Source organism: Saccopteryx bilineata, chromosome 9 (genome assembly GCF_036850765.1).
Source record: "Saccopteryx bilineata isolate mSacBil1 chromosome 9, mSacBil1_pri_phased_curated, whole genome shotgun sequence".
Taxonomy (NCBI): Eukaryota; Metazoa; Chordata; class Mammalia; order Chiroptera; family Emballonuridae; genus Saccopteryx; species Saccopteryx bilineata.
Window position 1 is genome coordinate 43,872,965 of NC_089498.1, and position 101,461 is coordinate 43,974,425.

General features: G+C 41.0%; 1 protein-coding gene across 2 annotated transcripts; it reads right to left on the minus strand.

Moving 5' to 3' along the window:
• Positions 1-15,817: 15,817 nt before the first annotated feature.
• Positions 15,818-68,624, minus strand: ZNF527 (zinc finger protein 527). 2 transcript variants are annotated; one of them, XM_066242173.1, is made up of 5 exons: positions 68,413-68,624; positions 65,672-65,746; positions 61,238-61,364; positions 60,325-60,420; positions 15,818-20,426 (listed from the first exon to the last, which is right to left on the minus strand). In XM_066242173.1, exons 2-5 carry the CDS (start codon positions 65,702-65,704, stop codon positions 18,865-18,867), a joined length of 1,818 nt encoding a protein of 605 aa, XP_066098270.1. In that variant the 5' UTR covers positions 65,705-65,746; positions 68,413-68,624; the 3' UTR covers positions 15,818-18,864. The 2 variants fall into 2 exon arrangements, with proteins under 2 accessions (XP_066098270.1, XP_066098271.1); XM_066242174.1 differs by lacking the exon at positions 68,413-68,624 and having other exon boundaries at positions 61,248-61,364; positions 65,672-65,748.
• Positions 68,625-101,461: the final 32,837 nt, after the last annotated feature.

The following is a 101,461-nucleotide window of genomic DNA, read 5'->3' on the forward strand; positions in this document are numbered from 1 at the left end:
GCCGATAGAAGCCAGATAAGAAGGAGCAGCTTCCTGGTGGGGAAAGTAATGAGCAGACATGTGGAGTCCCATCTTCTTTTGCTGCCTGGGGCCCTCACCTGAACAGGGTCTGAGCTGGGGCTGGGGTGGCCTGGGCCCGGGACCACACACTCTAGTTTCCTGAGACAGGCCATCTTGAGATGTGTTCCAGACATTCCCGCATACGGGCAACCAAGAGCGGCCCCTGTGTCTGACTGTGGCCCGGTTTGCTTTTCTTGTACACGTGTTCACTATGGTTATGAACTTGCAGAGCCTGGCAGCCCTCTCTGAGGGAGAGAGGGCAGTACAGAACCCGCCCCCAGGTGTTTGCTCTGAGGCTTGGGCGCCTCTGTAATGAAGGGGCCTGTGTGTCCCTTTCTCCAGGTGGAGGAAAGGGATTACCAAGTGAATCTCAGGAGCCAGAGAGCAGCCGTGCATCCTGGGCACAGTCAGCTGGAAGCCCTGGGCCAGAAACCCAACAGGACAGCGTTCTTCCCTAGAGGGTGGAGTCTGGGAGAGACCCCTCAGAATGATAAAACAGGCCAGTCTCTAGAGCACCCTAACTGGCCTAAGTTGGCTGTTCATGCATGTTTGTCCAGGACCTATGCTGATTTGTTTGTTTGTTTGTTTTACAGAGACAGAGAGAGAGTCAGAGAGAAGGATAGACAGGGACAGACAGGAACAGAGAGAGATGAGAAGCATCGATCATTAGCCCTTCGTTGTGACACCTTAGTTGTTCATTGATTGCTTTCTCATATGTGCCTCGACCACGGGCCTTCAGCAGACCGAGTAACCCCTTGCTCGAGCCAGAGACCTTGGGTCCAAGCTGGTGAGCTTTGCTCAAACCAGATGAGCCCGCGCTCAAGCTGGCGACCTCGGGGTCTCGAACCTGGGTCTTGCGCATCCCAAGCCTATGCTCTATGCACTGCGCCACCGCCTGGTCAGGCTATGCTGGTTTTAACATCAAAAGTCCAGGGTCCAAAAAATCCCCATGGCCTGGGCACCCATGACATAGGCCACTGAAACCCAACCCAAGAACCAAACTGGGGCCTCCTGAGAGACCACTGTTTCTTGCCAGGAAGTGACCTCAGTCCCCTCAGAGCACTGTGTCGGGGGCAGGGACCAGGGCTGGGAAGCCTGGCTATCAGGCTCATCCATCTGAGACTGGCCAAGGCTGTGTTTGCCCGCGGCTCTGGCCCATGTCCACCTTCCCTGGCACCAATGGCTCAGGGTGGGCTTTCTGAGGAGATTCAGCTGATGCAGCTTTTGGTCACCTCATATTTGGCCTCCGGACCTACTTCCTTGAGATCCTGGAGCAATCCCACAGAACCAGGGGCAGAAAGTGTGGCTGGGGACCCATGCACAATTCACACCAGCTCATTCACTGCTTCTGGTGGGAGAGGTAGACAGGTCCTGGCCTCATGCAAACCCAACAAACATGATTCTGGTGAGTTAAAAACAAGCAAGTTCTGCTATGTCAGGTGGGAAGTCACTAGCCTTTCGTGTTAAAGTGTTAAGAGAAGAAACAGCCAGGGCAGGGACACCCCTCCCCACCCACCCCCAAAGCAGCACAAGTGCCAAGACTGAGAGATTAGTGCTGAGGAGAATGTGGAGAAAATAACCCTTGTGTGCTGGTGGTAGGAATGAAAATTGTTGCAGCCACTATGGAAAACTGTATAAAGGTTTTTCAAACAGCTATAAATAAAACTACTTTATGATCTAGCAACTCCACTTCCGATTATATATCCAAAGGAAGTAAAAACTACTGTATTTCAAGAATGCATCAGCATTGTTCATGGTGGCCAAGACATTGAAACAACCAAAATACCCTCCAACAGAGGACTGGATGAAGAAGATGTGGTACATATATACTATGGAATACAACTCAGCCATAAAAAATGATGACATCGGATCATTTATGACAACATGGATGGACCTTGATAACATTATATTGAGTGAAATAAGTAAGTCAGGAAAAAAAAAAAAAGAACTATGATTTCATACATAGCTGGGACACAAAATTGAGACTCATGGACATAGATAAGCCCGTGCTCAAGCTGGTGACCTCGGGGTCTTGAACCTGGGTCTTCCACATTCCAGTCTGACACTCTAAGAGTGAGTGGTTACCAGTGGGAAGGGAAGGGAGGAGAGTAAAAGAGGTGGGGGAGAGAAGGGGCATAAGGAAAACCAAATAAAAGGTGACTGAGGACGATTTGACTTTGGGTGATGGGTATACAACATAATCAAATGTCCAAATGAACTGGAGATGTTTTCTCTGAATATATGTACTCTAGCTGACCAATGGCACCCCATTAAAATTAATTGTCTAAATAAAACAGAAAAAAATCATTGAGCTGTACACTTAAGAAAAAGAATGTATCTGCATCCTAGCACCCAAGACATGGAAATAATCTGTGTCCACTGATGAATGAACAGGGTACATATATACAATGGAGTAGGACTCAGCCATGAAAAGGAAGAAATCCTGCCATTTGAGATGACATGAACGCACCTTGTGGGTATGATGCTATGTGAAAAAACTCAGATCATAAATCTGTATGTGCCCTGGCCAGTTGGCCTAATGGTAGGGCATTGGCCAGCTGTGTGGCTGTCTCGGATTTGATTCCCAGTCAGGGCACAGAAAAGAAGTGACTATCTGCCTCTCCACCCCTTTCACTCCCCCCCCATCTTCTCCCCCCCCCCATCTTCTCCTCCCACAGCCATGGCTCGATTGGCTTGAGCGAGTTGGCCTTGGGCACTGAGGATGGTTCCATGGCCTCTGCCTCAAGGGCTAAAAAATGTCTCTGTTTGCAAAAGAGCAACGGCCCAGACGGGCAGAGCATCACCCCCCACTATGGGATTCCCAGGTGGACCCCAGTAGGGTGCAAGCTGGAGTCAGTCTCTGCCTCCCCTCCTCTCACTAAAAAAAACCCAAAAAAAAAAACATTAAAAAAACTGTATGATCTCACATGTGGAGTCTTTAAAGTTCTCAGAGATACAGAGAATACATTGGGTTGCTGCAAAGTCAGTAGAAATGCTGGACTGAGCTAATAAGGCCAGAAGCAGGATCTAAGCTGAAGCACACTTCTGCTGGTCTCTGAGCCCTGCTGACCACTATTTGTTCTACAGGGTGACCCCAACATCCCTGCCGGGCAGCAGACGGTAGAGATCTACCTCATGCACCGCATCCACCTGCCTGATGCTGAGAACCTCCGCAACTTCAACGAGCTCTCTCGCATTGTCCTGGAGGTTCGCGAGCAGGTGCGCCAGGACCAGCAGCAGCAAGAAGACAGGGCTGGAGACAGCGAGGGCCACGAGCAGCACAGCCCCCAAGAGGCTCAGCAGGGCGCTGCCCAGCCCAGGGAGCCTGGGGACAAAGTGGCCGCAGCTTCGGAGGAGCAGCCTGCCCAGTTCCTTCTGCCTGTGGGCGTGAGCTCAAGGAACGAGGACTATCCCCGAACCTACAGGATGTGGTAAGGACACGAGGGGGGCGAAGTCCAGGCTCTGACCGGCCGGCTTGGCTTGCTGGACCGGAAAAGGAGCCTCTGATGACCTGGTCCAAGCCATAGCTCATACCTGAACAGGCTACACTTTTCCCTGGGCTGTACAGTGAGTTGTCACACCCCCTTGCGGAGCCTCGGACTGGGTTTATTAGAATTGCCAGGCATGGAGACTCCTCCCAGAATGCCTTGCGTCACATAGTAATTAAGGTAAAAGGGAGAGGAGGCAGGACGTCAGGCAGCACGGAAGCAGACAGAGAGGGGGAGGACTCTCCCCTGGCTGCCTCTCCAAGGAAGCCCGCTTGGAGTTGGCCTGCATGTCCTTGCAGGTAAGGCCTGCCGTGGGTTCTCCATCCTTCTAATGAAGGTAGTTCTGAAGTCGGTCCATTATTTCTTCCTGTGCTTTCTTTCTCTTTTCTTTCCCCCTCCCTCCCTCCTTCCTTCCTTCCCTTGTTTCTGTTATTTTTGTCACTCTTCTGCCACTTTGGGCCAGTGCTCATTGGCCACCAGAGCAAAGCCCAGGCCAGACAACATGTGGAAGGGGCTGGCATGGCCCCTCCCTCCCTGCAGAGGTTAGACCTCTTGGGATAAGACCTCCCCCGCTCCCAGCGGCCAGGTCTTGCCTGACTTGCTGTTTTTACAGTTTTGCAGTTTTCTGCTGGGCCTTTGCTTTCAGCCACTCAGGCCCTCCTACGATTCAGGCCAGTCCCTGCTGGATTACTTACGAGACCCTAGCCCTGTTTCCTACACTTTGGGGTTATTTCAGTTTCACTAAAATGAATAAAAGAAAACATTCAGGTCCTTTGTTGCACGGGCCACATTTCAAGTGCTCAGCAGCCCACGTGGCTGATGGCTAGCGTATCGGACATGCAGGACTAGAATACTCCATCACAGAAAGTTCTCCTATACCATTCCCTTAGTGGACATTTTGGGGAAATAATCTGTCTTCTGGCATGACAGCCGACTCTCTTCACCTTTCTCAAGTTATCTATAAAGGTTTGTCTCCCTGTACCTGTGGGCCGACTGCTGTCTCGTGTGCCTGTAGTGGTGTAAGCAGTTATTTATGTATAGATGGGCTGACAGGGCGGGCAGCATGCTGAGCTCCATGAAGGGGATCTAGGTGTCTGTGTGGGCTGAGTGGAAAATACTTATTACATTTTCTTCTTGTTATACATGATGGTAAGAGTTACTGAATTTGTGTTTTCCAGAGGAAGACATACAACTAATATTACAATATAATTTCACCTGATGTGAATTCTTTTTTAAGATTTTATTTACTGATTTTACAGAGAGAGAGGAGAGAGAGACAGGTGGGGGAATGAGAAGTATCAACTCATAGTTGCTTCACATTAGTTGTTCACTGCTTGCTTATCACATGTGCCTTAACTGGGCAAGCCCAGGGTTTCAAAATGGCAACCTCAGCATTCAGGTAAACACACTATCCACTGTGCCACCTCAGGACAGGCACCTGATGTTTTTGTAAAGTTTGTAAATTTTTTTTTCCAGAGAGAGACAGAGGGAGGGACAGATAAGGACAGATAGACAGGAAGGGAAAGAGATGAGAAGCATCAGGTCTTTGTTGTGTCATCTTAGTTGTTCATTGCTTTCTAATATGTGCCATGACCAGGGAGTTATAGTCAAGCCAGTAACCCTTTGCTGAAGCCTGGGACCTTGGAGCTCAAACTAGTGACCATGGGGTCATATGTATGATCCCACGCTCAAGTCGGCAACTCTCTTTACCAGTAATTATAGGACAAAGTCCAGAATGAGTTCCATTGGGCTGACTTGGTTCATGACCCATTCTGAGCCAATCGCTAAGATAAGCTGGGTCAAACTTTTCTGCCCGGGAAGTCAGGGTTCCAGCCCATTTGAAGCACATGGACTGAGATTGGTGTGCCCCCAATACCCACCAAGGAAAGAGCAATCCTGTTGTCAGAGGTGGATAAAGGTCAGTTAAGGTCCCAAGCGCAGCTGTACAGGTCCTATGCAGCAAAGTATGTGTAGAGTATGCAGTGTAGTAATGAAAATAAGTGAATATAAACATCAGGTTTTACCGCTGCTTGTAAACTTGTACGTAATTAAAATTGCATATATGAAACCAAACTTGGTATCATTAGAAAAATATGTTGGGGTTTTGTGGGGCCCTTCAGAAGTTGGGTCCAGGGTACGCTTCTGGTGTGCCCGCCGTTAAATCTGCCTCTGCCTGTTTTTACCAGCAGGAAGCTTGGATGCTGTGCAGGGCAACATCCCATATCCTCTGTGGGTTTTTTTAACTTATTTATTTGGGTGTCATTGGTTAATAAAATTATACAGGTTTCAGGTATACAATCCTATAATACATCACCTGTATTTTGCATTGTGTGTTCACACCCCAAGGCAAGTATCCTCTGTGTTTTCAAATATTAGCTGGATGAGTTGCTCTCACTGACCGGAAGCTATTGCTATAAGAAAATAGCAGTAATAATTATGATAATAATGAAACACAAAAACACTTGTATCACTCTTACGGTTCCCATGTTACAAAACACTTTGACACATGCCACTTTTGTGCCCACTGGGGATTACATATGGCCAACATTCTACAATTTGGGGAGGAGGTGAATGAGAAAGAACAACACAGAGTCTGGCATCCCACAGACAAAGCACCCAGGATTTTATGCTGGAAGGAATTTAATTAAATGTGCAGTTTGGACAGTGTTTTCCTTTAGTACTTCAAGTATGCTCAGGAGTGACTGATAAAGCCTAGGAGTTGTGTTTGGCAGCTCCATGTCTTGCAAAGTTCTCACCAGGTTGCAGTGTTCCTGTCTTTCCCAAAGAGCCAAGGACAAGTTTAGCTGGAGTATGCCCAAGCGAGTAGGTTCCGGAATGCAGGATTTCTCCATAGCCTGACATCTGGGAACCCAGACACATTAGCCCAGGAGCCTGCACTCATTCTGTTATCATCTCCTACCCCTTCTCAGGCGTATAAGGATGACCCCTCCCACCCCTAGGGTTTAATATGAGCCAGTTCCAGAAGGCTGGCCCGGGCCCTCACTCTAGCCCTCCTGTCCTCAACCTACACCAAGCCCAGAGCTTTCTAAGCCTTCCTGTTCTTCTTTTCTGGAATAACACAGCTCAAACCTTGGGAAAGAAATGTGCCTCACAGATCTTTTGGTAAGGAAAGCAACCCTCAGCTACTTTACCCTAACCCCGACACCCCCCCGTGGGTTGGGGCGAGCGCAGAATATGGGTCCAGAAGGAACATCTCATGAGTGGATGTGTCATACATGGGAAGTCCATGTTTGTAGGGGCCATCACCAAGACCCCCAAATTTTCTGTGTAGGGGCATCCACTGCCAATATATCCCTAGCCCCCAGTTCCTCATGACTGCGAGACAGTTGTTTAGGAGGCCAGTGGGAAGCAACACTGCCCCCCAGCAGACCTGCTCTGGGCATCAGCTCCTTCATCGACCCTGGAGTGGATGGCTTCCCCTCTCCTTCTCGCCTGTGGGTGTGGGAAGGATCCATGGGATGGCGGTGGAAGTGTTTGCAAATGGAAAGTGCTGTATGCAGTGACACATAACCACAAAAAGAGCAAGCATCCCCACTGGAGTTGGCTGTACTTCCCCACTTTCAGAGCCGGACTTGAGATTTGCTCATGGTATTGCAGCAGTAAGTGTCACGAATCCCAGCACATCTGTTCTGCAGGTTCTGGAGGTCCCCCTCTAAATGAGTTTGGAGGGTGAGCCACAGCAGCCTGCCTCTTTCTGAACTGCAGTAGGAGCTGAGACCCTGTCCTAGCCACTGATTATTTTGTATTCTTATATTTTGTTTCACAAAATTGCTAAACTAATTACAGTAATCCTAGTAACTTTCATTGGCAGATTCCATCAAATTTTCTACATAAATGATCATGTTATCTGTAGATAGAGATGGTTTAATTTCTTCCTGTCCAACCCAGATGCCATTGATAGATTGATTGATTGATTGATTGACTGCCTGGTACACTGCCTAGAACTTTCAGTACACTGTTCAATAGAGTGGAAAGATAAGACATCCTTGTCTTTTTCCTGATCTTGAAGGGATAGTGTAGAGGTTTTCACCATTAAGTCTGATGTTAGCTGTTAGTTTAAATGTCTTTATTCAGGAAATTTCCTTTTTATTCCTAGTTTTCTTTCTTTCTTTCTTTTTTTTTTTTTTTTTTTTTTTTGTGTGTGTGTGTGTGTGTGTGTATTTTTCCGAAGCTGGAAACGGGGAGAGACAGTCAGACAGACTCCCACATGCGCCCGACCGGGATCCACCCGGCACGCCCACCAGGGGCAACGCTCTGCCCACCAGGGGGCGATGCTCTGCCCCTCCGGGGCCTCGCTCTGTCGCGACCAGAGCCACTCTAGCGCCTGGGGCAGAGGCCAAGGAGCCATCCCCAGCGCCCGGGCCATCTTTGTTCCAATGGAACCTCACTGCTGGAGGGGAAGAGAGAGACAGAGAGAAAGGAGAGGGGGAGGGGTGGAGAAGCAGATGGGCGCTTCTCCTGTGTGCCCTGGCTGGGAATCGAACCCGGGACCCCTGTACACCAGGCCGACGCTCTACCACTGAGCCAACCGGCCAGGGCCATATTCCTAGTTTTCTGAGAGCTTTTATTAGAAATGAATGTAGGGATCCTGGCTGATTGGCTTGGTGGTTAGAATCTTGGCCTGGCATGTGGACATCCGGGTTCTATCCCTGGTCAAGGCACACGTGAGAAGCAACCAACAGCTTCTCTTCCCCTTTCTTGCCCCCTTCTCTCTATCTTCTCCTCCAACATTCAGTGGCTTGACTGGATCAAGTGTCGGCCCCAGGTGATGAGGATGGCTCAGTTGGTTTGAGCATCAGCCCCAGACGGAGGTTGCTGGGTGAATCCCAATTGGGGTGCATAGAGCAGTCTGTCTATCCCACTTCCTCTCACTTAAAAAAGAAAAAGAAATAAGGGAGGGGGAGAAGTGAATGCTGGATTTTGCCTGTGTCTATTGAGATCATATGATTTTCTTTTCTTTTTCTTTTTTTGGTTTGCTAATATGATAAATTACATTAATTTTCCAGAGTCAAACGACCATTCCTATAATAAATTTGATTTAATCATGATGCATCATCTATTTGATTAGAATTTTTTGCATTTGTATTCATTATGGATATTGGTCTGCACTTTTTTTGTAATGCTTTTGTTTTTGTATGAGGATAATGCTGGCTTTGTACAATGAGTTGGAAAGTATTCCATCGTTTTCTGGAAGACTGCGTAGAATTGGCAATATTTCTTCTTTGAGTATTTGGTAAAAGTTTCCAATAAGTCCATATGGGCCTGGAGCTTCCTCTATGGGAAGGTTTTAACTACAAATTTAATTTCTTTGATAAATGCAGAGCTACTTCTTTTTTTAATTTTATTTATTTATTTATTTTTAGAGAGGAGAGAGAGAGAGACAGAGAGGGAGAGAGAGGAGAGAGAGACAGAGAGAGAGAAAAGGGGGGAGGAGCTGGAAGCATCAACTCCCACATGTGCCTTGACCAGGCAAGCCCAGGGTTTCGAACCGGCAACCTCAGCATTTTCAGGTCAACGCTTTATCCACTGCGCCACCACAGGTCAGGCCCAGAGCTACTTCTGTTATCTATTTCTTCTTAAGCTTTAGTAGTTTGTACCTTTCAAGGAATTTGTCCATTAAGTCATTGTGGTTGAATTTATTGGCACAATGATGTTCATAATATACTCCTATCACACTTTTAAAATCAGTAGAATCTGTAGTGCTGCCATCTTTCTCATTTCTTGTTTTTTAATAAACTCTCAAAGAGGTCAGTGACTTCAAAGTAACTATGTTATATGTTCTAGGCAGTGATGATAGCCTCAGATCATTGTGTCATGTAAAATTTCCACAGGGTAGGTATTATCACACCCCTTTAGCTGATGTCCAGAGAGGGACAGGGGCTTGTCCATGGCCCCATAGTCACTCCACAGAAGATCAAGGACTAGAATCCAGGTCTTTGGCTCTGAGTCCGGTCTGCACTGAGTTTTGCTGCTGCACACCAGGAAGGAGGTGGTCCTAAGCAGGATGGAAGACCTATAGGAGTCAGGGTGCGAACGTGTTTCACCAAGGTGGCTGCCCAGCCTCCTAGCTGGTCTCCCTGCCTCCATCCTCTCCAGCTCTGACTGTCCATATTCTTCCCTGGAGCCCTGGGAGGTTTATAATATGGATCTGGTTCTGTCACTCTCCTGAGGTTCCCCATTTTTCTCAGAATACCGAACACGCTCCCTAACACAAGAGCTGGGATTATTCTTGATCTTACCTCTGCATCACTCCCCAGCCCCCTTTCTGCTTGCCCTGTGGGATTCGATTTCCCGGGGATTACTATTTCATCAGAGAGAAGGCGTTAGGTTGCAAGTAAGAGAAAAGTGACTAACAATGGTTTCAACCAGCGTCTTTGGTAGAGATATGGGTTTTACGGCTTAAGGGTGTCTTCAAGGATCCACATTCTTTTTATCATTTAATTCAGATTGTTGACGCTGTGGCCTCTAATGTTTCTAGATGGTGACTGCTAGTCTCTGTCTTACACTGCAATGCACATGGCAGAAAGTTCACAGGAGAGCATAGGAAGCTTACTTTCATCCTCTGTTTCTTATCAGGGATAAAAAAAAGTCTTAGAAGGGGCCCTGGCTGGTTGGCTCAGTGGTAAACTGTCGTCCCAGCACGCAGAAGTCCCAGGTTCAATTCCCTGATCAGGGCACATAGGCAAAGCAACCATCTGCTTCTCTACCCCTCCTTCTCCCCTTCTTTCTATCTTTCTCCCCAATTCTGCAGCCATGGCTCAAGTGGTCCAAGCAAGTTGACTCTGGGCACTGAGGATGGCCTTGCCTCAGGTGCTGAAATAACTTGGTTGCCAAGCAACAGAGCAGCTGCCCCAGATGGGACAGCATTGCCCTGTAAGAGGCTTGTCAGGTGAATCCCAGCCCCGGCATATGTGAGAGTCTATATCTCTGCCTCCCTGCCAACCCCACCTCTCACTTAATAAAAACAAAAAAAAATTATCAGAAGCCTGAGCAGGCAGTGGCACAGTGAATAGCGTATCAGCCTGGGGTGCTGAGGATCCAAGCTCAAATAACCGAGGTCGCGGCCCTGGCCAGTTGGCTCAGTGGTAGAGCATCGGCCTGGCGTGCGGAGGCCCCGGGTTCGATTCCTGGCCAGGGCACACAGGAGAAGCGCCCATCTGCTTCTCCACCCCTCCCCCTCTCCTTCCTCTCTGTCTCTCTCTTCCCCTCCCGCAGCCGAGGCTCCATTGGAGCAAAGATGGCCCGGCGCTGGGGATGGCTCCTTGGCCTCTGCTCCAGGCGCTAGAGTGGCTCTGGTCACAACAAAGTGACGCCCCGGAGGGGCAGAGCATCGCCCCCTGGTGGGCAGAGCGTCGCCCCCTGGTGGGCATGCCGGGTGGATCCTGGTCAGGCGCATGCAGGAGTCTGTCTGTCTCCCCATTTCTAGCTTCAGAAAAATACAAAAAAATAAAATAAAATAACCGAGGTCGCCAGCTTGAGCACGGGCTCACCAGCTTGAACACAGCAGGGTTACCAGCTTTAGCATGGGATTGTAGACATGATCCCATGGTCATTAGTTTGAACCCAAAGGTTGCTGGCTTAAACCTAAGGTCACTGGCTTGATCTAAGGGTCATTGGCTCAGCTGGAGCCCCCAATCAAGGTATATATGAGAAAGCAATGAACAACTAAAGCGCCACAATGACTAGTTAATGCTTCTCATCTCTCTCCCTTCCTGTCTGCCTGCCCCCCCCCACTCTCCCTTTCACTAAAAAAAATCTCAGAAGCCCAGATCTTGTCCATCTCTTTGACGTTACCCCCGACCCATTCCTGGCAGAGCCCCAACTGCCTGATGGTGATCCCTTGGACTGGCCAGTTTGTCCCATTAGCCTAATTGGGTTCTTTAGCAAGAGAGAGGATATGAGTGCTGCCCAGGCAGCCTGTAAGGTCTGCCCCGTGAAGTCAGTTCTGTTATGCCCATCCTCGAGGGATCTCTAATGGGCACATGCTCTTCTGCCACCTTCTCCACCTAGCCAGCCCCTGTGACCTGGCTCCGGGGCACTTTCTCGGAAAGCCTCCTCTGGCTTGGAATGCTTTCCCAGCTCCATCTGCTCTGCGGGATCCCGGCCTTTATTATTTCACATGGACAGTGCAGTGTAGTAACCCTCTGTGGGCAGGATGGGGTCCCTCTGCGGGCAGGGTGGGGTTTTCTGTGCTTCTCGAGTAGTGCCCGCCATGGAGCATGCACTCGGGAAGCAAGAGCTTAGAGGAGTGGGTAGAACTGGCCAGAGTGTCCTCAACCTGTCGAGCTAAAGGGTCACAGGCAAGGGGCGCCCATGCCATGGTGGCAAGAGGTGCAGAGGTGGGGGAGCGGGGTGCCCCAGGCCTTGTTAGGTCTTCTCGATGCATCAGCCCTCAGCCCCTCCCCTGCAGAGGCGCCTGTCGGTGCAGCTCATCTCACACGGGGCATCTGGCGCTCCTGGCAGCCTCGCGAAGTTAACAGGTTTGCTCGAAAGTAGTTTATTATTATTTCCTGAAACATGTGACATGAGCACATGGTTGGGAATTCCAGCAATACGAAGGAGTGTGGTGAACATAATTCTCCCTCCTGCCCCCTGTATTGCCCTGCCCTCCCCCCAAGGCTCCCTGTGTGTACTGAGATTTTCTGGGTGGGTTCTTTCACTCATGGTATATAGTATATTTTAACTAAACTTTTAGATGAACAGGTAAAAAACACTGGATAGGAAAAAGATCTCACATGATGGAGAAGTATATGGAAATATGCTCCAACTCACCAGTAATCAACAACAATAATAAAGCAAACTAAGACATCCAAGAAAGATAATAGCAAGTGTTTGCAAGGACACAGAAGGAGGTGTTGCTGGCATCTTAGAAAATAATCTGGTTGTGCTTAGTAAAGTTGTGCAAAAAAACCCTTTGCACAATATTACAGGGTAAATAATCTAGTTCGGGTCCACACAGGACACACACTAAGATGTTGTTTGTGGCAGCCAGGAGTTGTATCCATCACTATAAGAGTAAGTAGGTAAAAGTAGTAAATACGTTCTATGAATTACTGCACAAATGTTAAAAGTGATAGATAGTATTAGAGTCCTGTGGACAGAGGAATATGACTGATCTAAAAAATGGTTCTAAGTAGAAAAAAATGACACTTTTATAGCATAATACCATTAAAGTAAATTTCAAACACACAACATATGGCTAATTTGACACACACACACACACACACATTTAAGGATTCATAAGAAACATAACTGTGCATGCCTTTGAGGGATAATACGAACAGGGAATGTTGGGGGGAAGAACCAAGGAGTGTTGGACTACAATTTTGATAATGAACTATGAATTGAGGTCCAAAAATATAAATAGAAAATCTGAATAGCCAAGAGCCATATCCTTCCTGGCCTCTATCCTATTACAAGGCAGAGTTCTACCAAACTCCAAATCCAAACCGAGAGAGCTCTGGGAGACTCTGGGTAAGAGAGAGGGGCTGAGCATTGCTATTTGGGACTCCATATCTTGGGAGGCAGGACAGAGGGCAGAATTGGTAATTCAGTCTCTCATGAACAGCTTGTTCTCAGGTATGCAATTCAACTTCCTGCTTGATTTCATCATTAACAACTGCCATGTTAACTGTTTACATAAACATTACATCATCGCAAGTAATCCTCCCAAAAACTTAAAAGATTGAAATTATTTCATTTTTACAGATAAGTAAACTGAGCCTGAAAGAAGTATAATCACCTTTTCCAGTTTTCCAATTAAAAAAGCTGACATCCACAGGAAGGTCTAATTCCAATGCCTATACTTATGCCAATAGTAGAAAGAACAAATAACTTCCACTACTCTTTCTGGAAGAAAATGTCAGGAATTACCATGCAAATACATTTCAGACAGCTGACCAAAAAGGTGACTCATTCCCCCGTCATTGAAATACCCTCACGTCATGGCTTCAAGAAATCTGCTCTTCTTCACTATCTATATAATCTATTGTCTCTTCGTCTTGAGCAGTGGTTCTCAACCTTTCTAATGCTTTCTAATGCCATGACCCCGCAATACAGTTCTTCATGTTGCGGTGACCCAAAACCAAAAAATAATTTTTGTGGCTACTTCATAACTGTAATTTTGCTACAGTTATGATTCAGAATGTAAATACCTGATATGCATTATGTATTTTCCGATGGCTTTAGGCGACCCCGGCAGGGTTGCGACCCACAAGTTGAGAACCGCTGGTCTTGAGGTTTGTGAATAAAGTTGAAAACCTTAGTAGGGTACAGCAAACTAATATGCTAACTAGGAGATACAAATATCAATAAATGTGAAATCATGTTCTAACATGGAAATATCTTTTTCTAGCTGTCTCTAAGAGTCCCAAACATAATGGCAACAACTTTGCCCAAAAGTCATGTGTGGTCCAAAATCCAAAGATAGTAACTACTAAAAGGGTACATGACTCAGTGGAATATTTAATTGTATATCACACTAAGTTTTGCATTGTTTGCTTAGACATCTGTCTGAAATACTTTTAAAAAGAAAGAAAACCTTCTGTAGGAAAATGAGAACTGAAATTGTAAAGTATCTGAAGAAGCATTTTGACTCATTGACATCAACTAAAATAATTTTAAATTAATTTTCAAATGGTCATTTTTAAACCTCAGTGATTGAAATAGTTTCACAAATCCTGGAACCTCTTTATAAAAGGTAATTAATATATATATTTCTTGTTTAAGCCAGCTCTGTGAAGTTGGATCACTCTTTTCTTTTCTTTTTTTTTTTTTACAGGGACAGAGAGAGAGTCAGAGAGAGGGATAGATAAGGACAGACAGACAGGAACAGAGAGAGATGAGAAGCATCAATCATCAGTTTTTCGTTGCGACACCTTAGTTGTTCATTGATTGCTTTCTCATATGTGCCTTGACTGCGGGCCTTCAGCAGACCGAGTAACCCCTTGCTCGAGCCAGCAACCTTGGGTCCAAGCTGGTGAGCTTTTTGCTCAAGCCAGATGAGCCCGCACTCAAGCTGGCGACCTCGGGGTCTCGAACCGGGGTCTTCTGCATCCCAGTCCAATGCTCTATCCACTGCACCACCGCCTGGTCAGGCACTCTTTTCTTCTTGGGTAATAGTAATGATAGAAAATATAGTATATAAGGAAAATGCAATTTTATTTTAGTATCTTTGTTTGGCTCCCAACTCTAGCTGGTAACATCTTTTACTGAGAAAAATTATCTCTTAAAATGAAAACTTCTGTTTCTGGTTTCATATCCTTTTTCAAATATAAGTTTGTTTTCTTCCTTCTTAAATTCCTTGGAAGGTAGCCAGCTAGCTTCATGACTTTGGGCAGGAAAGATTGCGGACGGGTCTAGAACATTCTATTATTGCCAGAAAGAAGGCTTGCAAAGATGTCAGGGCAGTGCTGAAGGGAGCAAGGGATTAACATAAAATGGCCCCAGAGGCTAAGTTCTGATGATTTGAATATCAAAAATAATATACATTATAATTAACTGAGATGTGTTCAAATTGTAAAAGCCCATGAATTCATAAGACAAAAGAAAAGTGTTAAAAATGCAATATGCAAATTCATAGGCATGATAAACTATGAGAATTCAGTAAGTCCAAAGTTTAAACACACACACACACGGATTTCCTATCCATTAAGTATATATATAAGCAGACTGAACTGGGATTGGGTTGCATTTTTCAGGGATTTGGCATGGTGTTGGGGCCAACTTGGACTTGGTGAACATGTTAAGGACACTACTCTTTTATGAATTCTTGCTGTATTGGCCAAGAGTTTGCTTAAAGGCTTTAATCACTGTAAAAAAAAATAGAAGACTAGATAAAGAATATGTGGCACATATACACCATGGTATACTATTCAGCCATAAGAAATGATGACATCGGATCACTTACAACAAAATGGTGGGATCTTGATAACATTATATGGAGTGAAATAAGTAAATCAGAAAAAAAACAAGAACTGCAGGATTCCATACATTGGTGGGACATAAAAACGAGACTAAGAGACATGGACAAGAGTATGGTGGTTACAGGGGGCGGGGGGGAGGGAAGGAGGGAGAGGGGGAGGGGGAGGGGCACAAAGAAAACTAGATGGAAGGTGATGGAGGACAATCTGACTTTGGGTGATGGGTATGCAACAGAATTGAACGACAAGATAACCTGGACATGTTTTCTTTGAATATATGTACCCTGATTTGTTGATATCACCCCATTAAAATAAAATTTTATTTATTAAAAAAAAGTATATATCTATAAGGCAGAGAAATATGCATATGTGAGTAGTGTTAAAGAGATAAATCCAGGTCTTTAATCAAAAGTCAAATACAAAAGAGGCCTTCTGTGGCCACCCAATCTAAAAATATCAATCTGCTCCCCACTTCTTCTTTCATCTTTCTCCTTAGAGTTTATACTCTTTTACGTAGTATATATTTTATCCATCTACCTACCTATGTATCTACCTACCTATCTTTATTGCCTGTCTGCCTCATTAGAAATCAGTTCTATAAAGGTAAGGGGTTTTGTCTGTTAATTCATCATTTTTATCTCCAATGCCTGGCTTAGAACAAAGCCTGGTATATAGTAAGCATTTAATACAAAAATTTTAAATAAAATACAAATGCACACATATAAATAGAAACCTTCCTCTTAATAAAGAGTAAATATAAAAACTCTTAAATATGACAAGCAAAAATTACTTAAACTGTAAAAAGGCAGAAAGATATGTTCAACATAATAACCAAATCAAAAAGGAATCTAATGGTTCATTACCATCGATCACACTAAACAAAGTAGAAAGGATTTCACCAATATGTTCTAAATTAACTGAACTGATGGTGTTAATATCTAAGATATTAATGAAGCATGAGTTTTTAATAAAGTTAAAAGACCAAGTCAAGGCCTTGGCCAGCTGGCTCAGCAGTAGAGCATCGGCCTGGCATATGAAAGTCCTAAGTTTGATTCCCAGTCAGGGCACACAGGAGAAGCAACCATCTACTTTTTCACTCCTCTCCTCTCTCCCTTCCCTCTCTCTCTTTCTTTTCTCCTCCCATAGCCATGGCTCAAATGGTTCAAGCAAGTTGGCCCCAGGCACTGAGTATAGTTCTGTGGCCTCACCTCAGGAGCTAAAATAGCTCAGTTGCTGAGCAACGGAGCAGCAGCCCTAGATGGGCAGAGCATCCCCAGATAGGAGGCTTTCCAGGTGGATCCAGGGGCACATGTGGCAATCTGTCTCTCTGTCTTCTCACCTCCCAATTAATAATAATAAAAAGACCAAGTCAATATATTACTAGACAATAGCAAATAAAACAAAATTTAGTAGTACCTCACTGTGAGTAGAAACACTAGATTATAAACTATGAAAACCTTGCTAATGGGTGTAAAGATTTTATCGACAATACAAATGAAGTTTAACTATAAGAACAATCAGCGGTTTGAGTACCGTGGAGGAAGAAATCAGGTGCCATATTTATATCAAGAATCAGTTAGTGAATAACTCAGACTCTTGAATTGTCTGAGTCATTATTCTTTTTCCTCTAGACCTGGTAAGCTGACTGTAACCTTGGAAAGCTTTCTGAAATAAGTTAGTACTCAACCTGCAGAAAATATTAAAACAAGTATTCCTATACTTCTAGGAAATAAAAGGAGGAATAAAGAAATGTTGACATAAATTTAGCTTATAATATTAATATATTTTTGATTTGATGCAATATGTTTGACAGTATTTTATTACCATTACATTTGTTTCTGTTCAAGGCTTGAAGTATTCAATAATGCTAAATCTGAAGTTTAAAGTTGCTGAAAGAGAATTTGTCTTAATACTTAAGTAATTTTCAGATTTTTGTTAGATATAAATACAGTATATCTATTAAAGAAATTATAAAAGTAGTAGCCATTGTTTTGCTCTATGCACATATTTAAATCTTTCACTCGTTCCTAACTCATTTGTTCTGATTTGTTCTTATAGATGATCTCCAGACAATGCCCAAGATTCTAACCAGTTCTAACTGTTCAAGGTACTACGTTTCCATATCATCCCTACATTCACCCATAAAATAGGAATATTACTGCCTCACATCCTCATGTTCCTCATTACTCTGATTTACTCTTTTTTTTTTTTTTTTTTTTTAGGTGAGAGGAGGGGAGATAGTGAGGCAGACTCCCACATGAGCCCTGACCAGGATCCAACCAGAAACTCCACCTGGGGTCAATAAACGAGTACCAAGCTATTTTTAGCACCTGAGGCTAATGTGCTCCAATGGAGCTATCCTCATTGCCTGAGGCCATGCTGGAACAATCGAGCCACTGGCCGCAGGAGGGGAATTGGAGAGAAGGAGGGGAGGGGGAGAGAAGCAGATGGTCGCTTCTCCTATGTAACCCGACCAGGAATCAAACCTGGGATGCCCTAGCCACTAAGCCACCAGCTAGGGCTCTGATTTATTCTTTGATAAATATTTTCAGTTCCAACTTCTTTATTTTTATCATTATTTGAAAATGGATTACTCTGTCTGCCAGCAATGTCTTTATTGGATATATCAAGTTCTAAAGAAATTATTCATAACTTCATTCAACTTTCATATATCACAAGGTTTCTCCTGAAGATAAATAATTATGCCATATAAAAGATCAAGGCTTTCTTATATTTGTAGCAAACATACAGTATATGAGTCAGAGACAAAAATCCAACTTAAATTAACTAAAGCAAAAAAAAAAATTATTGGCTTACTAAAGTGAAGGATGGGAGAGCCTTCAGACATGCCTGGATCCCAGAGATCAAACAATGTCACCAGATGTCTCTCAGACATTTTCCTCCGTATTGGATTTCTCTTGTGAAAGCTTTTCTCATGTAATGGGAAAAACAAAACCTGCTGGTGAGTTGTCAAACTTACTAAATCCTTGAAACTTCCAATTCCAGGAAAAAAGTATTCTCTTACTACCATAATAATACACTCCTAAGGCTCCATTGGTCCAGAAAGGGCCATTTTCCAATCCCTTATTAATCACTAGGTTGAGGGAAATAACCGGTCAGCCTTATGACCAATTCACTGATTGATGGTTTTACCAGAATCACATGAATTAAGGTGTGGTACATCTCAAAGAGGGCACAGAACAGATCACAAAGTAACAGTTACCCACTACTCACACTATTTCAAATAAGGGATGCTCATAACTGAAGGTCTTTCCGTATGCACTACCTTCATAGACTTACTAAGCAAAGAATTCATTGATAATTATTTAATAAGGACTGAGTGATGACTAAATGTTTTCTTATATTTGTTATAATCAGAGAGTTTCTCTATTATGAATTTTCTGATGTCGTCTAAGGGCTGAGGCACAGCTAAAATTATTCCCACATTCATTACAGTTATAGGGTTTTTCTCCAACATGAATTCGCTGGTGTAGCCGAAGGGACAATATCTGATGGAAAGCCTTCCCACATTCATTACATTCATAGGGTTTCTCCCCAGTGTGAATTCTCTGATGTTGATTCAGGTATGAGCCACAACTGAAGGCCTTTCCACATTTGTTACATTCATAGGGTTTCTCTCCTGCATGACTTCTCTTATGATGAATTAGAATTAAAGCATCACTGAAGGCTTTCCCACATTTACTGCATTCAAAAGGTCTTTCTCCAGTATGAATTCTATGATGTCGATTAAGTTGTGAATCAGTCCGAAAAAACTTCCCACATTTCATGCACTCATAAGGCTTTTCTCCAGTATGAATTCTCTGATGTTGATTAAGGTGTGAGCGATACCCAAACGTCTTCCCACATTCATTACACTTAAAGGGTTTCTCTCCTGTATGAATTCTTTGATGCAAAGTAAGGGCTATGCGTCTGCTGAAGGCTTTTCCACATTGATTACATTCATAGGGTTTCTCTCCAGTGTGAATCCTCTGATGCTGATTAAGGTGTGCACTCTGTCTGAAGGCTTTGTTACATTCTTTACATTCATATGGTTTTTCTCCCGTGTGAATTCTCTGATGTTCAACAAGGAAGGCATAGCGGCTAAAGGCCTTCCCACATTCATTGCATGCAAAGGGTTTTTCTCCAGTGTGGATTCTCTGATGTTGAGCAAGGTGTGCACTCTGTCTAAAGGCTTTGTTACATTCCTTACATTCATATGGTTTCTCTCCTATATGAGTTCTCTGATGTTCACTAAGAAAGAAGTCATGGCTAAAGGCTTTTCCATAGTTACTGCATGCATATGGTTTCTCTCCACTGTGAATTCTCTGAGGTTGAGTAAAGAATGAGTAACAGCTAAAGGCATCACCACATTCATTGGCTAATTTTCCAAAATGAGTTGCTTGATGCTGAGTAAGTAGTGAGTGGAAACTTAAGAGATTTGAAAAATCATTACTTTCATAAGGTTTCTCCCCAGGAGGAATTACTGTGTCATGAATAAGGTATGTACTCTGGTTGACTTCTTCACATTCATTAACTATCAAAGATCCATTCTCAGCATGTTGTCTTTTATGTTCAATTAGGACTGAATTTAGAGGACACATGTTATCATAAATATCAAATTTATATTCTTGCTGTACGGTGGGAACTCTCTGTTGTGTTAGAAGTACTGACTTCAAGAGAACGCTTCTCTCAGAATTATGTACATTTTCTCTTTTCACAGCATAGATTTCCTTAAGATTTGTCACTTGCCTGAAAAGCCTCTCCTGATTTCCATGATGGTGCTCAAATTTACCCTCATATTTCCAAGCTTCTCTGAAACTGGAGCATTCCAAGTCATAATCTGTAAGGCTTCCCATTACTATGCTCTGGGATATTTCCTCTTCATCAATGTACCATTTTGGAGATAATCCCTTGATTTCATACCAAGACTCCCAGTCTGAAAAACATCAAGAAAGCAAATGTATCTTTTTTTCCTTTGCAAGGAGAGAGAAAACTAATAGAAGAAACTAAAGAATTTAATTGGAGGAATGAGGAGAGACAGTACATAGTTCTGACATCTCTCAAATTATGTTATGCAATGTATTAGATATTGGAGATATGTAATGTCCAACTGCTTATGGTCTATAAATGGATGGAAACTACATAGTAAGTAGGCTTACGTATAATGTTAGATGAGGAAAAGGTCTTACTAGACTATGAACCTAGTTTGAAATCCAGGAGATTCTAGTGGGAAGAAAAACAGACAAGACCTATAGGAAATTTTGTTTTTTGTTTTTTGGGGGTTTGGGGTTTTTTTTAGAGAGGCAGGGAGAGAGAGAGAGACAGGAACATCAAGCTGTTCCTGTATGCATCCTTACCAGGGAATTGAACCTGCAACCTTTGCACTCCAACCAACCAAGCTATCTGGCTAGGGCTTAATTTTTATTGCTTTTTAGAGACAGAGAGAAGAAAGGGGAGAGGGGGGAAGCAGAAGAGAAACTCATCTGTCGTTCCACTCAGTCACGCCCTGACTAGGCATCAAACCCGCAACCTTGTCATTTGGGAATGACATTCTTAACCAAATGAGCTAACCGGCCAGGGCCAAAATCTTTTTTTTTTTTAATTAAAGTATAGGTGACATACAATATCATATCAGTTTCAGGTGTACAACATAGTGATCTGACATTTCTATTCCTTGTGATCACAAGATTAAGTGCAGGCACCATCTGTCACAAGACAATGTTATTTCAATAATATTGACTATTTTCCCTATGCTGTACATTACATTCCTGTGACTTTTATATTCTTTAAAAAAACTGAAGACTTGTACCATATGGGGAAATAATAAAAAAGAGGGAATTTGCTACTAATGCCCAGAATATGTTCCAGTGAATAACCTGACTAATGACACAGCTTACAAATTGGGTCTCCTTCTATAAAAGACTGTATAGAGTTATGCTGTCCAGTATGTCAACCAGTAACCACATATGTCAATTTAAGTTAAAATATTTATGCCTGACTGGTGATGGTACAGGGATAGAGCAATGACCTGGGATGCTGGGGTCCCGGGTTCAAAACCCTGGGACTGCAGGCGTCAGCCTGGGCACATCTGGCTTGAGTGTGGGATCATCAACATGATCCCATGGTCACTGGCTTGAAACCCAAGGTCGCTGTCTTGAGCAAGGGGCAAATGGCTCAGCTTGGGCCCCCTGGTCAAGGCACATATGAGAAGCAATCAATGAACAACTAAGGTGCTGCAACTACGAGTTGATGCTTCTTATCTCTCTCCCTTCCTGTCTTTCAAAAATTAAAATAATAAAATAAATAATTTAAATTCAAAATAAAAAAATTGAAAAATTCAGTTTCTCAGTCACACCTAGCCATATTTTAAGAGCTCAACAGCCAAACATTGTTAATGTAAAGAAAAACACAAGTATAGATCATTTCCATCATTATAGAATGCTCTATTAGGCAGCAGTGGCTAGAGATCCAGATTAATATGACAAAGATCTGACTGAAGGAGGAAAGGACAGGAAAACAGGAACAGGAGTCGGTTAAAAGGAGAGAGAAACAGAACACAGATTTTGACAGAGGAAATGAACCATTAAGAGGAGCAAAAGCCAGATTGCAAGTGGTAACACAATGGAAGAAAATTTGAAGTGAAGGGAATGACTGAAGATTACAAGAGAAGAGAAGAAGAGAGTATGATATACAGAAACACTAAAAAGGCCTTTTAAAATTATTTCAAAGGAGACTTAAATAAAAATATAAGCTATAACTATACCAAATAAAGAGATATGTTATACATGCTTGTTCACCTCAATTTATATTAAGTCAATTTCAATCAGATTTCCATAAAGATTTTATTTCTGAACTTATAAAATTATTTTAAAAGATATATGACAAAACTATCAATAATGTAAAAGAAGGAAGAAACTTCTAGGACCAATAATATGACCTAATCCTTGCATTTTACACCTTCCTTCCATTAAAATCCCTGTGAAAAAACTGAATTAAGGTGATATGTAAAATTCTCCATTATTGTAGGGAAATGCCAAAGGAAACATATTTGAAGCACAAACTTATGAGATTCAGAGAAGAACACAGCAAAGAGGAATGTGAACCCCTCCCCATCTCGACCACAGCTAGTTGAAGGGAAAAACAAATGGAAGGATTGCTACAGGATTGCCACATCAATATGGATCATGTGGGAACTACAGCAGAGGACCAACATTAGGGATGTTCTATAACATTTTTCCTTTTTTCTGTTAAATAAAAATTATACTTATTATGAAATATCAAAGCAATTAAAAATGTATAAAGTAGGGGGATCCCCATGACTGAGTAGCTCATTTGGTTAGAGTGTCAACCCAATAAGCCAGTGGTTCTCAAACATTTTGAAATCAGGGTGAATTTAAAATCCTACAAATAATCGTAGGTACACTACATACAAATTTCTGAGAAATATGTTATAATAATTAAGTCAAATATTAAAGAAAAAAATATAAAGTCCAAGTGTGCTTTTATGGTAATTAAATGAAATAAATACGACAAAATTAAATTTATTCTGACATTTAAAAATGTTTTTATGTTAAATTTTTTGAGTTATACTTTTAAGAATTCGTGCCCTGGCCAGTTGGCTCAGCGGTAGAGCATCGGCCTGGTGTGCGGGAGTCCCGGGTTCGATTCCCGGCCAGGGCACACAGGAGAAGTGCCCATCTGCTTCTCCACCCCTCCCCCTCTCCTTCCTCTCTGTCTCTCTCTTCCCCTCCCACAGCCGAGGGTCCTTTGGAGCAAAGATGGCCCAGGCGCAGAGGATGGCTCCTTGGCCTCTGCCTCAGGCGCTAGAATGGCTCTGGATGCAGCAGAGTGACGCCCCAGAGGGGCAGAGCATTGCCCCTGGTGGGCATGCCGGGTGGATCCCAGTCGGGCGCATGCGGGAGTCTGTCTGACTGCCTCCCTGTTTCCAGCTTCGGAAAAAATGAAAAAATAAATAAAATTTTAAAAAAAAGAATTCGTAAAAAAAAGGGTTAAAAAATCAAAAAGTTTTAAAAAGTTATCTTTTTATATATATAGATACATTCTTAGTACGATTTAGTAAATTCGGCAGGTCCTGGCTCAAATGTGTTAAGTTTTTTCATTCTTGTGTTTATGAGAAACATGAGCCTGATGTGTCCTAGCGATTTTTTCAATGTTTGGGCATATATTTGAAAGGTAAACTCTCATTTCCTTGTCAATACATTGAAGAATTCCTCTCTTTTTACTCTTAATTGTGTTGAGTGCAGAAAACCCCCACCATACATATCATCTTAACTTGACACCAAACAAAGAATAGAAGAAACTTGCCTCCAGTCTTTCCGGGGAACATGTGGGGTAGTGTAAACAATCCAGGACCACAGCTTAACAGCCTTTTGCAACCTAATCAGGCAAGTGAGGTGGGAGGTTGGGCAGACTGTCAGCTTACAGCCAATTCCCCACACCTCTGTACCCCAAAAATCTAAACTCCAAAAAACCTTGTTGGTTTTTTGGTCCCCAACAGGCACATATTTCTCTGGAATACCATAGGGCACACCTGGAAATCTTCTAGGGCGCACCATTGAGCCCTGGTGCACTTTGAGAACCACTGCAATAAGCCATAGTTGTGGGTTCAATCCCTGGTCAGGATGCATACAAAAACAACCAATAAATGCATAAATAAGTGGAACAACAAATCGGTTTCTCTCTCTAAAATCAAGAAATAAAAAAATTAAAACCTATTAAAAAATAAACATAAAATAAGTGCATCCAAGATGTCTGTAGAGTAGGTTAAAGCTACACTTACCTCCTCCCAGTGCCAAAACAGATTTACAACTAAATTATAGATAAATCAACCTGAATAACCAACTGAAGGTTAGATGAACAGAAGTATCACAACTAAGAATTTACATTAGAAGCCACAGAGACTGGTAAGAAGATCAGAAATGCCCTGGCCGTTGGCTCAGCGGTAGAGCGTCGGCCTGGTGTGCGGGGACCCGGGTTCGATTCCCAGCCAGGGCACATAGGAGAAACGCCTATCTGCTTCTCCACCCCCCCCCCTCCTTCCTCTCTGTCTCTCTCTTCCCCTCCCGCAGCCAAGGCTCCATTGGAGCAAAGATGGCCCGGGTGCTGGGGATGGCTCCTTGGCCTCTGCCCCAGGTGCTAGAGTGGCTCTGGTCGTGGCAGAGCGACGCCCCGGAGGGGCAGAGCATCGCCCCCTGGTGGGCAGAGCATTGCCCCTGGTGGGCGTGCCGGGTGGATCCCGGTCGGGCGCATGCGGGAGTCTGTCTGACTGTCTCTCCCCGTTTCCAGCTTCAGAAAAATACAAAAAAAAAAAAGAAGAGCAGAAATGCTGAAAGAGCTAGCCCAGGCTCTGCACCCACCTGTGCTGGTTGAAAATCTGGAGAGTTCTCTCAGTTGCAAAGGTTACCCCTGAGGAGTATGGGGTCTCAACACCATGCCAGGCTCCCCACCTGGAGCACCAGAGCTGGGAAAAGGAGCTCATGTAATACCCAACTGTGAAAACCAGTGGAGATTCTGTCCGCCGGGGAGAAATAGGAGTCTGATAGAAAGCCAGGTGCTCGCCTAACGGGCCAGGACACAAAATCTTATTCTCAGCCATTCATCTGGGGCTCTGGTGGGGGAAGGTGATTCAGAGCAAACTGGAGTCATACAGAGAACTGAGTTGCATGGCCCTGAGAAGAGATCTGGAGGGTTGCCAAGGTACCTGTGCTGAGCTCCTATTCCACACCATCCAGAGATGCCATCTTTCCTTGGTCAAGCACTCTTATCCATACAGCACCAGCCTGGGGGAGTGCACTAACCCCAACCGCCTGACTTCTGGTAGCCCTACTCTGCAGAGCTATCCCTGCAGAAAAGTCTGCTGCAGCTTGAGCACAGTGGACTCTGCCTTGGGGAACAATTAAGGAGATTTAGGTCAAAGATTCAAGCAGACACTGAGTTGTACGGCTCTGGAGTGAGAACCATTCTCACTCCCTCCCTCACATGCAAATGGTGAAATACTCCAACAGGAGACCCACTAGCCCCGTCCTCCTGAATCTGAGGAGCCCCACCCTGCCAAGCTTACACACTGCAAAAAAAGTGTGCTAGCTGCACCCAGCCAGGCCATTCGATGCAATTTTGTTCTTGAGGAGCTCTTGTCAGAGTCTTGAACAGATGAATTTTGTGGCTTCAAAGGGAGAGCTATTCCCCCCACCATGCACCACTGGTGCCACCCCTCAATGGGCCCACTAGCCCCATTTCTCTGACTCTGGGAGGCCCCACCCTGCCAAACTCCTGCCCTGCAGAGGAGTCTGCTACTTGTACCCAGCCAGGACCTGCAGTATGCTTCTTACTGAAGAGCTCTTGTTGGAGACTTGGACAGGCACTGGGTTATGTGGCTCTGAAGCGAGAGCCATTCCCCTAACATATGTGTGACCAGTGCCACCTCAACAGGATACCCACTACCTTCAACCTCCTGACTCTCAGTGGCCCCGCCTTGCTGAGCTCATGTCCTGCAGAAAAGTCTGCTGTTTTCACTCAGCCTGGACCCATAGAGCACTTTTTCTTGGGGAGCTCTGCTTGCAGACTGAGGCAGAGATTGAGTGGTATGGCTATGGAGTAGGGACCACTATTTGCCCTTGAGTGCCTGACCAGAGCCACTCCCAAAGAGGAGCTCCACTATGTCCGTCCTCTGAACCCCTATTGCCCTGCCCTGCTGAGCTCACACATTGCGGAAGAGACTGCAGGCTGCAGCCAACCTGGGCTCAGACTGCAGAGTTTGTTCAGAAGACTCTGAAGGCAGTCTAAGCAGCGTCAGGGAAATGGCAGAGAAGCTGACAGATATCAGGCTACCTTGGGCCTTTTGCTGACCAGCTCCCTCTAAGCAGATGGAGGCTGACCTTGGTACACAGCTTCACCCCACCCAAGCACAAGGTCAGCAGAGGGAGTCACAAACTGAGGACTGCTTGGTAGCTCCAGACAGGTAGCGCAAGGCTGATTATAGACAGCATCTGACAATGACCTGTACCAGAATCCCTCCCAAGAGTACCCACCAACACACCTCGTGGTAGACTTCAGATCACTCAGAACAGGACCCAGTTAATTCTCCAAGTGGCACATTAAAGGGAGATCTTGGGAGCATCAGACCCTGATGGGCGAATTGTGCGTCATGTGCTCAGTACCTACACAGCAGCTCATACACTGTGGTGGGGGTCGATCCTCACAATCAGCCAGCTGAGGGTTGACTCAATTCACAGAAGAATGATCAGTCAAGACTCAACAATAACAGGAAAGTTCATATTACCACACAAGGACATTCCTGGAGTACCTTGCTTGGGTGCTCACGGAAACTGCACTACTGAGCCCCACATACAGGACACATACTACCTAAGGCTATCATACCAAGACTAGAAGACATAGCAAATCTATCTAATATACAGAAATAAATACAGAGAAGCATCCAAATGGAAATACAAAGAAATATGCATCATGAAAGAAAAGGAGAAATCACCGAAAAAGAAATAAATGAAATGGAGGCAGGCAATCTACCAGACACAGAGTTCGTAACAGTGATTAAAAGAATGCTCAAAAGAACTTAGAGGAAAAGCCTGACCAGGTGGTGGTGCAGTGGATAAAGCATCAGACTGGGATGCGGAGGACCCAGGTTCAAAACCCTGAGGTCACCAACTTGAGCCATAGCTCATCTGGTTTGAGCAAGGCTCACCAGCTTGAGCCCAAGATTGCTGGCTTGAGCAAGGGGTCACTTGGTCTGCTGTAGTTCCCCAGTCAAGGCACATATCAGAAAGCAATCAATGAACAACTAAGGTGCCACAATGAAGAATTGATGCTTCTCATCTCTCTCCCTTTCTGTCTCTGTCCCTATCTGTCCCTCTCCGTGTCTCTCTCTGTCTCTGTCACACACACACACACACACACACACACACAACTTAGGGAAAGAATGAATGAACTCAGCAAGAACTTAAACAAAGAAATAGTAAGCATAAAAAATGACAGAAACCATAAGAAAGAACCAGTCATAAATTAAGAATATAATATCTGAAATGAAGAATGCATTACAATGAACTAACAGTACTTTAGATGAAGCAGATGAGTGAATCAGAGATTCAGAGGACATTATAACAGAAAATACCAAAACAGAACAGCAAAAAATAATAATTTTAAATAATTGAGGAAAGTCTGAAGGATTTCTGGGACAACATCAAGCATTTTAACATCTGTATCATAGGGGTACCAGAAGGAAAAAAGAGCAATGGATCAAAAACCTATTTGACGAAATACTAGCTGAAAACTACAATCAAACAACTATAAAAGATCCACACCAAGACACACCATAATTTAAAAGGCAAAGGTTAAAGACAAAGAAAAAAATATTAAAAGTAGCAAGGGAATGACAGTTACATATAAGCGAGTTTCCATAACACTTTAAACTGATTTCTTAATGGAAACAGTGAAAGGGATTGGCACAAAATAGTCAATGATGAGAAGCAAGGACCTATAATTAAGACTACTCTACCCAGCAAGGCTATTATTTAAAGTTGAAAGTAGAATGAAGAGCTTCCTAGCCAAGAAAAAGCTAAAGATATTTATCATCAACAAATCAGTATTACAAGAAATGTTAAAAGATCTTAAAAAGCCAAGAACAGAGTTATAAAGAATAAAATGGCAATAAATATATACCTGTCAATAATCACTTTAAAGGAAAAATAATTAAATGCTCCAATCAAAGGATATAGGGTAGCGAAATGGAAAAGAAAACAAGACTCAAATATATGTTGTCTACAAGAAATCTACCTTCGAAGAAAACACACACAGACTTAAAGTAAAGAAATAAAAAAAGATATTTCACACACAGAGACTTAAAGAAATAAAAAAATATATTTCACACAAATGGAAATGAAAAAAAGTTGGGTAGCAATACTTATATCAGACAAAATAGACTTGAAAACAAAGGCTATAGTAAGAGCCAAAGAAGAACACTTCATAATAATAAAGGGATCAATCCAAGAGGAGGATAAAAAAGCATCTATATATAATTCTTGAAGGATATAAAGGGAGAGATAAACAGTAATACTGTCACAGTAGGAGATATTAACACACCTTTGACATTAGTAGATAGATCTTCCAAACAGAAAATCAACAAGGAAACAGTAACCTTAAATGACACACTGGACCTGAGGGATTTCATTGATATTCTCAGAGTCTCAGAGCACTTCATACCAAAGAAGCAGAATGAACATTCTTTTTAAAAAAAGGGGAGTAAAGAAACCCACAAAAATGTGGAGATTAAACAATATACTTCTAAAAAAATGACTGGGTCAGGAAGAAATAAAAGCAGAGATCAAAAGGTATATACAGACAAAATGAAAATGACAACACATCATAACAAAATATCTGGAATGCAGTGAGAGCAATAATAACAGAGAGGTTCATATCATTATAGATTTATACCAAGAAACAAGGGAGATTCCCCAGTAAACAACCTAACATCACATCTTAAGGAACTAGAAAAAGAAGTACAAAGGCAACTCAAAATCAGCAGAAGAAAGGAAGTAGTAAAAATTAGAGCAGAACAAAATGAAATAGAGAACAAAAATACTATAAAAAAATTAATACAACAAAGAGCTGATTCTTTGAAACGGTCAATAATATTGACAAACCACTGGCTAGATTCACAAAGGAAAAAAGAGGAAGGACGCATATAAACAAAATCTGAAATAAAAGAGAAATTACCACAGACATCATAAATATACAAGGAATCAGAGTAGAATATTATGAAATATTATATGCCACAAAATTCAAAAACCTAGTGGAAATAGATAACTTCCTAGAACTATACAATCTCCTAGACCAGTGGTTCTCAAGCTTTCTAATGCCGTGACCCCGCAATACAGTTCCTCATGTTGCGGTGACCCCAAACCAAAAAATAATTTTGGTGGCTACTTCATAACTGTAATTTTGCTACAGTTGTGATTCGGAATGTAAATACCTGATATGCATTATGTATTTTCTGATGGCTTTAGGTGACCCCGCCGGGGTCATGACCCACAGGTTGAGAACTGCTGTCCTAGACTGAGTCATGAAGAAGTGTAAAACCTAAATAAACCCATAACAAGGAGGAAATAGAAATAACTATCAAAAACCTCCCAAAAAACAAAAGTCCAGGACCAAATGGCTACACTACTGAATTCTACCAAACATTCAAAGAAGATTTGGTGCCTATCCTTCTCAAAGTCTTCCAAATATATAATAGAAGAAGCAATACTTCCCAACACATTTTATGAAGCTAATATAACCCTCATAAAATACCTGACAAGGACAACACAAAAAAGGAAAACTGCAGACCAATATCTCTAATGAATACAAACACAAAATCCTAAACAAAATACTAGCAAATCGAATATAACAACACAGTTAATAGAACAAAAGAGTTAAAGAAATAATACATCATGATCAAGTGGTATTCATTACAGGAGCACAGGGATGGCTCAACATATGGAAATTGATCAACATAATATACCACATCAACCAAACAAAAAACAAAAATCACATTCTGATCAATAGATGCAAAAAAGGCATTCAATAAGATACAACATCCCTTTATATTTAAAACACTCAATGGAAAGTAACTCAACATAATTAAGGCCATATATGATAAACCACCAGCTAATATCATGCTAAATGGGGAAAAAATGAAGGCTTTCCCTCTAATATCAGGAATAAGACAAAGCTGCCCACTCTCTCCATTTTTATTCAACATAGTGCTGGAAGTATTGGCAAGAATAATTAGGCAAGAGAAAGAAACAAAAGATATCCACACTGGGAAAGAAGAAGTAAAGGGATCACTTTTTGTGGATGACATGATCCTGTATATAAAAAACCCTAAGACTACCAAAACATTCTTAGAAACAATAAACCAATACAGTACTGTTGCAAGATACAAACTCAATATACAAAAGTCTACTGCTTCCCTATATACCAACAATGAAACTTCGAAAAGTGAACTCAAAAGAACAATTTCTTTTACAATTTCAACAACAACAAAAAAATACCTAGAAATACATGTAACAAAAAGGATGTGAAGAATGCATATACTGAAAACTTCAAAACATTACTGAAAAAAATTTAAAAAGACACAATGAAAAGGAAGAATATTCCATGGTCATAGATTAGAAGAATCAACATAGTTAAAATGGCCGTATCACCCAAAGCAATATACAAATTTAATGCAATCCCCATCAAAATCTCAATATCATTTTTTAAAGAAATAGAACAGAAAATTACCAGGTTTGTATGGAACCATAAAAAATCTCAAATAGCCAAAGCAATCCTGAGGAAAAAGAATGAAGCCAGAGGTATCACAATATCTGACTTCAAATTTTACTGTAGAGCCACGATAATCACAATAGATAGCATGATATTGGCAAAAAAGCAGACATACAGACCAATGGAACACAATCAAGAGCCCAGAAATAAAACCACATATATACGGACAAATCATTTTCAACAAAGAAGCCAGAAACACACAATGAAGAAAAGAAAGCCTCTTCAATAAATGGTGCTGGGAAAATTAGAAAGCCACATGCAAGAGAATAAAACTTGACTACTGTTTGACTTCCTGCACAAAAATCAATTCAAAATGGGTCAAGACCTAAATATAAGATCTGAAACAATAAATGACATAGAAGAAAACATCAGTATTAAAGTCATGAACCTTGGCAGTAGAGAACAACTTAAGAATCTGACCCCAAAGGCAAAGGAAGTAAAAAGGCAAAAATAAGTGAGTGGGACTATATCAAACTACAAAGCTACTGCACAGAAAAATAAACTGACAACAAAACAAATAGGCATCCCTCTAAATGAGAGATGATATTTGCAAATAACAGCTCTAATAAGTGGTTAATATCCAAAATATATAAAGAATTCACAGAATTCAGCAACAAGCAAACAATCCTATTAAAAAATGGGGAGAGGACCTGAACAGACTCTTCGCCCATGAAGACATACAAATGGCCAACAGATATACGAAAAGATGCTCATCTTCACTAGCTATTCGAAAAATGCAAATCAAAACTACAATGAGATACCACTTCACCCCTGTTAGATTGGTGATTATCAACAAGACAGGTAATGACAAGAGTTGGAGAGGCTGTGGAGAAAAGGGAACCCTCATTCAGTGCTGGTGAGAATGCAAATTAGTACAACCATTACAGAAGAAATTATGGTGGTTCCTCAAAAAATTAAGAATAGAACTACCATATGACCCAGCAATCCCTCTACTGGGTATATACCCCCAAAACTCAAAAACATTGTATGTAAAGACACATGCAGCCCCATGTTCATCGCAACATTGTTCATGGTGGCCAACACATGGAAACAACCAAAATGCCCTTCAGTAGAAGATTGGATAAAGATGTGGTACATATATACAATGGAATACTACTCAGCCATAAGAAATGATGACAGTATCACGACAACATGGATGGAACTTAATAACATTATACTGAGTGAAATAAGTAAATCAGAAAAAGCTAAGAACTATATGATTCCATACATAGGTGGGATACAAAATTGAGACTCATGGACATAGATAAGAGTGTAGTGGTTACCAGGAGGAGGGGAGGGATATAAAGAGAAACAAATACAGTTGTCCTTCCCCATATCGCGGTTCACTTTTTGTGATCTCACTGTATCAGATTTTTAAATTGTATATATCTAATTTTGTATCGTGGATTTTTCACTGTATCGAGGGATTTTGTGGTATATAGTTATCTTTTATATATTTATTATTTTAATTATTTTGTAGTAAAACAAGCAAAATAGGTGTGGGAAAGGTTTATAAGAGTGTGGGGCCTGACCTGTGGTGGCGCAGTGGATAAAGCGTCGACCTGGAAATGCTGAGGTTGCCGGTTCGAAACCCTGGGCTTGCCTGGTCAAGGCACATATGGGAGTTGATGCTTCCAGCTCCTCCCCCCTTCTCTCTCTCTGTCCTCTCTCTCTCTCTCTCTCTCTCCCTCTCCTCTCTAAAAATAAATAAATTAAAAAAAAAAAAACTTAAAAAAAAAAAAAAGAGTGTGGGGAGGGTTTCTAAAGCCTTAAAATATATATAAATAATAAAATAAATATAAGGTCGCTACTTTGCGGATTTTCACCTATTGCAGGGGGTTCTGGAACCTAATCCCCAAGATGAGGGACCACTGTATAAGGTGATGAGGGATGATTTGACTTTGGTGATGGGTATACAATATAAAATGTCCAATGTGGAGATGTTTTCTCTGAATCTATGTACTTTAGTTGACCAATGTCACCCTGTTAAATTTAATTGTCTAAATCAAAATAAATAAATTTTTTAAAAATGACATATGTTCTTTATATGTTATAGGGTTAAAAAATGTCACATATATTTATACATTTTTATGATTCCTCATAAATAACTTTTAAAAACAATCACAAATCAAATGAGTAGCTTCTATAGTATGTGTTTTTCCACAATTTTATATTTTACAGGATACATTTATAAATATAGAAATGTTAAATAAAACTATATGCAAATTTTAAATATCAATATCTACCATCAAACTGCCTTTCAAAATAATTTTAATCAATCTGCATTCCTATGAGCAATAGAAAGTACATGACTTCAAACTCATCCATACTAACATCATTCTAGAATCTTTGCCCCTCCAAATAAAGAGCATCTCATTATTTTAATTTACAACTTTCTGATTATAAATTTGAGCATTTTTATATATATTTATGTACCTTTTATATTGTGGTTTCTTTGGTGAGTTCCTTATTTGTATCCTTTGTATCACTGGTTTGAAAAGCTACTTTTATCTAATATTAATTTCACATATACATGGGTGTATTTATGTACTTTATTGTTCTACTAATGTATTTCACTGTTCTTGTATCAGTCCAATCTCCTGTATAAAAAGTCAAAATTATTAAATATTAAAAATTTAATCAAGCAGTCTATTAGACAAACAATACTCATGATCTATTATGAAGTCCAGAAAATAGAGTTCAGCAATAGAAAAACCCTTTACTATAAATTTTCATAGATGAAAAAAAAGTAAAATCACAAGAGAAATGCATATTAAACCACAATGAAATAACACCTCACCCCTGTCAGAATGGCTATCATCAATAAATCAGCAAACAACAATGTTGGTGAGGCTGTGGGAAAAAGGGAACCCTTGTACGCTGTTGGTGGGAATGCAGGTTTGTACAGCCACTCTGGAAAGCAATACGGAGTTACTTCAAAAAATTAAAAATGGAACTTCCTCCTGACATAGCTATTCCACTTCTGGAAAGATATCCAAAGAAACCCGGAACACTAATTTGAAAGAATATATGCACCCCTACATGTAGTACAACGTTATTTACAATAGCCAAACTTTGGAAGCAGCTCAAGTGCCCATCGGTAGATGAGTAGATAAAAAAGCTATAGGACAGTTACGTAATAAAATATTACTCAGTTGTAAAAAAGGAAATCTTACCTTTGGCGACAGCATGGATGGACCTTGAGATTATTAAGCTAAATGAAATAAGCTAAGAAGATGCAGAGTAGGTGAAAGCTATAGTCACCAGCTCTCGGCTCCAAACCTGATTCACAGCTAAAACACTGAACATTCAACCAGAAAAACCAACTGAAGGATAGCTGAACTGAAAAATTAAAACCAAGGATCTACAGAAGAAGCCACATAGAGACTGGTAAGGAGAGTGAGGTGCAGAAAGGGCCGGCCCCTGCACCCACGTGCAGTGGTTGAAAAGCCAGAGGGATTGTGTGTCCAGGCAGCTCCCTCCCCCAGGAGAGTGGGAGTATCAAACCCATGCAAGGACCCCAACCCAGAACAAAGGGATGGGAAGAGGAGCTCACACAGCATCTGGAAGTGAAAATCAGAGTCCCAGACACTTCCTTCCCAAGTACCAGTACTTCTATTGTCACAGCCAGGGGAGTGCACAGCCTATCCCCAACTCCTGGGTGGTGGGGCCACTCTGCCGTGCTGTCCTAACAGTGTCTTCTGTGGTGCCCTTTTTTCAGGGAAGCTTTTGGCAGAGCCACAGTGACTAAACTGTGGGGCCCTGAAAAGAGAGCCAGCCTCCCGCAATCCCAGTGCACAGCTGCCTCTGGAGAAGCTTTTGTCCTGGAACCAGACAGGTGGGAGCAGGGGTGTTTGGAGTCATTGCAGAGACACAGCTCCCATCTCCCCACAAGCACAGCTACCCTGGGGAAGAGAAGGTCCCAGCTCCCCTTCTATAGGCTGGGATGCACCATCCCCAAGCGGGTCAAGTGGATATGGCCTTGTAAAGAGAGTACAGCAAGCTGGGAGAACTGTGTGCCTGCAGAGTCAGGACTTTAGGACCCAGCCCTGCTCACACTAAGCACACAGAGTACTACTACCGCAGAGACTTTCCGTGTCTGTCACCCTGATGAAGCTTTGTATCGGGAATCAGACAGGCAGGAGCTGTGGAGTGTGGAGGCATCATGGAGGAGCAACTCATATCTCCCCATAAGTACAGCTACCCCAGGGAGAGAAAGAGGTCTCAGCCCCCGTTCTACAGGCTCCCGTTCTACAGGGCGGTGCACACCATCCCCAAAGAGGAAAAGATAGCGAGGCTTTGGAAAGACAGCACAGCTCCGGGAGAGCAGAGTGCCTGCAGAGTCAGGGCTTTGGGACCTGGCCTTGTCCACAGTGAGCTCACAGAGTGGTGAGAGAGAAGAACACTGCACAGAGAGCCAGGACTTCTTGAGGATCTGGCCTTGCTCACAGAGTGCTGGGAGATCACACCTACATGTGTGATGCGTCTGATACAAGAACAGTGATGAAGAGCGAGCCAGGACTTTCCAAGCCTGTTACTCCAGGGAAGCTCTGGTCTGGGAGCCAGACGGGTGGATACAGGGGTGTGTGGAAACTGCACAGTGGAGGTGGTGAGTTGTGCCTCCCCTGCAAGCTCAAACCAAGCTACCCTGGGGGAGCGAAGAAGTTCTCCACCTCTTTCTACATGACTGCAGGCATCACCCCCAAAAGGGAAGCTGTTTAGATTAGCCCTGCCGAATTTGGAACATCCTGTTCCACTGGGCTCAGTTCCACAGGGGTAAAGAGGAGAGGCAAGAGGCAGAGCTTAGACATTCAAAGTGTTGTTCCTTGGAGCCTATTGTATTTAGGGTTTCAGACCAAGGGTTAGCCCCCTCCAGTGGGATGGGCCAAAATAGCCCCAGTGAGAGACTCTCTCAATCTTCCACACTGAGACCAGTGGCACCTCAGGTTAAAGTGCTGGCCCCACACAACCTGAACTTGCTGATCACCCTCTGGGAGGTGTGGGGGGAAAGGGAAATAGAACTAGAGTATCCAGCAGTGGCTGAGGGATTGAAGCTCTGGAGTAGGGTCCATTTTCCCCACACAGAGTGCCTGACCAAGAGACCTCCCAAGTGGCTGCCCCACTAACATGGTCCTCCCGACCTCTGCTGCCTTGCCCTACCAAGCTTGCAACTGGAGGAAGGGTCTGTCTGATAAGGACAGTCTGGGACCACTCAACAGTCTTTCTGCAGAAGGTTCAGTAGGAACTTCAAGGGGAGTGGAGCAGCTGACAAGTACAGGCAAATCTTAAGGAGCTTGGGTCCTTTTACACAGCTGTCCTCAGATATAAGCGGGAGGAAGTCAATTCAACCCTTACACACAGATTGACCCTTCCCACATATACCAAGGCACAATAAACACAGCCACAAACAGTTGACAAGAGCAGTAGCTCCAGACAGGAGCCATGCCTGGTTACAAACAACGTCTGACATCGATCCATACCTGATCCCCACCCAAGAGGACCCAGAACCAACACAACCAGTGGTGGGTTTCAGACTGTACTAGTGCTAAACCCAACTAGCACCACAAGTGGCACACCCACAGGGACAGTCCAGCAGGTACCAGACCCTGCTGGGATAATTCTACCCCAGGGGACAATCACTGCACAGCATCTCATACATAGTGACCAAGGTTGATCCTTAGATCTGGCCAGCCTAAAGAGTTAACTCCACCCATGAAAGGGCCAACAGTATACAAGACTCATCTAGAACAGGAGGGAGCATATAACCCACAAGAAACATTCCTAGAGCTAGGAGCTCAGGTGGTCTGGAGGTTTGTACTACAAAGACCAATAAGACACTTTTACCATAAAGACATCACAGCAAGTTTGGGAGTCACAGAGAGCTACCCAATACACAGACAAATGGTTAGACAAAGAAACAGACCCCAAAAGAAACGAGAGACATCCCCAGGAAAAAAAAAAAAAGTGAATGAAACAGAAGCAACCAAACTACTAGAAGCAGAATTTAAAACAATGGTTTTAATGATGCTCAAGGATTTTAGGGTAAGAACGAATGACCTCCATGAGAACTTAAAAAGAGAAATAATAAGCATTAAAAAGGAAATAGAAACCATAAAAAAAAAAAAAGGCCCTGGCCAGTTGGCTTAGTGGATAAAGCACTAGACCGGCATGTGGACATCCTAGGTTTGATCCCCAGTCAGGGAACATGTGAAAAATGACCATTTGATTCTCTTCCCCTCCACCCTCTTCTCATTCTCTTCCCTCCTCGCAGCCAGTGACTCAACTGGTTTGAGCATTGGCCTTGGGCACTGATGATAGCTCAGCTGGTCTGAGCATCAGCCTCAGGTGCTGAGGAGAACTCGGTTGATTCGAGCATAGGCCCCAGATGGGGGTTTCCAGATGGATCCAGGTTGGGTAGCATGCAAGAATTTGTCTCTATGTCTCCTCTCCTCTTACTTAAAAAAAGAAAAAGAAACCATTAAAAAAAAGTCAGAAATGATGAATATAATATCTGAAACAAAGACTGCACTAAAAGGAATCAACAGCAGGTTAGATGATCGAATCAACAATTTAGAGGACAAGATAATAGTAAGCACACAAACAGAGCAGTGAGAAAAAAAGACATTTAAGAAGGCTGAGGAAAGTCTAAGACATCTCTGGGACAACATCAAGAGAAAGAACATCTGCATCACAGGAGTACCTAAAGAAGAGGAGAACAAACAAGGTATAAAAAACCTGCTTGAATAAATTATAGCTGAAAACATCTCTAACCTAGAGAAGGAGAATGTCACATAAGTCAAGAAGCACAGACAGTCCTAATCAAGATGAACACAAACAGGTCCACAACAAAACACATCATAATTAAAATGCCAAAGAAAGAATACTAAGAGCTTCAAGAGAAAAGCAATTAATTACCTAAAAAGGAGCCCCATATGGCAGTCATCTGATTTCTCAACAGAAACACTTCAGGGCAGAAGAGACTGGCAGGAAATATTCAAAGTAATAAAAAAACAAGGACCTACAACCATGACTACTGTATCCAGCAAGGCTATTATTTAAAATTGAAGAATAAATAAAGAACTTCCCAGACAAAAAAAAGGCTAAAGGAGTTCATTAACACCAAGCCAGTATTCTAAGAAATATTAAAGGGCCTGCTATAAGAAAAGGAAAAGAAAAAGAAATTGAGAGAACGAGGACTGTAGATTTAAAGAATTAAATGACAATAAATAAACACTTATCACCCTGGCCGATTGGCTTAGTGGTAGAGTGTCAACCTGGCAGGTGGATGTCCTGGGTTTGATTCCCAGTCAGGGCACACAAGAGAAGTGCCCATCTGCTTCTCCACCCTTCCCTCTCTCCTTTCTCTCTATCTCTCTCTTCCTCTCCCACAGCCAAGGCTCCATTGGAGCAAAGTGGCCTGGCGCTGAGGACAGCTCCATGTCCTCCACTTCAGGTGCTAGAATGGCTCTGGTTGCAAAGGAGCAATGCCCCAGATGAGCAAAGCATTGCCCCCTAGTGGGCATGCCAGATGGATCCTGGTCAGGCGCATGCGGGGTTCTGTCTCTCTGCCTCCCTGCTTCTCACTTCAGAAAAAGAATACAAAAATAAATAAATAAAAATACATACATACATACATATCAGTAATAACCTTAAATGTAAATGGATTAAATGTTCCAAACAAAAAACATAGGGTAAGTGAATGAGTAAAAAAACATGACCCATATATTCAATATATGATATATGCTGTCTGAAAGACAAGAAATGAAAAAAAAATACTCCATGCAAATTGAAAAATAAAAGCTGGAGTAAAAATACTGATACTGACAAAATAGTCTTTAAAACAAAGGCTATAGTAGGAGACAAAGAAGGTCACTACATAATGATAAAGGGAACAATCCATCAGGAGGATATAACCACTATAAACATTTATGCACCAATATAGGATCACCTACATACATAAATCACATTTTGTTGGACATAAAGGGAGAGAGCAACAGCAATACAGTCATAGTAGGGGATTTAATACCCCATTGACATCAATGGGTAGATCATCCAGACAGAAAATCAAAAGGAAACAGAGGCCATAAATAACACACTAGAACAGCTGGACTTAACTGATATCTTCAGAGTATTTCACCCCAAAGCAGCAGAATATACATTCTTTTCAATTGTACATTCTTTTCTAGGAAAGACCCCATGATAGGACACAAAACAAGTCAATAAGTTTAAGAAGATTGAAATCATATCAAGAATTTTCTCTGACCACAATGGTATGAAACTAGAAATCAACAACAATAAAAAAAACCCTGCAAAACAGTCAAGCACTTGGAGGCTAAATAGCATGTTATTAAACAACAAATGGGTAAACAATGAGATCAAGGAAGAAATCAAAACTTTCCTTGAAACAAATAAAAAAAAAAACATACAACGACCAAAACTCTATGCAACAAAGCAAAAGCAGTCCTGAGAAGGAAGTTCATAACGTTACAGGCATACCTCAGGAAGCAAGAAAAATCTCAATCTAACCCTACACCTCAAAGAACTATAAAAAGAACAACAAACAAAGCCCAGAGGAACTAAAAGGAAAGAAATGATAAAGATCAGAGTAGAGGCCCTGGCCAGCTGGCTCAGTGGTAGAGCATCGTCCCAGGGTGTGGATGTCCCAGGTTTGATTCCTGGTCAGGGCATACAGGAAAAGTGACCATCTGCTTATCTACCTCTTCCTCTCCCCTCCCTATTCTCTCTCTTTCTCTCTCTCTCTCTTCCACTCCCACAGCCATAGCTCTATTTGTTCAAACTCATTGGCCAGGTGCTGAGGATGGCTCAGTGGAGCCTCCACCTCAGGTGCTAAAAATAGCTTGGCTGTGAGCATGGCCCCAGATGGGAAGAGCACTGGTCCCAGACAGGGGTTTCCAGGTAGGTCTCAGCTGGGGCGAGTGTGGGAGCCTGTCTATCTCCCCTCCTCTCACTTAAAAAAGAAGAAGAAAAAATCAGAGTGAAAAATAAATGATACAAAGACTAAAAATCAATACAAAAATCAATGAAGAAAAAAATGGGGAGTAATGTCAGCCTGAGAGATACACCTGATCTCTCCCCTTGAAATTTCAACAAATTGAACACCTATAATGCAGCGAAGCAACCCCAGCTGGACTCACAAGACTGCATGAAAGATCTGGGCACTGAATGGACTAAAAATGTGAAAGGTTGCAAAGGGGGGAAGAAGAGAGAAGGCACTCAGGGTCAGTTCTAGAGAGAAGTCCAGAGAGACAGAGTTTTTTTATTTTCTCTGCTGCTGCTATAAAGAGGAGAGAAGCCTAGAGTGACTGGGTTTCTTCTCTCTGCCAGGGCTCTGGCAAAAAAGGAAACCTAGCGTGACTGGGTTTTGTCTGCCAGGGCACTGTTGAGGGGAGAAGCCTGAGTAACTGGATTGTCTGCTAGGGCACTGTTGAGGGGAGAAGCCCAGAGTGACTGAGTCTCTTTCTGCCAGGAGGAGCAGAGAGATTGAAGGGCAGAGGGGGAGATACTAAACAAAAGCAGTAGCAGAATGAGGATCCTGGCCAATGTTCCCATGGCCTGCCTGCAGCCCACACTGGGCACAGAGACAGAAGATCAAAGTGCAGCCCCCAACCTCCCAGATACCATTTCCCTCATCTTGCGGGACAGAGAGTGGCAGAGACAGACCCCACAGCTAACTCTCCAGAGCCACTCTCTCCCCTAAAGAACAGAGGTGCTCTGCATGTAGTCCCCTGGTCTATTGAGACGTGGGGAATAGTGCCCAGAAGCCTGAGATAAACATTGCTAAAGCCATAAAGCCACAGAGCTGTAAAGCCATAAAGCCATATGCCCTCAAATCACACCCCACCTACCAATGTGACTATAGTGCCGTCTATATCATTACAACAGCAACATCTCAGCAGAGGTCAGCCCAGAAATTTCACATAGCTAAAACTTGTAATACAGCAACACCTACTGGAAGAAAACAGTAACCTCTTATAATTGAAAATTTCTTTCCCATTTTTAACTCTTTTTTCTTTTACCTTTTCTTCTCTTTTCTCTTTTTTCTTTTTCTTTTGAATTTCATTCTCTTTCATTATTATATTTATTTTTTTGTGGGTATTCTGTTTTGATTTCTATTTTTGGTTTTTGCTGTTTCTTTTTGTGGTTTTTCTTTTTTACTTGTCATTATTTTTAAAATTTATATTTTTCATTGTATTATTTCAATTTTTAGTCTTCAATTTTTTAGGGGTCTTTTTTGTTGGAATTCTTAAGAATACTTCTCTCAAATGGCATCAAGGAAGAAGAAATAGAAGACCTTAGATACATAAGACAGAGAGGCAGTTCAGAAAATGAAAAATCTCCAGAAAAAAATCATATGGAAATTTTGGTAAATGGTAGAAAATTCAAAATAGCAGTTCTGAAAATACTCAATGAGATGCAAGAAGACACCAATAGTCAACTTAATGAGCTGAGAAAACAAAACAAATACCTCACTAAGAAGACTGAAACTTTAAAAACAAAGATGAAAAACTCAATACATGAATTGAAAATGGAGGTAGCAAGTTTAGCTAATAGAACAGGCCAGACAAAGGAAAAAATCAGTGACATCGAAGACACGCAACTAGAGATGCTACAAAGAGAAGAGAGACTCATGAATTAAATAAAAGTAAGACAGCTCTAAAATTGCCTGACTCCATCAGAAAGAGTAATTTAAGAATAATGAGTAAACAGAAGAAGGATAGCAGGAGAAGGGAATGGAGAGCCTATTCAACAAATAATTTATGAGAACTTTCTAAGTTCATGGAAAGAGTTAGAGCCTTAAATCCAAAAACCAAACAGAATGCCAAGTTATCTCAACCCAATCAGACCTTCTCCAAGGCACATTGTAATAAAATTGTCAAAAATCACTGACAAAGAAAGAATCCTCAAGGCAGCTACAAGAAAGAAGAACATAACATATAAAGGAAAGCCCATTAGATTAACATTGGACTTCTCAGCAGGAACTCTACAAGTCAGAAGAGAGTGACCCCAAACATTCAAAGTACTGAAAGAGAGGAATTACCAGCCAAGAATACAATATCTATCAAAGTTATTCTTTAAATATGAAGGAGAAATTAAAACTTTTGGAGACATATATAAACTGAGGGAATTTATCACCAGAAAATGACCACTGCAGGAAGTACTCAAGGGGGTTATTGGACCAGATACAAAGAACAAAACAAATCAATATAACAAGTAAAAACTCCAACAAGGTCACAGTAAAAACAAGGATAATCTTTGACAACACACATAAAAGGGGAGAGAATAAAGATTTGCAGTAGCAAAGGAAGATGGAGTGCAGAAGCACTCATAAGACAAAAGACTCTTGTACATATGAACATTTTTCTCTTAATAACCTAATGGTAACTACCCACAAAAAAACACACTACTGAAATACACAGCTTAAAAAATGAAGAAACAGGGGAAAGTAGTATGGAATATCACCAAAAAACCCAAAAAACTGACAGTGTTAATAATTACCCTAAATGTAAATGGACTGAACTCACCAATAACAAGGCACAGAGGAGCAGATTGAATCAAAAAGCACAAATCAACTTCATGTTGCTTTCAAGAGAAACATCTAAGCTGCAAGGACAAAAGTAGACTCCAAGTGAAAGGTTGAAAAACAATGCTCCAAGTAAATAATATCCAAAGAAAGCAGATGTAGCTATACTATGATCTGAAAATGCTGACTTAAAACAAAAAAGGCAATGAGACAAAGATGGACATTTCATAATGATAGAGGAGACACTGTATCAAGAAGTCATAACACTTCATAATATATATGCACTGAATCAGCAAGCACCAAAATATATAAGACATCTACTAACTGTTCTAAAAATAGAAACAGAGAACAACACAATCATACTTAGAGATTTCAATACACTATTGATGGCTTTAGATAGATTTTCCAAACAGAAAGTTAATAAAGAAATATTGGTCTTAAATGACAAACTAGACCAAAAGAACATAAAAGACATTTACAGGACACTTCATCCCAAAACATCAGAACATTCTTTTCTAATGTGCCTGGACATTCTTGAGGAAACACCATATGTTGGGCCACAAACTTAACATCAACAAATTCAGGAATATTAAAATTATACCAACCATATGTTCTGTTCATAAGACTATGAAATTAGAATTCAACTGCAAAAAGAATGTAAAGAAACTCACAAAAATGTGGAAATTAAACAACATACTTCTAAAAAATGACTGGGTCAAAGGAGAAATAAAAGCAGAGAAAAAAGACATATACAAATGAAAATGACAACCTGACATATCAAAATTTCAGGGATGCAGTGAAAGTAGTAATAAAAGGGAAGTTTATATGATTAATAGCTTACTTATATCAAGGAACAAAAGAGATCCCAAGTAAACAACTTAACATCATATCTTAAAGAACTAGAAAAAGAATAACAAAGGCAACTCAAAGTCAGCAGAAAAAAGGAAATAGTAAAAATTAGAGAATTAATTGAAATAGAAAATTATAGAAAAAATTAATACACCAAAAAGCTGATTCTTTGAAAAGATCAGTAAAATTGAAAAACTCCTGGTTAGACTCACTAAGGGATTCATATATACAAAATCCAAATGAAAGAGGAGAAATTACCACAGACATCATAGATATACAAAGGGTTATAGTAGTATACTATGAAAGATTATATGCCACTAAATTCAAAAAAGTTGAAAAAAATGATTAAATTCTGAGAACTATACAATCTCCCTAGACTGAGTCATGAAGAAGTGGAAACCTAAATAGACCCATAAGCAGGGAGGAAATAAAAACAACTATCAAAAACCTCCCCTAAAACAAAAGTCCAGGATAAGATGGCTATACTAGTGAATTCTCCCAAACAGTCAAAGATTTGGTACCTATCCTCCTCAAGGTCTTCCAAAATATAGAAGAAGCAATAATCCCTACACATTCTATGAGGCCAACATAACCCTAATGCCAAAACCTAGCAAGGACAACACAAAAATGAAAACTACAGACTAAAATCTCTAATGAAAACAGATACAAAAACCCTCAACAAAATACTAGCAAATCGAATACAAGAGCACATTAAAAAAAATAATACATCATGGCCCTGGCCAGTTGGCTCAGTGGTAGAGCATCAGCCTGGTGTGTGGATGTCCTGGGTTTGATTCCCAGTCAGGGCACACAGGAGAAGCACCCATCTGCTTCTCCATCCATCCCCCTCTCATTTCTATCTCTCTCTCTTTCCCTCCTGAAGCCAGGGCTCCATTGGACCAAAGTTGGCCTGGGCACTGAGACTGGCTCCATGGCCTCCACCACAGGTGCTAGAATGGCTCCACTTGCAATGGAGCAACGCCCCAGAGAGAGGCAGAGCATTGCTCCCTAGTGGGCATGCTGGCTAAATCCCGGTCAGGCGCATCCAGGAGTCTGTCTCTCTGCCTCTCCACTTCTCACTTCAGAAATATACCAAAAAGAAAGAAAAGAAAAGAAAAGAAAAGAGAAAAGAAAAAGAAAGAAAGAAAGAAAGAAAGAAAGAAAGAAAGAAAGAAAGAAAGAAAGAAAGAAAGAGAAAAAGAAAGAAAGAAAACATCACGGTCAAGTAGGATTCATTCCAGAAGCACAAAGATGGTTCAACATACAAAAATCGATCAACATAATACACCACATAAACAAAACAACAAAAATCATTTGATCCTATCAATAGATGGAAAAAGGCATTTGATAAGATACAACATCCTTTTATGTTTAAAACACACAATAAAATTAGTATAGAAGGAAAGTAGCTCAACATAATAAAGGCCATGTATGACAAACCATCAGCAAATATACTAAATGGTGAGAAAATGAGGCTTTTCCTCTAAAATCAGAAAGAAGACATGGCTTCTTACTCTCCTCACTCTTATTCAACATAGTTCTCAAAGATTTGGCCAGAGCAATCAAACAAGAGAAAGAAAACGCATTCATATCAGGAAAGAAGACGTAAAATTATATCACTTTTGAGAATGACATGATCCTGTATCTAGAAAACCCAGAAGACCCCACAAAAGACTACTAGAAACAATAAATCTATACAGTACTGTTATAGGACACAAACACAATATACAGAAGTCTACTGCTTTCCTATATAACAACAATGAAACTTTGAAAAATGAACTCAAAAGAACAATTCCATTTACAATTGCAATAACAACAACAAAAATACCTAGGAATAAACAACAAAGGATGTAAAGAATGCATATAATAAAAACTACAAAACATTATTGAAAGAAATTGATAAAGACACAATGAAATGGAAAAACATTCCAAGTTCATGGATTGAAAGAATGAACATAGTTAAAATGGCCATATTACCCAAAGCAATATACAAATTCAAGGCAATCCCCATCAAAATTCCAAGATCATTTTTAAAGAAATAGAACAAACAATCACCAGGTTTGAATGGAACCATGAAAAACCCTGAATACCCCAAGCAATCTTGAGGAAAAAGAATGAAGCCAGTGGTATTACACTACTTGACTTCAAATTATACTATAGCACCATGATAATCAAAACAGCATGGTATTGCCAGAAAAAGAGACATACATACCAATGGAACAGAATCAAGAGCCCAGAAATAAAAACACATTTATATTGACAAATCATATATGACAAAGGAACCAAAAACACACAATGGTGAAAAGAAAACCTCTTCAATAAATGGTGCTGGGAAAATTGGAAAGCCACATGCAAAAGAATGAAGCTTGACTACAGTTTTTGTCCATGAACAAAAATTAATTCAAAATGGATCAAAGATCTAAATATAAGATCTGAAACAATAAATTACATAGAAAAAAACATAAGTACTAAACTCATGGAGCTTGGCCGTAGAGAACAATTTATGCATTTAACCCCAAAGGCAAGGGAAATAAAGGCAAAAATAAATAAGTGAGACTATATCAAACTACAAAACTTCTGCACAGCATAAGAAACTGACAACAAAATAAATAGGCAGCCCTCTAAACAGGAGATGATATTTGCAAACAACAGCTCCAATAAGTAGTTAACATCCAAAATATATAATATATAAAGAACTTAAATGCTCAGCAACAAACAAACAATCCAATTAAAAAATGGGGAAAGGGCCCTGGCCGATTAGCTCAGTGGTAGAGCGTCAGCGTGGCGTGCAGAGGTCCCAGGTTCGATTCCCGCCCAGGGCACACAGGAGAGGTGCCCATCTGCTTCTCCACCCCTCCCCCTCTCCTTCCTTTCTGTCTCTCTCTTCCCCTCCCGCAGCTGAGGCTCCATTGGAGCAAAAGATGGCCCAGGCGCTGGGGATGGATCTGTGGCCTCTGCCCCAGGCGCTAGAGTGGCTCTGGTCGCAACAGAGTGACGCCTCGGATGGGCAGAGCATCGCCCCCTGGTGGGCATGCCGGGTGGATCCCGGTCGGGCGCATGCGGGAGTCTGTCTGACTGCCTCCCCGTTTCCAGCTTCAGAAAAATACAAAAAAAAAAAAAATGGGGAAAGAATCTGAACAGACACTTCTCTCATGAAGACATACAAATGGCCAACAGATATGAAAAAATGCTCATCTCACTAGCAATTAGAGAAATGCAAATCAAAACTACAATGAGATACCACCCCACACCTGTTAGATTGGTGATTATCAACAAAACAGGTAATAACAAGTATTGGAGAGGCTGTGGAGAAAAAGGATCCCTCATTCACTGCTGGTAGGAATGCAAACTGGTACAGCCATTGTGGAAGAAAAGTATGGTGGTTCCTCAAAAACTAAGAACAGAACTACCATATGACCCAGCAATTCCTCTACTTGGTATCTACCCCAAGAACTTGAAAACATTGGTAATGTAAAGACACATGCACCCCATGTTCATCGCAATATTATTCCGGTGTCCAAGACATGGAAACAACCAAAGTGTCCCTCACTAGAGGACTGGATAAAGAAAATGTGGTATATATTATACAATAGAATATTACTCAGCCGTAACAGATAATGACATAACACCATTTGTGATAACATGAATGGACCTTGAGAACATTATACTTAATGAAATAAGTAAATCAGAAAAAGCTAAGAATTATATGATTTGACACATAGGTGGGATATAAAAATGAGACTCATGGACATAGATAAAAATAAAGTGGTTACAAGGAGGAGAGTACTGTGGGGGAGGGGAGAGGGGAAAGAGTAAAGAGGGACAAATATATGGTGACAGAAAATGATTTGACTTTGGGTGATGGGTATACAACATAATCAGTTCAAAAGCTATAAAAACCGTTTAACTGAAACCTATGTACTCTAATTGATCAATGTCACTCTGTTAAATTCAATTTTCTAAATAAAACTTAATAAATAAATTAATAAATGGTACTTTTAAATTAAAAAAAGAAAATAAAAGAAAGAAACCAAGAGCTGGTTCTTTGAAAATGATAAATTAGATTGACAAATCTTTAACCAGACTCATCAAGAAAAAAAGAGAGGACCCAAACAAAATTAGAAAGAGGAGAAATAACAACAGACATCACAGAAATACAAAAGATTGTGATAAAATATTATAAAGAACTTTATGCCAACAAATTATACAACCAGGGCAGATGGATTAATTCCTAGAAACCCTCCAAAACTGAATCTGAAAGAACCAGAAAACCTGAACAGACTAATTACAACCAATAATATTGAAGCAGCAATCAGAAGAACTCCTAGCAAACCAAAGTCCTGGACCTGATGGCTTCACAGAAAAATTTTACCCAACATTCAAGAATAACTGACATCTATCCTTCTCAAGCTATCCCAAAAAATTCAAGTGGAGAGAAGACTTCCAAACTCATTTTACGAGGCATGCATTATTCTAACTCAAAAATCAGCTAGAGAAACGACAAAGAAAAAAAAAAAACTATAGGCCAAAAATCCCAATGAACAAAGATGCTAAAATTCTCAACAAAATATTTGAAAACTGGATCCAGCAATACATTAAAAATATAATAGACCATGATCAAGTGGGATTTATTACAATCAAGTGGTGCAATATTTGCTAATCAATAAACATGATGCAGCCCTGGCCGATTGGCTCAGTGGTAGAGCGTTGGCCTAGCGTGCGGAGGACCCGGGTTCGATTCCTGGCCAGGGCACACAGGAGAAGCACCCATTTGCTTCTCCACCCCTCTGCTGCACCTTCCTCTCTGTCTCTCTCTTCCCCTCCCACAGCCAAGGCTCCACTGGAGCAAAGAAGGCCCGGGCGCTGGGGATGGCTCTGTGGCCTCTGCCTCAGGCGCTAGAGTGGCTCTGGTCGCAACATGGCGACGCCCAGGAGGGGCAGAGCATCGCCCCCTGGTGGGCAGAGCATCGCCCCATGGTGGGCGTGCTGGGTGGATTCCGGTCGGGCGCATGCGGGAGTCTGTCTGACTGTCTCTCCCTGTTTCCAGCTTCAGAAAAAAATAAAATAAAATAAAATAAATAAACATGATGCATCACATAAACAAAATGAAGGGAAAATATTATCATATTAGTAGATGCAGAAAAAACATTTGACAAAATCCAGGACCCATTTATGATTTAAAAAAATAACTCATAGCAAAGTAGTAATAAAGGGACTATATCTCAACATAATAAAGGCAATATATGACAAACCGACAGGCAACATCATACTCAAGAGGCAAAATCTAAAAGCAATCCCTTTAAGATCAGGAACAAGGCATGGGTATCCATTTTTACCACTCTTATTCAACATAGTACTGGAAGTCCTAGCCACAGCAATCAGACATGAAGAATAAAAGGTGTCCAAATTGGATAGAAAAAAGTAAAAGCATCATTATTTGCTGATGACATGATACTGTATATAGAAACCCCTAACTCTCCACCAAAATAACTACTAGACCTAATAAATGAATTTGGCAAAGTAGCAGGATACAAAATTAATATTCAGAAATCAGTGGCATTTTTATATACTAACAATGAACTATCAGAAAAAGAAATCAAGGAAATAGCCCTATTTACTACTGCAACAACAATAAAAAAAAATTAAGTACCTACGAATCAATTTAACCAAGGAGGTCATGAATAGGAATAGTTAACATAATTAAAATGTTCATACCGCTCAAAGCAATCTATAGATTCAGTATAATTCCTCTTAAAATATCAATGGCATATTTCACTGATCTAGTACAAATATTCCAAAAATTTATATGGAACAACAACAACAACAAAAAACCCTGAATAGCCTCAGCAATCTTGAAAATGAAGAACACAGTGGGAGGTATCACGCTTCCTTATATCAAGTTATACTACAAGGCCATTGTACTCAAAACAGCCTGCTACTGGCATAAGAACAGGCATATAGATCAATGGAACAGAACAGAGAACCCAGAAATAAACCCACAGCTGTATGGACAACTGATATTTGACAAAGAATACAAGAGTATATAATGGAGTAAAGACAATATCTTTAATAAACGGTTCTGGAAAAATTGGACAAATACTTTCCAAAAAATAAAACTAGAACTCAAAATTACACCATAAAAATCCTAGAAGAAAACATAGGCTGTAGAATTTGAGATATTCACAGCAATATTTTTGCTAATACATCTTGTGCAAATGAAACAAAGGAAAAAATAAACAAATGGGACTATATCAAACTAAAAAGCTTTGCAGAGTAAAAGAAACCATTAACAAAATTAAAAGACAATCCACTCTATGGGAGGGCATATTCACTGATACATCTGATAAGGAGTTTATAACCAAAATTTATAAAGAACTTATAAAACTCAATACTAGGAAACAAAAATCCAATTTAAAAAAAGGGCAAAGGATCTGTATAGACACTTCTCCAAAACGGACATACAGATGGTTAGTAGCCATTTCAGAAAATGTTCAATGCCACTAATCATCAAAGAAATAAAAATTAAATTCACAATGAGATATCACTTCATACCTGCCAGAATAGCTCTCATCAACAAAGAACAAGGGCTGGCATGAATGTGGAGAAAAGGAGCCCTGTGCACTGCTGGTGGGAATACAGACTCCTACAGCCACTTTGGAAAACAGTATGGAGTTTCCTTAAAAAACTAAAAATGAATCTTTTGACCCAGCTGTCCCACTTTTAGGAATATAGCCTAAGAATCCCAAAACCCCAATTCAAAAGAAGATATGCACCCCCATGTTCACTGCAGCTTTACTTACAATAGCCAGGATCTAGAAACAGCCCAAGTGTCCAGCAGTGGACAAGTGGATAAAAAAGCTGTGGTACATAGACACAATAGAATATTACACAGCCATAAAAAAGAAGGAACTCTTACCTTTTGCAACAGCATGGATGGACCTGGAGATTATTATGCTTAGTAAAATGAGCAAGGCAGAGAAAGACAAATACCAGATGATCGCACTTATATGTGGAATCTAATGAACACAATAGCTGCAGAACAAAATAGAAACAGATCAGGGTCACAGGGAAAAGACGGACATCTGTAGAGGGAAGGGAGAAGAGGAAAGTGGATTAAAGAACATGAAGAGATTAGCCAAAAAACATAAATACATAACACATAGATACAGACAACAGAGTGGCAGCAGGCAGAGGGAAAACGAGGGAGGAGATGGGGAAGGAGAAGGTAAGTGGAAAGAAACTTTGCTGGGGGGGTATGATGCTGTATGTAGATGGTGTTATATTGAGTTGTACACCTGAAACCTCTATGGTTTGGTATACCATGTCAACCCAATAAAATAAAAAAGAAATTTAAAATAATAAAATCAAATAAAATAAAAATAAATAACAAAAATTATATTTTAAAAAGAGATATTTTATTATATTGGTGGACTCTTAAGTTGTTCTATTCCAAAATTATTTTTAAAAACAATTCTTGGAGAAAAAAAAACAACAATTCTTGGTCCTGGCTGGTCGGCTCAGTGGTAAAGTGTTGGCCCTGCATGCGGAAGTCCCAGATTTGATTCCCAGTTAGGGCACACGGGGGAAGCAACCATCTGCTGCTTCTCTACCCCTCCTGCTCCCCCTTCTCTCTCTCTTACCCTCCTGCAGCCATGGCTTGATTGATTTGAGTGCATTGACCCCAGGCACTGAGGATGGCACCCTGGAGCCTCCGTCTCAAGCACAGAAATAGTTCAGTTGGACTATGGCCCCAGATGAGCAGAGCATTGGCCCCAGATGGGGGTTGCCAAGTGGAACCCAGTCAGCAGCATGCAGCAGTCTGCCTCTATCTCCCCTCCTATCACTTAGAAAATTAAAAAAATAATAATAAAATGAAATAAAAACAATTCTTAAGATATTGAAATAGTATGTTATAGCAAAACAAAATTTTGTGTATTACTATATAAACATTAAAAACACATATACAGAATAATTAATCTTAGCATATATTCATATACTGTTGTAAGTTTGTCATTTTTTTTAGCTGAGAGGAGGGGAGACAGTAAAGCAGACTCCCACATGCGCCCCAACCTAGATCCATCTGGCAACCCCATCTGGGGCTGATGAAGAAGTACAGAGCTACTTTTAGTGCATGAGTCTGATGAGCTCAGACCAACTGAGCTATTCTCAGCATCCTGGGCCATGCTCAAACTAATAGAGTCACCTGCTGCAGGAGGTGAAGAGAGAGAGAAAGGGGAGAGGGAAGAAGAGAGAAGCAGATGGTCGCTTCTCCTGTGTGCCCTGACCAGGATAGAACCTGGGACACCTATATGCACTGAGCCAGTGGCCAGGGCCTGTTGTAAGTTTCTTAGCCCTATTTATAATAAAGTAACACTAGTATTATTAAGAATGTATGTTTTTTATTTTATTTATTATTATTATTTTTGGTGAGAAGAAGAGAGATAGTAAGGCAGACTCCTGCATGAGCCCAGACCAGAATTCATCTGGCAACCACATCTGGGGCAATGCTTGAGGATCAAGCTATTTTTAGCACCTGAGGCTGATGTGCTCCAGCAGAACTACCTTCAACACCCAGAGCCACGCTCAAATCAGTAAAGCCATTGTCTATGAGAGGGGAAAAGAAAGAGAAAGGAGAGAGGGAAGGGGGGAGAAGCAGATGGTGACTTCTCATGTGTGCCCTGACTGGGGATCAAACCCCAGATGTCCATATGCCAGCAAACTATCCACTGAGCCACCATCCAGGACCAAGAATGGTTATTTTTTAAAAAATGACCTGAGAAATCCCCCATCCATTCTTATCTTTGTGTGTGTGTCTGTGTGTATGGGTGGGTCCTCTCTCTCCTCCTCTCACTGGCTAGCTTCAGAGGATCCAGCAGAGGACAACATGACCCTAGCCGATCGTAAAGCCAATAGCTGAAAGAGGTTGTATATCTGAATGACAATATACAGCAGAGGCTTCAGATAACCTCACATTTGATTGTGACATGTACAAGAAATATTTACTCAGTTTTTATTCACTGAGACTTTGTTAAAGCAATCAGCTTTACCCTGACTAATGAGTCAGAAAATTGTTGAAAACTAACAGAATAAGTATTAAACTGGCTAGACATGTGATAAATATATGCAAATCAATACCTTTTATATATATATAGATATATATATATCATATATACCAACCATAGCCAGTCAAACATCTAAAGGGAACTAAAGCTATATAATAGAAAACAGCATTGACAGGAATAAATAAGTAGATTAATTGAACAAAAAATAGAGGACAGAAATAAGAAACGTGTAGATATAAGAGAAGAACAGAGTCCTGGCCAGTTGGCTCAACAGTACAGCATCAGCCTGGCGTGTGGAAGTCCCGGGTTCAATTCCTGATCAGGGAACACTGGAGAAGTGACCATCTGCTTCTCTACTCTTCCCCTTCCCCCTTCTCTCTCTCTCCCCCCTCCCTTCCACAGCCATAGCTCTAACTATCCAAGCAATTTGGCCCCAGGCACTAAGAATGGCTCCATGGTCTCACCTCAGGTGCTGAAATAGCTCAGTTGCCTAGCAACGGAGCAGCGGCCCCAGGTGGGCAGAGCATCACCCTGTAGGGAGCTTGCCAGCTGAATCCCAGTCAGGGCACATGTGGAAGTCTGTTTTTGCCTCCCATCTCTCAATTTAAAAAAGAGAGAGAGAGGAGAACAGGGCATATCATTGAGGTAGTAGCACTGTCAACAGAGAAGAAATGGATTAATCAAGCAAATGCTACTGGGAAAACTAATGGAAAAACTTCATGTGAAGAAAACCTCACACATATTTTTAAATTAAAATCCACATAGATTATAAGAAGAGTACAAGTAAAAAACAGAACCTTAAAACTATTCAAAATAATACCGGAGATTATTTTTATGAGCTCAGTAGGGGAAGACTTGGTAAACAAGACTATAATAAAGCACAAACTATAATGAAAAAGGTGGGTGAATTTAATATTATCATTAAAAACTGAGTGAGAGAAGAGAACAGTCTGGGGAACAAAAACACATAGAAAAATAACTAGTGCCCAGAATATATAAAGAAGTTCTACAAATCAATATAAAAAAGACAAATAACCTAACCCCAAAGGACAGATTAAAAATATGAGCAGGAGAGATAAACTAAATAAACAATGTATTTCTGGGGAAATGCTCAACCTTACCAAGCAAATCAAAACAACTTCAAAAGCATTTCTCTTATATTATACTGACAAGTAGATTAATTGAACAAATCTAAGTTAGACAATATCAAAGGCAATATCAAAAACTTATATTGGAGAATACCAAACAAATACGGAAACAGAAACTTTCAAAGATTGTTAGTAAAAGTATATACTAATACAATCACTTTGAAGAACTGTTTGAGTATCTAGTAAAATAAAGTGTAAACTTCTATGCCCTAGCAATTTTATTTTCAGGTACAAACCTTGACAGACTCTTATGTGCATGCGCATGGGAACATACCCTGCTAATTAAGCGAGATACAAACAATGGGAACACGCTAAATGGCCATCAGTAGAAAAACGGTTATGTAAAATGTGGTAAACATATTTCATATTTTTCAATTAAACTTAGTATCCCATATTCAAAATATGGAATACTATGTATATAGGATTTAAATAAGAACTATAGTATATATGGCCCTGGCCGGTTGGCTCAGTGGTAGAGCGTTGGCCTGGCGTGCAGAAGTCCTGGGTTCGATTCCCGGCCAGGGCATACAGGAGAAGCGCCCATTTGCTTCTTCACCCCTCCCCCTCTCCTTCCTCTCTGTCTCTTTCTTCCCCTCCCGCAGCCGAGGCTCCACTGGAGCAAAGATGGCCCAGGCGCTGGGGATGGCTCCTCGGCCTCTGCCCCAGGCACTAGAGTGGCTCTGGTCGCAACAGAGCGACGCCCCAGAGGGGCAGAGCATTGCCCCTTGGTGGGTGTGCCGGGTGGATCCCGGTCGGGCGCATGCGGGAGTCTGTCTGACTGTCTCTCCCCGATTCCGGCTTCAGAAAAATACAGGAAAAAAAAAAAAGAACTACAGTATATATATAAATTTACCAAAGATATACACTGAATTCATGACTTGTTTCTAAGAGTCAGAGGTAGATGAGGGAAAAGGAACTAAGAATAAGGAAAAAAGAGAACCTGTACTTAAAATAGTTTATCTCTTTATCAAAAAATTAAAAAGTTATCAAAATACTAATGTATTTTAACTTTATCAATAAAAAAATATTTCCTAAAATAAAAACTTGACTCTCCATTGTAAAAGAGAACACTTGTACCAGGACAAAGTAACCCGAAATGGTCAAGTCTGAGACATGCCTTAATAAAACAACTTTTAAAAAACCACCTAGATCAAAAAATTATAAAGGAAAAGCATCAATCTGGCATCAAACTTCTTCACAAGACCATTTAACACCAGTACTATATAGTACTATTTTAAAGAAGGAATGGTCAATTATAAAAAAAGAACTTGAGAAGACATTATTTGCACAAGCCCTTTTTGAAGAGACTGCTAGAGGACAAACCTTAGCCAATCAAGAGATGTCTTGAGGCCCTGGCTGGTTGGCTCAATGGTAGAGCGTCGGCCTGGCGTGCAGGAGTCCCGGGTTTGATTCCCGGCCAGGGCACACAGGAGAGGCACCCATTTGCTTCTCCACCCCTCCCCCTCTCCTTCCTCTCTGTCTCTCTCTTCCCCTTCCGCAGCCAAGGCTCCATTGGAGCAAAGTTTGCCTGGGCGCTGGGGATGGCTCTGTGGCCTCTGCCTCAGGCACTAGAATGGCTCTGATTGCGGCAGAGAGAAGCCCCAAGATGGGCAGAGCATCGCCCCCTGGTGGGCGGGCCGGGTGGATCCCGGTCGGGCGCATGCGGGAGTCTGTCTGACTGCCTCCCTGTTTCCAGCTTCGGAAAAATACAAAAAAAAAAAAAAAGAGAGAGATATCTTGAAAATTTTTAGCAAAAGGACTAGGAGAAATCACTTAATATATTTCACAACAGAACTAAGACTAAATGAAAGGGTCGGGATGAATTTGATAGAAGAACATGTAAATATAATATGCCTTGACAATGTAAAAACCACATAATTAACTAAATTTGGGAAGAGAAAATGGGGAGTAAAATAAGCCTACTCATCTGTAACATGTAAAAATCAAAGGCTAGTTTTTAAAGTTGACCAATTGAGTAAGAGAAAGAATACTATCTACATAAACAGCAGAGTACAATCATGAAGGTAAACGCCAGAAAAAAAGAAAATTTCCTAATTATTATAAAACATAAAGTATTACATGACAAAAAAGGTCTAGGAAAACAAATAACTGAAAGTCTATTTTTAAAACTATGAAACCAAAAAATACAACATAAAATCATATACAGAATTAAGCCCAAATACATAGAAAATACAACTGGACTTTCACTTATTAAATTGAAAGCATAATCAGATTGTTTCAAAAAGCAAATCTCAATTTCATACTGTATATATATCCCAAAATTTAAAACAAAGTGATTCTACAAAGTTGAAAATAAAGGAATGGGTAAAAGCCATAAAGAAAGTATAAATAGGCAAGGAAACAATTTCACCCAAAGTGACTTCAGAAGGCAGGCAGGCTGCTGACATCTTGACTTTAGCCCTGTTAGACCCATTTTTGACTTCTTGATTCCATGGCTGTAAAACAATTTCTGTGGTTTCAAGCTACTAACACTATGGTAATTTGTTACAGCAGCAATAGGCAACTAATATAGAAGTCAAACTGGTACAACCTTTTTGGAGAGATATATGGCAATTCCTAACAAAATTACATATGCACTTACTCAGCATTCCCACACACAGAACTCTGCCCAGAAAATAGCACCAACACAAAAATATACACATATCCAAGGTTATTCAGTGTAGCATTGCTACACAATCAGTGTAGCATTGATTGTTATTGTAAAATACTGCAAACAATCTGAATGTCCACACATTATAATAGTGTAATAAATTATGACAACATCCACATAATGGACTATTTTACAGCTGTTAAAAAATGATGCTCAACCCTGGCTGGTTGGTTCAGTGGTAGAGCATCAGCTGGGGCTATGGATGTCCTGGGTTCAATTCCCAGTCATACCACATAGGAGAAGCACCCATTTGCTTCTCTACCCCTCCCCCTCTCTCTCTCCTCTCTCTCTCTCTCTCTCTATCTATCTATCTATCTCACTCTTTCTCTTTCTTCCTCTGCTACAGCTATGGCTCAATTGGAGTGAGTCAGCCCCAGGTGCTGAGGATGGCTCCATGGTCTCTGGCTCAGGTGCTAAGAAGAGCTCAGTTGCTGAGCAATGGAGCAATGCCCCAGATGGGCAAAGCATTGCCCCTTAGTGGGCTTGCCAGGTGGATCCTGGTTGAGGCACATGCAGGATCTGTTTCTGCCTCCCCTCCTCTCACTGATTAAAAAAAAGAAAGAAAGAAAGCTCCCTATTAACCAATATGAAATGATTTTTTTGTATATATAGCTAGTAAAAAAGCAACATGCAAAGATCATCTATTGTATGCTACTCGTCATGTAACATACAAGGAAATACAAGAAATTACATATATATCTGCTCATCTGTGCAAAAGAAACATAAAAAGGACAAACCTGAAAATAAAGAGACTGGTAATCCATAAGGGATGAGTAAGAAAGGGGTAAGAAGAAGTAGGGAATAAAAACAGGATAGCAGAGATAAGAGGGGAGCAACATATTTCTGAGGATATATTCTTAAAGAACTATAAATTTTTTTAATAGCACAGTAATGTTTCAGAGATAAATAAATAAATAAATCCCAATAAAACCAACCAGGATATGATAGGAACCAAAAATACAATATAAACAGTAATAAGCAAATATAAAAAAACTAACCTAAATAACTTCAAAAAATAGTATTTTGACTGAATACTGTAACATTAAATGCAAATATATATATATATAAATAATGTAATCTAGTTGCTAAATTTGTTTCTCACACAGAAATAGATTGGAAGTCCTGAAATTACTTTATGTGAATATTAAAATTGAGCAAATACGTAAATATACTTTTTCATTGTCATAAAAAGAAATTACTAATAAGCAACAGAGGAAAGCTACAATAAACCCTGTGGAGCAGGACTGGAATCAGGATATCAATATAAACCAATAGTTTTAATATATAAAAAGATAGAGGCAGAAACATAGAAGTATGTGTATGTGTGTGGTTTGTATTGTGTGTGTGTATGTGTATGTGTGTGTTAGTATACATATATACATTTCATAGCTCAATCTGTGGTGAGGGTGTAGGGGCAATGACATCTCAGTAGCACTGGGCACGCTTAATGTCCAGATCTTGGTTTCTAAACATCATTTCCAAATAAAAGGAACCAGGACTCCTTGGAGAAGTGGTTGATTTAAGGCTGAGGTAAATAAAACAAGATAAATCTGGAACAACTGTAACTGTAAAGGAAGGAAGTGCTCAAAAATGATGGGGACATGTCAAAAGGTCATGAAGGAGATGCCAATGGGCAAAGCTAGCAAAATTTGAGCAACAAAATAGTGATTCATTGGATTTACCTCACAGAAAAAATAAAAGTCCATGATTCTATAAGCATAAAGATATAACGAAACAATTATATATATAATGAAATGTGAGAGAAGGAACAGCTCTTCCTTACAGAGCAATCCTAATATAAGAGGGAAGTAGAAAAATCAACATTAGGTCAAGACTATAGTAGTAACTGTTGTAGACAAGATCTATTAAGCCAATGGATACTAAAATTAGTGAACAAACATTTCAGAAGAAACTGAATAGTCTCAACATATCTTCCCCAAGATATTTATTAATTACAAGAAAAACTATAACTCTACAATGGAGAAACAAGGCAGACACTACCTTCACCAAGTAATCAAAGTTAACATCATCAGTAATAAGACATATTATTAGCACAGGTAGTTAGCTAGATATTAATAAAGAAAGGAAGCAAAGGGAATCAAACATTTAAAAGCCTGCTTCATTAGGAAGCTACAGCCTCATAGGCTCCTTAGGGGAACTCTGCATTTTCAGCTCTCAGAACCTAATCCCCAAAGTGGACGAAAAAGGACAGAAGGGGACAGAAAGGATCGCAGCCAGTCATAACCCAGAGAAGAATAAAAACAGTGGGAGAAATTCCTTAGCTGGGCGCATGCCCAGAAGTCAAGATGGCACATGGGGAGGTAAGCACATGCACAAAGAAGTCAACATGGTGCAGGGGAAGGTGCTTCCATTTTGACGCATGTGCAGAAGGAAGTAAGATGGAAATCATAAGGAGCAGAGACTGACAACATGACAACATACGCAAGGCCTTTTTTTCTCTCTCTCTTGCCCAGTTCTCTCTCCACAGCAGCCATACGGACTCCAAGTACAACTCCAAGCAATGCAGTACCAGCTGAAATGGAGACTACACTAGCTGGACAGAAACAAAAGCTGAACTGGACTAAGCTTTGATATGAACTGAACTAATGACACAGAATTTGTGGACCCTGGCCTTTGTTCTGGGCCTGATGAAGACAAAGTTGGACTTCTTTCACAGTGGGAGAGAGTTGAAACTGGGACAGTCCTTTGTGTTTGCTCCAATGACCTTACCATTATGTCATATCCTTTGAAATGCTTTCCTTGCAACCCTCTGAAAGGACTCAATTTCTACTGGCAATAATATCAACATTATGAATCCCTTGGTATGATGCACTGAGAGGAAGACAACATTATGTTCTTGGCACTCTTTTCAAAATGCATTGGACCTCAGTCCAATCATGGGAAAACATCAGATAAGCCCAAATTCAGTAGATGCAGATACAATAAGCCATCTATTCAGAGTAAGGTATATCTGAAGACTGGGGATTTCTCCCAGATGATCAAATCAACAGATTACCTCATGCATATGAATGTCTTAAACTAAGTAAAAAAAGAAACAAAGAGACAAAATCCCCAGATAACTATAGGCACAATAAAAAGTTATACAGGGAAAGTAATCTTTATATACACAGCATCGCTACACTAGCCCTTAAAAGCCACAAAATGTAAACACTTAACTGTAATTTAATCAAAATTCAATCAACTGTGATTTTGGTGAGACTGAGATTGGGGGATGGGAGATGTATGTGTGTGTGTGCATATAAATTGGATTCGGTATAAAAAGGTACTAAATTCTTATTTTCTTGGTGAGAAGATATCAATAGGAGTTAAACCTTTAAAAACAGCCCTGGCCGGTTGGCTCAGTGGTAGAGTGTCGGCCTGGCGTGCAGAAGTCCCGGGTTCGATTCCCAGCCAGGGCACACAGGAGAAGCACCCATCTGCTTCTCCACCCCTCCCCCTCTCCTTCCTCTCTGTCTCTCTTGTCCCCTCCCGCAGCCGAGGCTCCACTGGAGCAAAGATGGCCCGGGCACTGGGGATGGCTCCTCGGCCTCTGCCCCAGGCGCTGGAGTGGCTCTGGTCGCAACAGAGCAGAGCGTCGCCCCCGGGTGTGCTGGGTGAATCCCGGTCAGGCGCATGCGGGAGTCTGTCTGACTGTCTCTCCCGTTTCCGGCTTCATAAAAATACAGAAAAAAAAAGAAAAAAAAAAGAAAAAATAAATAAACCTTTAAAAACAATCACGAAATAGCAACATAAACATATTTCTTAGAGACAGAAAAGAAACACCAAAAGAAACTGCAAACGATAAGAAAGTAGCTCCCTCCCTCTAGGAAAGGGGAACGGGGAAGCCCAGCAGGAGACTGCCTTTTTTAAAGGATTAAGTCTAGTAAAACCACTTCACTCTTTAAACACTGTGTATATATATCAATAACTTAGATAATAACTTCCATAAAATACTCTAAAGATAAATCTATAAATGTATACAATTCTGACTATAAATAGGAAAGAAGAACTGGAAAGGCCGGAATTTTAGATATAGATAGAAATACTATAGAGTATAATTTCATAGAAATAGGAAAGAAAAAAATCCAAGGTGTAGGTGAGGTTTCTAGAGAAGTGCAGGCTAAAGAGATTTCAATTTTCTTCTGGAACCAGGGCAGCCTGCTCATGACCACCTGGGCTGGCACTTTACGACAGCCCACTCTGCCCGGTCCCCTGTCACTTACCTGTATATTGACCATCTGACATCTCTTCCTCCACCATCCAAGGTTCCTTCCCTTGCTCCAATAAGAAGATCATATTGGGTTTGGAAATGGAGAGTCCTGTTTACAGAATAAAAACGAGAGCAAGAGAAACAGAATCTGCATGCGATAGCTGTTCCAGGACTCGCACTCGTTCTCTTGGTCATTAGGCAAGAAAGGACCTTAGAGGAAGGACCTTAGAGGAAGGGCTGGAGAATGGAATGATGTTTGTAAGGGAGATGAAACTTCTTCCATAGTGACGGTTCTCAAAGTGCTAGAGCAGAAGAACCATTACCTAGGAACTTACCAGAAATACATATTCTCAGGCCCCAACCCAGACCTTCTGAATCAGAAACCACAGTGGTTCTCAAACTTTCATAGGCATCAGAATCAATTTGAAGGGCTCTTTAAAACCCAGACTAGTGGGCCTATTCCCAGAATTTCTGATTCTTTAGGTCTACAGTGGGACTCCACAATTGCAATTTAATAAATTCCCATGCCATGGTGATGCTGCTATTAAAAACCATCTTTCTACAGCAGAAGGAATTACTCATTTGTAACTCTATAGAGCTACTTCAAATCATTTCTTGGAAACAGAGGTAGAAATTCAGTTAAGCACTTAGATGCCCTAGGTCAGGGGTCCCCAAACTTTTTACACAGGGGGCCAGTTCACTGTCCCTCAGACTGTTGGAGGGCCACCATATACAGTGCTCCTCTCACTGACCACCAATGAAAGAGGTGCCCCTTCCGGAAGTGCAGTGGGGGCCGAATAAATGGCCTCAGGGGGCCACATGCAGCCCGTGGGCCATAGTTTGGGGACACCTGCCTAGATATTCCCAATGGAGGAAGCAGAACACCCCAAAGGGAGATTTTGAGTTATGGGGAGAGATATCCTTACCAAGCCATACCAAATTCCTGTAGTTCTCCAACATGACATCTCTGTATAAATCTTTCTGAGATGGGTCCAACCATTCCCACTCTTCTTGGGAAAAATCTAGAGCCACATCTCTAAAGGTTACCAACCCCTGAAATTAAAAAAAAAAGAATCTTGTTTGCCAAGTGTTCTCAAATAGTCCTAGGGGGAAAAATAATAATTCTGCAGGAGTTCAAAACTCTAAGTGGTCCAAGGAAAATCATAATATAGGGAACAAGTATATACCCAGGTTTTTCAAATATCTTAAGAGAATGAGAGAAATATCAAAAACAGACTCACCCCTTAAAAATTACATTTTTTGTGAAAAAGAAAAGGACATATATACAGGAAAAAATTAGCTTATAGCATAAAATATGAGTTTTATGACATGAAAGTATATGAGTAAGAGCAAAGTTTTATGTTACATATAACAAGTATCAAGACATTCTTATAGGGAGAATTCTTTTATATTTCCCAAACTGGGATATCTTCTGGCTCAGAGTATTGAAAGAAGGTCTTGAACCATTGGGCTTTAACAAAAGGGTATGGTCTGAAATTTAGACTATACATGTGGAAAAAGTTCCAGGAGTATATCTTGAAGAAATAATGAAGTATGTGTGAAGATAATTAGATTGGAAGGTTATATAAAAAAATATCTGGAAAAAACTTACATGGCCAAAAAATTAAGAGTTTAAGCTATGCCACCGATCTATAAGCTATATGAATATGAGAGGAAGAATATATATTTTATACACTCAGGTACATCCAGTATTAATTACAAAACCTGTCACATTGTAAAACTCAGGAAATAGTTGCCGCTTAGTAAGTGAATATTCCTATGATACGTTCATATGCTTAAAAAATGACAGTTCCATTTTGCATAGAATGGCCTCATTTCTTACTAAAAATCATAAAATATCTACTATGGTTATTCTATACAGTAAAAATATGAATAAATGTGACTAGAGGGAAAAAACATACAACTACATAGTGTTGTTGTATGTACCCCTCTACACATCTGGGTTGTGGGAGGCTAACCTGTATTGACTTCGTCAAGAGACTCCCTTTTCCCACCCCATTTCTGGTTGGGTTAAGCCGCATGCAAGACATGGGAGGGAGGTGAGCGAGGCACGATATTTATTCCCCTGGCTCTCTCCTTGCAGTACTCTCTGCCCTTCAACCCAAGGTCACAGTGGCTGTCAGGGGCCCTCTCCACTCAGATATCTCTTTCTCTGGGTTCAGGCCTAGACTCGGTAAAGGAGCTTTGCTGTTATCGCAGGGTATAGATCTCACTATCCTTTGCTGTTTCTCTATATAATATAAATAGTCCACTTTTGAGTTTCTTGCCAGAACCCTAACTGATACACATGTTGAGCAGACGTACTTTGAGAATATGACCAGACAATCCACAAAAGCACCTCTAAGCAACTCTACTACCCTTCCTTAATAAACTCATTCTCTCACACTCCCAGGGCCGTTAGATGCCTTCTGCCTCTCTAACTGCCACCAAGTCCTCCCTTGTTCTCGCTTTGAATTTCCTCATCCTCTAGCCCACCATATGTGTTTATTGACCTGTATCTGCCTTCCTTCTGTATTCTGCCTTCCTTCTGTTATTACAGACAAAACTTTAGGCTTCCTATCCAAGACCAATCCTTCTACTTGTTCGTAAAAAGACACTGTCTACTGTCTCCCTTGTAAACATCACGGAGATATTAGATATCTCATTTGTATTACCAGTATTTTCTCACTTTACTGGATTATTCCTGTCAGTGTACAAACAGATGCAATACTTTCCATCTATAAATAATCAAATTCCGTTCCATGACCTCACCCATTTCTCTACTCCTTTTAATAACAAAACTCTTCCAAAGAGTTGTTTAGATCAGTGATGTCCAACAGAATACAACGTGAGCCACGTATGCAATTTAAATTTTTTAAGTAGCTACATTTAAAATATACATAAGTAGTTGACTTGTTAAATAACATTTGTTATTTAACCCAATATATCTAAAATGATATTATAACCTATAATCAATATAAAAAATTTTTTTAATTTTTTTTTGTATTTTTCTGAAGCTGGAAACGGGGAGAGACAGTCAGACAGACTCCCACATGCACCTGACCGGGATCCACCCGGCACGCCCACCAGGGGCGATGCTCTGCCCACCAGGGGGCGATGCTCTGCCCCTCCGGGGCGTCGCTCTGCCGCGACCAGAGCCACTCTAGCGCCTGGGGCAGAGGCCAAGGAGCCATCCCCAGCGCCCCGGGCCATCTTTGCTCCAATGGAGCCTCGGCTGCGGGAGGGGAAGAGAGAGACAGAGAGGAAGGAGAGGGGGCGGGGGTGGAGAAGCAAATGGGCTCTTCTCCTGTGTGCCCTGGGCAGGAATCGAACCCGGGTGCCCCGCACGCCAGGCCGACGCTCTACCGCTGAGCCAACCGGCCAGGGCTATAAAATTATTAATGCTTTACATTTTTTTTGTACTGAATCTTCAAAATCCTATATGTATTTTATACTCATATAGCACATCTCAATTTTTAGTAGGCTTATGTGACTACTGGGTACATTACTTGACAGCACAGAAAATAGAGACTCATTGTCTCCATCCTCACTTTAATGGCCATCTATTCCCTTCTAAATCTGTTGCAATGATGCTTTCATCCCAACCACTTTCATCCCAACCACAATGTAGTGCTTTTCAAGGGTATCAGTAGCTGCCATGTTACCAATTCCAGTGGCCAGTTCTCAGTCTCCATCTTCAATCTCTTCAGAAAAATTCAACTCTGTTGATCGTCACCTCCTCAAAGATTTTCTACTCTTGACTTCCAGGACCTATCCTGTTCTGGTTCTCCTTCTATGTCAGTACTTCTCAGTCTCTTTTGCTGGTTTCTCTTCTTCTTATCAGCCTCTAAATGATGACTGTCCTAAACTCAGTCCTTGGACCTCTTTCCTATCTACATTAACCACAATCCTGCCCCCAAGATAATCTTATCCTGTCCTCTGGCTTTAAATATACTAATAGCTCTCAAATTCACATCTCCAGGCCTGCACTCCAGATATATAACCAATATTCTATTGATATTCCACAGGTCTTTCAAACTTATTTATATATAGAACTCAATTTGTGATTCCCAACTCACCCTACCCACTCTTTCCATCTCAATAAATGGCATGATCATTAATACAATTGCCCAGGTCAAAAATTCTTATAGTCATCCATGACGATTTTCTTCTTCTCACATTTCAAAACCAATCTCTGATCAAATCCCAAAACCTCACCACCTCCAATGCCACCACCATGGTCCAGGCAGCTACAATCTCCTATCTGGATTACTGCCGTAGTCTCCTGAATAGCCTCCCTTCTTCCACCCTTACTTCCTTGCTATCTCTTTTTCTTTTAAAATATAAATCACAGGCCCTGGCCGGTTGGCTCAGTGGTAGAGCGTTGGCCTGGCGTGTGGGGGACCAGGGTTCGATTCCCGACCAGGGCACATAGGAGAAGCGCCCATTTGCTTCTCCACCCCCCCCTTCCTCTCTGTCTCTCTCTTCCCCTCCCGCAGCCAAGGCTCCATTGGAACAGAGATGGCCCGGGCGCTGGGGATGGCTCCTTGGCCTCTGCCCCAGGCGCTAGAGTGGCTCTGGTCGCGGCAGTGCGACGCCCCGGAGGAGCAGAGCATCGCCCCTTGGTGGGCAGAGCGTCGCTCCTGGTGGGCGTGCCGGGTGGATCCCGGTCGGGTGCATGCGGGAATCTGTCTGCCTCTCCCCGTTTCCAGCTTCAGAAAAATACAAAAAAAAACATAAATCACAAACCTCCAATGGCTCGCCTTCATGCTTAGAACAAAACTTGGAAGTTCTAATCGTGACTTTCAAGGGCCTACATAACTTGTTCCCCAGCAACCATTCTAACCTCACAGTGCTCATCTGCACCCAACAATACTGACTCATTGCTATTCCTGGAACAAATCAAACATGCTTCTACCGCAGTACCTTTATACTTGTTACTGCTTCTACTTTTAAAGTCCTTCCCCAAATCTGTACAAAACTTACTCTCTACTTTCATTGAGGTATTTCTTTGCTTCCTCCGAGAGGCTATCCTTGACCTCCCTACTAAATAAGACACTTGATAATCACTCTATCCTTTGTTTCACTAGCATTCATTCCTAATACAACAAATCATGGTTCATCTAAAGAGGAGATTTCTGTTTCATCACACACTTGAGCATAACACTGAGTAAAAAAATACTAAATGTTTTACGGAAGAATTATATGAACAAATGGTGGAAAGAGAAGTGGAGAAAGTGCTCACTAGGCTGTCTGTGACTCTTTCTATAGTGCAAAGTCCTAAAAAAAAAATGTTACTAAATTACCAAAAATGTTTGTTTCCAGAAATTTCTGGAAACAAAATGAAAACATCAACTTACCTGGGACATGGATTTACAAAGTCCGACAGCCATTCTTCCTTCCTCCTTCAATTTTTTCTTTTGGAAAACAAAGTCCTAAGAAGGGAGAGTTAAGAAAAAAACATCCAAACATCACCATATTACTGATCTGAGCCTAACAAATATAGAACTACTGCCCCTTTTATGGTCCCCACAGCGTCAGCCATACCCACATCTAAGATCTGAGAAAAAGACCAAAGCTCACCTTAATCCCTGAAGACCTGATAATAAGAACACATAGCCTGAATTTACCAAAATCTAAAGTCCGTCCCATGACCAACAAGGCAGTTTATGACATGGTCATGCCTGCCCTTGTTCCTCATTTCCTATCTGCCCTTCTCCCCCTTGCTCACCCCACTGTAGGCTTGCAGATTTCCTTACAGTTCCTCAAACACTGTTTGTACTCTTTCTTCAAGGCTGTTGCCTTCGCTCTTCCTTTTGCCTGGACATGCCTCGCTCCCTGTCTTCATTCCTATCTGGGTGTGCTCAGTTGTCACTAATCAGAGGGACTTCTCTAAAAATTCTATCTAAAGAGAATTTAGATAGAATTGTCCTTTCAGTCTCTTTTTCCTCATCTTGATTTATTTTTCTTCTTGGCAATTAATACCATTGAACATGTTACTTTTTTTTTCCTTTTTACTGTTCTTTCCAATCAATAGTGTAAGATCTAAGAGAGCTAGGATTTGTTGGGTCCACTGGCATATCTCTAGTGCTAGAATAACACTAAAACCATTGCAAGTGCTCTAAATAGTTGATACATGAATAAAGTGCCTCCTGTAATATAGTGATGTTACACATATTCTATGTCATTATCTTATTTAATCTTCAGAAAACTGCAAAGGTAGGTGTTATTATCACCGTTTTACCAACAAATAAAATTGAGTTTGAAAAGCTTAAAACAACTAATTCAAAGTCACAAGAGTCAAACTGGACTGTGACTCAAAAACTGAATCTCTTTCAAGAGACCACATGTCCAAATTGGATATATTCAACATAAACTGAGAAATCAATGCCATATATGTCTTAGAAAAGCATGTTTAGAGATGGCACGTTACCCTTATGATGCCACAGAAATGCAGCCTGAGGCAATTACTGCCAAATTTAACACTAAACCAGTAACAAACTCCACCGCCTCAAAATATGTTCCTTGTACTCTCAGAGCCAACACATCTTCATTCTGAAAATGAAAATAGTTGTGTTAGACTTAGAATTTAGGATACGTGACCCCCTGATCTGGGCTACTTTGCACTAGTCAACTCAGCCTCTAACAAAGTTATTTCCTTAGTGCAATGCAGCTTGAAATTGTCCATAAAAGCCTTTGCAACCTGAGAGGAGACGAGAAGTCTTCTCAGCATCTGAGAGCCCTAAGCAGTATCTGCATAAAAGAAATATATTTTAACTTTCTGTTTGCCAATAGTTGAGTTTCCCTCAGGCACTATTTTTCCACGTTTAAGAAGAACTATCTGAAAGAAAGTCATGTTAAAGACTTGAGCATTATAGAGTCCCCAACCAGCATGCAGACTTTTCACGCTTTCACTCACTGTCTACAAGACCTTGGGCAAATTAATCCACCCCTCAGAACCACTTTTCCTTACTGTCAAGACTGTATGAGCCAATTCCTGGCAAAGAGTAGTGCCTCCCTTGTTTCCACTTAGATTTTACATACACAATTGGAAAGGAAATGAGAACATTTTTCTTTATTAACTGCGAAAATCAGAACCAAAAATTTAGCTCACTTAGTACAACAGAAATAAAAAAGTCCCGATTCAGCGCCAAACATGGAAGAGTTTGACAAGGAAAATGCTAAAATCTCTAATTCCCTGGCCTAAGGAAAGGGAGACTGAGCTTTCAGGGAGCGTTTTCCTCCCCCAGAGGCAGCCAATTTGAGGATGGTCTCACTACAATGTTTTCAGACTGGGTTCTGTGATTCACAAAGGGACTGAAGGAAGAGACCAGATTTATTATAGTTCCCGTGTCCCAAATGTTCCTAATCCAAGACCACAAACAACCCTCTAGAATACCCTCAGAACCCAGGGCCCGTATTTTTTATTTAAGTACTGTAATTAAAAGCAAGGACTCTAGAGCCAAATCACATGGGTTCACATCCCAGTTTTGTCACTTACTGACTGTGTGAACTTGGGCAAATAATTTTCATCTCCCTGTGCCTCTCAATCACACTCTAAATCACACATACACACACAAATTCTTGCCCAATCACACACATATACATGATCACACAATCACACCTGTAATGTCACACACATCCAGTTGCCTTAACACAAAGATAGAGGTGATGATACACAATTACTTCAACAGAGAGACAATCATACACAATCACAGTTATGCATCACACAAGGTTACACATTCTGTCACAATTACTCATACAAAATTATACTGCAGAGATAGATAGTCATGGGCACATCTGCTGTCACACATATCTAAACAGTTATAGCCACAGAGGCAAGTGGTCAAACATAATCACACACACACACACACTATGTCACACTCACAGTCTCTCACAAACTGATACGCAGTAACAGTTTTATATCACAGTAGACGGTCACAGTCGCTCACAATCACACATACGGTAACACACAAAAATCACATTCTGTCACACCCGCAGTCTCTCACACAGTTATACGTAGTGACACACTGTCTCTGCAATTACACACGCCTGGTAGCCGTCTGCATCCCAGCTGGTCCACCCCAAGTCTGTCCCTTACCTCTGGCTCCAGCGTGAAGCCAGGCCCAGTTCACCTCCCGGCACCACGGGTTCTGGAAACCCGACCAGTGACCAGAGACCCGCAACGTTGCCTCCCAGAACCCCCAGCGAGACGGAGAGGAGTAAAGGTTGAGGAGCGCTGAACCCCAGAAGTCAGCTAGGGAAACATTCAACTGCAAGGACTGGGAAACCTATACTCTCTCAGCTTTTCCTTGCGACACTGGGAACCACCAGCCCCAGAAGGCTTTGCGCTCCGTGTTCTGAACTACATTTCCCAGAGGGCCCAAGGCCCGCCTCAGGGCGACCCTGGGCATTTAAGTGATCCTGCGCAACTCGCGCGTGCGTGCGTGCGTGTGTGTGTGTGTGTGTGTGTGTGTGTGTAAACTGAAGCTGCGTGCATCTGTGCCTGTGACTGTTTAGGTGTGGTGGTTTGTGTGTGACTGTTACAGTAATATGTTATAGTAAATATATAGAAATATAGAAAAATATAGAATATATATAGAAATAAATTAGGCTATAATATTAAAAGCTGTTAAGGCAAGTGAATAAGGCTACGCCCTCTGGGTGGGAGCTAATCTAGTGTGTAGGGATGTGATAGGCAAGACCGTGCCCTCTGCGCAGGGCCCAGTCAGTGTGTGTGTGAAATTATACACAGATAAAACGAGCTCCCTGTGACAACCCCTTAAAATCATAAATTCAGAATTGGCTCGATGTGACAATTCTGTAGACTAACATAAAAAAAATTTAGCTCCATGCAAGGAACTCCCCAAAAGTGGCTTGATGTGATAATCCCATAGATTAACACCTGTTAGAAGGCATATACCAGAAAACGCACTTAAACCAAGGGGGCCCCAGCTGCAGTCAGTTATCTAGACTCCAACCTTGATCGTGGACTGTCTCCACACCGCTCTGACCAAGGACAGCCAAGAGGAGCTCACTGTCAGGGTCCCATTAAGCTGAACCCAGGCACACCATAGGATCTGTGAGTAATAAACTACCTGTATGATTCTTGCAAATAATTTATGTGTTGGCCGTGTCTTTCTTCTGGTGGCAATTGGTCTCAGTACCTGTAAGTAGACTCCTCGTAGCCACCTCAAGAGTAGTCTCAAAGAGGTCACCAACTTTGCTGTTAAGCAGAAGTGTCCCACTGCACAGAGAAGTTGGATCAGGGATTCCTGATCAACATAGAGCTTGAGCTCTACTGGGACACTGTCACTGCACACTTTTGTGCTTGTGCACCAGGGAGCGACAGGTTCTGTTAGTGCAGCCAGTTTCTGAATTTTAAATCACATCCTGTGATTGGGAGCCATGGTGTTGGACAGGTTGAGGGTCTGTCATGCCAAGAATGTGAGTGATTGTGGGTGAGAGTACTGTCGCTGACTTTGAGCTCGACCGGTTTTATAGCTGTGTTGCTATCCCAGAGATTTCAGGAGTTTACCTATAACAGGTGATGGAACTTTATTTCTCGTCATACTTTAGGGTTGAGTCCGAAGAAGAAGTCTATATGTGTGTCTGTGTGTGACTGTCTCCAGCTCTGACTGTTCCATCCCTCACCCCCAGTCACTAGCGGGGTCACTGTTATCTTCATGTTTATATCCCTTTTCAACTTGCACCTGATGTGGGCACAGAAGGGTAATTAGATTCCATTTGTAGGAAGAAGCGCATTTGCACCAAAGCCATTTATGTTGTAGCCAGTAGCTCTGGGGTTTCTCTTGTTGCTGCTTCCACTTTTTCACTTTACAACTTTATTTAGGTTCCAGCTTTAAGAAACTGCCCAGCCTGACCTGTGGTGGTGCAGAGAATAAAGCCTCAACCTGGAACCCTGAGGTTGCTGGTTTGAAACCTTGGACTTGCCTGGTCAAGGCACATACGGGAGTTGATGCTTTCTGCTCCTCCTGCCTTCTCTGTCTCTTCTCAATAAAATGGATAAATAAAATCTAAAAAAAAACATCTATTATGTAAAAAAAGAAACTGTCCACAGTCAGGACAAATGTGAGCCCCTGAGTGATGTTAAATACAGAGCTACACAGTAGTTAAGTAGTAAAAGAAAAAAAATTATTCAGGAACTATTTCAATAGGGGAAAAGAGACTTCAGTATAGAACTGGGCTCAATTCGTACTGCTTTGTTATTAAGATACTGTTATTAAATATGCACCATTTCTTATAATTTTGTGAGAATGAATAACATTGTTAAAAAGTTTGGGGGAAGAAAAATGAACTTGGAGGAGTATATAAATTAATTTACTTTCCAGCAAATTTAAAAAGGATAGTGTGGTGATTATTGTCATTGCTTAAAGCTGCAAGTATGCCTTTCTCTATTTTGTGATGCGGGGGCTGAAACTCTGACAGACACCTCCCAATCTTTCTTGCCAACTGGCTTTCTATTTTAGTTTGCCAATAGAGGCATTAAAGGGAGATTCAGAATGAGAAAGGGAGAACAATCTCACTTTCCACTCAGTTTTTCAGTATCTCTCTAGCAGCAGAGGAGAGCTATAGCTGGCCTGCAGATTCTTTCCGCTTTCCTAGCAGAGAGATTATTTCCAGTTAACAGCCAGGCTGAGACCCCTCGTCAGAGATCTTAGGCTCTCGTAAATCCATCTCTTTACCTTTTGGTCCCCAAGCTCCAAGGCATTCGCTGTTTCTTGAAGTTACAATTGTACCCCCTCCCTTTTTTTCTTCCAGTCCTTCAATATTGTGTGATTAACTTCCTGTAGCTAATCCCCTGTTTGAAATTCTGCATGTAGTTCTGCTTTCTTGACTAGACTCTGATGGGCTGTCCTACAATTTTTTAAGTAGTGTAATCACTTACTTAGTTGGCAGACTTCAAGGACCGCTGCCCTACTCTACTGGAGGTGACTGTGACCAACTGGTGTTGGACTTGGTGGTTTGAGATAAGAAAATAATGACAAAAAGTCATCCTATGATCAACTACTGGCATATGAAGAGATAATCATACACATACAAAGTTTCTCTGAAGGTATTCCTTGCCAGTCAAAAATCAAGTATCTTAATTTTCTAGCACTTCATTTGAAATGTCCAAGATGATCTCTAACCTGCATGGTAATCAAGTCCAGGGAAGAGCTATTTGATGGATTTGCCAGTAGCATCACAGTTATCATTCAAACAATGCCTACCTAGTAAGTTTCCCCATTAAAGCAACCAACTATTAAATGCTTATAGAGCCTTAAAAAAATTACTTGCTTTTTTTTTCCCTGAAAGTAACAATGCCAATTTCATAAACAGCAAATCACTTCAATCCTAGTAGCCAGACTCCCTTTGTTAATGACTCTGGCCTTCACCAGAGGGCTGTTTGTGGGAAAGAGATTAGAGAGATTATTCTCTAAGGACGGGTTCTCCGTTCAAGAACTTCCCTTTCTTCCACATATCCCTACTTACAAAGATCTTCACTCGGATGCACCTTCCAGATCTTCCCCGGTCTAGTGATGAAGAAGAATGCTGCTTTTCTTTTCTTTCTTTCTTCCTTCCTTTCTTTTTCTCTTCTTTTCTCTTCTTTTCTTTCTTTCTTTTTTGAAACTTTCACTGACAAAGATTCTCCTTGATCAAACTTGAATCAGGCTCCTCTGAACACTCTTCTCAACCTGACTTTAACCTTTCAACTTCAATGTTTGCCTTTGCATCACTTAGTTTTAGAAAGAATTCTGTCAAGTCGGTTTAGCCAGAGTTCCTGATATGTGATCACAATATCTAATTGAATTCCTTATCCACCCAGGTGATATGTGATCACCCTGGCCTCTCCTCATCAAGAACCTTGGTCAGTCTAGCAAGAATTCCTCCTTACCCTGATGTCTCTTCTTAGTAATTTTCTACACACTAGTGCCCCCCTCTCCAACTTGCTCCTTGCCTATAAATCCCCATTTGTTATTTGGATGAACTCATATTTTTACCTATTTTGTTGTAATTTATATAATAAATATACATTTTCCCAACTTGGTTATTATCTAATATAAATATTTTATGGTGAATCACTAATTGTTCTCATGACTTCATAGTGTGAGAGTCATGGTATGTGATTTTTTTTTTTTTAATAAATTTTTATTAATGGTAATGGGATGACATTAATAAATCAGGGTACATATATTCAAAGAAAACATGTCTAGGTATGTGATTTTTTGAGGTTAAACTATTATATGTGAAAGGCTGAAACCACAGGCAGAACCAAAAACATACGGCTAGTGTGTTCCAAAAGGAAAGTTTATTTTAAAAACACCTGGATGCAGGTGGGCTGGGACAAAAAAAAAGGGGTCTCAGCCCCGAGCTGTGGGAGGGAGCAGTAGATACAGGGGTTACTGCAGGCATTTGCTGGCATGGGGCTGGGTGCACCTGGACATGCTCCGATTAGCATATCTTAGTCTGTGGCCTTGGTCACTGACTTGCCAATCAGCAGGAGGAGGTTGATTCAGCTGTAGAAACACCTCCTCTGCAAGTTCTTTCTGATGTAGCACAGGCCTAATCAGCATGGTCCTATCTCAGGGGTCCCCAAACTTTTTACACAGGGGGCCAGTTCACTGTCCCTCAGACCATTGGAGGGCCGGACTATAAGAAAAACTATGAACAAATCCCTATGCACACTGCACATATCTTATTTAAAGTAAAAAAACAAAACGGGAACAAATACAATATTTAAAATAAAAAACAAGTAAATTTAAATCAACAAACTGACCAGTATTTCAATGGGAACTATGGGCCTGCTTTTGGCTAATGAGATGGTCAATGTGCTCCTTTCATTGACCACCAATGAAAGAGGTGCCCCTTCCGGAAGTGCAGCGGGGGGGCGGATAAATGGCCTCAGGGGGTTGCATGTGGCCCGCGGGCCGTAGTTTGGGGACCCCTGTCCTATCTGGTGTCCTTGGTAAATCTTGAAGACAGCCAAGGTCAGGAATCTCCCAGGAACAGCTAGGTCCTGGCGCCTCTGGGCCTGTGGCTAGGCTTTTAGAAACCATCATTGTGATTTAAACTCCTCTAATCGTCAGGTCCCTCCCCAATGTAAGCTTTTCCCGGCATTCCTGCAAAGGTAAACTTTTTGCTCTACTTCAAAGTAAAGGCCAGGAAGCCATTAAGAAAGAATAGCAAGCAAATGAACTATAACCTCACAGTGGGGGATGGAAATGTTCTGTTTTGGACACTTCCTCCTCCTTGGGGCCTGCACCATTCTCCAGATGGTAACTGAGTAGTCATTTTATCTATCAATATACATTAGGGTTGGGGTTTTTTTTTAGGTTTTATTTATTGATTTTAGAGAGGAGAGAGAGAAAGAGAAGGGGGGAGGATTGGAAAGCATCAACTCATAATAGTTGCTTTTCGTATGTGCCTTGACTAGGTAAGCCCAGGATTTGGAACTGGCAACTTCAACATTCCAGGTTGATAGGGTTTTTTTGTTTTGCTTTTTGATGTTGTTGTTTTTTCAGTGATGGGGGGGAGGGACAGACAGGGACAGACAGACAAGAGGGGAGAAAGATGAGAAGCATCAACTTGTTGCGGCACTTTAATTGTTCATTGGTTGCTTTCTCATATGTGCCTTGACCAGGGAGCTCCAACCAAACCAGTGACCCCCTTGTTCAAGCCACTGACCTTAGGCTCATGCCAGCAACCTTGGGCTTCAAGCCAGGAACCATGGGGTCATGTCTATGATCCCACACTCAAGCCAATGACCTCGCACTCAAGTGGGTGAGCCTGCACTCAAGCTGGTGACCTCAGGGTTTGAAACCTCAGCCTCCCAGGTCAGTGCTCCATCCACTGTGCCACCAGCTGATCAGGCCAGAGTACTGCTTTATCACTGTGCCCCCACAGGTCAGGCTGTTTCTTTTTTTAATTGAGGTACATTTGACATATTATATAAGTTTTAGGTGCAAAACATAGTAATTTGATATCTATATATCTTGCAAAATGATCACCACAGTAAGTCTAGTTACCAACATCATACATAGTTACAAAAACTTTTTTCTTATGAGAACTTTATAATAATTTTTAAATATGCAATATGGAGTCATTGTGCTGTATCTTATAATACCCCACGATGTAGAGGCCCTGGATAGAAACATAGAACAGGAGCAAGTTCAGTGCCCTAGGGCAAAAGCCACGGGGCATCACTGACGGAAACTACCAAACACAGTACCATGCTGAACACAGAACATGACAGGGACAGAATTAGAAATTCTGGTTAATCAATAGATGAGGTAGATATCTCAAAAGTGAGGTACTTCCCTTGCCCTTTTGTCTGCTCTAAAGAAGGTCACCTTTCTGACTTCCTTATTCTTGTCTCGGCTTTCTTTTGTGTCTATCAATAAATACCCATAGGGACCGGGGATCAGGGCCATTCTCATGAAACCAGTACAGGGGATTGTGAGGTGGTCTCCCCAGGTCCCGCAGTGCACCCCATCTGGTCTCCGAGGAGTTATTGTCTCTGCAACATCATGACTTATTTATTTTACTACTGGAAGTTTGTACCCTTTGAGTCCCTTCACCCATTTTGCCCACACCCCACCTCCAGCAAATGTCAGTCTGTTCTCTGTATTTGTGAGCTCAATTTCATAAGTTATTTGATATTTGAAGTCAGTAGTTCTTGTTTGAATTAAGAATGAGATAAAACTAAGAGTGAAAAAAACAAGAATGATTTCTTATCTTTATTTTTAATTTGCCACTCATATACTTTGCACCAGAATGTTTTTTATTAACCCTGCCAGGGGAAGGATAAAAGCACAGTTTTACCAGGGCTTATTTGTCACTGCTTATTGAGGCATTTGGAAAGAATCCCTAACCCTAATATGAATACTAGTGAAGAACTTATCCATACCATAATTTTTGAATTTCAAATACAGATAAATAGAACACACTTGGCAAATTTCTGGCAAAGAGAATTTATACATAATTGGTAAATTCTAAAATTCAAGAATTGTGTAATTTATTTTGTAAATGTTATTTATTTTTCACAATACTATATTTATTCTTACCAATTTTTCAGTTGGGGGAATTAGAACTCAGAGGTCTGACAACTTAAGAAAGTTCATATAAGCTGATATGGGACAGGATTCAACTGTATTTACTTTTCTTTAACATGTATGTCTGTGAAGGTAGGTCTTGATACATTGTAACAGTAGACCTTGATACATCATTTACTAAGTTTCATCCTCCTTAATGAGGGCAATGGTCTTTCAAATATTTGGCTACATTCCCCTTGAAACAGTTTTAAAAAATAATGTACCCTCTTTTACATTTTTAAGTTTACCTTTACAATATTTTCTTCTTAAGTTTGAATAACAGAAAGATATTTCTAGCATGTTTCAATATCATTATTCATTAAATGTGCATGAGCAAGATTTTTAAAACATTTAGAAATCTTGCACCATACATTTTTAAAAAATCATTTATATTCCATTTTCATCATTGAATTTTATCTTACTATAACAATTTCATATCCTTAACTTTAAATTAATTACCTTGTTTTACTTCTCTACAACAAAAATGGAACTTGAATTTTTTTTCTGTGAACAAAAAGGTTCTGAAGTGTGAAAATTTTTTCTTAAAAATTCAGTTGCTATTATTAGTGCCCAGTTGATCAAAAGACCAAAATATTTTATACTTTAATAATTATTAAACATGCAAAAGGCCATGATTTGGCCCTCCTCTGGCAATACCTTCTTCTTTCTGGTGAGAAGCCCATATGCAAAATATATATATGCCTGTCCAGAGCTCATAACTCCCTTTTTAACCTGCTTTGGGTAGTTGAGTTTCCAGAACTTCCCACTAAAATGGCTTCACGCCTGCTTTCAGGGCCGGTACCTCTTTAATGCTCAAAGCTTCTTCTCTTGATCTGTCTTCTGAAAGATGAATGGCTGCCATGTGCTTGAGGTGACCAAGCGGCAACTATAGGTATTTGGTAAGACTTGACAGAGGTTACACATGCAATCCTCATGTATAAACGTGAGGCCCCTTTACAGTGTGGGGAAAAAATCAGGGTAGGAAAAGAAAGATTGTTGGGCACTTGACTTGTACTGTTGACCCAAGTCTCTAAATGTCAGTGGCACATTTGATTGTGTACAATCTGTTTTAGAGACCACTGGTCGTGTTAAGATATGATGGTTGGCCCTGGCTGGTTGGCTCAGCGGTAGAGCGTTGGCCTGGCGTGCGGGGGACCCAGGTTCGATTCCCAGCCAGGGCACACAGGAGAAGCGCCCATTTGCTTCTCTACCCCCCCTCCTTCCTCTCTGTCTCTCTCTTCCCCTCTCGCAGCCAAGGCTCCATTGGAGCAAGGATGGCCCGGGCGCTGGGGATGGCTCCTTGGCCTCTGCCCCAGGCGCTAGAGTGGCTCTGGTCGCAGCAGAGCGGCCCGCCGGAGGGGAAGAGCATCGCCCCCTGGTGGGCAGAGCGTCGCCCCTGGTGGGCGTGCCGGGTGGATCCTGGTCGGGCGCATGCGGGAGTCTGTCTGACTGTCTCTCCCCATTTCCAGCTTCAGAAAAATAAAATTAATTAATTAATTTAAAAAAAGATATGATGGTAGTTTGAATTAGGGTAGTAAATTATGGAGGTAATGATGAATGTCAAATTAGTGTAGAACAGTGGTGGTTTATGCTTGGATATGAATATGAAGAATAGATGTTGAATATAATGCTTTAAACATCTTGATGAGCCCTGACCAGTTGGCTCGGGGGATAGAGCATCAGCCTGGCATGCGAACATCCCAGGTTCGATCCCCAATCAGGACACACATAAGAATTGACCATCTGCTTCTCTTCCCCTCCTCCTCCACCTTCTCCCTCTCTTCCCCTCTCACAGCCAGTGGAAAAATTGGTTCAAGTGTCAGCCCCAGGCATTGAGGATAGCGTGGTTGATTTGAGCATCAGCCCCAGTTGGGAGTTACCAGGTGGATTTCAGTGGGGGCACATGCAGGAGTCTCTTTCTATCTCCCCTCCTCTCACAAGAAAGGAAGAAAGACAGAAAGAAAGAGAGAAAGAAAGAAAGAAAGAAAGAAAGAAAGAAAGAAAGAAAGAAAGAAAGAGGGAGGGAGGAAGGAAAGGAGGGAGGAAAGGAAGGAAGGAAGGAAGGAAGGAAGGAAGGAAGGAAGGAAGGAAGGAAGGAAAGGGGAAAGAAGAGAGGGAAGGAGGGAGGAGGAAGGGAGGGAGGGGAAAGAAAGGAAGGAAGGAAGGAAGGAGGGAAGGAAGGAAGGAAGGAAGGGAAGAAAGAAAGGGGAAAGTAGAGAGGGAAGGAGGGAGGAGGAAGGGAGGGAGGGGAAAGGAAGGAAGGAAGGAAGGAAGGAAGGAAGGAAGGAAGGAAGGAAGGAAGGGAAGAAAGAAAGGGGAAAGTAGAGAGGGAAGGAGGGAGGAAGGAAGGAAGGAAGGAAAGAAGGAAGGAAGGAAGGAAGGAAGGAAGGAAGGAAGGAAGGAAGGAAGGAAGGAAGGAAGAGAGAAAATAAAACAACTGGATGAATGGTAGTTGTTACTTACCAAGACAGAATATAGTGGGTATGTAGCAGGTATTATCAGCTGGGCATAAAAGGAGTCATCTTAAGTTTGAGATACTCATTGGAGATTAAAGAGGTGATATCAAGTAGGCAGTTGGATATTTGTGAGTAGGTCTCAGTGAAAAGGTTGATACTAGCAAAAGATCTTGTGAATTTCAATTAAGATACTATTAGCTGGAAGTTATATACTGGGCAACCAGAAATAGCTTTTATACTAAAGGTATTTATTTCTCCACTTGGCAAGAAGTTTAGTTGGCTTAGCAGCTAAACACTTATATTAAATGCATTTTATATCATTTACTTTAAAAAATAATAAACTACAATGAATAAATTTTCGTATCACAGTGGTGTGCATTAACAATTATTAAACTACTTAATATATATTCAAAGAATGAACAAATATTATGAAAAATGGGAACCAAGTTTCTCACTGAAAGGGAGTTACAGATGTAGAAAGAATGTTAGCATGAACCTTGTCGTGTTCAATTGGAATTGGAGATATCCATGTGAATTGACTTTTTTCCAGATAGACAGATAGATAGATATGTGTGTATATACACATACATATACATTTTGTAGCTCTGTCAGCAGAGCTAGCCTAAAAGCATGCATACACTTATTGCCTAAGTCTTTGTTTCTAAATATCATTCTCCACTAAAAGCAGCCATAGGTTTTTGGAGAAATGCCTGATTCTAAGACTGATGCTGTGAAAGTACTAGATGAGCTTTTAATATCTTGCTCTGTCAAGAAGTTGGAGATGCTCAAAGAATTTTGGAGACATAAAAAAAAAAACACAAGAACCACCTTGGCAGGGGCTCCTACTGACCAAATCTAGGAAAGTTTCAGTTAAAAGTTGTAAAATAGGCCCTGGCCGGTTGGCTCAGCGGTAGAGCATCGGCCTGGCATGCGGGGGACCTGGGTTCGATTCCCGGCCAGGGCACATAGGAGAAGCGCCCATTTGCTTCTCTTCCCCCCCCCTTCCTCTCTGTCTCTCTCTTCCCCTCCCGCAGCCAAGGCTCCATTGGAGCAAGGATGGCCCGGGCGCTGGGGATGGCTCCTTGGCCTTTGCCCCAGGCGCTAGAGTGGCTCTGGTCGCGGCAGAGCGACGCCCCGGAGGGGCAGAGCATCGCCCCCTGGTGGGCAGAGCGTCGCCCCCTGGTGGGCAGAGCATCGCCCCCTGGTGGGCAGAGCGTTGCCCCTGGTGGGCGTGCCAGGTGGATCCCGGTCAGGCGCATGCGGGAGTCTGTCTGACTGTCTCTCCCCATTTCCAGCTTCAGAAAAAAAAAAAAAAGTTGTAAAATAGATATATAGTACTCATATCCTACAGTTTACCCAATTCACCACTCAGAGACAACCTATCAGTCAGAATTCCATAAAGATACCAGAATTCTCCATTTCTTCTTTCTCTTCCACCTTCCAAATCTTGTGTAAGTATCTTTCTGACACTCTAACCAAGAGCCATATGGAAAAGAGTACAGGGGGGCCTCAGGTTACAACACAGTTCTGTTTCTACAACAAAGAAGTAACCTGAATTTTGGTGTAAGTCGAAACACACCCTAGCCTAAGTCACTTACCTCTCCTAACACAGTTGTAAAATCATAATCTAGAACAGGGGTCTCAAACTCAACTCAGCATGTGGGCCGCAGAGCAAGATCACAGCCGTTGGGCGGGCCGCACTAGGTCTACAAAAGGCAACTGTTACGCAACACTTTTCTCACTGCAGTTGAAAACAAAAAAAAAATCAGTACAACAAGCACAATCGTACATGCAGTTTACTCAGTGTCACAAAACGACCAGAAACTGTAGTTCGCATCACAACTGCTGTTAACTAAGCTAATATCTAGCTAGGATGCTAGAGAAATGAAAAATACAAGTAGGCCCCTAGGCTTACTTAATTTTACCCAAAATATTTTGAACTTCGTGGATTAGTCTGCGGGTGGCACAAAATTGTTCGGTGGGCCGCGAGTTTGAGACCCCTGATCTAGAACATAAAAATACAACAAAGCCACAGAAAAATAATACTTTATATTTGTTCACTGCACACAACCAAACTAGTTTGTCCACATAGTCCATAAGTGTGATGCTAACAGCATAAACCAAAACACTCACATCTCAATTTTTTAAAGTTTTTATGGGAGTGAGTGTCATAAACTCAAAGCATCATATGTTGGCCCTGGCCAGTTGGCTCAGCGGTAGAGCATCAGCCTGGCATGTGGATGTCTGGGGTTTGATTCCTAGTGAAGGCACACAGGAGAAGTGACCATCTGCTTCTCCACCTTTCCCCCTCCCTTCTCTCCCTCTATCTCTCTCTTCTTCTCCCACAGCCATGGCTTGGTTGGAGCAACTTGGCCCTGGGTGCTAACAATGGACCCATAGCCTCTGCCTCAGGTACTTAAAATAGCTCAATTGCCAAGCAATGGAGCAACACCCCAGATGAGCAGAGTATTGCCCAGTAGGGTGCTTGCCAGGTGGATCCCCATCAGGGTGCATACAGGAATCTGTCTCTCTGCCTCCCTGCTTCTCACTTAAGGAAAAAAAGAAAAAAGAAACTCTGTATGCTGAGACTGTTGTAACCTGAGGACCCCCTGTATTCTAAGAAGTGTAGCTCACAGCTTTTCCTATGGGGTAGCAGTGATGTCAAATAGTCAACAGACAATTCAGCTTACAACAAATGTTACCTGTTTTATTTTTTTAATTTCCCTCCAAAAACATATATAAACACTTAAATATTCATTCAAATATATACCTATATATTTTTCTCTTAATGGCAGCATCTGATAATATCCTGTTCTACCTTGATTTCATTTACTGATATTAATGAATGTTTTATTTCTATAGAGTTGATATCCTTTTAAATGACTGCATATTACAGTATTGAATGGTTGTACCATAAAATATCTTACGTATTCCCTACTAATAGAAATTTAAGTTGTTCTCAACCTTTTGCTATATAAACAATAATATAATGAATACCCTTGTTCACAAATCATCTCAATTCATGCAAGTTTATATTTAGTATAAATTTCCAAAAGAGAAATTATTTGATTTCTTTAAGGTTGTAACAATGTATACTCTCACTAACAAAATAAAGTTGTGTATCCCCATACCTTTACAAATACAGAATGTTAGTAAACTTACGAACATGATATACCTTTGCACTTGTTCAAGTCTTCTTTTCTGCCTCTCAATATCTTTTTAATATTTTTATATGAATCTTGCACATTTCTTAAAAGTTTATTCCTGAGGTTTGTTTTTATTATAATTTTTTATTTTTTGTTTTATTCCAAGTTGAATAAAAAGAGGAGACAGTAATAAAAGTGAGGTCAGAAAGATAAATGAGGCAGGCCAGATCATGTAAAACTTTGCAGGTCATAATAAGGAGCTTGGATTTTCTATAAGGGAGATGAGAAGTCATAGGATTTTGAACAAAGCAGTTAGATGATATGACTTATATTTTAGCAGAATCACTCTGGCTGCTTTACTAAGAATATGCTGACATGGGGCAAAAGAAGAAGAATGAACACCAGTTAGAAGGCTATTGCAATAATCCAAGAAAAAAATTAAAGGTATTTCAGACCAGAGTGATAGAGTTATTATGGTGAAATGTGGTCAAATTCTGTATATATTTTAATTAGAGGGTTCAGCTGTTAGGATTTTCTGAACAACCAGATATGGTATGAGAGAAAAGGAGGAGTCAAGATTTGGACCTGAAGAACTGGAAAAATGAAGTTGTCATTTACTGACATGAATAGAACTGTTGGAAGTGGTTTGGAATTCATAACAGAAATGTAGATTTAAACATTTTCACTTGAATTGGCTATATCAATTCCCAAATTTATGTGAGAAATCTAAACTGGCATTTTAAACATGGAAATTTAAACATTGGCCGAATAAGTCAACAATTGAGTGAGTTTAAAAAGAAAAAAGATGCCCATGGATGGCATGGTGAGTCACTCTAACATTTAAAATGTACAGAGATGAGGAAGATTAGCAATGAAGGCTCAGGAAGAGTAAGCAGAGAAGTAGGAAAATGACCGGTGAGTATGCAATTCTAAAAACCCAAGTGGGAAAATAAATCCAAGGACATCAAATGACATTGATATATCAAGTAAGACAGGCACTGATAATTGTTTGTTGAATTCATAAACATGGATGCCATTTGTGAGTTAAAAAGCAGATTTAGATGTTTGGTGAGGGCAAAATCTGATTAGAGTGGGTTTAAGACATAATAGGAAAAGGGAGGTGTCCAAGATGGTGGTGGAGTAAGTGAAAATTACACTCACCACCTCCCAAGACCAAACTGAAATCACAACTAAAATATAGCACAATCAACTTGAATAAACAACTGAAGACTAGCTAAACAGAGGTCTTATACCCAAGAGTTTTTATAGAAGAAGCCTCGAGAATGATAGGAAGGGCAGAGATGCTGAGAAAAGCTGGTCCCCCACTCATCTACAGTCACTAAGAATCTGGAGAGATATCCTAGCTGCAAAGGTCCCCTCTGAGGAACATGGGGTCTCAACCCTAGGCTGAGCTCCCCAGCCCAGAGCACCAGAACCAAGAAGAAGATTCCACATAAAACCTGGCTGTGAAAACCAGTGGGGATTCTGTCCTCCAGGGAGAAACAGGAATCTGGTAGAACCCAGGTGCCCTCTTAAAGGGCCAGCGCACAAAATCTCATTTGCAGCCACTCACCCTGGGCTCTGGAAGAGACAGAGTGGCTTGTAGTGAACTACATTCATGTGAGGAGAGACTGGATTGTGTGGGTGTAGTGAAACAGCTGAAGGGATAACCACCAGGGTCTCTGTACTGAATCCCTGTCCCACACCACCCACAGATGCCATCTTCTTTGGGTGAACACTCTCCCCTATATGGCATCAGCCTGGGGAAATACAGGAGCCCCACCCTCTCAACTCACTGTTGCTTCACCCTGCCAAACACACACCCTGCATGGGAATCAGCTCTGGGTTCCAGGTGCAGAGGGCTGGGAGGACACAGAGTGTCAGAGACTGAGTTGTGTGGTGCTGAGGTGGGGACGACTCTCACTTCTCACTTCCAGCAAGCCTCATTGGTGATGCCCCATCCCTATCTAGTAGCAGCCTCCCAACTCCAGGCAGCCCTGTTCTTCCACGTTATGGTGGTTGAGGAGGTCTGGCCACAGACAAACTGAGTTGTGTGGCTCTAAGGAGGATGCCATTTTTCTCTCGCACACTCAACCACCAACAACATTCCTCATCAGAGCCCTCCCTTCATATGGCCAAATCTTGGTTTGTTTGAGACTGATAAACTCTAGCGGCCTCACCTTGACAGCTCCTGGAGAACCTGCCCCAACACAAAGGTTCGTGGGGATCCAACAGGTGACAGCTGGTCTTGGTGTACCAAGAAAAGTCACTCAGGGGCTTTCCTGAATGACCTCAGACTGAGCACTGGTACTGAGTTTGACTCAGTATCAACCTGCTGGACAACACTCGCGCCTACCTGGTGACTTACTGAGATATTACCTCATATAACTCAGTTACTACCAAAGATGTTTTCAATGAATGAGCCTATCAGGCTGCTGACAGGTGGAGGCAGGTGGAGGCAGATGCCAGGTTGCCTTTGGCCTTTTGCTGACCTATCTCTTGGCTCAGTGAAGGTAGAATCCAGCCTTTGTGTGCACCTTGGTTTCTCACACACACACCCAAGCCCAGCAGAGGCAGCCACACACTGTGGATTGCATTGTAGCTCCAAACAGCACAGGGCTAGTCACAGAAAGCATCTGACATTGACCTGAGTGAGAGTCCCTACCAAGAAGTCTTAGAAGTCTCAGAACCAAGACACCTGGTAGAAAGGCTTCAGACCACATCAGAGCAAGACTCCATTAGCTCCACAAGTGGCACATCCAAAGGGAGATCTCAGCCCGCAACAGACCCTGCTGGGGCAAATTCTGCTTCTTGTGGTAAGAGCACACACAGAAGCTCATACGGATCGGTTAAGGCTGATCCTCATTGTCAGCCAGCCTGAAGGTTGACTCATGAAGTGGCCAACAGCAATCAAGACTCAACCAAAGGGCTCATATAATCCACACAAAGGACATTTCTGGACAACTTTGACCAAATGATAAAGCTGACTGTGCTACTGAGCTCCACAGGACACTTAACTATATATGGCTACCATAAAAAGACTGGGAGACATAGCACATGTACCTAATACACAGAAATAAACACAGAGAGACAGCCAACATTGGGAGACAAAGGAAAATGCCACAAATAAAAAAAATGATACCCCCCCAAAGATAAATAAATTAAATAGAAGCAAGCAGTCTATATAATACAGAGTTCAAAGTAGTGGTTATAAGAATGATCAAGGAACTTAGAGAAGGAATGGAAGAACTCAGTGAGAATTTAAAGATATAAGATATCTGAATGGATAAGATAGCTGAATGGTCTCTTGTGCTTTTGACAAGAGACCCAGCTCAGAACAAAAGATATGCACAGACTGAAAGTAAAAATATGGAAAAAAAGTATTTCATGCAAATGGTAATGAATAAAAAAAAGCTGAAGTAGCAATACTTACATCAAACAAAATAGATTTTAAAACAAAGACTATAATTAGTGACAGAGAAAGACATATTTAATGATAAAGGGATCGATCCTAAAAAGAGGCTATAACCCTAGTAAGCATTTATGCACCCAACGTAGCAGCACCTAACTATATAAAGAAAATCTTGATGGACATAAAAAAAAGAAGCTCAGCCCTGGCCGGTTGGCTCAGCGGTAGAGCGTCGGCCTAGCGTGCGGAGGACCCGGGTTCGATTCCCGGCCAGGGCACACAGGAGAAGCGCCCATTTGCTTCTCCACCCCTCCGCCGCGCCTTCCTCTCTGTCTCTCGCTTCCCCTCCCGCAGCCAAGGCTCCATTGGAGCAAAGATGGCCCGGGCAATGGGGATGGCTCCTTGGCCTCTGCCCCAGGCGCTAGAGTGGCTCTGGTCGCAACATGGCGACGCCCAGGATGGGCAGAGCATCGCCCCCTGGTGGGCAGAGCGTCGCCCCTGGTGGGCGTGCCGGGTGGATCCCGGTCGGGCGCATGCGGGAGTCTGTCTGACTGTCTCTCCCTGTTTCCAGCTTCAGAAAATAGCAAAAAAAAAAAAAAAAAAAAGAAGCTCAATGTTACTAATCATCAGAAAAATGCAAATTAAAACCACAATGAGATATCATCCCACACCTGTCAGAATCTGTCATCAATAAATAAACAAGTGCTGATGAGGATGTAAAGAAATGGGAACTTGCAAACACCGTTGGTGAAATGCAGATTGGTGCAGCCACTATGGAAAATATGAGGTTTTTAAAAAAATTTTAAATGGTACTGTCTTATGACCCAGTGATCCCACTTCTGGATATATAGCCAAAGAAACTCAAAACACTCATTCCAAAAAAATACAGCGTGGGCCAAAAGTAAGTTTACAGTTGTTTATGTGGAAAATAGTACAATAGTTAATAAGAATAATTATAAGAATAAACTGTGTTTTGCCTACTCATAACTGTAAACCTATCTTTGTCCCACACTGTATATAAAATGAAATATTACCTGACCATAAAAAAATAAAATAAAATCTTACCTTTGTGACAGCATGATTGGATCTAGAAGGTATTGTGCTAAGTGAGATAAGTCCATCAGAAAAAGGCAAATACCATATGATTTCACTTACATGTGGAATCTAAAGGACGATATAAACAAACAAAACAAACAAGCTCATAAATATGGAGAACATACTAGTGGTTTCCAGAGGGGAGGGGTTTGGGGGGACTGGGTAGAAAAGGTGAAGGGATTGAGAAGTACTGATTGGTAGTTACAGAACAGTCATGGGGATGTAAACTATAGCCTAGGAATTATAGTTAATAATATTATAATATCTATGTATGGTGCCAGATGGGTATGGAAATATCAGGGGAAGATTTTGTAAAGTATATGATTGTCTAACCACTATGCTGTACACCTGGAACTAATAAAATAATATTAAATGTAAACTGTAATTGAAAAAAGAAATTTTTAATAAGAGAAAGACAGACAGGTAGACAGACAAAGGGAGATGAGAAACATCAACTTGTAGTTGTGGCACTTTAGCTGTTCATTGAATGCTTCTTATATGCGCCTTGACCAAGAGGCTCCAGCAGAGCCAGTGACCCCTTGCTCAAGCCAGAAACCTTGGGCTCAAGCCAGTGACTATGGGGTCATGTCTATGATCCCAAGGTCAATCCCGTAACCCCCGTGCTCAGGCTGGTGACCCCACACTCAAACCAGATGAGCCTGCACTGTCAGTGACCTTGGGGTTTCAAACCTGGGTCCTCAGCACCCCAAATGGATGCTCTATTCACTGTACCACCACCTGATCAGGCAAAAAAAAGAATTTTCTAAAAGACATAATAAGAAGAGGTTGGAGGCAAAAGTATAGACAACCTTTTCAATAAATTTTGCTAATAGAGTCAGAAAGAAATAAGGCAGTGGTTGAAATAAGAAGTAAAAAGAGTCTTAAAAAAAGAAAAGAGAATTAGTACAATCCTTATATTTTTATCCATCTGAGCAGAAATTTGATGATAAGTATTAATTTGTTTTCCATTTTTCCTAGGTACTGTGTGCCATTTTAATTAATATATAACAAGTTTACTTTTATACCTAGAATGTTTCTTGAAATCTTTGTATCTTGAAATCTTTTTTTTTTAATTTTCATTATTTTGGTCTCTCTTTTGAAACTTCAGTTATGCCTATATTGGACCTCCTTTGTATATTTTTCATAATTATAATTTTCTAATACATTAAATATATTCTCATGTCCATCTCATTTTTCTTGATTTTTGTGAACACAACCTCCATGCCCCTTACTGTACTCCTGGTACTTTAATGTTCCCTTTTTTGCTGTTTCCGAAATGGTCCTAATTTCTATTTTTTTCTCTTCTACTTTCACCCTGAATTCTGTTTATCTTTTATGTCTTACTGCTGTTTTACCATATTATCTATGGGATTTTGTATCTGTGCTTTTATTTGGTTTTTTTTTTATTTTTTATTTTTTTTGATGGGCCAACATCTTTTTTTTTTTTGTATTTTTCTGAAGCTGGAAACGGGGAGGCAGTCAGACTCCCGCATGCGCCCAACCGAGATCCATCCGGCACACCCACCAGGGGGGAATGCTCTGCCCATCTGGGGCTTCGCTCTGTCGCAACCAGAGCCACTCTAGTGCCTGGGGCAGAGGCCAAGGAGCCATCCTCAGCGCCCAGGCCATCTTTTGCTCCAATGGAGCCACAGCTGCGGGAGGGGAAGAGAGAGACAGAGAGGAAGGAGAGGGGGAGGGGTGGAGAAGCAGATGGGCACCTCTCCTATGTGCCCTGGCCAGGAATCGAACCCGGGACTTGCGCACGCCAGGCCGATGCTCTACCACTGAGCCAACCGGCCAGGGCCAGATATCTGTGCTTTTACATCTTGTAGGGAAAATTGTTTTATTTTTAAATTCTCAGAGATGTGTTTAATCAAAATTATCTTTTTCACAGTGTCAAAATTGTTCTGGTATGTGTGGTTTCTTTATGGTCACTTGTCTTTCCTATTCATTTTCTCCTATCTTTTCTTATACTGGTACTATGTTGTTTCTTTTTTATGATTCCCTATATTTGAATGAATTGACTTTTTATTGGATCAGCTCTTTGTTTTTTTGTGTTTTTTTTTCAGTTTTAATTTTTTTTTTCAGTTTTATTTATTTATTTTTTTTAATATTAATATTTTTTTATTAAATTTAATGCAGTGACATTGATAAATCAGGGTACATATGTTGAGAGAAAATATCTCTAGATTATTTTGACATTTGATTGTGCTGTATACCCCTCCCGCAAAGTTAAATTGTCTTCTGTCACCTTCTATCTGGTTTTCTTTGTGCCCCTCCCCTCCCCTAACCCCTCTCTCCTTCTTCACCCCCTCCCCCCTCCCCCAACCCCCCCGCCCCTGTTGCCATCACATTCTTGTTCATGTCTCTGAGTCTCATTTTTATGTCCCTTCTATGTATGGATTCATCTCAGTTTTTTTTCTGATTTACTTATTTCACTCCGTATAATGTTATCAAGGTCCATCCATGTTATTGTAAATGATCCGATGTCATCATTTCTTATGGCTGAGTAGTATTCCATAGTATATATGTACCAAAGTTTTTTAATCCACTCGTCCTCTGACGGACACTTGGGCTGTTTCCAGATCTTCGCTATTGTGAACAATGCTGCCACAAACATGCGGGTGCATTTCTCCTTTTGGAGCCGTTCTATGGTGTCCTTGGGGTATATTCCTAAAAGTGGGATAGCTGGGTCAAAAGGCGGTTCGATTTTCAGTTTTTTGAGGAATCTCCATACTGTTTTCCACAGTGGCTGCACCAGTCTGCATTCCCACCAGCAGTGCAGGAGGGTTCCCTTTTCTCCACATCCTCTCCAGCACTTATTCTGTGTTGTTTTGTTGATAAGCGCCATTCTGACTGGTGTAAGGTGATATCTCATTGTGGTTTTAATTTGCATTTCTCTAATGATTAGTGATGTTGAGCATTTTTTCATATGCCTATTGGCCATCTGTATGTCCTCTTTGGAGAAGTGTCTATTCATCTCTTTTGCCCATTTTTGGATTGGGTTGTTTGTCTTCCTGGTGTTGAGTTTTACAAGTTCTTTATAAATTTTGGTTATTAACCCCTTATCAGACGTATTGTCAAATATGTTCTCCCATTGTGTAGTTTGTCTTTTTATTCTGTTCTTGTTGTCTTTAGCTGTGCAAAAGCTTTTTAGTTTGATATAGTCCCATTTGTTTATCCTGTCTTTTATTTCACTTCCCCGTGGAGATAAATCAGCAAATATATTGCTCCGAGAGATGTCGGAGAGCTTACTGCCTATGTTTTCTTCTAAGATGCTTATGGTTTCACGGCCTACGTTCAAGTCTTTTATCCATTTTGAGTTTATTTTTGTGAGTGGTGTAAGCTGGTGATCTAGTTTCATTTTTTTGCAGGTAGCTGTCCAATTTTCCCAACACCATTTGTTAAAGAGGCTGTCTTTACTCCATTGTATTTCCTTACCTCCTTTGTCAAATATCAGTTGTCCATAGAACTGTGGGTTTATTTCTGGGTTCTCTGTTCTATTCCATTGATCTATATGCCTGTTCTTATGCCAGTACCAGGCTGTTTTGAGTACAATGGCCTTGTAATATAACTTGATATCAGGAAGTGTGATACCTCCCACTTTATTCTTCTTTTTTAAGATTGCTGAGGCTATTCGTGTCCTTTTTTGGTTCCATATAAATTTTTGGAATATGTGTTCTATATCTTTGAAGTATGTCATTGGTATTTTAATTGGTATTGCATTGAATTTATAAATTGCTTTGGGTAATATAGACATTTTAATGATGTTTATTCTTCCTAACCATGAGCACGGTATATGCTTCCACTTGTTAGTATCTTCCTTGATTTCTTTTATCAATGTTTTGTAATTTTCCGAGTACAAGTCTTTAGTCTCCTTGGTTAAGTTTACTCCTAGGTACTTTATTTTTTTGGTTGTAATTGTGAAGGGGATTGTTTCCTTAATTTCTCTTTCTGACTGTTCATTGTTGGTGTATAAAAATGCTTCTGATTTCTGAGTATTGATTTTATATCCTGCCACTTTGCTGAATTTATTTATTAGGTCCAGTAGTTTTTTGACTGAGACTTTAGGGTTTTCTATATACAATATCATATCATCTGCAAATAATGATAGTTTTACTTCTTCTTTTCCAACTTGAATGCCTTTTATTTCTTCTTCTTGTCTGATTGCTGTGGCTAGGACTTCCAGGACTATGTTAAATAAGAGTGGTGAAAGGGGGCACCCCTGCCTTGTTCCTGATCTTAAGGGTATTGCTTTTAATTTTTGCCCATTGAGTATGATGTTGGCTGTGGGTTTCTCATAGATGGCTTTTATCATGTTGAGCTATGTTCCCTGTATTCCCACTTTGCTGAGAGTTTTGATCATGAATGGGTGCTGGATTTTATCAAATGCTTTTTCTGCATCTATTGAAATTATCATATGGTTTTTCTCCTTCTTTTTGTTTATGTGATGAATCACATTGATTGATTTACGAATATTGTACCAGCCTTGCCTCCCCAGAATAAATCCCACTTGATCATGGTGTATGATTTTTTCCATATATTGTTGGATCCGGTTTGCTAATATTTTGTTGAGGATTTTAGCATCTATATTCATCAGAGATATTGACCTATAATTTTCTTTCTTTGTGTGGTCTTTGCCTGGTTTTGGAATCAGAATTATGCTCACCTCATAAAAGGAGCTTGGAAGTCTTCCTTCCTCTTGAATTTTTTGAAATAGTTTGAGAAGGATAGGAGTTAGTTCTTCTTTGAATATTTGGTAGAATTCTGTTGTGAAGCCATCGGGCCCTGGACTTTTCTTTGTTGGGAGTTTTTTGATAACTGTTTCGATCTCCTTTGGTGTAATTGGTCTGTTTAAGTTTTCTGATTCTTCCAGATTGATTTTTGGAAGCTTGTACGTTTCAAGGAATTTGTCCATTTCATCTAGGTTGTCTAGTTTTTTGGCATACAGTTCTTCATAGTATTTTCTTACAATATTTTGTATTTCTGTTGTGTCAGTTGTTATTTCTCCTCTCTCATTTCTAATTTTATTTATTTGAGTCCTCTCTCTCTTTTTCTTGGTGAGTCTACTTAAAGGTGCATCAATCTTGTTTACCTTTTCAAAGAACCAGCTCCTAGTTTCATTGATCCTCTGTATTGTTTCTTTAGCCTCTATGTCATTTATTTCTGCTCTGATCTTTATTATTTCCTTCCTTCTACTACATTTGGGCTTTACTTGCTGTTCTTTTTCTAATTCTTTTAGATGCAGGGTTAAGTTGTTTATTTGAGCTTTTTCTAGCTTCTGAAAGTGTGCCTGTAGTGCTATGAACTTCCCTCTCAGCACTGCTTTCGCTGTGTCCCATAAATTTTGAGTTGTTGTATGCTCATTGTCATTCGTTTCTAGGAATTTCTTTATTTCTTCTTTGATCTCATTCTTAATCCATTCATTATTTAACACCCTGCTATTTAGTTTCCATGTGTTTGAGAATTTTTTAGCTTTTCTGCTGTGATTCATTTCTAGTTTCATGCCGTTGTGATCGGAGAAAGTGCTTGATATGATTTCAGTCTTCTTAAATTTGTTGAGAGCACTTTTGTGCCCTAACATGTGGTCTATCCTAGAGAATGTACCATGAGCACTTGAAAAGAATGTATATTCTGCTGCTTTAGGGTGAAAGGTTCTGAAGATATCTATTAAATCGAGTTGATCTAGTGTTTCCAATAAGTCTGCTGTTTCTTTGTTAATTTTCTTTCTTGAGGATCTATCTAGTGATGTTAGTGGGGTATTGAAATCCCCTACTATTATAGTATTGCTGTTGATCTCACCCTTTAAATCCATCAAAGTCTGTTTTATATTGGATCAGCTCTTTGAATGAGGTTTGTGTTTCAGATGAGCAAGAATTCTTAGAGCATGTGTGTAAGAAGAAAGGGATGGAAGAGAGCAGAGGTCCCCAAACTACGGCCGGCGGGCCGCATGCGGCTCCCTGAGGCCATTTATCCGGCCCCCGCCGCACTTCTGGAAAGGGCACCTCTTTCATTGGATGCATCCTGTGCTCCTGGAGTACTGTATGTGGTGGCGCCACAAAGCATGGCATCGCTCACATACAGTACTACTTCCAGTGACGCGGGATGCACACATCACGGCTCCAGAAGCGCGTCATATCACTTGTTACAGCTAGCAGTGACAAATATGGAACCAGACATTGACCATCTCATTAGCCAAAAGCAAGCCCATAGTTCCCATTGAAATATTGGTCAGTTTGTTGATTTAAATTTACTTGTTCTTTATTTTAAATATTGTATTTGTTCCCATTTTGTTTTTTTACTTTAAAATAAGATATGTGCATGTGCTCGCTTCGGCAGCACATATACTAAAATAAGATATGTGCAGTGTGCATAGGGATTTGTTCATAGTTTTTTTTATAGTCCAGCCCTCCAACGGTCTGAGGGACAGTGAACTGGCTCCCTGTGTAAAAAGTTTGAGGACCCCTGGATTAGGGGAAGGAGGAACAATTTTAGCCCTTACTTTACAACTAAAGAGAAGTGGATATTAAAGGGCTGTTAACACTACAAAGGCACCTTTCAAATTTATGCCTTACCAGCAGATGAGCATCTTCACATTTTACATTTTTGGGTCTTTGTTCATCCCTGATTATCCATTTTCTTCTTACTACCAAATAGATTCAGAAAAAGTTTAGAATTCTAGTCTGTGCACTGTCCCAACTATTTCAAACAAGGATGGCTGTTTTATTTTGCCTTTTAATATATACTACTTTGAGAACTTGACCCACACCATCTTTTTCTGAAATCTCTAGTGATGAAAATTTTCTCTCATAATTCTTTTCTATAACATCTACTTTCCCTGTAAAAAATAGATCAGTAATTTTCAAACTTTTTTCCTCATGGCACTTAAAACTAATTAGTAATTAGTTTTGCCACTGACTAAATACAACCTTTTTAAATCTCAAAGCACACATAAACTAATTACTAAGGGAAAGGAGGTCAATGTGCCTCTTTTCTTTTAGTAATTAGTTTATGCGTGCTATGGGAAAAAAAAGGTTTAAAATTGCTACTCTGTATTATTCTATTAAATTAAAAATGTGACCAAGTTTCTTCAAAGAAGGAAATTGTGTTCTTGTGTCTTGGTCTCCTAATTGGCTTTGGGTGATTTCTGAAAATAATATATATCTTTTGGAAAAATACTTTGAGGCTATAAAAATATTCTTGTTTGTCATCATATTTTTGCCCACTGATGTTATCATCCATTGATGATTAGCTGAAACAATTGTTTTTTGTTTGTTTGTTTGTTTTTGTTTTTGTTTTTTCTGAAGCTGGAAACGGGGAGAGACAGTCAGACAGACTCTCGCATGCGCCCGACCGGGATCCACCCGGCACGCCCACCAGGGGCGACACTCTGCCCACCAGGGGGCGATGCTCTGCCCCTCTGGGGTGTCGCTCTGTCGCGACCAGAGCCACTCTAGCACCTGGGGCAGAGGCCAAGGAGCCATCCCCAGCGCCAGGGCCATCTTTGCTCCAATGGAGCCTTGGTTGCGGGAGGGGAAGAGAGAGACAGAGAAGAAGGAGGGGGTGGGGGTGGAGAAGCAAATGGGCGCTTCTCCTGTGTGCCCTGGCCGGGAATCGAACCCGGGTCCCCCGCACGCCAGGCTGACGCTCTACCGCTGAGCCAACCGGCCAGGGCCTGAAACAATTGTTAACATGCAAATTGCCATATAGTAATTTTCTATTTCCACCATTCCTTGTTCATAAAACCATCTACATTTTTTTCATAAGAGCTTTTTTGTCTTGTGCATTGATTTATTCAATTATTAATTTATATCATTATGGATTTCTAGATTCTTAGTTTATTCAATAAGTTTTAATCCATGACTATCACTATTTATTTTGATACTCAATTTTGGTTCAAAGGAGTCCTTTTAATTTGGCTACTGTGAGCCTTTTGATATGCTCCCATCATTGTTTGTATTTTCTTTTTTGATTATAATGGGTTAATATTGGTTAATAAAATTATATAGGTTTCAGATGTACAATTCTGTAATATATCATCTGTATGTTGTATTGTACATTCAAAATCCCAAGTCAAGTTGTCTTCTATTACCATTTATTTCCCCTTTACCTTCTTCAACTTCCTTCCACCCACCCATCCCTCTGGTAACATGTCTGTCAGGTTTTCTTTTGTTTGATCCCTTTACCTTTTTTACCCAGACCCCAACACACCTCCCCTCTGACAGCTGTCAGTCTATTCTTTGTATCTAAGAGTCTGTTTCCATTGTGTTTGTTAGTTCATTTTGTTTATTAGATTCCAAAATAAGTGAAATAATGTAGTACTTGTATAAGAGGTTAAGTCACAGTAATTTTTGTAAGCAGTTAAGTCACTGTAGATAGCTAGAAGCTTAGTTCAAAAACTATAATCTTTACCTTGTTACCTAAGAAATTCAAGGAGTTCTCTTGCAGATAGTTCCCAGAGGCATCATGACTGGCTGTTCCAGAGATAGCAACAAGGATGCCAAATAGATCTGAGCCAGCATCAGGGGACATTCCAGGAAGGCACTCCAATGGACCTGTCTCATACCTCCTGTGCACTGATATGTGCATGCTCTATGATAAATCACTAATCTCCCCAAAATATACATACAGGCCAGCCAGCCAAGACTGCTCAGACAAGCTTTGGATGCAGTGAGGCTGCCTTCCTTCTCAGGTTGCTGGCAATTTGACTAAAGACACTTATATTCCACTTGGTACTCATCTCTGTAATTGGTGTGGTGATGGGCAGCTTGAACCTCAGCTTGTTCCAGTAACACCTGTCTTTCTCTGACAGGCTTATTTCACTTAACATAATACTCTCCAGGTCCTTACATGTTGTTGCAAAAGGTAAGGTTTCTTTCCTTTTTACAGTTGAGTAGTATTCCATTGTGTAAATGTACCAAAGCTTTTTTTTTCTTTTAAATGAGAGGCAGGGAGGTGGAAAAGCAGGGAGAAAGAGAGACAGGCTCCTGCATGTGCCCCAACTGGGATGCACCCGGCAAGCCCCTCACAGGGCAATGCTCTGCCCATCTGAAACAGCTGCTCCATTGCTCAGTAACTGAGCTATTTCAGCACCGGAGATAAGGCCATGGAGCCATCCTCAGTGCCGAGGGCCAACTTGCTCAAACCATTTAAACCATGGCTTTGGGAGAGGAAGAGAGAGAGAAAGAGATAGAATAGGAGGGGGAGGGGTGGAAAAGTAGATGGTCACTTCTGTGTGCCCTGACCAAGAATCAAACCCAGGACTTCCACAGGCCAGGCCGATGCTCTACTACTGAGCCAAACAGCCAGGGTTTTGGTTTTTTTTAAACGAGAGAGAGAGGGACAGACAGATAGGAAGGGAGATAGATGAGAAGCATCAGTTCATAGTTGAGGCACTTTAGATGTTCATTGATTGCTTTCTCATACATGCCTTGACCAGGGGTCTCCAGCTGAACCAGTGACCCCTTGCTCAACCCAGGGGCTCTAACTAGTGACCTTGGGCTTCAAGCCAGTGACCATGGGGTTATGTCTATGATCCCACATTCAAGCTGGTTACCCCATACTCAAGCTGGGGAGCCTATGCTCAAGCCAAGTGAGCCCGTGCTCAAACTCTCAATCTTGGGGTTTTAAACTTGGGTTCTCAACATTACAGGTCGACACTCTATTCACTGTGCCACTGACAGGTCAGGCCCAAAGATTTTTTTATCCACTCATCTACCAATGGGCAATTGGGCTGTTTCCAAATCTTGTCTATTATAAATAATACTGCAATTACTATAGGAGTGCTTGTGTGCATGTATGTTTTTTTTAATTAGTGTTTTGTGTCTCTTTGGATCTATTTCCAGAAGTGGAATCATGAATCATAAAGCAGTTCCATTTTTAATTTTTTGAGGTAACTTCATACTGCTTTCCATAATGGCTGCACCAGTCTGCATTCCCACAAACAGTGTTTTTATTTGCTCCACATCCTCACCAACACTTGTTTATTGATTTATTGATGATGGCCATTCTAACAGGTGTGAGGTGATATCTTATTGTAATTTTATTTATTTATTTATTTATTTATTTTTATTTTATTAATTTTAAAGGAGAGGGAGGGAGGGGGAGAAAGAGACAGGAACATTTATCTTTTCCTGTATGTGCCCTGACCAGGGATCAAACTGGCAACCTCTGCTTCGGGACAATGCTCTAACCAACTGAGCTATCTGGACAAGGCTCTCATTTTAATTTTAATCTGCATTTCTCAATGTCGAGCATTTTTTATATGTCTATTGACCATCTGTGTATCTATCTGTGTATCTTCAAAGAAGGATCTATTCAGGTTCTTTGCGTAATTTTGATTGTATTTTTTGTGTTAATTTTTTATAAGTTTTTTTTAATTTTTTTATTTTATTTATTCATTTTTAGAGAGGAGAGAGAGAAGGAGAGAGAGACAGAGAGGGAGAGAGAGAGACAAAGAGGGAGAGAGAGGAGAGACAGAGAGAGAGAAGGGGGGAGGAGCTGGAAGCATCAACTCCCATATGTGTCTTGACCAGGCAAGCCCAGGGTTTCGAACCTGTGACCTCAGCATTTCCAGGTCGACGCTTTATCCACTGCGTCACCACAGGTCAGGCTTTTTTATAAGTTCTTTATAAATTTTGGATTTTAACCCCTTAATTAGATATATCATTAGCAAATATATATTCTCCCATTCAGTGGCTTGTCTTTTTATTTTGTTGATGGTTTCCTTTGCTGTGTAAAACTTTTTAGTTTGATGTAGTCCCATTTCTTTATTTTTTCTTTTGTTTTCCTTACCTGAGAAGATACAGCAGAAAAAATATTTCTATGAGAGATATCTGAGATGTTACTGCCTATATTTTTTTCCCAAGATTTTCACATCCACCACCACCAAACAACAAACAAGAGACCTATATTGAGTTTATTGTTGCATATGGTATAAGAAGGTGATCTAGTTTCATTTTTTGTGCATAAGTTTTTCTAAGTTCATCTATCTAATAGATGAAAGCAGGTATCAGATCTTTATTTCTTTTTATGGCTAAATAATATTCATTTGAAGGAATAGACCCCATTTTGTTTTATCCATTCATCTCTTAATAAACACTTGGGTTGTTTGCACTTTTTGGCTATTTTGAATACTTCTGCAGGGAATATTGGAATGCAAGTATCTGTTCAAGTACCTGTTTTTCAGTTCCTTTGATTATATACCTAGAAGTAACTGGGTTATATAGTCATTTTATGATACACTTTTTGAGGTATTACCAAACTTTTCTCATAGCAGCTGAAGTATTTCATTTTTTTTTATCTTTGTATTAGAATTTCAAGTACTTTACATGCTCACTAACACTTATTTTCAGTTTTATGATAACCATCCTAGTAGGTTTAAAGTAGTTACTTATAGTTTTATTTGCATTTCCCTAATTACTAATGTTGAGTGACATTTTATGTGTTTATTAGCCATTTTCATGTCTTCTTGAGAGAAATATATATTCAGGTTCTTTGCTCATTTTTAAATTGGGTTATTTGTCTTCGTTGTTAAGCTTTAGTTCTTTATACATTCCGGTTATTAAACCCTTATTAGATAATTGATTTAAAATATTTTTACCCATTCTGTAGGTTGCTTTCTTTTTTTTTTTTTTTTTTTTTTCTTTCATTTTTTCATTTTTCTGAAGCTGGAAACGGGGAGAGACAGTCAGACAGACTCCCGCATGCGCCCGACCGGGATCCACCCGGCACGCCCACCAGGGGCGACGCTATGCCCACCAGGGGGCGATGCTCTGCCCATCCTGGGCGTCGCCATATTGCGACCAGAGCCACTCTAGCGCCTGAGGCAGAGGCCACAGAGCCATCCCCAGCGCCCGGGCCATCTCTGCTCCAATGGAGCCTTGGCTGCGGGAGGGGAAGAGAGAGACAGAGAGGAAAGCGCGGCGGAGGGGTGGAGAAGCAAATGGGCGCTTCTCCTGTGTGCCCTGGCCGGGAATCGAACCCGGGTCCTCCGCATGCTAGGCCGACGCTCTACCGCTGAGCCAACCTGCCAGGGCCTGTAGGTTGCTTTCTTGATATGTCATTTGGTGCACGAAAGTTTTTAATTTGAATGAGGTTCTATTTACTTTTTCTTCTGTGGTTGTTTATGCTTTTGATGTCACATCTAAGAATCCATTACCAAATCAAAAGTCATTTTAGCTTTATTTACACAGCATTACTACAGTGTATCTTTTTCCATCCTTGTATTTTTAACCCATTGAGTTATTTCTCTTTGGTGAAATTCTTCTAGGCAGCATACAATTGAGTCATGGTTTTGTTTTGTTTTTAATCCAGTCGGACTCCCAGTGCCTCTTAATTGGGGTGTTCAGGTCATTTATATTTAACATAATGATAGATATAAACCTTTTATCTTGTAATTTGTTTCTCATGTCTTATTTGTTCCCCTCTCCTCTTTCCAATTGAGTATCTGTCTGCTTTTATTTTGTCTCCCTTGTTGAATTATTATTATTTTTATTAAGTGAGAGGCAGAAAGACAGACTCTGCATGTGCCCCAACCATGATTCACCCAGCAAGCCCCCTATGGAATGATGCTCTGCCCATCTGGGGCCATTGCTCCATTGCTCAACAACTGTTTTAGCACTTGAGGCAACCATCCTCAGCACCCAGGGCCAACTTGCTTAAATAAGCCAAGGCTGTAGGAGGGGGAGAGAGAGAAAAAAGAGGGAGGAATGTAGAAGCAGATGGTTGCTTCTCCTGTGTGCTCTGACCAGGAATCAAACCCAGGACTTTCACATGCTGGGCCAACACTCTAACGCTGAGCCTACCAGCCAGGGATGAATAATTAATTATAACTTTTTGTTAGCTTAGTGGTTGCTTTAGAGCTTAGAGTTTACATATTTTATTATCAGCATGTTTGTTCAAGTGCTATTATATTACTTCACATAGAATATAAGAATAGTTTATTTTCATTTACTTCTCTTCTCCTGATCTTTGTGCTACTGTTTTCACACAATTTAATTATATATGTGACATATATCCTAAACTACATTGTTTTTATTTTTGTTTTAATAGTAATATATCTTTTTTTTTTTCAGAGACAGAGAGAGAGTCAGAGAGAGGGATAGATAGGGACAGATAGACAGGAATGGAGAGAGATGAGAAGCATCAATCATTAGTTTTTTGTTGCAACACCCTAGTTGTTTATTGATTGCTTTCTCATATGTGCCTTGACCATGGGGCTACAGCAGACCAAGTAACCCCTTGCTCAAGCCAGTGACTTTGGGTCCAAGCTGGTGAGCTTTGCTCAAACCAGATGAGCCGCACTCAAGCTGGCAACTCAGGGTCTCAAACCTGGGTCTTCTGCATCCCAGTCCGACGCTCTATCCACTGCGCCACCGCCTGGTCAGGCAGTAATATATCTTTTGATGGGTTTTAAATAATAAAAAAAATGTCTTACATGTTTACCCTGTAGTTACTGTTTCTGGTGCTCTTTATTCCCTTGAGTGGATCAAGATTTCTATTTGTTATTCAATTATACATATATAAAGCCTTTGAGGTTGTACTTCCACTCACTCATATTCTCTTTGCAACTTTATTTAAAGTTTATTTTCTATTTTCTCTGTTTCTATTTCAGCACCTCAAAGAACATCTGGGACACAGTAGGTACTTTCTAATCAGATAACACAGAGAAGAATTTCACACATAAACCCACATCCATTAGTCTAATCATCATGCTCTGTCACACACACATATCACTCCTTTCCGCTCTCTACCATTCTGTCCTTTTCTATTATAGAACAGTCTCAGAGGTAATATCACAAATCTTGCACACACAATCACACATACATGGTCACAGAAACACAGCATGCCCACCCTAGCACACAGAGTTTTACATAGTTACTATCAGTGGTGGGATTCAAATAATTTGACAACTGGTTCTCTGCCCTAATGACTGTTTTAAGTATAGAAAAATGATATACCAAAAGGTACTTTATTATTTCATGCATTTAATACTTAATTAAGAACAATAAAAAGGTACACAAAACTAGATTATAAGAAAGTTTTAAAATATTAATGAAAAATATTAAATAATACCTGACAAAAAACCTTACAAGTTGTCACCCCCTATTTGTTTGGCACTTTTTCTCTTTATGTTATATGTTTGTTACTGAAGTAATAAATGTGAGGGGATTAAAATGTAGTATTTCATCAAAGGTAAAATGAGTTTTATGAAATGAATAAATAAATATTACAGGCATAGTTCCGCCAAATTTTTTTCACCTATGGACAGAACAAACATTACTACAGATGCTTAGAATATGCTGTTGCACAGATGGATGTTAAAAAAGAGTAAGGAATGTAAATTTGTGATTTCAGCATTGGGCAGTTGCCCAGGTGCCCACCTTAGAGAGAATCCTGATTACAAGTGCCATTTTAACAACTGGTCTCTGAACTCAACAAAAAATTAGGTATTGGTTCTGCCAAACTGGTGCAAACTGGCTGAATCCCACCACTGGTTACTACCATAGAAAAACACACTGTGACAGAATCAAAGGGTAATTAGCATCTCACAAAATCACAGTCTAGTCTCAGACACTTGTGGGTAGACAATAAACAAATACAAAATTTAGGTCAACACGAGAAATGTCCAAAAACTGTGAGAATTTTTTATGAGTTTATTTGAGCCAAAATGACAACAATTGCTAGGAAGCAAAATCTCAAAGGATTGAGAAAATGCTCTGGAAAATGGCAGCTTTACGACTTACTTTATACATCAGAAAATCAAAGGGGAAGATAAAATGAGGTTACCTGAAATTCACTGATGATATAGGGAGGAGGGACAAAGCAAAGCAGTGAGATCTCAGGACTGGATAAAAAGTAAAAAGTATAGACACATACTTTTACATAGCTGGGTATAGGATAGCTAACAGTTAACAATTAACATAATAATAATAAAAATGAGGGGACTTGTGGTCTCTGTGCTAGTATGCTGGTTGTGCTTTGAGGGGTCCAATAAAAGGAAATTACTTTGATATTCCAAATGTATGCTATTATCAGGTATGTTATCCTAGATGCAAAAAGACAAGAGGTTCAGTTAAGGTAAAGATTGACTTTAATCAGGGGAAAGATTTCATTTCAGACCATCCTATATGGTTACTTTAGATTTTTGAGTTTGTAATGTTGCTATGCAGGCCTTTCTTGAGTTTGTCAGGTTTAGTATGTGGTCTCTTTTTTATCCACTTAAAATATAAACATTATTGTTTAAAAGGCGTATAGAGTTACATTAAGCAGTCTTGGAATGCCAGGGGAGAGGTGTGGTCTGGGAAAGCTTCTTTGTTTATTTATTTTTAATTAATTTATATTTTTTAGGGCCAGAATGAGGGAAGATGGGGAGGGGGGATATCAGTTTATTGTTCCACTTATTTATGCATTCATTGGTTGATTCTCATACTTTCTCTGACCAGGTATCAAACCTGCAACCTTGGCGTAGTGGGGATTATCAATCTAATCAACTGTGCTACCTGTCCAGGGCAGGGAAAGCCTCTTTGGAAATGTGACATTTGTATCTGAATGAAGGGAGTAAGGGACATTTGAAAATACCGGGCAGAAGGGCCATTTTAGAGAGAGGGGACACATTCACAGCCACCACCACCAAAGGACAAACAAGAGAACCATTCATATGCAAACCGTTACACTTTCTACCCTGACCCGCCCTGCCATCTATATTAAGATAAGCAAGTCCCACACCCTAGGAAAAGCGAGTACTGGGAAAAAACAGAATAGCCTGCACACTTTAGTCCCTGTTTCACCATCCACCTACATTTTTCAGGTACCCTTACCAATTCCAGAAACTATTCCTTTTTCCACTTTGTGTAAACGCCAGAACTAATGCCAGCCCACAAATAGACCCCGCCCCCTGCGGCTAACTGGGCTCTAAATTCTTCTGTCCGGATCGCTCAGGGTTGTG

Coding starts and splice junctions, on each gene's coding strand:
- ZNF527 (XM_066242173.1), bottom strand. CDS start 65,704: ATGGCTGTCGGACTTTGTAAATCCATGTCCCAG. Junction 61,365..65,671: donor TTTGTAAATCCATGTCCCAG/GTAAGTTGATGT, acceptor TTTTAATTTCAG/GGGTTGGTAACCTTTAGAGA. Junction 20,427..60,324: donor GTCAGATGGTCAATATACAG/GTAAGTGACAGG, acceptor GATGTTTTTCAG/ACTGGGAGTCTTGGTATGAA.